This window comes from Drosophila obscura, unplaced genomic scaffold (genome assembly GCF_018151105.1).
Source record: "Drosophila obscura isolate BZ-5 IFL unplaced genomic scaffold, ASM1815110v1 contig_181, whole genome shotgun sequence".
Lineage (NCBI taxonomy): Eukaryota > Metazoa > Arthropoda > Insecta > Diptera > Drosophilidae > Drosophila > Drosophila obscura.
In genome coordinates, this window is record NW_024542769.1 from 1,762,569 (window position 1) to 1,884,464 (window position 121,896).

Here is a 121,896-nt window from a genome sequence, read left to right on the forward strand (position 1 = left end):
CAGACTCTTTCTTGATAATGTTGTTTACGAGATTTCAAGTGCAAAACGATTTAGTTGCCTGGAAAAAAGCAACGACACACGGCTGACAAAGAGCCTGATGCTGCAGAACCTCGTATAATTAATGAGAATGAAAAAAACTTTTAATTACTTCGGGCAGGAGGCAGCAGGGCAGGCCTTGAGTGTCCTTGAGATTTTGCTCTATACTCTGATCCTAATGAACCGCTCAAACCAAAAAAAACCTAGATAGAGACCTAGATACGAAGATAGATACAAAAATCGGGAAAAAAGATCTTTTGCAAGTCTGTAGATTTTTGCGTAAATTCTCAAGGATAAACAAGGACGTAACATAAAAAGGAACAAGGATTTCTTACGTAAGTGCCTGCCAGCAAAAATATGTTTTTATGAGAGGATCATAAACATATTTTTTCCCCCGCCAAGAATGGGAACGCGCTCTCAATGTTCTGATCTCGTTCCATTTTTAGCGGAACGGAACCATCCGTCTGTCCGTCCGTCAGTCCGCCCTGTCTGTCCGTTGCTGCACGGCATGACATAATTTCGCATAATTTGCACACAGGACAGAGTACCCTCGAAGGACAGGACGCTCTCAGCACGTGACAAAAAAGGAGCAGAACAAAAAGAGAGCGACCTGCCGTTGCAGATTTTTAATGCGAATTTTGCAGGTCATATGCCCAGCCCAGATTTTTGGCCAAAAATGCGAATTACGTTTTTGGTTTCGATCTGCATATCCCTGGTGCTGCTGCTGCTGCTCCTGGGAGTGTTCCCATTTTTTGTTCTAATTATTTTTTATGGTGCCAAAAATTGTCGCACTTCTTTGCGGCCAGCCGCAGTCGCTCCGAGACACACGCTCTCTGCTCGACATCTTTTTGTTCATTTTCTATTCTCTGATTTTTTGCACGCTGTTCTGTTGGCTCTGTTTCTTTTTTGTTTGTGGTTTTTGGCTGTGTTTTTGGCCCAATTTTTAGCTAATAATTGTCGCAATTTTTGTGGCTTTGAGTCTTGGGTTTTTAGGTAAAACTATGAGAACCACCGCTCACAGGGTGTCATAATTAGCGAATGGAAGTCATAAATCTTTGGACTCCTATACTCCTATAGCTGCTCAGATGTCTTGCGATTGAGAGGTTGGGAGTCCAAAAAGCCTTAACGGCGAAAGCCAGGTGTTCAAAGAGCCAAACGACTTGTTTTTTCTTTACTTTGACTCCAAAGAGCGTTGGCTGCTCCAGCAGTTGTGGATCATCTTTGCTGAGGGAAGAACCCAAACCCAGGGAAGAACCCAAAGAAAGAGAGTGGAATCCCTTTCCGAGTTCCTTTACTTTCACCATTACTTTCCCTGGCTTCACTCGCACTGTGTTTGTTTGCCTTTTACCTTTTTGCGCCGTAATGAGCAACTTTAACCTTTGCTAATGACAACTGGCCGGCATCTATCTATCCCCTTGACAATTGACCTTGACAAATGCTCAACCGAAAAACCGTAACCCAAGCGACCAGCAACGTCAACACTTTCGCTGCAAAACTCAGCCATAAATTTGTGAGCAGAACCCTTTTTCCCGTTTTGCCACAATTAAAATGTTAAACTGGAGTAAAAATATCATAAAATGTCATCCAATAAAAATCCTTAGAATCCGTACAATTCGGGCACTACTTAAAGCGAAAAACGGCTCACAATATTTTCCAAAAAGAAATGCAGAGCAAAACGAATTTTTAACAAAACAAAAAACACAAAAACACAGAGAGGTGGTTTCTGGGAAGAGATCGTAAGGGTTAAGGGTTAGGTTAGGGGACACCCGAACTAGGTCACTGGATCGCCTCTAACAAAAAAGAACCATAAAAAAGTAGAGCGAGGAAGGAACCCTTTTCTGGAAGCCATTCTCCTCTTTACGATCTAGAGCATGACGGATCTTCTTTAGTTGTTTATTTTTGGTAATAGTATTCCCGATAATTGTGGCAAAAAATTGGTGCACGGCGATTTAAATAGAACTGCGACGACCGACGAAGGCCGTGGGCCTTCGGGTTGACATTGCATTTAACTTTTGATTTAACAGCATCTTGACTGAGAGGGAAAACTGATGAGGGAAGGATGTGTCAGGAAGGCAGGGAAAGGATGGATGCTGGCTGGCTGGCTGGACTGGACTGGACTGCCTGGTTAATGGCTTTACAACTTGTTGTCTCTAATTATGGTTAAAATGGGCCGTAATCCTTTGCTAAATGCAGCAACACTGCAACGCCCCAGCATCCCACGAACGAGATCCTTCTTCGTTTCGAAATTTCACGCGAATTCCGCGTCATGGTTAAACGCGACTAATCCTTCCACAGTAAGCCCTTTCGGACGGAACACGACATGGTGTTGCCAGCTCAATTCATTTCATTTCGGTGGGCGTATTGTTTTGTTTCGAAATCAAAATATTAGCAAATGTCAGGGCCTACGCCTGAAAGGGCAAGGCAAGGATGTGCAAGGATTAAGCCTCGAACGAGCGCACATCCTTTCGCAACCTTGGCCCTGGGACACACGCTCGCAATTTTACGATTCTAGCATCCGAATCCTGAGTGAGACGAGACGAGATTCTGTGCTGTGCTGTGCCACATGCCAAAAGGATCGCGCGCGTCTCTCGTTTGTTTGACTTTCGTTTTTTAACCGAAGCCTTTCCTTTGCCGTAGCATCGATTGCGTCCTTTGTTGCGGTTCTTTCTACTCTTTTTTTAGAGAGGGTTGCAATCCTTTTGTGGTGACAATTGTGTGTGTCCTGCCCCTCGGGGTTCCTTAAGCATTTTTTTACGAACCTCAAAGGGTGTCTGTTTATGGCCCACCGTTTGCTCGTTTTTTAAGCCTTTCTGCTCTGCTCTGCTCTCTCCTAAGAGCAGATCTCTGTGCAGATCTGTGCAACCCGTTTTTGTGGGTTGTAAAAATCTCTCGCTGGAATAATAAAAATTTTTACCCGATTCCTGGAACATTTCTGGCGATTTTTTAACCAATTTTTGAGCCTTCGATTTTTTAAACCATTTTTTCGGACTGCTATTTTTTAAAAGAGCAGTTTAGTTTTTATGGTCAAAAAAAATGGAAAACCTAAACCCTTTAGGTGGAATTTCCTCAAATTCACAGAATTTTCGCCTTTTCTTGATTTGGACTTTAAAAAAAGGCTTAAAAAACAGGACCTCAGCCTTGGCGTTAATTGGGATTGCAACTGCAACAGAAATAAGGAATTAGAAATAGAGGTAATTGTTTATTTTTAAGTCGAAAAGCCAAAAAGTCACATTTTTGTGTGGTGTTTTTTATCGGAATAGAAACAAGAAAAAAAAAAGGGTTTTGTCGAAACACTTCATGGGGTGTGTGGTATGACTTTTTCCCTTTTATTAGTTTTTTTTCCTTTTGCAGAATGCTGTTAGGAAAGATAATAAAGCAGATAGAAACCGAAAGTTAATCTGGTTTCGAGGGAAACTCATCGGGGGAGGTCGTTAAGCGAGGATGCGGCTGCCACAAGGAGAGGAAATTGCCACTAAGATGGGGTCAAGCCTTAACAAATTCAGAACTTCTAATGATGGATATCCTAAATAATCCCATGATACATGTATCATCTATGCATCTCATCTATGACCAAATATTCCAACACATAAAAAATCAATTTTGCAAGCTCATAGACAGATACAGATACAAAAAGCTACATAGATACAGATACAACTACATAGATACAGATACATTCAATCGCATCTTCAAGCCGCAAGCAGCACAATTTTTGATGATTGCCTTCATAAATTGAATGTTTTGTTTTTTTTTTTTTTTCTTTTTGGAGGAATTTTCATTTTGAGATTTCGGCATTTTCCCATTCATCCATTGTAACGGGGTTAATTATCTTTAGCTGATGTTGGCCAAGAGGAAAAATTAACATTTACCCCCGTCCCTCAAAAGGCCCCCCCCTGCCACCATTCCCTGACTTTTTCTCTGGTAACCCTCTTCGATCTTAGCTTCTCGTAGGGACAGCAGCAGACAAAGAGAAGATCAGACCCTGCTCCTCCCCCTGCAACCACTCCTCCCCCTCCCCCGCACCCGCACCATCATGCGGCTCATTACGCGGGTCGTGACTTGCCGAAATGAAAAACAAGTAAAAATCTGGCAACACACAACAGAAACAGAAACAGAAACAAAAACAAAAACTTTATTGCAACGGATGCTTGTCAGAAGAAGACGCTGATATCTGCCACCAGGAGGGGGCACAGAGTTGTCTGCCACCAGAAGAAGGAGAGGAGAGGAGGGGAGACTGGGGACTGTGGACTGCCACTGACCGAGCGGCAGCGGGTGGCAGATGCAGACGCAGAAAAATGTTAATCTCCATAAAATGGAAACAATGCGCCGGCGCAAAGACGCAACCGATCGGTGCGGGCCCGGCCCCCTCACTCGTTTTATGGAGCTTCCAGCTTCCAACATTCCCCCACCGCCTCACTCCGCTCTGTACAGCAACCAAAGGCCTGGGCCATGCTTCGTGGAGCGCGCTTTTTGCGCAATAAGTGTGCCAGACGCTGAAGAGACGCTGGACGGACCGACCGACCGGTTGTTGGTCAGCATTCGAGATGCGCGATGCCCCGTCCATTCCATCCACAATATAATTTATGCAGCAGCGACTGCCGCAGCAACAGCACCAGCAGCAGCTCAAGGATCTGGGTCTCCGTCTCTGGGCCTCTGTCTGTGCGTTTAGGTAATCGCTGGGCATGATCTGTGGGGCGAACTCCAACGCCAGCGCCGTGACAAGCAGCAACCCGCTGTGTTGTGTGGATGCTGCCGAGCTGCAGCCCCTCTTTCCCTCTTCCCCTGACCATTTCAGTGCTTGAGGCAACGCCACCCCAGTGTAAATTACAACTCGCCTCTTGGCTCTCCCTCCAACGCCCTACCACTCGGACTCCACTGCACTCCACTCCAAGCCGTTGCGGCTTCTGCGACTGTTGCTGCTGCTGCTGCTGCCTCTGGAGCCTGTCGGTTTCATTCACCAAGTTCAATAGTGCATGCAACGCCTGCCACGACCCCCTATTCCGCGCATTTATGATCGATGCCAGAGCGTCGATTTCTTTGAGAGAGGCTGCTGATGCTGTTGCTGCTGCTGCTGCCTGTTGTGATTCGTCGTTTTGGTTCGATTCCCTTCGATTCTTCGAGGTTCTTTGCACGCGATTGCCTCTACTCTTATGCCCTTTTTATAGCTGGGGTATACTTGAATACTGCTGAGTGTTTGTGGTGTGGTAATGTGAGAGAAAAGTATGGATTGTGGCCTTTTTTATTCTTTTTTATTATTTCTTTTATTCTATGATACTCGACTCGAGACGCACAAGTAAATGCTGCAAAACAGAATCCGTAAGAATTGCAAAAACAATATACATAGCGTGAGCATGACTCGACTATATTTTCGGTGATTAAAAGACTATATCCTGTGAAAATTTACACTATTCAGTGCCACTCAAAATAATACAATATTTATTTTTATTAGAGTATTTCCAATTCGTTTTTCCTTTATTCCTTCACTGTTTTTTCAGTGTTTCTTCTAGACGTTCGACACCTTCTTTTCGAGGCTTTTTGCCAGGAGTAGAGAGCTTTTTGGGTAGGAGAAGTCTTTGGGTTTGAAGTGCTGTGGCCGCCGTTTGGGGATCTGCTGTTGGTTGTGTCCGTGGAGTATCTGGCAATGGGGGGGTGTCTGGGGCTCTGGTCACGATTTGTTGAGACTCGTAAAACATTTTTAGCACCTCAACGACGATGCAGACAGACGTTGCCAGACGGCGACGATCTATATGCATTATATCGATGCAGCATTCAGCATTCTCTCCCTCTGCTTTTGTTTTTTAATGGCATTTTTGCATTTTCTGTTCCAGCTACCAAGAATAACGCCCACTCTCAGGGCTGCAGTTGGCTGTGGGAACTGTTTTATTTTTTTTTTTTCTTCAAGCATTTCATTCGATTGGAAGCTCTTCTCGATCGATCAGCAAACACATCCTGTCATTAGGGAAAAATTTATGTATGTATGTAGATCTCAAAGGCAGCTGCTGCTGCTGCCATGCCATCCACATCTAACGGTGTCGTGCCCCTCAAATGAGGCAAGCAAATTAGTCCCCTCTGCCGCAGAAATTAACTCAGAAATTAGGCGGCTGCTTTGAGCTCCACTTTTTGGAGCGTCTCCTCCGATTAGTGAAATTTATGCAGAGAGCGCCCTCTGTGGCTAGCCGGCGGCATATTTTTGGCGAAATGTGATTCCCGGAAATTGGCAAGGATTCGTTAATCAGCGAAGAAGAGAAAGGGCGAGGGAGACGCAGAGGCAGAGGCAGTGGCAGAGAGCAAGAGGTAAGGGCAGAGAAAGGGAGAAGCTGCTGCGGATGGGTGCGTGTCGCATCATAAAAACTCTTTTGCGAATCATCAGGCATCAGGCACAGGGCATCAGCATCAGCATCAGCATCAGGCCAGCCATCAAGGACACTCTGGACATTAGTTTCGGGCGATCATAAAACCCAAAAACCATAAGACAGGACTCTTCTAATCCGTGGAAACTCTCTAAACTCTATCGCAACAGAGGAAGGGTACTCTTTCGGCGCGAGTCGCGTCACTCTTTCCACTCTTTACACTCCGTTCCATTCCATTCCAGCCTCTCACCTTTTCCCTTTACCTGTGTGCGTATGTGCTTGACGAGTTGACGTTTGTCCGCCAATTGATTTGACATTGAAGGCTCGCTGCCCGAAGACATCTATCTATTTCCCTCACTCTCTATCTCCCTCTCTCTGCTGGCTGTAAATAACCCTAAATAAAACCATAAAATCCTTCTGCATGCTGCGCGAGGGGAACCCATCCATCCTCTCGCCTTGCCTCACCTCACCTTGAGCCACCAATCGATCTGAGGATCGGCGTTTTTTTTTTTTAGCCGAAATCGTAAAGGAGGCAAGACGTTTTTTATGCAATTTGTTGTCAACAATTTTTGTGCGTTTTTTTTCCAACGTTTTTCAAACGAACTGCCGTTCGTTTTTTACGTAATGCCATGTAATACTCGTTCCATGTTTTTTTTCTTCTCTTCTTCTGCTTAGTTTTTTGTTTTGTGATTTTTTTATGATTAAAAGTTGACTTTTTTAGTGAAAAAAAAAAATAAAGAGAATTAGTCGCAGGAGTACCAGGAAGGAGCCGTATGGAAAATGTAGGGAAAACAAGCAAAAGATTTCCCTCTAAAGGGCTCTCTCTCCCTCTCTCTCTCCCTCTCTGTGTGACTCTCTCTAGAACGAAGATCGCTGCTCTGCTCTGCTCTGAGTCTGCTTTCAAGGGGTTAACTTTGGCCCGAAGGCATGCACCCACCACCACGCCCATAATCCTTTTATGGCAAATAAACAAACAACGTCACGGAGAGCATCGCCGACGATCGACGAGGATCCGTAGGTAAAGGTAAAAAGAACCAAAACGCTGGCTTGAAAGGGTGCAATAAAGTTGGTAAGGGAAAGGGTATGATGGTACGGGTATGGGAATATGGGAAGATGGGAAGAGTTGTTGGCGTGTCTCCGGCGGGTCCATGTTGCACACGCGCTTTGGCTTTTGTTGCACGTTCAGTTTTATGGGTGTGTGGTTTTAGCCCTTTGATGGGCATGATCATCCTGTTAATAGAAACCGTGCAAAGGAGTACCTGTACCTGTGCCTGTGCCTGTGGCTGTGCCTGCATCTGAATCTGTACTGTAGTGTCTGTACATTTAATCCTTTCGTTGCCAGCAGCCTCTGCTTGAACCCTTTTCTGCTGCTGCTGCTGCTGGCCCATGATTGCCACGGCGGGCACTGTGTTCGCACTGAGAGCGTGTCTAAGGCGATTTAATTAACGCGGTTGCAACTAAGCCACCGATACGATACGGAGATCCTGAATCAGGACGCGGCTTAAAACCCTTTCCCGTTAGTCGCGCGGAACGGAACGGAACGGAACGGAGGGCGGTGTCCAGTGCTAAAAGCCAAGCAGCTACTGTTCCACGGAGTGGGAGTTCCAGTAGCAATGGAGTGGATCAACGAGTAGTTCCAGTAGCAACGGCAACAAGGAGTAGGAGTAGGAGTAGGGGAGTGGATGGACTTGACTTCCAGCGAAAGGATTGCACGGACTTAACTTTTGGGAAAACTCTAATATTTACCAAATACACACAGAAACAGGACACACCACAGCAGAGTCGCCAGGACCTGCAGCAGAGTCGAAAAGTCAAGTCTCGATTTTGAACAAATTTAAACGGCTGAGCCGGCAAAGAGAGTAAGGATCCCAAAGCAGGGCTCAAAGGGATTAGCACGGTTTGAAGTGCTCCCCCCAAATGGCTTGCAGACTGGCATTGTTTACAGAGGATTATCCAGCTGCTAGATGGGGATTGCAACCACATTTACCAATGGCCTATAATTTCGAAGTTCCTAACTCCATTCCATGCTTCCATTTACTTGAGACCCCTGCTATTAAGTTCCCCCCAAATCAGAATTGATGATAGATTTCATATTCCAAAAAACTCAAAGATCCCTAAAGAGCACCAAAAAATATTCCCGTTGTTTATCTTCCACATTTACGGTTCCGCAAGTTCTTGTTTATTTTTTATTTTTTGCATATATAAATATATTAACCGTTAGATCCAATAAATGAGAAACAAATCCCCCTTTATTCTCCTGTTGTGCGATTTCCGCATCACGCGATCTCCTAATGTTATTTTGCCCTTATAAAATCACACATAAAATAAGCCACACAAAAAAGACGGAATAAAGACAAAAAAAAGTAAACGAAGACAACAACATCAACAAAAATGAATTGAAGACAGAAAAAACAAATTCGAATTGAAGACACAAAAGAAAGCACAAAAACCGCAAGATAAGAAAAAATAAAAAGGCAGCAGCAGGGGCAGCAGGAGGAGTGTATTTTTGCAATGCGTGTACGCTTTTTTTTTTCGTTCTCGTTGTTGTTGTTGTTGTTGTACCTGTTGCTAAATTTAGAGTTGTCTGTCGTCGGGTATTTGCTGACGTTTGTGTCGAAAAATTGGACCTCCTGCCTAACCACCCACACCCACACCTGCACCCCTTTTTTTCGCGCCTTACCCGTGGCCGAATTCTGGGCAAAATGCGTCGTTACGGTTAATGAGTAATAAAATACTTTGCACAACAGCAGCAGCAGCAGCAGCAGAAGATAAAGTAGGCAGCAAGGGGGATATGAGGCGGGTGTGTGTGTGTGTATGTGTGCGCCTCTCCCTCTGGCTGTCTCATTTGCCCAAATGTACAGCGCCATTAAGTGCAACAACAGCAGCAAAAAGAGCGCAGCAGCAGCGGGCAATTGATCGAAATGCGTTTGCAGTCGCTGCGCGCGTTTTAAACAGCGTTGGCGATTTTTATGGCGTTTTAATCGCGCGAGAGAGAGTGTGTGGCGGCGTGCGCGCGAACTGCTAGCAAATTTATTTTGAATATACACACGCGAGTGTGTGTGTGTGTGTATGACCATGGAGCGAGGGCGAGAAGCTGCTCCACTCTCCCACTCCCATTCCTACTCTCTCAGTCTCTATCTCTTTCTTTCTTTGTTTCAACAGTCTCCCGCCGCTTCCACTGTTATTTTTAGTTACATGGAGAGCTATGCGACAGCGCTGGTACCCTGGAATGCCCCCATGCCCCATCTTGTACTTTATCAGCAGCAATGTGGCGCGTGGGCGTTCGCTGCCACAGCTACTGTTAATGCTGACGTCGCTGTTAGATTAACATGCGCCCAATGCTTTTGGGGAGGGGGGCTATGCTTTGGCGCTGGTCTAAATTTAGACGCAATTAGCAATGCGCACATTTTATGTTGTTTTTGCCGTCGACTACGGCTACGAGTACCTTTTCGACTATACATTTTTTGCCACAGTTTATTTTAGACGCTGCATGTGATCTCTCGGAACGGCGGAGGCAGCAGCAGCAGCAACAGCAACAGCAACAGCAACAATGGGGCATCAAATTGGGCGTTGAGGCGCACAAAAACAACTTGTATCTGTAGCTGTAGCTGTAGCTGTATCTGTTTCGACCTATCCGTGAGATACATCCACACCTTTGGCTGTTTTTGGCCAGCAAGCGAGTGATGTAAAGCGCCGCCAACGTTTTTCGATCTTTGCTGTGCAATTAAATTGGCATGCACAAGTGCCGACGCCGACGCTGACGCTGACGCTGACGCTGACGTCGACGCCAGTTGCTGACCGCGGGCGGTACGCGCCACCGCAACTATACTATACCATACCATACCATACCGCACCGCCTTTTGATCGGCTGCCAAATTGTAATTGGAACGCGAAGGTGTTGTAGACGTCCGCGACTGCTGACTGGCGACGACTGCTGACTGCTGGCTGGTGGCTGGTGGTTGGGGGCAAGCGGCTGGCGGGGCAATGTGTTCTCGGCGTGGCAACCTTCTAAACAAACCATAAAACGCATAACTCGTGGCTACACTAGACAACCCACAGGAATGTTGGACATTTTTGTTTTGAGATTTTATTATCTTCAAATTGGTTTATTTTCGGATTTGCCTCAGTGGATTTGCTCCGGCCATGTCTCGAACATTAGATAATGGCTATAGCCATATAGCCACAAGATGACACAATTTGCGTGTGTAATCCTCTGAGCTGTGAATGGGTTTGTTGATGCCCCACGATTTTAAATGCAAAGCGAATGAAAGTGTATTTTCAATGTTACGAATGCGCCTGCCACATTTGTCGGGTGGGACAGTTTAATTACAGCCCAACCTTCGACACATCATTAGTCAAGAAATAAATAAAAAATGAAACGAAAACCAGAAACCAGAAACGTGTAAGTCCAGCAATGCACGTAGAAGCCATCAAACTGAATCTAAGCGTCGAGCGACGCACGTGTAGATCAGGCGTCAGCCTTGTCGAGACCCCCAGATCCACCATAATCATAGCCATAGCCATAGCCATAGCCATTTCCATTTCCATTTTTCATTTAATTTTCGTTCCGTTTCGATCGATCAAAATATACTCGTATTTATAAAGGGCGAAGCGGCGACCTTCACTTAATTGCGGTTGCACGCGGCACTGGAGCGCTGGAACAGTCTGGTCTGGTATGGTCTGGGCTTTGGGTCTGGGCTTCCCTCTGTTCTGTCTCCCTGGGGGATGGACGGCGTTTGCACTGCGCCACCCCCACCCCCATTCCACCGCACCCCACCCACTTCCGCTTGGCGTGCGCACAGCCCCAAAGGCAACCTTGTGATCTTGTTTACTGTTTAGCGACCCCACCATCAGCACACCGCCACCCGCCCGCAGATAAAACCGAAACACTACGGACGGAACCGAACCTGTCGTGTCGCACTGGGTGGCGTCATATCGTGTCGGAGGCACAGAGACAGCTTCTGCTGCTGCTGCTGCTTCTGCTGCTGCTGCTGCTATTTTCACCTTCTATGGGACCGACGTCGTCGCCGCTGTCGTCGCGTTGGCATGAAATGAATCAGCACTAGCAGAGCACAGAGTCACGCTCCCGGTCCCAGGCCAGGCCAGGGACCAGTCTGTGGCTCTCGTGAATCCCATCCCGCCAACAGTTGCTGTTTGGAGATCTCTCTCTCTCTCTCTTGGGTGGGAGGGGGTTTCCATAAAGGAAGAAATGCCCATAAAGTGGTTAGACTTTGCCATTCACCCGCTAGGAGGGGCGCTGCCAGTGGGCAGGGGGCGTATGAGTAACTCGTATCGAGGCAGCGACGACGACGTAGGTACTCACACAGGTAGGCGACGGCAGTTGCTACCTAACCGAAGCGACGGAGGCGCAGGTGAGAGAGTGTGTGTGTGTGTGTGTGTGCGCGCTGGTCGTGTGGCTTTTGCGCTCGCGTCACGTCGCGGCGATTTAGCCAACGAACCTGTCGATCAATCGTCATTCGTCTGCCATAAGCCCAGGCGATAAGGTAGTCCCCCGAGCCCAGACACGAACACACGCGCGCATCGCCCTCTCTCTCTTGCTCTCTGTTGCGCTCTGTCTCTCCGTCTGGCCCGAGCACACACACACGCGCGCACTCTCTCTCGCACGAACCACCAACGATCCGAAGCGATCGTCTGGTGTTGGTCTTTTAATCGGCCTGCACTCAGAACCTGGAACTCATTCGCCAACCGTCACTCGCACCGCGCGGAACACACGGTCGCAGTAGAACACGGAATACCAAAACCAAAACCAAACCCAACGCAAATAGTATCCCAGAGTCAAAGCGTTTTTACGTGAAAAGTGAGCAGCCGAATAAAAGTGAACTTGAAAATTGCAAAGCCAACAAAAAACAAAAGAAAGCAAAAAGCAACAACTATTATTTGAGCAGATTTGATTTCTGCCAAAAGTGAACACACAAACAAACACAAAACCAAACTGTGCCTCAAACTCAATAAAAAGTATCTAACCGAAATGGTTACCGGCGTAACTGCAGCCAACATGACAGCCAATGTAATGGGCACCGCTGTGGTGCCAGCACAGTCGCAGCAGCAGCACAAGGAGACGCCACTCAAAAGCGATCGTCGGGTAAGTGTCTACAAAAAGAAGAAAAAACCCCCCTTGAAGAAAGATAGAAGTGAAGAGTTCTTTGAGGAGGAGTAGGAGGCGCAAAAACTGTGGATTACATTTGGAGAATTTTCTTAATTGGGAGAGCCACTCTCTCGCCCACTAACCGCCGGCGGCTGCCCAAATGCATTTCCTTTTTGGCCGCGTCTCCCACATGGCCACAAACAGAAAAAAAAAACAGACCCAATCTGGCCATAAGCAGCAGCAGCAGCAGCCAACACACATAAGCGTATCGAATCTGTCTCGCGGGCACACGCGCGTTGGTGGCATTTACGTTTAGAGCAGAGCGGAGCTCCATTCCCATGCCCATTCCCCATTCATGCCGGAGCCGCACACTCACTCATTCATGAGTGCCACCCAAAATTGGCTGTTGGTTGCCTGCCCACTCGCCCCCAAAAAAAGAGCGCGTGCGTCGCGTGGTTGCTGGGTGGTTGCTGGCTGGTTGCTGCATTGTCGGTCGTCGGTCATCAGCCGCCCAGTGTTTCTGTTTCTGTTTGTGTTTCTGCGTCCATGTGTGTGGGGGGCAGAGCCTCCGTTTTTGGCTGCTGACTTCATCCGTTGCCGCTGGGAACGAGGGCGTCCCCAGTCTTGGCCAAATTTGGCCACACCAAAAACAGCTTTTGTTTTTACCTTTGCCTCTTCGAATTTCCCGCAATGACCTTGTTGTTGCGCCTGTCGCCCGCCTGCCACAACTCTGTACCGTACCTGTACGGGCGGTGTGGAATGGTCGTGGGGCTCTCTATAAATAGTATTGGCCGGCTCGTTGCGGCTGTAATTTATAACCGCCAAACACTATTTTTATCAATGCCGCGCCGTGCATGAGCGCCACTATAAATAGAGCACGCGCCGTGCGACTAAATTTGGCCGCCAGCCAGTCAACCCCATCAGCCATCAGCGTCGTCTCCTCCTCCTTCTCCTCTCTCTCACTCTCCTCAAATTGAAGGAGACCCATGCAGCTTCTCGCTTCCTCCTATTTTTGGGGCGCTAGGCGCTGCATGAGGTCAAACGAGATGCTTCTTTTGGCTAGAACCGTGACTAATCTTGGCCCTTTTTTTGTTTCTTGATCTTTGCAGTCGAACAAACCCATTATGGAGAAACGCCGACGGGCACGCATCAACAATTGCCTCAACGAGCTAAAGACCCTCATTCTGGATGCCACCAAAAAAGATGTAAGTATCTGGACAATAGAAAATAAATAGAAAACTCATTTAAAAATTAAATAAAAAAAGAATATAAAAGAAGAAAGAAATTTCTGTAATTTTAAACATTTATTAATTTGCAATTTGTTTTTTTTCTCTCTACTTTTAGCCTGCTCGTCATTCCAAATTGGAAAAGGCCGATATCCTGGAGAAGACAGTGAAGCATCTGCAGGAACTGCAGCGGCAGCAGGCAGCCATGCAACAGGCCGCCGATCCCAAGATTATCAACAAATTCAAGGCCGGATTTGCGGACTGCGTGAACGAGGTGAGCCGCTTCCCTGGCATTGAGCCCGCCCAGCGGCGTCGCCTCCTGCAGCACCTGAGCAACTGCATCAACGGCGTCAAGACGGAGCTGCACCAGCAGCAGCGACAGCAACAACAGCAGCAGTCGGTCCACGCCCAGATGCTGCCCTCGCCGCCCAGCTCACCCGAACAGGACCCCCAGCAGCATCTTTTCGGACAGATCCAGCAGACGGCCAACGGATATTTCCTGCCCAATGGCATGCAGGTGATCCCCACCAAGCTCCCCAATGGCAGCATTGCTCTCGTCCTGCCCCAGAGCCTGTCCCAGCAGCAGCAACACCAACAGCAACTGGCCGCAGCCGCCGCAGCGGCAGCCGCAGCAGCAGCGGTCGTCCAGCAGCAGCAACAGCCGATGCTCGTGTCGATTCCCCAGCGAACGGCCAGCACGGGATCCGCCAGCTCTCACTCCTCCGCCGGTTACGAGTCGGCGCCCGGCAGCAGCAGCAGCTGCAGCAGCAACAGCAGCCACCATCTGCTGCACCACCCGCACCACTATGCGCCGCCCAGTCCGGCCAATTCGGCGTACGAGGCCATGGACATGAAGCCATCGGTGATCCGTTGCACCTCAGAGCCCCAGCCGTTGTCGCTGGTGATCAAGAAGCAGCAGCAGATCAAGGAGGAGGAGCAGCCCTGGAGGCCATGGTAGAGCAAAGCGCGTCTCCTAATATCCCCAGCCCGCCCCTGAATCTCCACTACGCTTAAAGACTGATGGGCGTTGCAAAAAACACACCCTCACACACACACACACACACACATGCGCAGGCGTTATGGCATGCGCAAAAGGACATTTCACATCATTCGCCAGGATTACGCCAATGTTGCCTAAGAAGTGCCACCGAACATGCAGGATCCCCACCATCATCATCATCATCTCCATGCAAAAGGGGTGGTCGTGGCCGGTTCCCTCCTTCTCTCGCTGGCAAAAGCGAGAGATTGGGGAGGCGCCACGCACCCGTTGCACCGCCCATTGTTATAAATTATTTATTATTATTACACGGTATTCTATAGGTCGCCAGACACTACCTCACTTGGGTGTTGACATTGCCTCATATCATATCATATCATATCATATCGTATATCTCATATATTGGATCCATTCATCCATGTATTACGATGGTTTCCTCGTTTTGTAACAGCAAATCAGAAAAAGTCTTCCACACACGCCACAAAACAAAAGAAAAACAAACACATAAAACACATATAAAATATATCTATATAAATATATATATATATATCGTACGAGTATATCCCATTTAGTTATAGTTCTTTTGTACCATAGATCTGTAAGCTCCCTTGAAAAAGAAAAAAGTATGCTAATTGTAAGGCCACGTGATATAGAGAACATAATGAACAGATTCTAAGAAAACAAAACAAAACACACAAGAGTTTCGATCCAAAAGAAAACCCACAAATCAGATCAATCGAAAGAAAGAAAAAAAAAACACATAAAAAACTAAAAAGGAATAAAATAATGAAATTTTACTAAAAAAAAAAATAATAATTTATCAAACGAGAAATTTATTCTTGGGAGGGAAATGGAAGTGAAAGTGGGTCTACACATTGCATCAGTTATCCCAGGACGGATGATGAAATTCCTGATAGTATTCCCGTGACTGAGTCTGTTCCCGTGACTCCTACCACCGACGATAATGGAAAAACCCCCCCCCCAGGGAGGGGTCGGCATGTGCTACTGCAATCAGCAACAGTATTAGAGTCGAAGGGCAGGCCAGGCACAAGCGGAACCCAACGGATGTAAGCATTCACATCCGGAATGGAATGTTCCGACCGATAAGCCGGTGATTTCTGGGACAACAGCAGTTTCAAGTGCGGTGGTTCTTTCTCTTTCTCTTTGTTTTTTCTACTATTTCAAAATATTGTGCAATACGATCAAAGATATATGTACTCGATGCAAACGAAAATTAAATTAAATAAAAAATAATAAGAGACAAAGAGAAATACCTCGCAGTGCAGCCAAATATTTTGAAATCGGAGACAGAGTATACATATGTATCCTCTGCATTTGCAAAATGGGAAAATTCCGCAGAGAGTCAGCATAATTATCCCCCCTTTTGGGGTTCAAAATAACCCAATAAATGTTGAAAAGGGAGAGAGCGTCCAGAGGGGAACGGAAAAATGGAACTTAACCGTCAGTCAATCGACTAACACGATGGCTTCCAGGGGTTTGTTCGGCATAGGCACAGCCATTCCACTGCCTTCCCACATGATGGAATATCTGTTATCAATGCGGGGGAGTGTCTCGTATCTGTATCTGTATCCGAGGCGACATTCCTCGTGACAAAAGTTTCCGCCAAGTCTGCGAAAAAAGTACCGCATCATGCTGATAATATGAGACACGACCTCCGGAACGATAAAGAATCCCCCAAGTTTTTTTTTTGTTGTGTGGAAAAACAAATAAATTTGTTATCCCATTTAGTGTGAATCAAGTGCACAGAATAAACAGTGAGTGAAACGCATGTGGGGGCTGACTGCTGGCCGAAGCTTCTCGCTTGACTATGAGAATACTCATATGCACAGGAGATATCTCCTCGGAAGAGACTCTTGTCAGCTGTTGTTGCCATGATTAAGCCAAGCAAATGCATTTCATTACTCACACCCAAAGAGAGTGCCCACACTTTTGGCTCACGAATGATTCATCAGAGCCGCGCAGCACCACTTATAATTATCCAAGCGTTTGCTCAGCATACTTAGTCGTCGTGGCCGGGGACTTTGATTTTAGCATATCTGCTAACTTGCTGATAAAACAAAATCCCCTCAATCCCAGCAAAAGACACAAGCCCCCTCCTAATCATCCATTGAGTCACTTGCTGGGATTTGGTATTTTTTCATATGAAATTCAACAGAAATTCAAGGTAGTGCACAATGCTAAAAAGCAGCCCCCGGATGGGCTCCACTCTTCGAGACAAGCCCATTCCCATGACTAACGGAGCGATTACTTCCCAAACTTGATCGAAATCCGCTTGATTCAGAGACGTACAAATAGTTTTCACTCAATAAATGTCTGCCATAATCGGGAATAATAGTAAGCAATGGACTTGATTCACTTACATCAGCAATACTTGTATTTATGCAATGCGTTGCATTTTCTTCATTCAGAGGGGACTGAAAGGTGTTGTCTATGGGGTTTAACATAAACGAATTTATTTACTTGAATAGTTTAGCTACAGAATAGTAGGAACAGTGTAAGAAGCAGGAGAAATTCTTTAGAAGTGGACTGCAGTTCCGTTGTTGGAAATTTCTGAATTTATATTTCTAGGGCAGCACTCTTCCAAGCACCCAAGTGCTGCTGCTCAGCATTTTTCAGGCTCTCTGATCATTTTATTTTACACGTTTTGCATCGATTAATGATTTCAATGTTGGATATATTCCTATTGCATATTCCATTGTTTCCGGTACTTTGATTTCCCAAAGCCCCCGCCCATCCTATGCCAACTCCTGTGCAAATTGCGATTTGCATGTCTCGCATACCTCGTCGATTGGGTCGCCAGCCAGCATGTCGTCTGGTTCTGGTTTCTGATTTCTGATTTCTGGTCTTTGGTTCCGCTTTGGCAATCCTTCGATTTGCGTGCCACCGAAATGAATTCGTTACAGTTACAGTGCGCACAAATGAAATTGAAATTAAAGAAAATCAGGGCTGTGCTCGGTGTCACACAAGAGACCCGGCCTCAGGGTCTCGGGTCCCCCTTGGAAGACGGCGCGTCGGTTCGTGGTTCGTGGTTCGTGGTTCGAGGTTCTGGTACGTGGTCAAGTCGTTTGAGGCGACGTCGAGTGTGCGGCTGCGTGGCAGCCAATGGCAATTGGAATGCTGCCACTGCTGCCTCTGCTGGCTCTGTTGTCACGTTTCGCTCTCCCGCAAAAAGAACTTTTGTTTTTGTTTGCCATTTGCCTCTGTGTGTTTATGTGGCGACTCGTGTGGCATTCCACGGAATTGTTTGCGGCATGCAGCACCACTTCATTCATGGTAATTGTAGAGCCAAACAAATTTCAACGAATCGCGCAACCCACACCCGAACACCCGCACCCACCAGATAAGCCCCGAAAGCCAGAAAGTGCCGCAGCTGGATACTTTTGGGGACAAGCAATATTCGTACGCATAAGCAAGTTGAATGAACTGCAGGCCTGGGCCAAGAAATAAATGCGAATTTCGAGTCGCGTCTAATGCTGATAAAAATATAAATATATTTAATATAAAAAAAAAAACACAGATCGAAACAGAGCGAACCGCGAGTTCGAGTGGGGTGGCTCTATTCACTTCCACATCTACATCCACTTCCAATTGGCAATGTCAAATGCGAGCCAAGTTTAATGACTTTATAACGCTAAATGGCAACTTGAGCTTCAAGAGAGTCGAAGCTGTAAATACTCTATTAAACTGTTTGTGTACACCCATAGAAGAGAGGGTTTCAAAACGATTTTAAAATGTATACCAATAGGTTTAATATTTCATAATTTAAATATTTATTTATATTTCATATTTTAAATATTTATTTATATTTCATATTTATATATATATATTATCTATTTAATATCACATTGTTTGTATTTAAAATAGTTAAATTTAATTTAAATACGGGTGTATTTCTTTTAATTATGCCATTTTGCTCTGAGAGTTCATTAATATTGAGAAAATCCTGAATTCTGAATGATTCAATGGGATTGGGATTCAATGATTTTTTTTGTTTATAATTTAATTTGTAAGAGTAAAGAGTGTGTGCCATTCTTTATGTCTCCTGCAGAAATGCTTACCCTTTTGGGCTGGTTTCTAAACATCTCCTTCAACTTTGAACACCCTTTTGTTATGTGTTAGGGTATACCAAAAATAAATTCGAAATGATTTGTGTTGACTGCTCTTGACACCCGCATCGCGTACGAGTAGTAGTACGGGGAGGGGGGTTGTATTTGTAGCTGCGCTTTGTTTGGCTTTTATTTTGGAGCTTTTGTTTTTTTTCTGTTGTTTTTTTTTTGGAAGCCATTGAACTTGTTTTGCGACTTTTGATTAGAGGCAGCGCCGTATTTCGCATATGAAATGAGTGCGACAGCAGATCTCTCGGAAATGTTAGGTGCCAGTGAACTATTTGTTGGGGGTTCAAGGACGAAGCCCAACCAGCAGACAGAACCAGCCAGCCACCAGTTGATTCTAGTTCCGAATTGGGGCCTAAACACAGTTACAGACAGGCACACAGACGGCGGCAAGGCCGTCTGTTTGTTTGTTGCTCTTTTTTGCAGTTCTCGTCTCGGTTTTTGGCTTAGAGACGTGCCGCGAATAGACAACAGAACGAGTGAACGATTGAACAGTCTGGCTCTGGCTCTGGCTGGCTTTGACATTCAACTTGCTGGCGGTAGTTCAAGTGGCCCTCCAGCTGTAGCGCCCGTTCCCCCACTGACCAAGGTCAGTTCTCAGCGATGGTGTGGCGTGGCGTGGTGGTGGGGGGGGCCTAACTAACCTAAGCCATTTTATTTTATTCACCCAGTTTACAGTTTACACGACACGGCACTCGCCACGGACTGCGCCATTAGCGGTACTCAAAGCCAGAAAACAACACTCCACGCCACATACACACATATTTACACAGTACGAGTGCTTTAGCCGTTTGTATACTACCGCCTGATAGGGGAACGGAATCGAACGAATTGATGGGGGAACGGAGGAACGGGGGAACGGGGCGGGGTTAGCGGGGCTGGGCTCTTGTTTACTTGAAACTTACGCCACACTCATTGCTGGGCTGCCTTATCACCTTGAGCGGCACGTGACCGACGGAAATGGGGAGCAGGCCGCTGCCGCTGCTGCCGCTGCTGCTGCTGTTGCTGCTGCCGCCGCCTGCCTGCCTGCCTGCAAAAAGAATTTCCATCGAGCAACCTGATCGTACGACGTTACTCGAACTCTCGATCCACTCGCCGGGGGACTGGAACTGGACTGCTGTGTGCCTTCCATTGGAATCTCTGGGTCCATGCCGCCCATCCATGTAAATGTTCAACGGTATTCCGCTATTCCACATTCATTTGCAATTTGATTTTTGTGTTCCTTTTGTTGTTTATTTTTTCTTTTTTTTTTGGCTTCTGTTCGATGGCCGCATCCACTTACAGGCGGCCCCTGTCCCCCAGCCGCCCCCACCACCGCCATCGACCGTGTGCATAGGAAACTGCAGAGGCAGGCAAAATATTTCACTCAAATAAATATAGCTGTTTATTTTGGGAAACCGAGAAACAAGAATACTCGCACAACAAAACCAAAAGGAACGAAAGAAGAAGAAAACAAAAACAAAAACAAATACAGCAGCAGTAAAAACAACAAAAAACAAAAATAAAACAAAAACGAAAATTCAAGAAAAAAAGGCAAATTCTCGTACCAAATGTAAGGAATGAAATACAAGAAACAAAACAACAACAACAACAACAGTAAACACTCGTAAATAAAGCTGCAAAAAAAAACAAAAAAATACCGCGAATGGCAACCCACTCGAATCACGTTTTCTGTCACGCAATTTCGATTCTTTCTTTCAATGAAATGGATTTGGAAATGGCGCAGTTATTGGGCAAGTGGTATGCGGTGAGTTCGCCATCCATTACCATTACCATTACCATTCCACATCCCAACGGGAGGGGGGCTAGACACCGCCATAAAGATGTAAGTCCGTAAAAAGTGCGCCCAAAAAGTGTGTCAAGTTCCTGCCACGGGGACTCCCCTTATCACTCACTTTGGCAAATCGCTCTACTTATGGGCTACAGACAGGTGTCTAGGTCCCCCCGCAAGGCAAGGATTACCTGAAGCGACGTTGCCTTTCAATACACCGACAACCAGAAGCCCCTCCTTCAATCTTATCGCCCGTCGAGTTGCCCCGTGCTATGGGACTGCGCCGATTGATACTGGGAATAAAAGCGTGTGCCATAGTAAAAAAAATGTCATTAAACAGAAGATACAGAAGCTGGTCCCCGCCCGCCCCACCCACTGGGTGTCGGGGGGTCTGACCTGGCGGCTTGCAAGTGGAAAATTTTCATGGTTTACATGAACGATTTGAGCCATGTCAATGAGATGTGTCAACATGCTGTTGGTTCAGCCGATTAGCACCAGGGTAAAGTCATCGCGTCGCGGTTTTTGGGGACGTCAGCACAGAGACCCAGTGGCAGCAGCCAGCAGCCAGCAGCCAGCACCAGCCCCAGCCACCACTCACGCCCACTCCCAATTCCTACTCCCTCTGTGCCACTCCGCTCTGGAAATTAACACTCATCATCGCAGGCTTTGGGCGGCTCTGGGTGTGGGGTTTTGGTTGGGCAGGGCAGGGGCAGTCGTTTACCATTTGCCATGGCTGTTACCCCGTTCTTTTTTTCGTTTTTTTTTCGTCGCTCTGTTGACTTGGCACATTTGAATACCCTCACGGAACGGGTATATCCGCAGAAAGGGAAAGGGGGAAGCACCAACAACAGGTGGCAGCACTGGCTCTCCGAGTGTTCTATATAAAATCAAGAAAAAAGAAGAAAGATCGATCGGTATGGGTCGTTCTTTAGTTTCGCATGAAAGGGACCTGCAAAGGGTATCAAAAGCCTCGTTTCCACCCATCCTTTTGTTACTTTTTCTGTTGTTATTGGTTTTTGTGATTTATTTGCGCGGCGTTTTCTTGTTTTTTTTTTTTTGATATTTTTGATCTCCAGCATTGACGCAACTGTGGGAATATTCCACTGCAGCGTGCGCTGTGGCGGCTGTGTTTGCCCAATAGGCTGTCACTGTCACTGCCACTGCTGCTGCCATCCCGCCTCGCACCTGCCTCCCCCATCTATGCGGAGTGCGCGCACGCCTCCTTTGGATCACAGACGGATCACAAAACGTGTTAATGGATCAACAGTTTTGTGTTAGTTTTTTAGGGACGAGGCAGTCAGTCATGGAAGCAGACATGTTTTGGCAGCCCACTCCCACCCCGCCCAGACCCGCTCTCTCTCTCTCTCACTCTATTTCTATGGGCAGATGGATCGATTGCCCCGCTAATCAGACGGGCTAAGTGGGGGGCCGGGTCCGAGTCCGGTGCCGTGCCGTGCTGTGCCGTGTGCGGCGCCAACATTTCAATGGGTTTCGCATGGCGTTCGTCATTTTTCCGGGAACTGTTGTTGCCTCTGTTGACTCTGCCCGCTGCCATTTGTGGAGCGTGCGAAACTTTTGAGACCGCTGTGGTGGCAGTGGACCTGTGCACCTAGCGCTGGAACACCTAGAACTCTCAAAATTCTACAAAGCATCATCATCTGTGGGTTTCGGGGAATATGGCGCCATGTGAATGAAGCATTCCTTCAAACCTCAGATTACTCCCACAATACATTGTATGTATCCAAGTGCACTTCAGTTCTGGGCGGGTACTTTTGCTATTACACGCTCCTTATAGGGATGAAGATGGATCTACTGGAAGCTTGTGTAGGCCTGCAAGGGCTTTTGTCTATCGCTCAGACTAAATTCTGTATTGGTATTCTATTGGTATTTTAAGTATAAAATCGAATCACGCTTTCATTTTGGATCTCTAAATTGAGCAGTTTCCATGTCCAAAAGATCCTAAACTCTTGGCAGAGTATACATACATATATTCCTACAAGGGTTTACCTTTACCGCCGCTAAGCAGCTCTCCTTTTTCTGTCTGTTCATAGAAATTCCCCAGCTCTAGAGTTTCTGGCGCCAGTCTTCCAGTCTCCATGGGATCATGGAGATACCCCCCAAAACCATACATTGTATAAGGACAGCACGTGGCAAACATTTCTGCAATCAATAGCCATTTTGGGGCGAGAGTTTCAGCCACTGTGACATTCACTAAGTTAAAGCTATCAAAGCCTTTAATGGTTCATGGTTTATCCCAAGTTATACTGCGTATGGATTCAGGGGTCACTTGGACTCCAAATTCAGGTATTTCCGAGTTTTACGAGGCCTTTAGAGGGCCTTTATGGGGGGTCTCTGGCAGGTCTCTGTGATAATTTGAGGACACCTGCACTCACACAATCACTGATGGATGAGTGAGTAATGGCGTAATGGAGTGGGAATGGAATTTCCAGTGCGTAAATACTTTCGATGTCTGTATCTGTGCACATGAAATTAAGTAAAAATAAATCAATCTAGTCACACACTTGAGATATGTATGTATTTGGGTAGAGCCCACAAAAGTCTGCATAGATAGAGGATCTTGTAGATGCATTATCATCCTTTGATAAGAGTCGCCTGTCTGCCAGCCCATGAAATCATCCAGAAGTACAACAATCCATCCATGATTCTTCCTTCTTGACTAGTTTTATGGGCATCTTAAAGATATGTAGATGCTCATGGAGTGACTCACAAAATGATGAAATTCGGTGGCTTTACGATCGGGGTTTGTCAGTCAGATGGGGTGGGCAATTTGCGCCCCCTTCTTGGACTTATTACCCATGTTATGGAACCGCTGGAAGCGCTCTCTATTGGGGCAATATGTACATACATATATATATTGAACCCCATGACATTGCCGGCGATAGTGCCCTGCCCGTTGTCTAAGTGCTGGCGTTATTTTCGTAGCCAAAGATTAATTGGCAACAGACAGCGGCGACTTCAACTTCCACAGAGTGCGATGCGGTGCGGCGCGGCGACAAACACTTCGGGAATAATTGGGGAAATACCCGATATTAACCTTCTGTGGCCTGTGGCGGTCCCACGGTGCCGTAATGTGCATATCAAATGCGAATAACTTGAACCCCAAATGTGACTCCTCTGTCTGTCTTGTGTTTGAGTGTGTTTGAGTGTGTGTGTGTGTGGGTAAGCAGTGGGGTGGGCATTGTGTATGTGTGTGTTCTCGTGGGAAGGGGAAGGGGAAGGGGTCTGGTAATCAATCAAAAATCAATGCCTGCGCCGGAAATGACCCACTCGCCGAATGCCCGAGGTGCCACGTACTAACTAACGATGTCTCTAAATGCTTATTAGCACGAGAAATTAGCAGCTGACACAGCACACAAAAAACACAAAAAACACAAAAAACACAACAACCACTAGTATCTCCACGGCTCTGACGCTGCTTGTTTCGCTGCGAGTCTCTCCCCAGAGCTCAAGATGTGGGCATAAATTGTTCCATGCAATCTGCTCCGATCATCAGACAGACGGGAGGGAGCACGCGCCGCCCCATCCAGCAGATAAGGAGTGGTGCGGGGCGGGGCGGGGCGGGGCGGGGGCAAGGCAGTGGAGAAGGTGGAAAGTTTCAGAGTGAAGTAAGGCACGATAATGAATGCCATATAAATCGATTAGCACTTTTAAACGACGACGCGTCGCCCCGCCTAACACAATCATCGATCGGCTGCTGTTATTAGCAAATCCCTAATGACTCGCGCACGGTGTGAAGGATTTTCCTATGCACTCGCATTTGGGATATGTATACATCTAATCTATTTCACTGGAATCCACTTGAATCCAGCTTTATTCGCTGATCACGCGACGACACACGCTCTCCGGGATGATTATGCAAGCGGTCTACGCAGAAGATGCGTCAGAAGATCGTCTGCCAATCCCCCTTCTGGCTGTGGCTTAAGAGTAATTAGCACCGCGGATCACCCTGAACGATCACCTTCGTGGCTCTCTGGCTCCTAGTCTAGTCTAGGGTGCTAAACGAGACACAGCTGAGCCGTCAAAGACGTCAGGGATTGCCATGGGATTGCTGTACGGCTCTGTCTGGGTCTCCGGCTTGGGCGCCTTTTGAGTCAGGATTAGTTTAGAGCAGGCAGCAGGAATTGCATAAGGTTGCTCAATGTTTGTTACATGCTGCCAAGGGGATTCCGAGTGCCAAAGGGAATTGGTTTCCTCCTCTAGTGCCTTTCGCTTCCTCGGCTTTCGCGGGGTGCTATGGGTATGCCTCGTATCGACATAATTTGGCCTTGGAATGGTTCAAGTTCGGCCCGCATCAAAGCCACCGAAAATAAAATGAAAAAATTAAATAAATCTGCTTTGAGTATTGAAGCTGCAATCCGTCCGCACCCCTCGCCCACACGCTCCACCCTCCACATGCCATCCGCTTCCAGCGATCCCAGTCACCGTCACTGTTTCGGTTCCAGTCCCATTCACAGTCCCGTCCCCCAGCTCAGTTCCATTCCGTTCCCAGATAGCGCGCAGGCAGTCAGTCAGTCAGTCAGTCAGTCCCAAAGCTTGTGTTATTGCATTTTTGTTGTCGAAAGTTCCGGCTGAGTGCCAGACCAGACATGGTGCCCCGCACAAACACATGTGCCATACCCTGCTGCAGTGGAAGGTATTGCGACACTTTTGATACATTTGTACATACATACATAAGTATACATGGGCAGCAAAGCAAGGAAGGTTTATTTTCGATACAATAAATAAGAAATAAATGAAAGGAAAATAAAGACAAAAACAACGCAGCAATAAAAAGTCCCGTTCCTTATTCCTCGGGTCGGAAACTGCCCAGAGCGAGAGTGTGGGCTGCATTAATGTTGTTGTTGCTGGAGAGAGAGAGAGAGGCAGAAGGAAGAGCAGTGGAAGCAATTACTGAGAGCGAGAGAGCAGTGGAAGGAATCGCGTAGAGGAGCAATGCTCGCAGATGAAATTAAGCTCAAGAGATACAAGAGACAATTCCTGCTGCAAGAACAGGAGCAGACATGTCCCATCTCTGACATAAATACATACATACATATGTACGAATACACACATATGTACTTGTGTCTGTTTATTCTTGATCGGCAATAATAAGGGTATCTAAAGCCGCGGCCCGGCCTGGCCCGGCCCGGCCCCACTGTAAGCTTGACTTACTGTTTGGTTTTTGTTATTGTTTTTTTTGTTGCTTGCATCTGCTTATGTGTACAGTGAACGCGGCTTGTGGGTTGGTCGCATTTTGTGTCTGACTTTATTGCGCATACGCCTCGTGGGCCATTGAAATGACTCCGCCGTTTGTTGCTTTTGATTTTCCTTCCTTTTTTTGTTTTTTTTGTTTACATACATGTATGTATGTAGATATGTATGTCCACTGCACACGCCCCAAAAACACAGACGCACCAGAGGTGTACCCCCCAACCAAACGCTGTGATCGGAATCAAATGGGTCATTGGACGCGACCAAATATTCAATTTGCACGATTATAACGACCTTGCACGACCTTGAATTGTACGTACGTAAGGCTGGTTGGTGCTGATGAAAACATTGTTAGCTGGTTAAATTGTCAATAACGAAAACGAAATGCGAAAACAACACAAATGATTAACAATTGTTTGGATTTCTGTGCCTGAGTCTGTGTTCTGTGTTTTGGTTTACAATTTGTGGGCTTTTGGAGATAATGAATGGATACGAAACAGAATTAAGAAATGATTTCCAGAAAGCCAGGGGGGTTTTGTAGGAGTTCATAAGAATCAACAAATTCCAATGCAAGCGAATGAATAATTTTCCCATATTTAAGGATTTAAAATTCATGTAAAAATTTCTAGGATGCTTACGATTTTTGGAAATTTCCATTTCATACCATTCACTACAGATTCTGAGGATAATTGAATTAGTATGGAAATTCGACTACAGATTTCTTAGATATAATGAACAACATTCCGTTTGCATATTAGAAGATTGTGGGCATGGTTCGGGGAAGACTTGTTCTTTGAAAGACTCAATTTATATCTGCATAAACCTCATTAGAGATCACACCTGGTATCCAGAATTCTTCAAATTGAATATAATTTGAATCGAAGAATCGCCACAAAAATAAGAGTTAACTGCCAAAAATACAAGCTTAAATTCATTTGGATATTTCCAAGCATAATAACAGTAATTAATACGATGCCGTGCCACCGAATGGTCCCCGCTCCCCCTGCCAACCAATTATAAATCAACAAAAATAATACCCATACTATGTCTTCCTCTGTTGTTTTTGGCTGTCACTCCTCCTATAGATATTGTCGCCGCTGGTTGTTTTTTTGCTTTATGATTCGGCCTTTACGGACGATGGTAGGGCTACTGTTTAATTCTCGGTTTCCAAAAATAAGCACAAAATACAAACAAACAAGCCAACAAGCTGTTTCTAGTGATTTGCGACTGATTTATGGGGAATTCCAGGTGCGTCAGCTCTGCCCCTGTGGCTCTTTGGGTCGTAGCTTTGCTGGCACCTGAATTGGTTGTCCAATTGTCGAATTCGGATGAAAAATAAATACCCGACCAGTTAACAATTAAGGCAAACACAACTACAAACGAGAACAGTGGAGGAAGCCGCAAGCGGCACACATCGAGACAGGGGTGCAGTATGGCTCTGTGTGGGAAGATCATCGGGGGATCAAATTATGACAAGAGTCGTACTGTAGAGCACTGAATAAATTTCACGGAATTTATCAAGTCACAGCTATACTCATGCAGGTTCATGCTTTCGATTCATTTGTCAGTGAAGTTTCATTCGAAAGTCACTGAAATCCCTCTGAAAATGCATTTCTATACTGAGAAAAAGTAAACGAGATTTTTGCTCGAAGTAGCCGAAGGAATACCGAGTTATTTGAGTAGATTTCAACCTGAATTCCGAGTGCAATCGAGTGGATTCGGAAGTCTGTTCGCTGCAGAGCTATAAATCGATCATGGTTCGATTGAAAATCAAAGTATCTTCAAAGCTGTCCTCCGCTTGGCTGCATATTTGAGTTCCTGGATATCTTTTAACCCAAACTACACATAGGATAAGCCTAAGCCACCCAACCTTTTGTTTTCTTCCTTTATTTGAATTCCAGTTCCAGTTTTATTTATTTTGTGAGTTATGGTGTCAAGCTTTTATCTCTTGATGTTTTGGTTTTAAGCGAAATTCCAAGCAAGGTGACTTTTTATACCCGTACTCAAAAAGAGTTAAGGGTATATTAGATTTGTGGTAAATGTGGATGTGTGCAACGCAGAAAAGGAAACGTTTCCGACCTCACAACCGAGTCTATGTCTGTCTGTACGTCTGTCTGTCCGTCTGTGCACAGTGCGCGACCTTTCCCAGAGAAGATGTAGAATCTAGAATAAAAATGTTAGATGTATAAAAGTAGAGTCGCGTCCACAAAAGCGACTCACACGTTCCTTTTCGTTTTGTGTCATTTGGTTTTGTCTGCGTTTGCCGTGTCGTCGTCGCTGTCGTCTTTCTGGGTGCGAATTTGTAATGCAAATTTCGTTTGCCATCAGAGTCTCTTGCCTGATCATAATCCCCGCATATCTTCGACTTTATATACACTATATATGTGTATGGTATATGGATACATACAGGCAGAGTGTTTCTAGCTTTTTCTGCGCACACAATGGCTTTAAAAATAAAAGGTATTAATTAACAATAAAAATAACTTGACTGGAGGCACGCTTTGGCGTTATTTCATCGCGACTTTCAGGAAAGCAAAGCCAAAAGGCAACAGCAATGCCATCAATCTTGAGAGTCAAAACCTCTTTTGTTATTTTGTTATTTGTTATATTTTTGGCACTCTTTATTTATTTATAAAGCAGACGGAGTTTCCAGTCGTCGCCGTCGCACACAAAATCGATCTATGGTGCGCGCGAAAGACAAAAGTAAACGTTAAGCCACAAACCGCAGACTTTGACGTCTTAGGTGCTTCCCCGCCCCTCTCTCTCCCCGACAGATTGCGAGATATCGTGGTATGCCCCCCCTTCTGTCGACCCTCTGTCCGACAGTAGCCGAAAAGCGGGTTAATCCGTCTGATCCGCAATGGAGTCGTGAGAAGGGCCCCAGACCCCAGACCCCAGACACAGAACCAGACAAAAAAAAGATTTCACACCCTTGTAGCGTAGTCGCCGAGTGGAAGTTTTTCTTTTTTTGTTGTGGAAAACTACGGAGATCTTCTTGGACACAGACCCCAATTTGCTATCATTAGGTGGCACTCCTCTCCGTACGGTAAGTCACTCCTCTGCACTCCCCTGTGTGCCCCTCGACTGCACGCACCTCACACAAAGCATATTTACGGGCTTTATGACTCTCAACACCTGATAACATTTGATTTAGATATCAAAACGAGTAATTAGTGGATGACACGAGTATATGTAAAATTTCCATATCTCAGCGGTGGTATTTTTGGTTCTTTCGGTTGCGACTTTTCCATGGGCGTTTGGCCTATTTTTAGATGTGGGCCGTGGCCCGTTCGTGCACATCGTTGATCATGGGGTCATAATGATATAATCGTGTGACCCATTTTGGGGAAGGTAAAGATTGAAATGAATCTACGAAGCTCAACAGGGTACTTATCGCAGATATTTATGGAATAAACAGTATCTGCAGTGGATCTCTCCACTAAGCAATGGCCATGGGTGGCTGTCATTAGCGGAGAAAACTGTACAAGAAATAACACTGAGCTCTAGCCTGAAACTAAATAAGTATTCCGAATTAAATGACTCTTAAAATAATTTCAAAATTGAAATTTAAGATTAAAAATTTAAATTAAAAAAAAAAAAAAATGATAACTGTAAAGAAAAGTACACGATAAAAGCTTTTCTCTGGAAACAAATAGCATGCCTGTCCCTGTCTCTGGTTTCTTGGTTTGTTTCCCAGTCGCTCTGTTTTTTTTTCTGCCGAGCAACGTTTAATTTCTCTTCAATTGATTTTCGCTGCAATTGTTCGTTTAATTATAGGGAAATTCCCAGAGAAATATCAGTAATGTCTCAGCTTACAAGACTACTGATAGGGCTCCCCCCTCTCCAGCCCCTTCTATTCCATATTATTGGCAATAATTTATGTTTAAGAGAAAGATACTATACCCGTGGGCAGGCGCACGCACGTACTCCCCCTCCATCCGGAAACGTGTCGAGTCCCACGAAAAAGGGAATTACTTTATTGTATTCGCAAGATTAGATCTTCGATTGGGCGTTGTTTTATTCGATAGATACATGAGTGGGATGTTCGCTTGGTTCTGTTTCTGTTGCTGATTGCGTGACATTTGCTGGTAGAGTCGAGCAACCAAAGTCGAAGTGGAAGTCGAAGTCTCATGCTGATTTCTGATTGTATGCATCGTACGATCTGCTCTGTAAGCAGCCGATTTTCTACCTCCAGTTCCGGCACACAGCCACCAGCCAGCAGCCACCAGCCAGCCGCCAGCAGCCACCAGCCACGGTCGCTGACGTCAAGGATTTTAATCGAAAGTTGCTCTGACCCACATATAGACATTGAAAGCACAAGTGGTTGGCCTATCCCCCCTCAGCCACCAGGCCCTTCTTGGCAGTCCGCCGCGTATGCCTGTTGCTGACTAAAAATCGTAACCGATAACGGCACCCCGAGGCCCATGCACCGCAACACGTACTCCTCGGGCGGGCTGTCGCGTCTTTCAGGGCATACTATTTCACCATATGCCCACCCAATACAGTGTGGGCCCACCCGCCCATCCGCCCATCCGCCCATCCGCCCGCTACCGATAAGGCAAGGCAGCACCCGCACCGCACCGCATGGCTATGACTGATTGTCTGCCGCAGCAGAAGGCGACGAACAGAACCTCTTATCAGCTGACGTCGTCGTTGTTAACCGCTGGAAAGCACTGGAAAGCACAGAACCAGAACTACATATAAGCCAGGGCAGGGAGGGTGAAGACACGAGGCAAAACCTTAGGCAGCGATAGACCCAGACCCAGACACCGGCACCATGCTATTTCGCTCGTTTGAGAAGGGGGAGCAAAGTCTATGAAACGTCGTCATCCATAAAACAAGTTGGGAGGCAAACGACCTTGCAAATGTTTCCAACCCCCCAGAGCTCATTAATACGACACCTGCCCAATGTCCAAATGGGGTGGCGGGGGCTGGCCGAATGAATGACTCACAAGTGACGTCCGTCCATCCATTCAATGATGATTCGATGACGCAGGGGAGGCACTTCCAGTGATAGATCAGGCGAGTTCGCTCGAGGATGTAGTCCAAGTTCGTGGAAGATCTGTATGAGCAATGCTCCCGGCATTAGTGTGGGAATTTCGTAATGAATGCATTAGAGGAACGTGATATCATTTAACTGGAATAAATGTCCGACTTTCAGTTGAACATCCGCTAGGAATACCTTCTCGAGTATTCTTTTGTGATGCCATTGCCCATGTTAGACCTCCTTTATCTCCTTTATCCAAGGCAATAAACTAGCAGTTTGCATATTGGTAGGCAAATCGTTGAGGCTTTATTTAGTTTTTGTACCTTTATATTTTCAGGGTTTACAATATTTAGAGCATAAAAGATAGCTATTTTGTCCTTCTTTAGAGCACTTTACAGGCAAGTAACAGATTTATTTCTACATCCCACAGTTTTTAGACTTTGAAAATAAGTAAATCCAAGCATTAGCCATCGATAATTATGGCTGTTCTCCACTCGTATTTAGAAGAGTAATAATCATACGATCTGATCTGTTGATTCTTTCAACAGTCACTGGAGGTCCCAGACCCAGACATGCCCCAGGGGCCTCAATCTATGGCCAAAACACAGACAACCTCTCACACACACACACACACACACACACACTGAAGGAAGAAGTTCAAGATTTTTGTTAGTTAGCTGATTTTCAAGTTATTTTTTGTTGGCGCTGCTGTCTTTGGCGCCGTCTAGCTCAAAACTGTCCAAAACTGTCATTAATTAGAATTTGCAGCGTGTCGTCGCCTGTCTGGGCAGAGATTTGGCCCCCAAAAACAAATGCTGGAAGACCCCAAACTCAGAGATAGATTTTGTTCGAGCGCTGTCTGGAATTCCCCCACCGAAAGGCAAAAATAAATAAAGAAGAAAAATTAGCCAGCGAAGCAAATAAAAAGAGAATAAAAAAGAGTACAAACACACAACACAACAACAAAAATGTTAAAAATAATCATAAATAAAGGTAAAGGAAAATAAAGCAAATGTGGAACCAAAAACCAGTCGCTGGAGACCCCCAGAGATCTTTGGAGCCACCACACGACACACGCGCCGCTCAGAGCAATTTTCAGCGCGTGAGGCGGAGTCCACGCGACTGACTGCAGCGGCAGCGACAGCGGCAGCGGCGGATGGATGCCAGCAGCAGCAGCAGCAGCTGAGTTCACACGCTCCGCTCCATTGTGTGGTTTTATGCCATTTGATTGTATGCCGTTTTCGCGGAATTTGTGGCGACATTCCCAGCACACTCCATGCACAGTATATGGCGGCATGTGCTACAGTGGGGCTACAGTGGGGGCTACAGTGGGGCTTTTCTACAGTGAACATAAACCATTCGAATCGAAAATGGTCTTGTGCATTTTTTTTTTTGTGTGTTGTCTAATTTAAGCAGATTATTCCTTGGATCATTTGATGGCTGAATAAATAAAATTCCAGAAATATTCGTTATTTATGGCTGCTTTTATTGATGGCAAGTGTGAATAGATATGGAAAATGTAATGTAGTACCCACTGTAAATGTTCGCGTTTTCTGACATTTAATTTGCCGCTGACATTCTGTCAATTAGCTCCAGTGGCGGGGCGTGTGTGGGCGTTTGATTGATGTTAGAAACAAAAGCCGCCAACCGCCAGCGAGAATGTTACTAAACCGACTAACTGACCGACTGACAGACTGACTGACTGCCAACAGGTGTCCGTGGCAGGGCACGGCAGCAAACACCTTTCTCTCTCTGTGGCACTCCGGCGCTGGCTGGATTTCCCCCTATGACAGCGAGACTGATAGATAAATGCCTCATAAATCAAGAGTATGTAAATAGTTTACGCGCGTGTGTGTTGTTCTACTTCTATTTGCTCATTGAAGCCCATTGAAACCTAAAGGCTTAGCCACAGACAGAGACCGATAAACGCGTTGGCTGTTTCTCGATTCTGGGAAGAACAAAACAGAACAGATCGTTGAGGCTGAGGCTGAGGCTGAAGCTGCAAATCGTGGCACGTTTTGCTCATTATGCCGCCTCACTGCGCTCTCTACAACTGCCGTCCGTCGGCATTAACTGTCATTCGTTATTTGTATATTAATTTTGTTTCTCTTTTGGGGGAAGAGAGTTCTGGGAGTGTGTGCGGCGTGTGGCAACACATTCGAAGCATCAGCAGTTGACAGATGAGCTTAGGTGCTCTGATTGTGTCTTCTTTTCTGGATGAAACTGCTTTCTGGAGCACTCTCCTTACATCTTAATTGCAGAGCAAACGAATTGTCGAGCTGATTCAAGCAATAAATTGGAATTCTGCAATTCAAAGTCAATGCAATTCTTATATAATCCCAAGCCGAGCCCAACCTGGGACGAAACTTACGTAAGCACTGTTTTTGCGAAGAAATAAAAGGGGGTGGAGAAAGGCAGCACAACAAAAGAAGAGTGGGAATGCGGCAAGAAAAAACGGAAATGCTGCCGTGACCCACAAAACAAAACTTCGACACGCGCCAGCTCCAAAAAACAAGATCTATAGGGAGTAGAAGTGGGAGCAGAGAGATCGGAGATATATGTACATATGGATGTACGGAAAGAAATGGAATTGGGTCTCCGCTTCATAGGAGATTCTGGCTACAATATTTCTGCTTCTCTGTATGAAATGAATTAAGTATGCGACTAAGGGTGTGTCCACAGAAACAGCCTCTTGAGGCTTGGAACCCATCCAATATATCATCTAATTTTAGCGGAGAAGCTCTCTGAAGAGGCGAAGCCTGGCTGCTATTATTGAGGGATGAATATGTGATGCTATTCATTATCCTACATAATTGTATGACCCGCATTAAAGAAGTGCATGTTCATCTTCCGGTTGATGCCATCGATAGTTGGCCGATTAGTTAGCGAATACTTTTGGTCTGAGAAAAGCTTTGTGTCTACAATTTAAAAAAATATAATTATTATTGCTCAATTGCTTAATAAATTCCATAATATATGTACATATATGTAAAGTGTACATAATTCCCATCTATGTAGATCCATCTATACATATATTTAGCTGGCATGCAGTTCGTGCCACGCGCCGATGCCATAAAGATGGTTTCGGGTGGGGGAACCACAGCGGAGATCCCCAGCCCACAAAGAAAGAGATATACAATAATAACAGTAATCAAGTGATCTTTCTCCACCCCATCCCATCCACACATTAGAGTGCTTGTGACGGATGGGGGTGGGAGGGGCGCCTGACGACAGAGCCACAGAGTCAACAGTGGGTGGAAAAACAACAGCAACAACAAAAACAACAAAACGCTCCCTCAAGCAAACAACAAACAATGCGAAAAGCGGACGGAAACGGAGAGAGAGAGACAGAGACGCGACGACAGAGCGCGACAGGGAAAGAGAAAGAGAGTGAACGATCGCGAAGGGGGGGAGTGGGAAGGGCAGGGGAAAGAGCTATATAATCGCATATAAATATTATGCGGCACGTGCCGCGCGCGTCGTCAGCTCCAAATGGGGGCCAATAGGCAATGGCCGATGGCGAATTCGAATTCGAATTCGAGACGACGTGCAAGTGATCGCGGCAGCTCTGCTGCGCACGTCACCCGCTCGTTGCCCCCCGGCAAACATACACCCCACACCCCACACCTCACCCCTCCATTACCAATCGATGGATCTATTGTTCGCTGTTTGCCTCCGTCTTCATGGGCGCCATGGGGTTAATGGAGCATGATGGCGTTTTCAATTTGAGCCCCTACCACACCCGGGGAGGTGTAAAGCGAATACCGAAAACAATTGAATTAATTTGCCTAATTAGAAAGTTCAAATCCATAAAAAGTATCTGCATTAATTTGCTGTTTATTGAATGGCAGCTGATGGGGAGGGGTGGGCAGGGCAGGCGAGGGTATACTCGCACGAGTACACAGGCCTATCATGGGCTCTAAGATCTGAGGACCCCAAAAAAAGTACACGGCGTTTGGCAGTAAGTACCGGCTTCAAGTCTAAAGTACTCGGTCTCTGGCTCGGGCTCGGGCTTTGCTGACGCACGAGATGATTATCAGTTGAGAGTCTGAGAGGTGTGGGGGAGCTGGACAGGGCACGGGCACGGGCACGGGCAAACGATCGCTGATCCAATGGCAATCAGCAACACGAGCCCCAGCCCCAATTGAGCGTGCTGCTCGTGCTGGGGAGCTCGTGCCGGATCGATCGATCAGTTGGTCGCTTGGTCAGTCATTCAGTCAGTCAGTCAGTCGGTCAGTCAGTCGGTCGATCGGTCACTCGAGCGCTCGCCGAATTCGTTATGGTAATCATCATTAGCCGCATTGCGTCGCGTCGCGTCGCCCTGCCTGCTCGTGTGCCAGGGCCCCAGACGCGGCTGCTCTTTTTTTAGCCAAAGGTCAGGCGAGATAGCGCCAAAAATATCGAGCCGGAAAACCTATTGGGAAAAGTATTTCCGTTCGATCTCCCGCCCCAATCCCTGGCAGATTGGCTGACTAAGCAGGCGGCGGGCGGGTCGCCGACTTCTCGGAATCAGCCTCTCCATATGTATATAGTGCCAGTTGCCACTTGACTCGCTTCGAGGTTTTTGTCACCGCAAACTTCCTGCTGCTGCCGCTGCTACTTGAAATCTGAAGAAGGGTTCCGACCTGTTTGTTGTTGCCAGCAAATGCGGAAGCGAACAGAGCCGCCTCTAGAGTCTAGAACCTAGATGCTGAGGGGTTCTTACAGAACAGAAAAGCCGGAACTGCTGCTGTTCAGAAAGTTCAGGTTTTGGGTGGTGTAGTGTGTCTTATCAATGGCTTTCCCACCCGTGTGGTAAGGTCAACATCTTTTATGTCTTTTGATTATCGCCGCCGCCGTCGCCGCCTCTTCGAGTGGTGGTTCATTTTATTTTTGGGGTCGCTGCCATTTGGCCATTTAATGACATTCCCCGCTGGCTAATTAGCTCGTACTGGGCGCCATAGGCATACTCGGACACTGAAGCGGACTCGGACTCGGACTCGGACTCGTACCCCAAGTTGTTTACTTAGACGCCGCTCGAGATGCGATTAGATTGTATGCCCCATGATTGATGGTTTATTTATAGTCATTTTCGGATTATTAATATTCCATTTTATATTGTGACTCCTGGACTTGTGTGTCGATTGTCGAGTGTCGAGTGTCGAGTGCCGAGTGCCCTGTATACGTACGGACGGAGTAATCAGCACTCAGTTTTAATTTGTGTGTGTTTGTTCTCCTGGCTTCGAGTACGACTACTTCGAGTACTTCTGGCAGTATTTCGAGTATTTTATGGCAGACACAGTTTTCGCGGACACGGCCACGGACTTTGGCACACTTGTTGAGGGGCCTTCCATTGTTTAGCGGGCCATATCTACATACTATATATATGTCTGTACGAGTAGGGGTAGAGAGGCCTACCGACGAACTACTGCGCTTTTGTTTCAATGGGTAACCCGTAACCAGGTGGTAGAGTCCACGTGACTTGAGGCACCCAGCGGGGCGCACGGGACAGGAAATCTTTGTTGAGGAACAGGGGATACTAATATGTACAATTGACTTTTGATTCCTGTCCCAGCAGGTGCCATAATCACGTGTTATTTTGTTTTAAGGAAATTATCTGCAATAATATCAATATACATATACATATACTCGCACCCAAGCACTCAACCCATCAAGCGCTTTGGGCTTAAAAAGGAACGAAAACATTTATCATAATTAATTCACTTAAAAGGGTTTTACATTTAGATCTGCAGATCGGAAAGAGCGAGAGGAAAAGCAGTTGAAGAATGGATGCCGTTGGAGCGCGAATCGGTAGGCAATTGTTACGGAAAGAGCGATTACAATGGAGAGCCGGAATCAAGTATCCATCCCGTCAGAGTGCGAATTGCATGGAGGATAGATTTCGCTCTCAAAATACCGAAAGATTCTGGTAAGGAGAAAATTATGCCATGGAAGAAGGAAGCAATATATGCGAGGAGGGGAACTCAGGCCAACGGAAGAGAGTGTCCGGAGCACTCGTACCATGTCAAATGAACCGACTTAAACTCTTATTTGGAGCCCTAAACCAACTAAATTCTGGCAAATTCTGGCAGTATTTCTTACTACCCTGAAAACGTAACTCCAATACGATATATGACCTCCATTATGTGATTCGATGACATTCTTTGAGCCTTACACTTTGCGTACTCTTTATCTGCTGAATGCCGTTCCAATGTCGATAGCTCCTGTAGACTGGTCACCACTCTGTGGTCTGTACCCTCCATGTGCACCTCCACCTCCTCCGTCATTCATTTGAGTTATCTTTTGGCAGAAGTCGAGCCCACTTCAGTTGAGGCCCTGCGATGGTCGGCGAGTCAATAACACTTTGAAAAATTGACCAAGTCCCCAACCCCCCGAAAGCTTATCGCATAAGGAGCGTGACAGGCATCGGATCGGCACCCGAGCCAGCACCGGCACCGGCACTGATACCCACCCACCCCTCCCTACCGGTAGCCAATATTCTAGTCACCATCTTATCATGAGATCCAAATAAAAATAAAAAAACAACACAAAACTCGTGCTCCGCGTTTTGTTATGTGAACGGGAACGTCAGCCGACCTTATCGGAGGCCTAAAATATGTACGAGGAGTATATATTGTAGATTATATCTAGGTAGGTAGCTGTTGACTGGCACTGGCACTGGCAACGGGGCTGGGGCTGGGGCTGGGGCTGGAACTGGAACTGGGGCTGGGGCATGACTTTTAGCGTGTGCCATGACGAATGCGAGACTCTCACCGCAGGCGAAATGCTATTTTTACAACAGAACAGAACGGGCCAGAACAGGCAGAACACACAGCAGACCCTCAGAGAGAGAGAGACCCCGCAGAAGCAATGAACTATACAAAATTTTCCATGAATTCCGTGCTATTTGTTTTGTTTGCGTTTTGCAACCCAGGCCAGAGCCCCATCGTTGTGGCTTTTATCAATAATTATTTTGTTGTGCCCGCCACTGCCTCGAGTGGTTCTGTTCTTATCAACACCTGAGGCTCACAGCGGGAGGATAGTGGAGTCGAGTGGAGGGCGAAACTGCAGCTGGAGCTGCAGCTGAGTGGCAGGGTCTGGCTCTGAGACGCTGCGCTGCACTGCACTGCGCTGTGTCGTGTCGTGTGACACAGACCCCCACAATCACGTAGACCCCATCACGATTCGAACTGCAGGCAGCAGCAGGCAGCAGGCAGCAGCATTCGTCTGTCTGCTATAATTAGACAAATGCAAGGCTGGCCAGCGATCGCTGGATCGATCGCTCGATCGTCAATCGAGCACTCTCTATCGATCTGTTGCCATGTGCAAACCATACCCTTGCCTAAGGAGTGGGGCTTACGTCTATCTGCTAATTGATTGCGGGTTGGGGGGGGGCGCCATCTATCGATCTATTGATTGTCCGCTCTTATCGCTCGGCGGCGTGGCTGTAGCTCCTTGAGAGTGTGGAAACTTTTGTGGCTTGCTCGCCCGGTGGCCATTTTATTGACCGACGAGTACATCCACAGACAGGTTCCCCAATCGATGGATAATTTAAGGCATTGCAGCAGCGGCCATTATTCAAAAAATGTCTCTATCCTGCTCTCTTTCGCACTGGAAAATAATTAAAGTTGCAACAGCATCCGAAACACAGCAGCAGCAGCAGCAGCTGCCGCTCCGTGGCTGGGTGTTAACTTGCTTAACGTGCATCAAGTCGCATGCAATTACGCGACGCAAAAAGGGTTCGGCCAGTGCTTCGCGATTCGCTACAAATGCAAATGCATTCAAGTAGCCCTTCCGCCGACTCCCCATCCCCAAGCCTCCTCTCTGTGTAATTGAACAATTTTGCCTCATTCCGTGGCAGCTGTGTGCTGCTGCTGCTGCTGCTGCTGCTGCTGTAGCTGCTGCAGCAATGGCGGAGTGGATCACAGTGGTTGCAGCACATCGTAGAATTTTGTGACTCAAACGGGTCTCAAGGGTTCCTCAGATTTCAGATATTTCTTGAGGATTATCCAACGTAAGGGCAGCCACTTTCTTCACTGATCCAAGCGACAAATTAGACAAAAAATCTAAGGGATCTTCAGCCCTTTCTCATATATCGACGAACCACTGTTACCAGGTCCAGGCCCAGGGTCAGTGCAATGTTTATTTAGGCCCCCAACCGGCTCTTGGTCCGACAGCCAGCAGCCGCACACGACGCTGAACAGCAAAGAAGAGGATTCCAGAGGCCCAAACAAAGGCGTTGGCCATAACAACTCAATATACAAGGCAGAAACAGAAAGGGAAACAGAGATACGGATACGCACAAGGAGAACGAGAGAGAGAGAGAGATGTGCGATACCCACAGACATGGATCGTTGTCTCAGGCCATCTCATCCTCTGGTGAGCTGGTACATTTATGTAAATACCAAAATGGACGTGGACGTGGATGTGGACCTTGATTTCCATGTAAATTTCATTGGACCTTCCGCAAGGGGCAGAGGCAGGGTCTCGCAGGTGCGAACTACTTTCAAACTACCGATCGGGGACACCGAGGTACCTCGTGGAACTGTTTGCTTTTCCCGCTAGTCAAAAGTCAAAGGCAGCTAATTAGCTGCCTGGCTGCCTGTTTTCTAATGCGTGCCCCTCGGGCGTATGAGTAATGTCACACCCAGAGGACGCTCAGAGAGCTCAATCAAATATCAAATATTGACAGACAGGGGCTCTGCTTTGCTCGTTCGCTCGTCGCTCGTCTCTGTTCGCTGTTCTGTTCACGGGGTTGCGTTGCGTTGGGTTGGGTTGGGCTCCATTGAACGTCAACGACTCTTGAACCAGTCCTCGAGGAACTCTCTCTGTGTGTAGCTGTAGCTGTGCAAACAAGAAAGTGACTGACAAATATTGACACCGATCGACCGATACGATACCCGAGGGCTGCAAAATGTATATGAGTAAACAGCAACAGCAAAATTCAGTCGGATATCAGGGCAGAAGGTAGAAGAAATATTATAGTAGAGCCCCTGCCCTGCCCCTAACGAAACCCCCGTCAGGTGCAGGCCTGCCTCGGTTTCCAGGGTCGTCCGATTGCTCGTCTCCATTGACGTAAATGCGGTGGCAAACGGCAAACGGCAAAATAACAATAACTCCAACAATCACAAGACATTTGGAAAATGACGCGTGCTGTTCTGCCGCTCCCCTGCCACAGCCCCCCCACACCCAGAGCGCCACAGCCCCAAGCCCCAGAGCCCCACCTGTCAAGAGGCGCACGGCATTGCCGGTTCTTTCCTCTGATAAAGGTGTTTAACATTCATTAAGATTAATAATAATAAAGGCAGAAGGCAGCAAGCAACAGACAGCAACCAGCAACCAGCGCCAGCCAAAACCGAAACCGAAACCGAAACGAGTTTCAAATACTTATTTTTCTTCACTGAGATTTTTATTTGTGAGCATACAAAAAATTCCTTTTTGCGCGACATAAACCCATAAACCATAAAAGTTTTGATGCATAATATTTCAACTGGTTCTGGAGCCAGACATAAATATATTCAGCAGAATAAAGGGTACTTTTAGTCAAAATAAAGAGACATAAATGCCGCAGCAAAGTAGAGTCCCTCTCGTTATTCCTTATGCCTTCCCCCGGCACGAGGGTCTGAAAAGTATTTGCTGAAAGCGAGAGCGACAGTGTGGGCTGCATTAATATCATTGTTGCTGGAGAGATGCAATAGAACGTTGAGAGAGCAAAGGAATAAATTGCATGAGGGGAGCACTGCTCTCAGATAAAATGAAGACCAAGAGATAAGTCTAATTGCCACTGCACTCGAGCCTCGAGAACGAATGAGAAATAAATAAATAAAACAAATGAAAGAACAAGAGCAGCCATCTAGGCGGTGTGCAGCTAATTATTTATTTATTTATTTATTGTATACTGCATATACATACATGTAGATCTGTCCAAATGGATATCGGAAATGGGTATAAATACATACAAAAAGATGAGAACAAATATATCTCTGTCTATGGCATCTGCATGAGAATAACTTTTATTTCCAAAGAAATTAATGAATAAATTGAATAATCTGCGATATGTGGCCGGGTAACGATGACTTGAAGAAATGGCCAGGCGGGAATTCTAAGCAAATTCTTGGAATCCAACAGATAAAAGACTGATCCCAGAAATAGTAGAAGAAGTTCATCTGTGGAGATTGAGTACCAAATATAGGCCTGAAGATAAAAGACCATTCTGTCTATTCAAAGATTCAATACAATGGGGCCTACGAGTGTACGGGTGTTTGGCCAAAGTGATTATAAATTAAGATATGTATTTATATCCGCAAAATGTAGGCCAGCAAATTCCCTTAAAAGGCATTTGGGGAATAAATAAATATATATTTATATATATGTATATGTGCGTATTTGTGTATTCTCTGAAGCGCCACAGCAACAAGTATCTGAGGAAATGAATATTTATAAGGCCTGGTCGATCAGGTATTTTATCGGTTAGGAGACTCTTAGAAAACAAGTCACATATTTTAGTGTGTTCAGATCGATTCTAGCCCCCAAACTATGCAGAATATTTTTGCCAGATATTATGCCGATCGGGGGGAATTAGCATAGAGCCAGACCCCAGACCCCAGACCCCAGAGGCCAAACCCTACACCCAAACCCCCAGCTGTGGGGACAGCATCGCGAGACGCTTTTCTAATTCAATTTTAATTGTTTTGATGGCCCCACCGCGCTGACTTGACGTCAATGGAATTATAAAAACAAATACAAATGCTGAATAGTAACAGCAAATACGAGAGTAACTGTCTGTCGATCCGACCAAACTGGTTCGATGCTCTACGATCTACGATCTACGGTCTCTGGCCCTGCCCTGCTCTGACTGTGACTCTGTTCCGTTCCGTTCCACGGTAGCAGGAGGAATGTCGGTGCTGGAGCTGGAGCGGATAGCCATGAAAAGCGTGACTCTGAATACATCTGGACACGCTAAGGCCTTATGTTATGTATATTGTATATTGTATCTGGCGGTTAGGCAACGCATCTTTGCATCCGTGACTATGAATCTGATCTGGGAATCTGAATATGGCTGGCAGCGCCTTCGATTTCACTGAAATATTATTATTCTTTTCTGCTGTTATTTTGTTTTTTTGGGAAATTTCCACGGCCTTTGAAATTTTTTATATGTTTGTTTGTTTGTTTCGCTGCGTTGCGTTGCGTTTCGTGCGTTCCGTTTTGTTGTGTTGGCTCGTCTTGTTGTTCACTTTTCTACAGAAACTGAAATGATTCTTAATCATTTTTGAAAGCAAAATACGAAGCGAGAATACTCTTAGGGCAGCGAAGTTGAATATTCAAATATAACATAAAGAATGTAAATATAAATAAAATATGCCCATCTAACTATTCATTTTTCAAGATTTTTTATTTAATTTTAATAGTTACTAAAAACTAGGAGCAGAGAGAGCAGAGTTTTAGGTCCAGCTATGTTCTGGATTATTCTCTGCCTTAATAACTTTCCTTTGCTGGCACAACTTTAGGCTGTAAGAGTAACCCTCTTCTACCCTTTCCCAAGGTGAATCTTTCATATTTCCTTTCGCCTCCTCTTCCCCTGGATCCAACACGTGCCATTATTTAATAGTACTCTCCCCCATAGATCAGGGTATGGCGGACACTTTCGATGTCGTCGGGCGACGATGTCTTATCGGAGCGCGCACGCCACGCCGTTTGCTAGTGGGGAGGATCGGCCGTGCTGATTGGTCCCTCTATAAAAAGCTTCGCTGCTGTTGTTCCAGTTTTTCGGTTTGTGCGACGGACAGGCAACAGTTTCGCTATCGCCAGAGGAGCGGGAGCGGTGCGTCTATCAAGTCAAGTGATGACTCTCGCAAACACACACACACACACACACACACACACACACATGCACACGCACGCGGACTCTGACAGATCACACAAAAACACACACATTTTTGTGATACTCTCACGCGACCTTCAGTCGTCGCCGTATCACGTGTTGCAGCCGACTGCGGCGTGATCATGATTGTCCTCAAAAAAAAAATAAGTCTGCCGAGTCTTTGTCAGTAGTGGGAAGAGGCAAGGGAATCGATGGCAAGGGAGGGGGAACGAAAGGCAGATGGTGGGTGTGCGGAGGGGGTAGAAGAGCAATCAATTTGACGCCCGCCCCAGTGTAAGAGTGGAGGGGGGGGGTGTTAAATCTTTGATAAAGCCAATTTATGACATCAAAAAACGCTTTGTTTGACTGTGTTTGTGTGTCTCTGTATCTGCATCTGTATCTGTGTCTGTGTCTGTGTTGATTGCCTGGCAACGTTCGCTGATAATGATGTTTATGGGAACAAGATAAATCCATGTTTGTTGTATGTTCGAAAATCTTCCGTAGATCAAAACGAAAACGTGACCAGCGCCAACGATTGAGGAAAACTTTGCAGCCATAGGAAATATTCCAAAAAAACAAAACAAAACAAAACGTGGAAAACTTTTCACTGCAAACACATGTGAAAATATGGCCCCCCCGCCCAGCTGCCCTTCCCTCCAGCCTTTTTGCCTTTTTGGGTGCCAACAAATTCTAATTTGTGTCATCGTAAATAGCGTCAGGTTATCAATTAAGCTATTGATTTATGCATCATCGTAAATCGAAAACAATAACAGTGGCAGCAAGCAACAGGCAACGGGCAACAAGCACCCTCTGGTTTCAGAGGTTTCAGTGGTTCCAGCGGTTCCACAGGGTCTTGGTCTTTCGTTATGACAGCCCCTTAATAGCATTTCCATTACAGAGAATTGGTGCCAGGGTGCGGCGGGGACTTGGGGCAGCTTCAATTAAGGCAGCCACACCAAATAACCAGGCGTTACTTCTGGTCTGGTCGGTTATCCTTAAAGGGTTTTTAATTAAATTTCACAAGTCTCTCCCTCTCTCACCCTCTCTCTCTCTCTCTCTCGCGCTTCCCGTGGCAATGCGGTGTTTCTTCATTTTAATTGAAATGTGTTAAAATTACTTTGAAAGTGTGAAGTCGCTGCACGTTCCAAGGAGGATCTCGCGATCGCTCTACCTCTCTACCTCCCTCTGCGCTCACGTATTGCTCCTTCCTTGCTTTACGTATATTGTGTTTTGCAATTTACGTTGTCAATTTTAACGCCCCGAAAACATCAGTTCCAACAGAAGAAGAAGGTCTTCCCTCTCTCTCCGTCGCGTTTCCTTGGTTTTCATTTAACAATTTCTGTTTTATTTTTTCTGTATTTTTTTCAGCCGTTTCTTTTAGTTGGGTGTGAAATCTGAAGTGGCGTTGATAACTCTGAGGGTCTCCGCACAACGGTAAACGACTGCCTTAATTGTTATTGCTTATGACGTCGGTGGATCGAAGGAAGAGCCTGATATTCGTAGGGGTCTGGTCTCTTCTATAGAAGAGGGCCTTGGCCACGTTCTGTCGAAGGTCTCTGATGTCACTGGGATTGCTGCTTCGCTTTTCAACATGCTTCAGATCTGTGTTAGAGATGGCTGTGATTTTATTATCTTTATGGGTTTGCGGTACCAAATCAAGTCTGATTAAAACCTTAATAATTAATCATATAGTACTTACTCTTCAGCAATGCCTGGCTCTAAACAATGGTACCAAACGATAGCAGCACTAAAGGAATTTTAGTTCCTATAAATCAAAATACGTTTACCATTTTGGAAGCCCTAAACTTTCGATTTTCGTACAGAAAATGTGTGCCAGAACTTCTTCCAAGTATTTTTAAATATTTCAATCATATCTAGAGATATCTAATATTCCAAGCGATGGCAAATATTATTTATTTAAGTCATTGATTTTAAATTTAAATTAAATTTAAATTATATTACAAATATTTTCTATTTTTTAGAGTACATTTAACTGTAGTAGATTTCCAATAATAATTAAGAGTAAATGCTAAATGTCCTATCTCAGACATTTTTGTCCCCAGAAAATTGCTTTCTATTTTTGGCAACACCAAAATCTTTTATCTGTGCATATTATATCACATTCCTGTCTGTTATCATTTCCCCTGCATATAGCGTTCTAATTCTGTTTTTTCCCACACAAACCAACAAAAAAAAAACAAAACAAAGTGCCATTCGTGCAATAAATTCATCCGTGCCTCTGGTGTTTGCTATTTTGTTGTGCACCCCGAGACCGAAACAAACAAACCAAAAAGAATACTAGCGACAAGCGACTGAACAATTTCATGCATGCAAAAATAAAAAAATAAAACAAAATAAAATATAGTATGCATGAAAGCCCCACAAAACCGACAGAATAACCCAAATAAAAAAGAAATAAAGCCGCAAGTGAGCGAGAAAAACTTATTACAAAAATTTCCCAAAGTAAAAAACAATGTGGAATATGGAATACGCGGAACGGGAAATTCCCCAATTAGTTCGATGCCACACGTTTTCCGCTAGTGCAAGGCCAAAATTAACATAGGAAAATACCGATAGGCGATAAACTTGGCCCATAAAGACCCACAAAATGGGCTGCACAAACGTTTGATAGATACTGAAGTCTGTGCCGGGGAGGAGCGGAGCCCCTGTAGATTCGATAAACTTGACCCAGTTCTACGCGTAACGATAAGAGTCGTGGAAGACTGTCTTCTCGGTATGGTTTACCCCGCGCCCCGTGAAAGGCAGCTCTCTGCTGTTTCAGATCGCGTGTGGGGCCGTCACTTACGTGAGCTTTCGCTTTGAGGCAGAGCTGCAGCTCATTTCCATATTTTGGCTGCAGCTGCATTGCGGGACCTGAGACCTGGTCCTCGTGTGAGGCGGCGACCGCCAACAGTCACGACCCCACAGGGTCTCACACACAGATTCGGCTCCTGGCTGCAGGCCTCAGAGCCAAGACCCATTCATGTGCCGCTGCTGGGGCTGCAGCTCACTCAATTACTATAATTTGCTGGCTGGGGACTGGGGACTGGGGAGTGGAGAGTGCAGAGTAGAGACTCTTCTGGCTACTGATTGAATTTCAAATTGCTCAATTTTTGGGCGCAGATTTGCGGTTGGCCACAGCCTCAACCCCAGACCCAGCCTCAGCCCCAGCCACAGTCCCAGCCTCAACGCCAGCGTCGCCAGCGAAAAGCGAAATTATGTTATTCCAGCGATAAACTGTTTGTTCCTGCGGCATCTGAACATCCACCACATCTACATCCGAATCGCTGCAGACCAGCCCTCCACCAGGACAGGACCACCATGTGTGTGGCTCTCGATCTCAGATTCGGTTGCGGCTGCGGCTGCTGCTGCTGCTGCTGCTGATGCGATCGCCCCTCAGATCTGTGGCGGGTAATTAAACAGGCCCCCAAAAACCAGAACTGTTTTCATCCTATATCTTGCAACTAACAAAAAAAAAACCTGCAAATTTGTATACAGGGATTGCCGCGAGGAGAAAAAGAGTATATAACTCTTGGGGAGTCTTGGGATCATTTTTAGGAAGGTTTATCGTTGATTGCAAGATTATAATCAATCAATTTCTAATCAAAATGGGATATATATAATATATATAAAAAAATATATAAAAATTCATATTTTATTTGCGAGGGTTTTGACTTACATTTTGATATAAATCTAAAAGTATTTCATTTAAATCTAATTCATATTTAAAAAAATATATTAAAGAGATCAAAGTGTGAGCCTAGAATATCGTAAGATATATCTAAACATCGTAAGCTTTAATCATGTAAACAATCGAACTATTTCCAGGCAGATATTTTCCACGGAAAAGAATCAACCAAAATGTGGGTACAAAATACTTACGATTATTTTTATGAAGATCGATGATCACTGATCGATGAGAATGCACTTCGTTTGTACTCGGGTAAATCTAATCGATTCTCGGGCCATAAATCCAGCAATCATTCTGTAGTAAAATTGGGAATTTTGTTTTGCTTGTTAATTTCTGTTCTGATTAATAAAAACCAATTGGCAGACCAATTTCCAAGATTGAAGGAACTTTGAATGGAAGTTAAGATTTTAGTCGTATTTATGCGATCATTTTTTGGACACTTTATTGGTAGATGTGTTAATGGAAATATCATTTTGTTTATTTATTAAAGTTAGTTAAAAAGAAGAGAATTCTCCTACCTATAACCATTTAGATTAGATATTTTCATTCTTCAAATGTTTCTTCCAGAGCATTAAACCAGTCGATGCTCTCAGGCGAGTTTCTTGCTTTTAATCTTTCCCTAAATTGCCGATTGGAAGGCGCCCCGGATGTTATTAATTAATGCCAAAAAGGCAAGGGTCCCACATCCACGAATGGGAATGGGAATTGGGAATGGGGATACTCGTATCTGGGAGTCGGCGTTATATGGAATTTACTTGTTAGAGACGGCGGCAGTCAGCTAACGAGCCGCTCACGCCGCATGCCGCAGTCTCAAGGGGCAGCCGCAACAGCAGCAGCAGCAGCCAAAATAAACTTTATAAAGTTGTTTGTTACGCATGCGCCTCAGCCTCGGCCTGGGCCTGAGCTTTTTTTTCCTGTCGGCTGTTGGCAACTTTTTTCTTTTGTTTTTTCGATGACGCTCCGTCGGCGGTTTGCTTTGACGCGGTTTTTCCATTCATTTGCATACATTTTGTGCTTTTGCACATGGCAACCAGACGCGACTCAGTCGCAGTTCCGATCCCCCAGCAACCAACAGCAGCAGCAGCAGAAATGTTGCGAAATAACTCTGGACACACGCTCCACCAGACACCACACAGAGAAGATGGAGATGCAGCCAGAGCCAGAGCCAGACAAGAGTCTTGGACGTCGTTGTTGTCCCTTTGTAGCAGCAGCAGCAGCCTCGTAAATGCCACAAAGAGACCAGAGAGGACCGACCAGACCGCAAGTGCATTTGTAGCGATTTTCACAAGTCGTAGCTAATTTTCTGTTGGTTTCTCGCTTGGTTTGGCTTGGCTTGGCTTGGCTTGGCTTCATTCCCCCCATTCATTATCACGGCTGCCGACTGCATTTTATATGTGAAATATTTTTGCTCTGGCTTTGGCTCTGGCTCTGTTCTGTGTGGGAATGTCCAATGGCTTTTTGTTTTTTTCTTGGGCAACTTTGAGTGGCGTTCAAGCCCCGAGGTCCCTTGTGGTTCAGGGGAACCATGCTAAATATTCGATTTATGAAACTTTTTGAATGGTTCTTATTGTTTCTACTACATGAATCGTGAATCAACACCACAATAATTAATTTGAAATAGATAAATAAACCATTTCATTATTTTGAAGACCCTTAATTCTCCCATTAATAGCTTTAATTTCTAGTTTAAATTTAACACCCGTCATCCATCAATATTCATGTCTCATAATCAAAACTTGAGACCCCCAAATAAACAATAGACCCCAAAAGCGTTTCCATGTGTACCAATTTGGACAGGTTTGTTTTGTTGTTGTTGTGGCTTTGGGTCGCCTAAATTTTGTGGCGCGTACGTCCTTCACGCTCGACTGCCATTTGGGCACTCGCCGGCACTCAGTCGTGGCACTCATGACTTAGACTCAGCCACGGAGCATGTGTTTTAATTGTGGTAAATATTTGTAAGCTTGGGGCTTTACTTAAGTTGGGAATTTACAGCCACGGGCACTCAGATTGCAACAGTCACGGGATCGATCCCCTTTTCTCTCCCACTCAAAGATCGTGTCCATCTCGGGGTGGCTTGGGCTGGAATGCTAACTGGAGTAAATGAAAAGTGAAACCATAAGACCAGCAAAGAAGCAACACCTTCGCCAGTTGATGAGTCTGTTCTTCAGTTCTTAAAAATCAAGTGAAAATTAACAATTTTCATAGCATACTTTCTGGGGGCAGCAGAATAAAGAGAACTTGATTGGAGGAGATCGGAATGGAGGATTTCTTGAAGGGATGTTATATTTGTCTCTCTCTAAAAATCAGGTATGTATTGGGGTCTTCAAAATGCATTTAAAATATTTATTTTCTGATTTTCTTTAAATGACTAATGCCACCAAGGTGTAGTTGCAGATGCAGCAGTATCGCCTACAGCTTTATGCTTCTTAGCTCTGACAACTCATACAGATAATGTGGCTTAGCCCCCGAGCCCCTGCATCCCTCCATCGCGCCGTGGCCCTGTCTTATGTAAGGGGCCTCGCTCGCCAGGCCCTCTGAGCCATTGGTGCCGAAAGTAGATACCATTCATAGGCTATTAACGCTCCACTGACGAGCGGCGAAAAACAGAAACTGAAACACGCATCACACACACACACACACACACACATGCAATATGTACAAGTACAACAAACAAATCAGCAGAATGAAACATCGACAACAAAATGCTAAAACGCTCTGCACTGCTGGAGGAGGAAAATCCGAACCAAAACGAACCCGAAACAGAAACAGAAACAGAAACCCAACGAGCGTATAGAGCGCTTTACTCGCAGTGGAGCCGCTGCTGCGAATCAGCGATGCGATTTGATGGATATTAAAATGACCGTAAAAAGGAATTAAGGTCTGTCAGACTTTGCAATTGAGTGAATACGGGGGAGGCGGCAAATGGCAAACAAAGAGAGCCAGAATTAGCAGGGGAAGACTTCTGTATACATATATGTATGTACATGTATGTATGTATTTACAGATGTATGTACGGAGTAATACCGAAACCGAAACAAATATGCCAAAATTTCCCCCAAAAATATGTACGAAAATATATCCAATAGGCGGCAAACTTTCAAGTGTCCCCTCCGTCCGCTGCAAATCACACGCATGCCACACAGATGGGGTGGGGTGGGGTGGTGTAGGGACTGGGGGTTGGGGTAACCAACCGCAGAACTTAATTAGTGTCATGTTGCACTCCGAAGCCGAAAAAAGGAAAACGGAAATCGTCAGAGCTAACTGCAGGACGCCAGCGGAATCTTGAAGGCTGACTGATGATGAATGCCACACAATTTGTGGCACAAGTGGCAGACAACAACAAAAATGACTCTATCCGAGGACTGAATTTCTCGTTCGTTATATTTGTCCCCCCGTCTCTCTATCATCTCCCATCTTGCCACGCACCGGAGAGTGATTGCGATGGCAGCCAATCTGACTGATGAGCGACCCCCACACATCGCCACGATCTCTGTAGCCATTATCTGAGTGGATCTCTGCTCAGGGCATTGGACTGGGGACTGGACTGGACTGTGCAACGTGTGAAGTCCATCAATCGTTCGGTGTATCTGTATCTGTATCCGTATCTGGCGTGCGACCTGCGTTCGTCCGTTACCTGCAACTGGCCCTGCCACTGCCTCTGCCCCTGCCCCTGCCTCTGCCTCTGCCCCTGCCATACACCTGGGTGGGCATCTGAGTTTCGTTTTCGTTTTGATGTTTGCTGTCTTTTCTGCGACTGTCCTTCGGCTGGAACTCACACGTTGCTGCGGTGGCATTAATCATGGGACCTGACAACGGACAGCGGATCCAACCATCAAACCATCTTTTGCAGACCGAAGCTCTGGATACGCTTTAAATTAGCATCGTTTCGAGAGCAGACATTTGGTGAAGGAATCTGAACATTTGCGATAGGAAAAAAATGCTGTTCAATAATAGATTAGCATACATAGAACAAAGGGTATATCAATAAGTCAAAAAGATAAAGAAAATACAAACAGAAAATCCGCATCAAAAAAATTACTGTTAGTTCCATTATTCCTTGTGCTTTTCCCTGCACAAGGGTCTGCAGTTGCTAAGAGCGTGAGGCCTGAGAGAGAGAGAGAGAGCTGCACTAATGTTGTTGTTGCTGGAGAAAGGCGATGGCAGGAATTGCGTGAGAGGAGCAATGCTAGTAGATGAAATGGAGATCCCAAGATAAGACATATTTCCCTTGCACCTTTGGCTCCCCTCCCAAATCGATGACACCCGCCAGAAGGGTTTCACCACAGTCTAATACCAGTTCTCTAATAGATCGTACGATCCCAGCAAACCAAGGAACGTGCAAACGAGCTCCCAAGAGAGCTTGTGTACGAGTGAGACATTTTCGTACGCAAAACACATGCAAAACAGTCGGAAACGACTCACCAGAAATATCAAAAAAGGCTCACAAAAGATATCGCAAATGTCTCGCAAACGATAGGTTTGCAAGCTATCATAAATGATAAAATTACTGCCAAACACTAAACGACACAAGTCTCATGTTTTAAGCTAAGTTAAGTGTCACATTTGACTCGTATACGATATCATTTGCGAGCGTTTGGCTTGCTGGGATTCTTCGCATAGCGAACATCTGCGCAAAGTCAGCCATACCCTTTGAAGAGGGTACAAAATGCGACCAATTAGGCAGCCACCACGATTAGCCAAGGACTAGGACCCCAGGGACCCCACAAAAAGTCTGTCTGTGTGTGGTCCCTCTTTTGCAGAATTTTGAGCAGCTGATTTTTGGATTTATGTGGATTTTTGTGGCGTTTTTTTGTTGGGATTTTTTTGGCCAATGCGCCTGTCTATAATTACTGAGGCATTAAGCTCGTTTCCATGGCTTGGTTTTTTGGATCCGCTGGCTGGCTGCCTTGCCCACGCGTGCGCTACCGAAGAACACTCCACTCCACTCCCCTTGCCAGCACCGCACCGCACCCCACCCCACCCCACCCCACCCCTCCCATCCGATGGCTGCCTCAGCGATGGTGCACACACGACTAATTTTCCAATTGGAAAATCATGTGCTTTACATATGAAAAGGCCGCTGCGCGTGTCGCTCGGCCAACCATGTGAGTGAATAGATGTGAATACACTCATCCCCATGTACGTGAGTGTATGTGAGTGTATTCACGAAAAAAAAACAAAACAAAAAAAACGCAATTATATCGGTCGGTTGCATTTCGATACATTTGGTTGCCTTACGCCGCACACGACTGACCGCGCAGCAGCGCATGTTTTTGGCTGGCAAAGCCAGGGAGCGGGGAGCAGTGGAGGCAGTAGGGAATGGCAAAGGTTCGGGAGGGGAGCGGCTTAGACTCGTTTCAAAACACTGAAATTATAGAAAATCAAAAGTGTGACCGCTGCACAAACACAGCGTCACACCGTCACAGCGTCAAAAAAAAAAAAGAAACAGGGATAGTGATGGCGCAGTGGCCCAGCCGTAAAAGCCGTACTCTACTCCACTCACCCCCAACTTCGCCTCTGGCTGCCAGTATCCAGTATGTATATTTGAGCCAGGCCACGGCTCGTGCATCCCCCCCTTTGGGGCGCTTTGATTAATTTGCCAGAAGGCAAAAGACTTTGAATAGCAGTAGCGTGCCGCAACGCTGAGCTCCCTCCGCTCCGCTCCGCCCGTTCATGGCATACAACTGCTAGCCTCTCTTAACCCCCTTTTGGTGGCCTGTCCTTCGCGTTTAAGTGAATTTTGTTGCACATTTGCATTTAGATGACGGCACTGGCAGCAGCAGCGGCAGCAGCAGCAGCAGCACTTGTTTATGGCCTTACACCTTAGAATGTTGCCACAGCTCCACAACTTCCAATGGACGTAGATGCATGAGATACGATATGTATGGTTGAGAGCCAGGTGTTCAAAGAGCCAAACGTTCAAAGACTTTAGAATAATAACAATCATCTCTCTCCTCTCATCCCGCAGATTCTTTTGGCACCCTGAATTTCTTTTCCCGCTCAAAACTGTCTTCATCACACACAACCCAGCTGCAGTAACTTTCTTTTTCATTTTGGCATAAAATCAACCTTGAAATGTCTAAATTTATCCCAAAAAGAAAAAAAACAAAACCGGCATAGGGTTCCCCCCTATCGTGAACAAAGTAAGAGGCGCATCTGAAATTCCTTTAAGACGGGCAACAAATTATTGCATTTAAATATAATTTCCTTTAAAAATAAACTTAATGAAACAGCGCGTGATGTGCAATTGACACGAAGAGGTGAGCATGAAAGCTGACGCTGACGCTGAATCCGAAGCCCAAATATGGTATCTGAAGCTTACGCGGAGGCTGCCATTAAACCCAGGCTTGAGCTTGGGAATCATGGACAATGCAAACAATTTGCTTCTGCGTGGCCATCCACTGATTCCACTGGCTACTTGCTACGCCGCAGCACGCACTCGGAACCCATAATTATCCATGGGCCAGCAGAGACCAGAGCCCAGGGTCCAGAGACCGATGCCAGTCTGCGGCATCGTGTCATGGGAAAACGTTTATGGCACAACAAAAGCTCCAATTTGCCAAAGATATTTCGCAGCTGCTGCTGCTGCTGCTGCCGTTGCTGCTGTTGTGGGGTCCACTTGGGGGGGATGGGGAGCCCCACATAGTGCATTATAATTAATCAAGAAATGTATGCACACAGAAATCAAAAATAATCATCAATGCGGCTTAAGGGAGTGTGATGTGATGTGATGTGAAAGTGTTGCAAGTTGTTGAAAGCGAATGATGCCCAGAGCCATCTCTGGGGCGATGACAGCATACACAGATACAGCCAGAGAGAGAGACAGAAAGAGAGAGAGAGAGAGATGACAAGGGGGCAGCATCAGGCATCAAGCATCAAGTGTCCAACATTATCACCATCATCATCATCATCAGACGGAGCAGCAGCAGCATCCACAGCCACATCCACAGCGGCATCCGTAGCCGTAGCATCGTGATAGGCCCTGAAAACAAGGCGCTACAATTTGGCATTACATGAAAATTGCATTCGATATTAGCTGGAAAGGGAGACGAGACCCAAGCCCAAAGTCAAACCCCAATACCCGGTTTTGGGTTCCTCTTTAATTAGATGCCGCGTCAACAAGGTGCTAAATGGGCTGCCATTATAATCGAGAGCGTGAGCGAGAGAGAGAGGCGAGGTTTTGGGGGCTGCCGCGTGGGTTGGGGGCTGCTACGTACGTACGGTTCCGAAAATGAAAGCTGGGGCCCCAGCTGTCGGAGGAGCTGTCCACCCCAGGGGCATGCGTTGCTCTCCTTGTTCGTCTGCTTTGATTATGCAGAGGTGATAATTGCAGTGTCCGACGCGTCAAGATTTATTTTTTCGATGCCTTAACGATGTGTTAAAATAAATTGCATACTTGTATCTGAGAAGTGGAGAGGTATTCCCCACCCCACCCCACCCCACACCCTGCTCACTCTTTCTCTCAGACGCTCACACACTCCCTGGAAAACCCACAAAACGTCGCGGCTGTGTACATAAAAATTTAATGGGCGCCTTACCCTGCTACAGCTGCTCCACACCCCACACCGCACATCCCACTGCTGCATGTAATTGCAGGGCAGACTTATTAAAATATCAGAAATATCAGAGAATAAGGTGATAATGGGGCACACACGCCCGCAGAGGCCCAGTCCCCAGAGATCCCCAGACAGAGATCCCCAGTCCATAAATCGCATAAAAATACTTTCTAAAAATCGCAGATTTATTGCCCACTGAAAAGTTGCAATTTTTTCTTTCACTAACGGTTCGTAATTCAATATTCTCAACTATCTCCCCGATCCGAAAGGATCCTTTGCCTCCTAGCCTCAAAAATCTCAATGTCTGGTCTTCCTTCCAGTGAATTTTGGAGGCATCCCAAAAAGAGATTTTATTATTTTTTTTCGGTTCTTGTAATCGGATCTCTGGTCGAGGATATCGTATTTTTTCGACATTCGCCTGTTGCGTTTTTCTGTCTAATCAGTCGTGAATAATTTGCAGCTACTGTGTACGCAGCAGTCGAAGGAGGGACTGCTGGATGGTACGCTCTCCTTCCGCTTGGCTAAAGCGTGTCTGCAACATATGGTTCGAGGTTCGAACCATAAAAGAAGTCTGGCTCAGACTTAGGCTCTGACGCTGCCCCTGTCTCTGTCTCTGGCTGCACTTTGCAGTTCCCTGTGGTTCTGTTCTGCTATTTTTTTTGGGTATAGCACGTGCTTCAATGCACATGACACCGAATAGCAACTGATTTTTTAATGTGGGGAGTTTGTTTGCGTGTGGGAGGGTTGACAGGAAGTGCTAGAGTATACCAAAAGACAGAAGTAAAGACAGAATTTAGGTGCATAAAACCTTGGATATATCCGATCTAGTTCTAGTTCAAAAAGGTAAATTATACCTTAAATTCATATTCGATTCCTCAAAAGTTCACCCAAGAACATTTTTTTAGGGATTAGGCAAGCCCATTGAGCACTCAGATGGCTCGTCTCGAACTTTGTTTTAATGTCGGGGTTTCCTCGAAATTCGCAAGGTTTGTCCGCTCATCAATCCGCTCTGCGTGCCACCAACGTTGACCATCAAACCCATTGCTAAAGCTGGCGATGGCAGCTGCCACCACCACACAAAGACTGTGGACTGTGGACTATGGACCGCGGGACAGGGACATCCGCCCAGCGAAGCACAAGCCCCAAAGAGTCACTTCCCCAAAAAACACACACACACAAAAAAAAGATAAATCGGCAAATCATAAAAGCTTCAAATTCTTAGAAATTTAGCCACAGCCTAGAAACTCTATCTAGTCATTGATTTTTGTGTGGCGGCTTTTTGATCTTTGGCCGGTCGGATCGATGGATTGATCGGCCCCAGTCGGTCAGGGATCCCAGGGATCGACAGCTGCTCCTCCGGCTGCTCTGCTGCCTGGAAGGCAGGAAGGTAAGGTCTCAAATCGCGAAAAAGGTTTGAAAGCTTGCGCATGCGCCAAACATTTGGTCAATGAGTCTTCCTTGCTCGGAACTGTTTTTCTGCCAACTGTTTCTTCAAGGCAAAATGCTGGCACGGGCACTAATACGGGTACAGATTGATTTTGTCTACAAATAATTCGTATTATAATTCCAGATCAGTTACACTATGGAATCTCCGCCAGCTGGCAGTTTGATTTGGTCATTGTCACCAAAGGGGTTAAAGATACATGGGATATACAGATCTACAGATAGCCAAGCATAGTTTCGTAAACTTTTATGAATTTATTAAAAGAGAATCTTTACGATCGATGTGGGACTCCACACCTGTCATCTTTTACTAAATAATTATCCACTCTCTTACCTTCTTGTACCGCTACTAGTTCCATTCTGCTTTTGTTGTTCTTTTCGCAAATACACGTGTGAATGCGTCACGATTTAAAAGTTACGACGGACGAACGTCCGTCACATTTCACATTTCTCGTTTTGATCAGACCTTTTGTTCAATTTGTACGCACGGCAAAGACAACTTTCGACTATTTTTCTCGAGTGCACAAGGCACACACACTGAAGGTGAGCGGGACATTTCCAATGCTTGGAATGCCTCACCTTATAATGCGACGCTTTGCAGAAGAGCCGTTATTCCTTGTTGCTATTCTTTTTCTCTGCGGCTATTACATGCTGGAGTGAGAAAGGGACAACACTACATACGCGCACTTTTTGCGCTTTTTCACACACGCACACACAGACAACTGTAAGAGATCCCGCGACAAAACAAAAGAAAAAAACCAAAAAAACCGAGAATTGAGTGAATGCTAGTAATATTTTTATAATTACTATTATTAATTACTTCTTTCACTGCACTTTCACATATTTCCGCACACTTCCATCTGCCATATGAATATGTAATCATTCCATGCTCTCCTTCTGCTGCTTATTGCTGCCCTCTTCGGTTGCTAATGGAGTGCGAACGCGAGGCGCATTGAAAATTGGCCACTGTTGGTGGAAAGACGGATTGGTTAGCATCGTAGAATGTAACTGTGTCTGTAAATGTAGTAGTGTAGTAGAATTCAATTTGTAATGCGATTTAATGAACGAGTTGCAAATAATATCAAATATAATTCAAGTTCTGTCAGGAACCTCGATGATTGTAACGTTATCGATGATGGTAGCTTCCCTTGGGCCACTCTGGACAGTGCCGATGATCCAGGCCAGGTGGTCATCCTCTGCCTTGATAAACTTGCAGTAGAAAACGGCCTCCTCATAGGACATGCAGATGAGCAGACCACCCGAGGTCTCGGCAGAACGACCCTGCAGCAGGGGGCAGTTGTCGGCGCCATCGACTGCTTTAGCTACGGCTGCCATATTGGCGATCACCGGCAGAGTGTCAATGACAAACGACACTGACTGCTTTTGGAGCAGAGCCAGCGTCTTGGCGTGAGCTAGCAGACCCCTCCCGGACACGGCGATGGCTCCATGGGCATTGTGCAAGTGCATGAGTCGAGCGGCCTTGCGATTGAGGTGACACATCAACCGGACGGCCTGCTGGTAGGCTATATCGACATCGTTTTCGGAGACGACATTCTTGTAGCGCTCCCAGCGGTCCGGCTGACCGATGCACCCATAGGCATCGATAGCCACCTGCGTGCCCAGGGGCTTGGTCAGTACCAGGACATCGCCATCCACAGCGTTGCCGCGTTCCAGCAGATGGCGCTTCGACCAGTAGGCCGAGGCCAATCCGCCTGCGATGAACCAGTTCCTGTGATGGGCGTACTGGGCCCAAATCACCATCGGGCCGGTGGTTCTAAAGCAATCCTTGAAGCCCTGCTCCATCAGCTCGAACACCAAATTGAACTCGTCAGCAGTCATCCGAGGGGGCCAGCACACCAGCATCATCAACTGCTCGCACTCAGTGATGCCCATAGCGTAGAGATCGCCGACCGCCTCGGCGCAGATGATTTTCCCCATGGTGTAGGGATCGTCGATGATCGGATACCGGCACTCGATAGTCAAGTGGTGCTGCACTCCTTCGCCCGGCGAGCGGGGGTTGATGTTCATTTGGAGCAGCATCTGCTCCAGCTTCGATTTCTGCTGCTGGCCGCCTGAGGTGGTCGAGGAGTCGGCAGCAAATGTATCCAATAGCTCCGAAACCACTCTTTCGGGTACCTTGCAGCCCTTGGATTCCTTCAAGTCGCCGTAGCTGGTCAGACGGAAGGTATCACTCAAACCGTAACTCGTGGGCTCAAAATCGCTCATTTTAAACGCAAAAATTCAAAATGCAAAACCTCAAAGGGAAAATTTTTTCACAAATCAAAAAGCGTTTGACAGCACGTTCCAGGGTTGCCTGGACAATTTAAGACGTCTGTACTTATTTTAATGACGTCACGAATGCAATTTATCGATAGGTATTATAATTATTATATACATAAACTATTGTATATAGTTTGTTCTTGGTTGCAAATCTTTAGATTTCCTTTTTTTAATGCTATTTGGATAATTTGTTCCTTGTGGCAAGCACTTTTTGCACTTGATTTTCCATTATTCGCCCTTTTCAGGCAACACACGCTCGATCTGGCAACCCACTCGCTGCATTAACGACGCTTGGACACGGCACTCGTCGAAAATCTACGCCATTTGTGAATTTTACTCCACTCCAAGGTAATAAAATAAAGTAAGAGGACTGGGTGGACCACCGGCATTTTTCGATCGACTATGCACAGCGAGCTTTACGTCCGAGGCTGAGCGTCTGCGACAAAATGATGATTCAGATGTCCATGCCCAATAATGGGAAATGTCGTAACGAGGCTGCATTCACTCAGCTACTGGTTCTTGGCTTCAAGGACTGTGCCAGCAATGCCGGATGCGACCAGATGGCTGACAATCGTTAGGAAGAAGGGACAAGCTGCACAATTTGCGGTGTGGCCGCCACCCACTGCAAGCCAACGGAGTACTTTAGTCCGGATAACGCGGTAATGGAGATGGTAGGTGTAAGAGATGTAGATCTGCGGCTTTATAGGTGTGAATACACCAGACATGACACCTGACAGTGGCGCCACTGTACCTGGATCTTTGGGGATACAGAGACATGCCATGCCCAGTATGACCAATAATACGCAGCATAATTTCAATATTTCATATATGTACTTCTTAATTTGATACAATATTCCGATTTAAAGCCTACGAATAGCCCTTCCGAGCAGCAGTAGTACGAAAAGAAGTGGCCAAAGGGTATGGGGGATCTAACATTCTAATAAGGGAATTACTCGTACGTACCTCCAGGCATGGCATACACTTGGTAGTTACGATTTGAGGGAGCATATAAAAAGGGACAGCTAAACTTTATATAAATATCATTGTGTTGTTTTTGTTGTTGCTGTGGGGGTGTTGTTCCGCACTCGGTTGTTTTAGGATTCAAAGGTTATTGGGTTTCAGTCCCCACTCTCTTAATCTCTCTCGGGTGGGTGTTCGTTCACATGATGCGGCCCATCCAGTCGGTCAGGGTATTCAGTTCCTTATCCTTAGCAGATGATTCCACAAACTGAATATTCTGCGAGATGTGGCCAAATTCGAAATCCCTGCCAGGCTTGCCCAGCGTCACGGGCTTGTTCACATCATCATCGCCCACGGATTGCAGCTTGCGGCTGCGTGTGTCCCGCACGGTATGCAGCTCCTTTTCGAGCAGACTCTTGACGACCTGTGCACTCTTGGCTGTCGTTTGGTCCTGTTTGTTGCACAGCACCAGCACAGAGCACGGCTGCGTGGCACTGTCCGTCAGAATGGTGTACAGAGTGCTGCAAGGAATGAGCTAATAAGGGGAATCTCGTTTGATGGCTAATGGCTGTTGCTTACTCTGCCACATCCCTGATATCCTTTTGCACCGTCACCGAGTCCACGACAAAAACAATGCCCTTGGCCTTGTGCTTATACAGATCGAAGCATTTGTCCCGCACGCGATAGTGTCCGGGTATGTCCACGAGGCGAACGGATGAGTGGCCTCCCGCCTGATAGTCGCCCACATTCTCCTTGATGGACGTGAAGGTCTCCGGGAACTTGCCATACAGCAGCTGCATAAATATGGCACTCTTGCCGGACTCACTTAGCCCGGTTAGGAGAAAGTCCCTGCGGCCTGCCGAGCGTCGTCGCAGAATGACAAAGATCGCTGAAAATGAACCGCATTGGAATTAGCATTATTTCTAGAGCAAACCACGTGTCCAACTCACCCACAGCAATGAAGCCGAGCAGCAGGGCCACAAGGATGGGGCCCGAGTCAATCTCTCCCAGCTTAATATGCTTCTTTTCGCGAACATTTTCATTTAGTTTGTCCATTTTCGTGCAAACAATCCGTTTCGGGGGGCAAAATGACACGCACACAGCTAACCACAACAAGAGAGAGAGAGAGAGAGAGAGCGTTTCGCAGCACTGTGCAGTAGTGCTGCAAGTCGTTGGCGGTAAAGGGCCAAAGGGCGCGCAGTTTGAAATGAATATGTGAAAATATTTTTATTACAGAGTTATAAGGTTAAAATCGTGGCCTTAACGAAGCGTTTGCCAAGCATAACATAAAAATTTAATGTATCGAGCGCCATCTAAGAGCTATATCTATATATCAATTGCATTTAAACGCATAGTTTTGGTTCCACGGCATCCACTCCACTCACGCATCGCGCTTCATTATCATATCGTAGATCAAGCGAAAGGTGACATTGCAGGAGAACGCCCAGACGGGCACAGAAACGGCATTGTACACTCCAGTGGGAAAACTCAGTAGGCCGGTGAAGGGCGCCAGGCTGATGCCCAGGTCGATGACTATCACCGGTGTGCTGCGATTCAGGATGCTGACAACGATCAGGATCAGGGCCAACAGTACTTTGGACACGTAATATGCCACCGTATCGATGCCCATCTCCTTAAAGGCGTCCATGTTCTTGGCCGACTTCAGTTTGGTCTCTGCATCGGCGACTTTCCGCTCTGCTCGCATAATTTTTATGGCCTTGGCGTACTCCCCCGCATGCTCGGCATTGCGCACATTGTCCAGCTCCTCGCGGGCAGCATCTATCTCGGATTGCCACTGCCGTGTGTGCGCTTTGCTGGTCTTCCAAAAACGCGACACCTTCGCCTGTGGGAGGAAGAGCAACCTTTAGCCGCCGGCTGCTTTAGGGGCACAATTTTTAGGATGACTTACGTAGTTGCGTATGAAATCTGGCAGGATCGTGTTGATGAGACTGAGCAGGGCTATAAGTGGCAGCAGTTCCATCGTTTTGTGTCAGATTATGGCCAATGATAGTGAATTTTAGCCAAAATGCAAAATATTCGTGGAAATAACAAAAATAGTTCCAGCTGTGTTGGTAAATGACAAAAAACAAGTCAGCTGCTTGAGCAATCAGAGCTGCCGATTTTCCCGTCAGATCTGACTTTGCGGTAAAAATTTTGTGAATTGTGGCAAGCTAGAGTATTGATTACAAAGACATGAGTTTGTCCGCTCTTTTAATTTTGCCACCTACTACGTAAGAAGTATGAATAAGTGGCAGGTTCATCATAATATTAATAGATTTTTTTTTCAGCTTTTTTTTTCTAGCTAACTTTTCAGTGCTGAAAAACGCAGCCAACGTGTCTCTCTCTCTCCTTCCCTCTCGCACAATCTATGTGCCGGCAAAACAAAACACATTTTTCTTGTCGAATTTTCTTGAATGTTCCACGAGAAATTGGCTGACTAGCAGGCGAACAAATGCAAAACCACAAGCATGGAGGATAGAAACGAAGAGGTAAGTCTTTGCGCACTTGAGAAATAAATAATAGATGATTGATTTCCCGTTAGATTGAACCCTGCCGCAGCATCGGGCCGCACGAGCTGGACGCCGTGAAAAGTCAGGCTGTTATAAAATTATCGCCCGTACAGCTGCCGGCCCACTTCAAGCGCCTGGAATGCAACACCAATCTGAATCTGCCGCCCCTCAACTGGCTGACAACCTCCCACAGCAGCCATGGCCTGCATCAGGCCCTGTACCAGAGTGCGGGCTTCGCCAGCTTTCGGCTGGGCCAGATGTTTCCCGACTGTGTGGGCGAGGTGGATGTGGTGTCCGATGCGGAAAACATAAAGCAGTTGCTGAAGCTGCCGTACAGTGCCCAGAGTCCCATAAGCATGGTGGTGCACAAGGTGGGCAACACCCTGCTGCTGGACGAGTTCGACATTCAGAAATATCTGCTGCGGAAGTCGGACGATGATTGGAAATGGCTGCGCACGTTCATTCTGGAGCACATCTTGTCGTTTGGCGACAAGCAGCACAACTACTGCCTCAAGGAGCGCAATCGAGAGGCTCTGCAAACGAAGAATCTGCTGTCCAAGTTTCTGTATCACAGTCTGAAGCAGACGGGCGATGGCGGCGAGTACGATGTGCACACCACGCCCACACAGTTGACCAGCAGACGTCAGGAACTGCCCATCACCGGACCGGTGCTGCCGGAGCCAAAGATCGAGGAGAATGTGCCCGATCCCAAGTCCAGTCATGCGTTCAACCGCAACGTGGTGTGGACCTTTGAGGATATCCGCATGCTCATTGGCACCGACATGCCCATATTTGGGGGGCCGAATCGACCCTGCATCAGCCTCCGTCTGCGCGACGCCGCCCAGCCCATAAACGTGCTGACCGGCATCGACTACTGGCTGGACAATCTCATGTGCAATGTGCCAGAGGTGGTGATGTGCTACCACCTGGATGGCATTGTCCAGAAATACGAAATCATCAAGACTGAGGATCTGCCCTATCTGGAGAACTCGCAGTTCTCGCCGCAGGTGGTGCGCAATGTGGCCCAGAACATTTTGGCCTTTCTCAAGGCGAATGCCACGAAGGCCGGCCACACCTACTGGCTGTTCAAGGGACGCAACGATGATGTGGTCAAGCTGTACGACCTGACCACTCTCTATCAGAATCAGACGCAGGCAGCCGAGGAGTCGGAGTCGCCGCCGCAGCAGCAAGTGAATCCGTTCACCGTGCCCGTGGGCATGCTGCTCTATTCCGTGGCTCGCAACATGAAGAATACGCTGCAGCACATCAGCCCCAGGACGGCGGGCAGCATACGCGCCCTGCTGGACAACTGCATCAAGCTGCTGCCCAAGGAGCAGTATCCGCAAATCGTCAGCTCCTCGCACTACATACTCTCGGACTTGCATGTGCCGGCTGGTATCGATCCCAAGGCGCCCAAATTCGAGGATCTGGACTCGGACACTCAGTCGCTGTACGATGATGATGAGGAGGATGAGGAGGACTACGATGACGATGAGCCGCTGGACAGCGACTATGGCAACGACAAGTACTATCAGAGCGCCGAGCAGAGCGGTGGCAAGGCCAATGTGGCCGTCAGACACATTTGCGATGCGCTCAGGGACTTCAAATCGCACGCCAAGAAGTCCAAGCCGGCTCCGTTGCTGGCCTCGACGGCGGAACGCTGCAGCATCTCGCTGGAGCACATCAGTGCGGGCATCTCCTGCCTGCAGTACTTCAATGGCAATCAGGAGGAGAAGCTCAAGGAAACGGAGACCATTGCCAAGCAGGAGGAGAAGCAGCGCATCCTTCACGAGGAGCAGAACCCCAATATGGCCAGGCCATTCAATGCCATTCCCCTGCCCTATGAGCAGCTGCAGCTGCAGACCCAACCCCAACCCCAGGCACAGTCCCAGTCGCAGTCCCAGTCCCAGCCACAGGCTCAAGCCAACAAGAAGCCCGCCAAGGCCAAAGGCAACAAGTCCAAGGAACTGGCCACCACCAGCACCCCCACCACGGACAACACTCAGCAGCTCAGCGCCAAGTTCAACACGCAGCACTTTGGCTCGTGGAATGTCCATCTGAAGCTGCTGCTGCTGGAGAAAGCCTGCCTGACGGGTGCCACCCTCGCGGAGCATCACTACGAGTCGCACCAGTACGGCGCCACGCTGCGCTCCATTGAGCTGGCCTCCCGCTGCCAGCAGGTGCTCAACAAGTACATGGCCAATGTGGTGTCCCAGCAGAGCTGCCTGCTGGGCCGTGCGGGCGACTGTTTCTTTCAGATGTCCAAGCACTGGGAGGCCATCGATGAGTATGTGCGGCAATACGAAGAGCAGGACGAGTCGACGCGGGTGATTGGCGATGAACTGTCCCTGGAACTGGGCGAGGAGGAGGAGGAGCAGCTGCCTTCACTGGCGCCCGTCAAAAACGTCGAACAGGTGATGCTGCACAGCTGCAAGTGCTACGAGAAGGCTTTGGAGCATGCCCAGAAGGCGGAGAGCAATGAGCTGCTCCGACGATTGGGCAACGTACGCAACGAGCTGGGACTGAAGTACATGTACTGGGCTCAGGGTGAGTTTTGGTAGCGGGACATGGAATTCTAATCGAAATCTAAACATTTCAGAGGAGTACAGCGAGGTAATGAAGAAGAAGGAGACTCCGGAAGCTGCCGGAGATGCTGAACAGGAAGAGAATGCCACTGCCGAGCCGCTCTACGTTAAACTGACTGTCAATTCTTATGATTGCCTGCGTCGGGGCATTGAAGCCTTCACCGCAGTGCAGGATAATGTTAATCTGGCATTTCTCTACTGCAACATGGGCAGATTTATGCGTCTGCGTGCCCATCTGACCATGCCCAATGAGAGGTTCGTAACTAGCATGGGTCCATCCTGAATTTAATCTGCATCGATTACATTCCACGACCATGGCAGTGCCATTACTTTAGACTCACAAAAAGCCTTTTACAACGAGGCCTTCAACTACTACGAGAAGGCGAAAGACTGCCTGGACACGCGTAAAGCGAATGCCGAACTCTGGGATCTTGTCAATTGGGAGCTATCCACTGCCACCTTTACGCTAGCCAAACAGCTGCAGGATCACAGTGCGGCGGACAAGAACAGCCTTGTGGAGGCATCCAAAGAGGTGCTCGAACTGCTGCAGAAAGCGTTGCGTCTGTGCGATGTGGAACATGCCGGCGCACGCCAAGTGCTCTACAGTTTTCGTGCTGGCCTAATACACAAAAGGTAAGTGGTACACTTCAATCGGAGATTGAAGAGATCTGTTGGCAGTAACGTTTTCCTTCTCTTTAGGATCGCCTCCTTTCATTATTCGCAACTGCGATCGCACGGCTGCTGTGATCTTTCCCAGCTGCCCAAAGCCACGCTGCAGCTGTGCAAATATCACTACGAGAAGTCCACTCAAATCCTGGAGAGCCTCAAGGAGGTGGGGGACCTGCTGGTGGTGCAACTAGAGCGCATATCCCTGCATGAATTTCTGGCAGAACGTAAGTTTCACGAGCAAGTCCACCCGAGTGTGTCGTATGCTAAGCCATTTGTTTCGCCAGTTTCCACCCACGCAGCGCAGAAGATCAAGCAAATGCAAGCTGCTTTGGAGATTTGTTTACAGTGCCAGCCCATCTTTGGCCACGTCATCGATGCTGGTAACAGTGCCAGCCAGAGCCAGGGCGACGACGAGTTCGCCGCACATTTGTCGCTCTTTGAGAGCCGCTTGCAGAATGCACTGAAGACGCTCACGAAGCTGCTGCTGACCGGCAAGGATCCCAAACAGCTGTCGGCGTTGTACAAGCGCATGTATATGGAAACCTTGACTGGGAAACATGGGACAGGGGCCCAGCATGCAGCAGCACACGCTGAAGCGCCACCAAAGCATTTGCACACGCTGCTCGGCCGGCTACAAGCCATGTGCGACGCTCACCTCGCCATTGGCTAGGCCAGAAGCCGCACCGCTCTGTACGTGTCTTCTAGGGGGTTTCATAAAGAAACCCGATCAAATTGTATGCATTGCATTGCTTGCTGTCGCTTGTTTATTGATGTATTCTCCGACTCTGTGTGTGCTGTGTGTGTGGGGGCCAGTGCTTAGCCCCGCTTGCCGCAACGGCAATCATCGCTGGTCGCATCATCCACCCGGCCAACAGCGGCGCCCATCTGCAGAAACGACACCAGCAGCAGCAGCACCACCACCATAGCCAGTTGTAGGATCTGTCAAAGCAACTCCATTATCAATCTACAATATCAATCACTATCTATCTATCTATCTATCTGTATCTCTCACCTTGCAGCGTCGTTGCAGTGTTCTCATTTTGTGCGCGTTTTGGGCAGCCAAGTTCTCTGTGCTGGCCATGGGCACGGCAGCTCTTATAAAGTCTGAGGGTCTTGGGCCCAAAACGTGTCGCTCATCAAGATTGGATGCCACACACAGACACACCCACAATCGCCGCTTCGAAATGTCGCAACAAGAGGCTGGTCTGTGGCTGGGGCTGGTCTGTGGCTGTGGCTCTAATCGCACCTACTTGGGGATATATTTCACTCTTAACTTTCAGCAGACTAGCCTCTTAAACTATTATGGAAATCATCTGATATTCTCTTAGAATTATGACTTTAAGTTGTACGAATATTTAATTATGTTATTCTCCCAGTTTTATTATTATAAAGTTTTGCATAATTCATAAGTTAAATGCCAATAATAAAGCGGGCTCACGGCACTGTTCATCCATCTATAGGATGCTGATCCCCTGAGCCTTTTCAACTTCTAATTAATTCATTATTTCGCACCGCAATTTCCTAAAGTTTTGCTCGCTAATAAAAATATTATGGAAAAGCTTAGCTTGGCATTTTTAAATAGAAACAAGCCCGCCCCTCCCCCACCCTCTGCCTTGGCTGATTTATTGTTTATAATTTTATTGTAATTTTATCTGAACGTTTTTTTGCTTTTGTATATAAATTCTACCAACGCAGCAGAAAATTGAAGCCAATGCCTTTTGGCTTTTGTGTGTCACCGCACAAAAAACGATGTCACGGCTCGGCATGGAGCATATGGAGCACCGTGGAGCCGGTGCCAGCCAAAAGTGGACAGAAATGGGCAATCAAATGGGTCACGAGTCGTGGCAAAGTGTTCAATAATGGAGAAGCTTCCGAGCTGCTGCTTCCGATTGCCACTGGGAGCACGAGTCATAACACATTGCGTAATGGCTCATGGGGGTCTCCCGCATAACCACAGACGACGAAGACGAAGACGCCTGCTATCTGGACCGGAGCCGAATTGAGAGCCAAGAGGTTTTTGGGCTCTGGCGCTCGTCTGGCCTGCTGCACACGTCGTTGTCGTCGTCGTCGTCGTCGTTGGCGACGTCTTGAGATTGCTGCACAAAGCGCAGAATGGGAGGTCGGAAACTCGGGAGCTCGGGAACTCCAGCGAGAGCCAAAATTGCATCACATTCCCCAGTCACGTAAGCGAATTATTATTGCCTGGATTTCGTATAAAAACATACTATCCGCCGCAGTCAGGCATTAGTTACCCCCCACAAGCAGAGAAACCAAACCAAACCAAACCAAACCAAACCACAAAATGATGAAGTTCATGGTAAGTGTCCGGCACAGCCTGCCCTCCTCCGGAGCCCCAAACTGATCTAGATCCTTCCTCTTGCCCGCCCCTCAGTGCATTTTCGTCTGCGTCGTGGCTGCCGTTTCGGCCAGCGGATATGGAGGTCGCCGTGGAAGCTACGGCAGTGCACCAATTGGTGCCTACGCCTACCAGGTGCAGCCTGCCCTGACCGTGAAGGCGATCATCCCCACGTACGGCGGACAGCGGGGCGGCTATGGCCAGAACCAGGGAGGATATGGCGGTGGCTATGAGGCGGCACCCGTTGCCTCTGCGTACGGCAATGCCAACATTGGCAGCCAGTACTCCGGCTCCGGCTATGGCGGTGCACCGCCCGTAGATCGTGAGGCCATTGCCCTGGCCAAGCTCGCCCTGGCCGCACCCAGTGCCGGAGGTCCCCTCGTCTGGCGCGAGCTCCCACGCCGTGTGGAGCCTGCCTACGGCCCCAGCAACTATGGTGCTCCCCAGCAGAGGTACGCCCGCGGTGAGGAGGCCCAGGGCGCATCGGCGGCGGCTGCCTCCAGCTCAGTGGCTGGCGTTGGCAAGAAGGGATACAGGAAGTCATCCGGCTACTAGGGCTACCAAAGCGCAACAACCACAGTGAATCTAACAATAAATGCAACGAAACGTCAAGACTTAAACTTCTAGAATTTGTTCATTCGATTGGGTGGGTTGTGGGCTCAGATTTCTGGCTCATGGCTTTGTCGGTTGATCGCTGAGCCAAGCGCTGTTGCAGTTCTGCCAATTGCATTCTGTCTTGGCTTGAACTGAATGCAAACTCGTGTGAATGGAGTGGCCAAAGAAGAGCTGAAAATTTATTCGCATTCCATTGAGGTATTGCTAAGGTTTTCTAAAAGAGTTTTTCCAGAAGTCTGGCGACAATGCCCTAGGAATATTAATTCGAATTTTAAGCTCTTTAGGTTCCTTTTTTTTTAGAATTTCTTCTTGTAGACTTATAGCAGAATAATAGTAGGAAAAGACTGCACTGCACTCCATTCAAACTTCTACTCGTGAGAGACCTTTTACACTTGTCCTCTATTAAGGAATCAATGCCAGTCATACAGCCTGCTTCCTTATACGGAACTCTCATTCAACGGAGCAGTTTTAGGCACTTTTACTACGAGTACACCCCCTAAAACACACTGAGCCAAGCCACCCACAGAACGTTAGCCCCAAGAATGTGCAATTGAAATGACAAATAATTTTACAACAAATTTTCGGTGCTCTATTGAAACGCGTTCGCGAGTTCATTGAGAAAGTCGTGTGTCGTCGGGGAGGGGGGGGGCTTGGACTGGGACAATCAGGCATCGGAACAATGGAACATCGCGTAACCCCAAGCGATTTTATAATGGCTCGCGACTCGAGCCAACAACAAGCCCACAACAAATGCAATGCAAATGGAATACATAAATTAAATACATATGTATGTATGTACATAAGTATGTATATGGATATGTACATTAAGCAATTATGTGTACACAGTATGGCACTATAATATATTTTGTATATAGTTTCGTATTCGATATGTGGATGTGGATCGTACGAGTATATAGGTCACGTATATATATCCAGTCAAATTTTCGCGTATAAAAGCGAGCGTTTCGGGCTGGGAAAGTTATAGTTTGATTGATTATCCCACAACCAACAAAACTAAGCATTCACCATGAAGTACCTGGTAAGTAGTCCTCCCAGCCGCTGTCCAGGGATCAGCCAACTAATCCTCGTGACTCCACCCCACCCTCTAGTTCGTCTGCATCAGCCTGGCCCTCTTCGCCTACATCAACGCCAATCCCGTGTACGGTGGTGGAAACCGTGGTGGATATGGCGGCGGCTACGACGGCGATCGTGTGGCTTATGAGCAGATCCTGGTGCCCTCTTATGGTCGTAGCCGTGGCGGATATGGCGGCGGCTATGAGCGTCCCCGTCCCCAGATCCTGCGATCGGCTCCCTCTGGTTCCAGCGCTGCGGCTGCTGCCTCCTCGGCCGCTGCTGTCATCGCACCTGGCAGCTACAGCCAGTATGTCGTGCCCAGTTACGAGATCGATGGCGGATACAACGGTCCCAGCCGCGGACATGGTGGCTATGGACATGGCGGACGCGGCGGCTACTAATTTCCTAATTTCCGAAACGAAACGAAACGAAACAAACACCTCAGTAGCAGCAACAGCAGCAGCAGCAGCAGCTATGCTCTGAGAAGAGGAAAATAAAAACGAACCAAACCAAAAATGGTGAATGTTGAACACAAACTTTTTTGCATATTGCGGGGGCCACAAAAAACCTTCAAGAGTATGGCATACTTTTCAGCGCAACATGCTTAACATTTTGGCAGGGTATTGAAGAGTTCTATGGAGCTCTAAAGCAGAATAGTTGGAGGAGAATATCATTCCTATTTCTTTCAAAGCTGGTCTTATAAAGCTTTGGCGAGGCAACTCCCCAGTAATATTTCCTAAAATTGTTCGGAAATAATTTTCGCCCTCGTATCAGACATTTATTGGGGTTGGAATTGTTAGCAAGTGAAAGATGGAAAATATACGAGTATGTGTGACAGAACGAACATTTATTCTGAGTATTATGAAGGAAAACTTGCCAAGCGAGAGCTTCTTTGCACTGCAGTTTGATTTGAAGCTGAGCTTCTCTCACGCATAAACATCTACGGATATAATCATTTAAGTTTCTTTTGAAAAACCCTCCCATGTGTGAGCTTTCTTTTGGGTTTATTGTCTCCAATCCAGCCGCATGTTTGCACGCCTGCCGCATCATCTGTTTAGGCAGCAGCCTAAGCATGCAACGGCCTGGCCACGCACCCCCCCCCCCACTGCAGTGCACTGGAGGTCAGCATCCAAATTTCCCAGATACGAAGCCAAAGCTGTGGGATGAGCCATGGTATTGGTATCAGAACGGGGGACACACAGCGCGAAACTGGCAGAACGACAAAGTTCGGGCCGGAGCTGAAGCTGAAGCTGAAGCTGAGAAATACGGGAGAAGCTTTGTGGAGCATCGCTGCTGGAGCCGTGATAAATTCGCGGCGAGATCACGTTTTGAGTGCCACAATAGTACCTTGCTTATATAAAGAACTGTGCGGGCCGTTTCATTTGTTAATTGTGCCAACTGAGCCGAGACACAAACATTATATAGCCATGAACACATTCGCTGTAAGTAAACTAGGCCGATCGATCGATGCATCCCCGCTCTCGGGATTATACGATCCGCAGTCCGCAGTCCGCAGTCCGCAGTTCGCAGTCCAGTGGCTAACCTCTAAACGCATCTTTCCCCTGCAGACTTTGGCAGTTCTCTTCTGCGCCTGCCTCATCGGCAGCTGCCACGGAATCTACGGCGGCGGTGGCGGCCATGGAGGCTACGGACGCCAGCAGGGAGGCTATGGACAGAGCTCCAATGGAGGTGCCGCTTCGGCTGCCAGCTCCGCTGCTGCCGCTGGCAATCAGCGTCCCGTAGAGATCATTGCCGGTGGACCCCGCGGTGGTTATGGCCAGGAGATCCTGCGCCCCATTCAGCTGGGCTATGGCGGACAATCGCAGCGTGGACCCCAGCACGGCAGCTACGGTCGTCGCGGTGGCTACGGACCACGCTGGACTGTCCAGCCAGCGGGCGCCACTCTCCTGTACCCCGGCCAGAACAACTACCGTGCCTATGTCTCGCCTCCGGAGTACACCAAGGTGGTGCTGCCCATCCGTCCCGCCGAGCCCGTGGCCAAGCTGTACATTCCGGAGAACCACTACGGCAGCCAGCAAGGCTACGGCAATCAGGGCAGCTACGGCCAGCAGCAGCAGCAGAGCTACAACGTCGAAGCTGGACCCAGATACTAGAAGGCTACTCTCCTCCTCCTCCGCCTCCACCTCAATCCCCCTTCTCAGTGTGGATTCGCTCCCGTGCAGCGCGAATAAAAAATACAAAAAGAAAACATAATCCCCATTCGGTTTTGTTGTATAGTTTTGGGCGTACGGCCAGTGGGGCTGTGTACGGGTATATCTGCTTCCGACTCGGGTCGGATTGAGCCAGAATTTGGGTCTTTATGCAGCTGCTTGCAGCTGTGCCACTCGAAATTCGATTGCAACTTTTTGGGGGGAATGTCTTTGAGTTTGTTTCTGGCCGAGAACGTGCTGTACAATTTGTTTACATTTTTTTTCACGCGGAGATCACTCGCTAACCGAGTTCCACAATCAAACTGGAACAGTCGAATTTCTCTGACTAAATTTATTGCCAATACTTACAGAAACAATAACTTAAGGAATTCGACTCTTTTTATAGAATTTCCATTTCCATCATAGAAAAGTATTTTACCTGCTTGTGGAACATTTTTCACCCATTTATTACCATTTCTTGGCATCGAAAGTCTCTTCCAAGAACCAACGAATGTTTGCTGATTTTCGTGAAATATTTTCTGGCAGGTAAGCAAAGTCTTTTGCTGACTTGTTTTGCGTCGGAGCTGTGGGGCCATTTAGCCACCTTCGCTTGACATTCGAGTCGCTTGAATGAATCACCCAGAGAACGGAGAATTCTTGGCTTGAAAGTTGCAGAATTCTGTGGAAAAAGAACGCAAAATAAACCAAATAATGTGGCTGTTCCTCTTGTAGAGTAAAGTAAAACCCCTCTGATTTTTCTGCTAACAGTTGTCAAACAAACGTTGGGTTCTTGCCAGCCTAGTCACTACTGTACCTGTGCTCAAGCTATCTATATACGCAGAAACCAAACGACTGACAGTTCTTGAAGCTGAGAGGCCGAACAAGCTTAGATTTACCCTCTCGAGTGTAGGAATTGGAATTCCGGATTGCGAATCGGAATCGGAATCGGAAGCAGCCTATCCACATTCCAGGGCATTGCCGGGCAGGGTTATCGGCTGAAATTAGAGACGGGGCTTCGTTCGTTCGTTCATTGATCCACCGAACAGAGCCGAACACAGCCGCCCCATAGAGATGCACAATGCGTACCAGCACAATGGTAGCCCCCGTGGCAAAGACCCGATACCGCACACACCAAAAGCGAACAGAGCGTGCCAAGCCGGGGGAAGTTGCTATCAATGGAGCGGGCAGCTTCTCTTCCCCGGGGTTGTGGTAGTCGTGGCTCCGTCTCTGTCACAATTTGGCGCGCAATTTCGATGAGCATAGAAATTGGAGACGCTGCCAGTGGAGTCTCCGGGCCTTATCAGGCTGGAGGGATGGGGAGGGGGGGGGGGCTGGTGCTGGTGATGCTGGCGCTGCGGGTCTGTCGGCCCCCCCGAAAGTGTTGCAGTTTCGTCATGGCCTGCCCCGCGGCAGTGGGCACCGACTGGGGTTTGGTCACGTCTGGGCAGCACACGAATCGCGGGCCAACTCAAATGGCATTGCTATAAAAGCAATTTGGACACTCGCTGTGGCTAATTAGTTACCGAAACAGTCGCTTCCTCGCACCACCAAAACATGTCCGCCAACAACATGCGTCTCCTGTGCCTGCTCCTGGCCTGCTACATCTCCGCCATTGTGGCCCACAGGCCCAGCTACCGGTCCGGTTCCGGTGGCTACGTGGATGTGGTCAGGGCCGCCGAAACGGCCGAGGCCCAGGCCGCTGCCCTCACCAATGCCGCTGGTGCTGCCGCCTCCGCCGCGAAACTGGACGGCGCCGATTGGCAAGCCCTCAACCGTTATGGCTGGGAGCAGGGCAGGCCTCTGCTGGCCAAGCGTTATGGTCCCCTCGACAATCTGTATGCCGCCGCCCTGCCACCGCGCTCCTTCGTGGCTGAAATCGATCCAGGTGGGTAACCTCTGAACAAACAAATACTCTGACCAATGCTAATGGCACTCCGTTCCGTTCCATTCCGTTCTCTCGATTGCAGTCTTCAAGAAGAGCCACTATGGCGGAGCTTATGGCGGCAAGAGCGTCACGCTCAACACTGGCGCCAAGGTGGCGGTGGCTGCTCTGAACTGAGGATCACATCCGATGCACTGGAGCAAAAGAAAGTCCTAATAAATAGTGATAGCTTAAAATGAAACTGTTTTTTCCTTCGACTGATCGAGTCCCTAGGGGTGAAGAAGAGGGAAACATTCACTCTCTCATGGAAGGGAACATTCTCATCTTTAAATTGGTCTTCCTTATCGAACTCTTCCTCCACTGCAGCTTCTATTTTGGCACACAAGTCCAAGATACTTTCATCGTTTATCTTTGGCATTCCCTAGCATTAAATTCCCCCCTAAGCTGTTCAAGCCATTTAGTGCAGCACCAAAAAACTCTCGTGTTTGTCTGGAATAATTGAATATTTTTTGTCGCTGAATCGTATTCAGAGGTTTAAATTCAAAAGTTTATTCGTATTTTCATGCAGTGCTAACAGTGAGCGGCCACAGGCTGTTACAGAAGAGCGGTAGCAGGCTGTTAAGCTGGCTGTTAACAGCGCTGTTGCTCTGTTAGAGCTGCTGCCCAGGAGTATTTCGAGGGAAACGAATTCAGGTTGCGAGATTCTATTCTAGGCTGTCCAGCCTGTCCAGGATCCTGACTACAAGTTATTTGTAGGTCATCACTTTTCAAGTGAAAACGTAGCAAAGCTCCAGATCCGGAGCAAATATTATAAATTTGATTTTATGCCCTACTAAAGAATCATTTCTTTGGTTTACTGCTGCTTTGGCGGGTTTCAGCCATCGATCTTTTGCTGTTAAACGCTTTAACAGCTTGAATGGTAGTGAGTGCATTCGAATCGAGTGGATTTCCTTATCAGTAAAAGCGCAACCAAAGGCAAAGTGGAAGAAGCGCTGTCTATTTCCCAGGATTAAGTTTGGGACGCTGACCAGTGATGGAATCAACAGGAAAAGTATCTGCTACCGGCAATACCCTCTCTACTCTACACCCATGTACTGTGCACTGTGTTCCCTTCCATTGTTTACCTCTTTCTGCCATTATTAAAATTGATCAATTGTTGTTTAGTTTATTATTATTATTTGTTATTATTATGAATAAAATTTCGTTTTATTGCAAGATACAAAGTAAAAAATGTGAAAATTGCTCAGTGTTGTTTTGGTTTTGTTTTTTAAAATCGAAAATGGGTTTCTTTGTTGCGAGCACACAGAAAATTTACCTACTAAACATAAAGTGAACTAAAAACAAATAGTAGAAGCGGTTGTAACTCGGGTAACGTATTGTAACTCGTTGCGCGTTTTCCATCTGCAATCTCCATCGACATTTTCAACGCCACATCCATCATTGATATTTGATTGTTATTTATTGAAAGCCAACAACTCTCTTCTCTGTCTCTCTCTCTCACTGTCTCTCTCTCTAATGCTAGATTTATATTTGTTCGCAAAAACTCTGCCAAAAGTTTTTCGTTGATTTTGGTTTTTTATTTGGTTTTTGGGTTTTCCAGGTTCATTATTTTAATTAAATTACATGAACTTCAAAATAGTATTATTATTATATAGATAGGATGTGTAGTGTTATTGTATTTATAGTGTATAACCTATACGAATCATCCCCCTCTGCCGCTACCGCCCTGTGGGGGATCTTGATCGCTTTCGACGGCGCGGGGATGGCAAACAAAATTTAAATTATAAAAAAACTTTCTCACGCATTTTCTCTGCTCCAATCTCGCACCTGAAATCTCATTGATCTTCCTCTCTGATTGATTGAGTTTTGAGTTTTGATTAAAAAATGATCTCTCTGCTTTTGGTTGGTGTTGGTCTGCTGAGGGTGTGGATATGGATGTGGATCTGGATCTGGATCTGGATCTATTCGGTGATCGTTCTTGTTGTCTCCTGGATGTACACCTGGGAGCCGGGCACGGTGGAGGTGGTGACGAATGTGCGGTGCTTGGCGCGGATCAGATTCAAGTTGGACTCGGCACAGTCGGCACGGTCCTCGGCGGCCTCCAGTTCGCGCTGGAAACGGCGCACACGGGTGGTGGTCTGCTGGGAGACGCCCTCCTGCTCGGACAGCTGGCGCCTGTAGATGTTGATCTTGGCAGTGGTCTTGTCGAGGGCATCCTGCAGCAGGATGATGTTCTTCTGGTCCTCCTCGCACTGCACGATCACCTCCTTGACGGTGCGCTCCTTCTTGCGCAGAATCTTGATGGTCTCGGCATGGCGACGCTTCTCCTCCTCCAGCTCCAGCTCCAGATCGCGAATGCGAGCCTCCAGTTTGCTGATGATGCGCTTGCTGCCGGCAACGGCATTCAGCTCAACCTCTTCCAGACGAATGGACAAGTTCTGCGAGGATTAAACACAACACACAGACACATAAGGATTAGACTGGGCATAGGGATAGTCCCGCAGCGAAAATCTCACCTTGACTTCGACTTCCAAAGACTTCTTGATGGTCTCAAGCTTGACAATGCGCTCCTGCTCCTCATGCACCTGCTCGACAACGTGCTTCAGCTCGACGGAGATCTTCTGGTAACGCTCGTCGCTGATGCGCAGCTCCTTGGACACCTCCTCGTAGTCGGAGGCGACCACGGTCAGCTCCTGCTCCAGCCGGGACTTGATCGAGACCAGGTTGACATTGGCAGTGCTCAGCTCGTTGATGCGAGTGCTGGCCTCCTCGTACTGCAGCTCCACGGTGCGCTTGGCACGATTGGCGCTGTCCAGGTGGGAGCGGGCCTCCTCCAGCTCGCCACTGAGACCGGCCAGGCGGCGCTGGGCGATGCCGTACTGGTCGAGGGTGGCCTGCAGCTGGCGCTGCACATCCTCGTAGTGGGCCTGGAGCTCGGTCAGCTGCAGCGACTGCTTCTTGATCACCTTCTGGAGATCGATGTTGGTCTTGTTGGCCACATCCAGGGACATCTCCAGCTCGGTGATCTGGATCTGCAGCTTCTTCTTGATGCGGATCACCTCGGTCTTCAGACGGGTCTCGGCCTCCACCACACGGGCACTGAGCTGCTCGATCTCGATCGAGGTCTGCTTGCTGCAGGAGGGGAAGTCCCAAAAGGGTTAAGTGAAACATTGAAACAGTTTTGGAATCGATATCAATCCAATAAATATGGAAAGTTTCTGCTGGCCATGTGCCCCACCCCCGAAATGCGCTTTACCTCGTGTGACGATTTTTCTCTCACTCCGATGTTTCGCTTTGCTCGCTTTATTTTTGGCCCCAATGTTCTGACCCACAAAATTGCATTTTCCCCAATGCTCAGCACTAAACCGAAACCACTCTGAAAGCACTCAGGTGCTCTGGCTTTGGCTCTGGCTCTGCCTCTGTCTCTGGCATTGTCAAAATTGTTTCATTGTTTTAGCTTTTTGCTGCCGATGCCGCTGCTTGGGCTGCTGCATGGGCGATTTTCATTGCAAAGAGTCGCGATTATTTTTACGCTTGATAAAGACATCGAACTTGTCACAAATAGCTTGGGTTTACATGCCAAACTATTTGCTAAGTAGTTCCTTTTTTCTGTTGTTGTTGGGCTGTTTGGGGGTGCATCATGCGTCTATTTTTAGGCGGTAGGTGTAGGTGAAGTCTTCAAGTCTTCTGTGCCAACTAAATTTTGAGTAATGTTTGTATTTCTGTTATCCCAATTTAATCAAGAGGTAAATAGATTACCAGAACTAGTAAAGGTACAGCCTTAGATATGGCAAATAGAAAGTTTGCAGGATGATTTATTTATTCCTGCAAGAGCTCTGCAAATGGATGTTGTTGCACCCTGAATCTGATACTTACTTTACTTACTATATGTAATTTTGTCTTTCCCCCAGATCCACATTCTGCAAACTCTTTAAGAGAGTTTTAGCATGGCTTTGTTGTTGAATGTTTCATGGTTAATATGTCTAATGGAAATGGAATTTAAATCTGTTGCCAAACCCCCCCACATATTCCACTTCCACTTTTAGTTCTACTTCTAAAAGTGACTTTAGAATCTGCGTCTATTTGTCTGTGAAAGATCTATCTGGCCCACAGCTCCCACGCTCAACTGTCAGAGATCCATCATTCGGATCATCTTTTCATGGCTCTCTGCTATGGTCCTATCCCATCCTAGTCTGCTGCGGGCCCCACACTCTTCTGGTTACTTAATCTTAATCTTCTGTGTGCCCATTGCTGTCGCCTTGCCAAGGTATTTGGTCTATGTGTGTGTGTGAGTATTTTTCATTTAGATTTCAATTTTTCCCCTGCCATTGTCTTCAATGTTTATTTGTCTACGCAAAAATATTTCTTAGCTTGATTTTATTTTCAATTTTTTTCGCATTTTCTTTCGTGTTGTTGCTGTCATGCGCCCAAGTTTTCGTTGCTTTCAAAATAAAATAAATCTTTATATTTTGTCGAATTTTTGAAGGACAGACCACAAGACAATAGTTTGTCGGGGCCACCATCTACGCGCATACAAGACGAATCCCTGACGGACGGCTGTGGAATCTGGCATCTGAAATACCTGAGGCTGTGGGTGCGAAACATGATCATGGCGATCGGTGTGAACATTTTATGATTTCTAAAGGGGTTTGAGGTCACATCACATGCGAATTTCATGTCAGATTTATGGGGGAAAATATAAAAAGAACTAAAGAACACGAAGTTTTATCATTAGCAGTGGCTTAGAACATCTATATCTATATACATGTATGCATCTATATGGTATATTTTTTGAGTAACTATTTGCCATGCCCATAATAAATAATAATGGAATTATTTTGACTCTATTGAAATTTTCTGAAAATATTTATATCTGGCTCCCTATGGTGTCTAACCCTTTAAGAAATGAGAATAAATTAAGACTGAAGATCTACAAAACCAACCTAAGAGTTGCTTAAAAATCCTAAAATCCATCTATTTGCTTAAAGCAATAAACGTAGGATTGGATCAGAAAGCTTAGAGACCTACAAAACTACAAGTAAAGTAGATATTTTGATATTCTGGTCAAAAATATCATTAAAACAATTTGCACAAAATTCGACTCCTTAAAACTTCCCAATACACCAGATAAGATCCAAGATCGCTTTCATTTCCTATATATCATAAGCAATATATCGAATTGTTGGCAATGTTCTCTGCAATTAGCCATGGGGGTAGAAATGTGGTGCTTAATTTTACAGAAATAATTCACACAAAATTGAACAACAGTCACAATGCGATGTAAATGGCTTAAAACGTAGGTACATTAGAATGAAGGGAAAAGAAAAGAAACGAAAATAAATTTGTGCAGTTCTGCAGACCAGACAAATAGAGACAAAGAGACAGAGAAATGTCGGATGCGGATGCGGAGGCGGAGGCGGCGACAGAGGATGCACAAAATTTGAGGTACAATTCAAAAATGTTCGCATTTATTCTAAAATTGTCTGGGGGCTAGAATTTAATTGAAAACGCCAAAGTTAATCGTTTCGTGTGTGTCTGTGGGGAATGCTGATGGGTGGATGGGTGGATGGGTGGATGGATGGATGGATGGATGGCTGGGCTGATGGGCGGCTTGGTGGGGGTTGGAAAGGACGCGGAAAAACCAAGCTTTTGAGGGAAGACTATGACCGGAAAGGGTTAGGGCCTAGTGCTTCCAGTATATATAGCTATAGTCCTTGAGCTTGGGATGTGTGCGGGCGACCTTGCGACAGATCCAACACTTATCCTCTATACCGCACCTGCTATCCGCGTAGAACTCGACGGTCTTCTGATTGAGCGACGATAGCTGGCGCTTCACATTGTGGAGCGAGGAGGAGACGCGATGGTCGAGCTTGTCGACCAGGCGATCGTCCATCAGCTCGATGTGAAGGGTATGGGCACGCAGCTGGCCATCGACGGGGGAGGTGGAACGACCGCGCGAAATGGCGCGACTCGACCGAACCATCGTTTGGGACATGAAGTTCTCCTCCTGCTGTTTGGCCGTCTTCATGTTCCGCTCCGACTCGGAGAGCAGCGCCTGGGCAATGGCGCTGGCGGACTTGCCGCGTATCGATCGCTTAAAGTCGTCCGACATTTGATCAACTTCGTTGTCCAGCTCGATCTTTCGAATGCGCTGCAATATCTTTTGCGTATCGCGTTTGATCAGATCCTCGAGCTCTTCCTGGCGCTGACGACGGCGCTGGCGCGATCTCTCAACAACTGTGTCCGGTTCAATGTGCTTGGCCACACGCGACGCGTCGACAAGCTTCTGCAAACTGAACGGCGTCCGTTTCTTGGACCGAAAACTGAGCAGAATCTCATCGGCACGGGCCGCGCAGGTGCGCGACAGGCGCACGATCTCATCGGCCGTATACTTGCGTACCGTATTCGAGGCGCGATATTGCGACAGTCCCCGCTCGCTCACCCACGGCAGGTGCGGCTGCACCACCTTCAGACCCTTCGCCTTTGCGTCCAGATAGTCCAGCATCGGCTGGTAGAAGTTCATCGTGTAGCCATAGTTATCCTCGTAGGTGTTCGTGTGCCTCAGCCGCGAGGGGCGCTGCTTCAATGCGAGCGACATAATTTCAAGGGGGGTGGGGCGATTGGATAGGATGGAGGGAATGAGAGAGCGAGAGAGAGGGAGAGAGTGTCTGTGTGCTTAGAGTACTCAAATTAAAGCTACGAATGTTGCTCGGATGTTGCTCTGTCGCTCTGTCGCTGTGTCGCTCTGTCGCTTGTCTTCTGGGTGCCGCTGTCGTCGCTCTCCTCTTCGTTTTGGCAGCAGTTTCTGTGTCGCTTTGCAAATAAATTTTCAAATTTGTCGAAATCTATAAAAAGATTGCATTTCGGTGTTCAGCTGTTGGCATCGACCAAAGGTATGAGAGCATAATGACGACAACACCGTACTACAACAACATCATCATCATTATCCTCATCATCATGATGATGATCGTTTGTTGGCAGTGCAGTCAATGTGTGGTTGGGGCTCGCTCCTTGGCTATGATTGATTCATTTTGGCAGTGCTCTCGTTGACAATGTCATAACAGCAACTCAGAAGCAATGGATATCTTTATGCAATATTATCACATTGTTTTGCTTGCGATAGACAAAGGAATTCGCCTCCTAGAAAGTCTAGAAAAAGAGTCCACTGAGGGTATATCCATATCTGAAGTACGGCCATAAAATGGGTTCATTCTGATCAGTTCCTTCCACAGAACTTCAGATTTAAGTATAAAGGAAAGACACTCTTGAGATATCTGCCACTTAAAGTTTGCTTCAATGAATATCTGTCTTTGTTTTTCAATCACAGCCAAGCCAGTTGCCACCAATTCCAATTGGAAGCCAAATATTCACATATCGACCTACCTGTTGCTTGAGAACTTCCACACTTCAAATCAAATCAAACTTCCACTTATCGCATACCAAAATGTTCTCACAAAAGAGATCTTTCGATTTTCAACGAAAAACGATTGTGTAATACTCGTGGCAGCAACTGCGCAATTTTCTGTGGGGTTGGAGTGCAATTTCATAGATAAAACAAACAACATCTACAATATTCTTGGAGGGGACATTACAACCCACTTCTTCTGTACTGAGCCTGTGTGTGTGTGTGTGCCCCTTGGTGGTGGTGGTGGTGGTGGTGGCAGGATCGAATCTTGCCTTGCTGCGCGCTTGCCTAGAAAACTAATGCCGTTGCTTTGTGCGCGACTATAGAACTCGAACTGATCGGCACGGGCTAAATGGGTCAATTTGATATCAAATCTGTTGGCTGGCCATTGGCAATTGGCAGCGATTGCAAAACAATCGATTGGTTTACCCCCCCGACCGCCCCGACCCAATCGATCGGGGGCCTTCTGTGGGCTTCCGCTTTGGCAGGGGAAACACTGCGAATAAGTGATTGACCTTCGTCAATCGACGGCAGTTGTCACCGTCACCGTCACCGTCGCTGTCAGACAGGAAGACAGAGGCGTGCGCATTTTGTGGGGGCTGGGCGGGGCACTTCCGAGGGGACAAAGGGGGGATTGGATAGAAGATTCACTTACCGAATAGCCTCAACCTCCTCATCCTTCTCGGCCAGACGACGCTCGGCGTCGTGACGGTACTGGTTGAAGTCGCCGGCCAAACGCTGACCACGCTGCTCCTCAGCCTTGCGGCCCTGCAGATATCAAATAAATATAGAGAATACAGTTCAGTCCACAATCAGTCTGAGTGTCAGCTTACAGCCTCGGCTTCCTTGTAGGCAGCGGTCAGCTCATCGCGCTCGTTCTCCAGGCGACGCAGCTCCAGTTCCAGCTCGTGCAGACGACGGTTCAGTTCGTTGATGGCGCCCTTGGCGTCATGCAGATCATCTGGAACACAGAAAACACGGCAGATTAATAAGCAATCGAGTTGTCAGTAGGGGGTAGGGGTAGGGGTATACGCACCGCCCAACTTCTTGTTCTCGCGGGCCAACTGGTTGTTGTTGTCCTTGACCTTGTCCAACTCGTGCACGGTGCGGACCAGATCGATCTGCTTGTTCTTCAGATCGCGCTGGCTGGTCTCGAACAGGACGATGGTCTCGTCGAGGCGGCTCTTCAGCTCCACGTTGTGCTTCTCCAGGGTGTTGACGGCCTTGGTGAGCTCCCGGCAGCTGTTGTTGGACTTCTCCAGATCGATGATGAGCACCTCCACTTCGCTGGACAGACGGGTCTTGGTCTTCTCCAAGTTGTTGACCTTGACGATGAGGGACTCGATGTGCTCCTCCAGTTCGGTGATGCGCACCTGGTACTTGCGACGAATCTCTTCGACCTCCTCGGCACGGGCTGCCGCTTCTGCAGTCCACTTGTTCTGCCAGGAAGCGGCATCGGCATTGGCCTTGACCAACTGACGTTCCAAGTCGATGCGCGCCTCTGACTCTTCCTCGAGTTGATTGCGAATCGAGTCCAATTCGATCTCAACCTGATGCAGAGAAGATTCGAGCATGGAGCGACGACGGTCCTCGTCTTCCAAGCGGCGGCGAGCATCCTCCAGCTGGGAGATGACCTGGCTCTTGGAAAACGAGACAGTGTCGAGCTGCACTTTGAGATCTTGGACGTCCTTGATCAGCTCAATGTTCTCCTGCGAGAGGCGAGATTTATGCGATGTGATATCGATCACGGTGCGGTTGAGCTCCTCGATTTTCACATTTAGCTCCGAGATGGAGATCTCCAGCTTGGAGATGTGCTTCTCCGACACAATCTTCTCCTTGTTGTAGACCTCGATTTGGGAGAGCAGCTCGTAGACTTCGGCCTGGAATTTGGCCTTGTCCTTCTCGGCTCTGCAAGCAAACACATCTCCAGTTTAATGACACTGCTCTCTGGCTCTCTGGCCTCTCTCTCTCTCGATACTCTGCTGCATGGATACTTAGGATTTGGCCCAAGCGTGTGACTTAGCGCGGCGGAGGCTTGAATTGGCTTGGATGGAGAAAGCGCAGCATGCGGCAAGCTTTCGCATATCGTCCCATCGTTCGTTTCATATACGCCCCCGGATCAGATGCAGCTTTTGATTTCTCTCTGTCCGAAAGCTCAACGATACGGATGATCGATATGCGAAAGCTGCGATGCCCAGGCTAAAGGTTAAGATCATGTTTATGTCTGTCCGTCTGTCTGTCTGCCCTGGAAGCAAGCTACATTACACATTTATTTTTCGTAGTACTGCGTATATGTAACTCAAATACATTTTCCCACTTCTGCCACTTGCCACCCACAAGCTGAAAAGCCAGAAAACGTATCGAATTTCCATAATACTCAATTGGACGGAAAGAGACAACAACAACGAAACAATCAACACACACAGTTTTTCCCTCTATATTGTGGTATGATTCAATCAAAGACATATTTGGGTTGGGGCGTTGGTGCAAACGAGAGAGACGGAGAGAGACAGAGAGAGACAAACAAAGAGACCGACCTCTCTGCTCTGCTCTGCTCTGCTCAAGAATTTAGATGAAAATTTCAAAATTTTCTATAAATAAATTCCTTAACAAAAACGAAATACAAATATTAGCCGCTGCCAGCCAGCCAGCCAGCCAGCCAGCCCCTCTGTTGGTTGTTGTGGAACAACATATGGTTGCAAAACTTTACAACAACAAAAGGCAGAGCTTTCAACAACAAAAGCTCTCAAACTAGCCGTTAAACGGAAAGAAATAAATGCGCAAACTCGGGGCGCACCTTTGGGTGGATCTGTTTGAGGTGGTGGCATGGATCGATGGGTGACTGGATCTGGATAAACCTTAGGGGGTTTCAATGCCCAACTGTTTGTTTACGATCTACGAAACGATCTGAGTGTGAGCATCCTACCTATGATCAGAATGATCTACCTTTCGGTTAGCCTTGAAGTGCAAAATGATTTTGAAATGGTCTCAGCGATATTTATTTTTGGAAATGGCTTCGATTTGGAAATATGAGAGCGGCCAGCAACAGCCGAAAGTTGCTCGAATCTCTGGCTATCTCTGGGTATATGGATGTATGGATCGGTATGTATGTATGTACATATTTATGTATGAATTTGTTCTTTAGTTTCGGCCACAATTCGTGTCAATAGAACTTGCAAGCGATGCAACTCTTCTTTGCTATTTGTTTGCTTTATGTGTGCCACTATCCCCCCGCGGCCATTTCGCGTGTCATGGCATTTTGATGAATTGTTTATGATCTGGGGCTCGCTCTTCGTGGGTTGGTTGGGCAGGGGGGAGAGAGGTTCTTTTTGGGTCAGCAGGGCAGCGGGGCAGCGGGGCAGCGGGCAGCGGGCAGCGCAAGGTTAGAGCAAAGCCGGTGCATTGTGTTGTGTTACTGCACGCGATCGGGAGAGAGACATTGAAATGTCCGAGAAATGCCAGCTGACGCCACTTGATCAACATCATTCAACATAAGAAAACAAAACAAACAAAAAAATAATATGGAAATGGCCAAGATGATCATGATGATGGGGTGGGGGTTGGTGGTTGGTGGTTGGGGATGTTTATGTTTTTTTTTTTGGCTACATTTTCTAGGTCATGTTTAGGATCTGCGATGATGATCTGCGACGAGTATTGTATGTGAGTTGCCCACCTAGCCTTGTTTTTCGTTAGGATTTCAACCTGTTCCTGGAAATCCGTAATAATTTCGTTGTGCTTCTTCTTCAGGATAATGGTGGTCTCCTCGGATTCAAGATGAACATCCTCAAGCAGCTTGCGGAGCTTCAAGAGCTCAGCATCACGCTTGCGGTTGGCCTCAAACTGCACGAAAACAAAGTTAATCAATCTCATGGATATATACATATATATTTAATATTTATATATAGACGAACTTACTTGATGTTCAGCACCACCTTCAGCCTCCTCGAGACGCTCGGACATCTGTATGACCTGAACGCTGAGATCGGCTTTCTCCCGCTCGATCTGATTAACGGAAGAAAAAGGTGAGAAATTTGTGTACATTAGAATTAGAAATTTTGACATGGACTTTGCCTTTTGGTTATATTTCATAATTTAGAAAGATTGCTATTAATAGAGCTCTATGCTCTATGGCCATTTCCAACAGGCCATAATAAAAATTATAAATCACATTAATCAGTCAAAAATAATTATGCACATGCAACACCTAAAATAACAATGGCATCGTGCCAGGAAATCTTCATCGCCCATCCTCCGCATAGAGGTACTCGTAGGTGTGTGCAATGCATCTCCGATTGTGGGTGCCTTTGCCTACACTCGTACATATATCTATGTGTATGTATATTGCATTTCCAAAAAGGCATTCGAAGAGTTTTTCGGTTGAACAGAAACATTTTTCTATCTCTCGGCCCCTCCTATATCTATCGAAATATTTGCATTTCGCCTTTTGGTCGACCTCGTTTAGGCTGTTTCTTGCGAATTGTAATTAAATGGTATTTTATGTGGGGAGCCTCTGGTATTTGGAGCTGTCAGATGGCAGACATGGGAGCCAGCAATTGATGAGGAACAGTCTATATGGTATATGGCGTATATATGGCAAATTTTCACTACATTTTCCTACAAAAATGAGGCAATTTTCGAACATCCCCCCAAGAGGGATTTAATCTCTCCTGCTGAACAATCTGTTTATGATAATATGTACCTATACGTAGCATAGTTGCTTTGCTATTCTGCCACAAAGGCCACGTAAGTACGAGAGCCGTAAATCCATTTGCGCCATATGTATCTTGCAGATACATGTTTTAGCTTTTGCCGCCCATGTGCATATGTACATATGTATCTACAGATCTACAGATACGAATCACGAATCTTAGAACAAATATATGCCAGGCGGTGTGAAAACTTTTAATGTGCAAGAAAATTATTTAATTTTCCCACAAGCACACACAAATACAGATGCTCAGATACACAGATACACAGATAAAGATACAGATACACAGATACAGAAGATCTTTTAGAGACGAGCAAAAATTCCTCTCCTCTCAATGATTCGGCCGATGATGATGATGATGGCTTTTCGACCACTTTATTTTCCTTTCTTTCTTTCATTTTCTCTCTACGATCTACAAGTTTTCGGCTGTTCATATTTTTGTTGTTGTTTTTGTTCTTCTCAGGTCTTCAAGTTAATCATTCGCTTCTCTGTATTGAATGTCGTGCGCTAATTTTAGCCATTTTGTTCCATATTATGAGTGCCAGTGAGTGTGCGAGTGTGCGAGTGTTCGAGTGAGTGTGTCAGAGTGAGTGTGTCAGAGTGAGTGTGTGCTTGTGAGTTTCTAGAGATACTCGATATATATGGATGAGCTGCGGGTGTGAGTATGCCACGGTATGCGGGCCGCTCTTTAATCCATAAAGCAAAAGTAATTAAAATAATATTTCCAACAAAATATGAAGCAAATTCCATTCCATCCCATTCGCCTGCGTGGCAGCAGTCGCTCGCACCAGAACATGCCGCATTTTCTAAATTTGTAATGGCAAACAGGAACGGAACCCGCAAAAACTGAACAACTGAAAAGAGTCTGGGCCAGGCCAGGCCAGGCCGGTCGGCAGCTGAATGAAGTGCACTTTTCCGCATGCGAATTTTCCACTTTTCTTTCGGCTTCTTCGCTGCTGCCACTTTGTGTGTTTGCAATGACAAATGCAAATACAAATTCAAATTCAAATGCAAATGCAAAATCATTTATCAATGCTCCGCCCCGAAAGCTATTGAAGTTCAATGCACATCATTATCATTTACTTTCTCGCTCAGAAGGAACTCTCCTCTCCTCTCCGATGGGGTTGCTGGGTATTCTTAGATTCCTCTCTAAATGCAACAATTTGTTGCTTTGCTGCATTTGTTTGCTGCGTTTTCTATCCGCTTTTTCTAGCATCTTTTACTTTTTTATCTTTTTTCTATTTGTCTATTTTTCTATTTTGATTTTATTTTTGTTTTTTGGCTTTTTCCACATATTTTTGCTGTTTTTAGGGTGACATTTGCGCGAAGCGACCAAAAGTGAATAATTGTCTTGGCCTGGCGCTTTCATTTCGATTGCGATTCGGAGAATGTTTTTTTCCACCCATTAAGCAGGTGGACATTTTTTGTGCCCTGTGCAAAGTCGCAAAGTCATATCAGGTGTAGCTACATTTGCAATTTACAAGTACAATTCCAAGGTGTAGGTTCTTGGGATCCCCCGTATTTTCCATTCTAAATCTATTAAAAGTTCTATGAAGTTTCGTATTTATCTATTTATCGTACAGAAGATTATTAAATAAAAAACTATGGTATTTGACTATTTTACCAACTGAAGTCCCAGTAGCTATTAGTATCTAAGGGGTACAGGACTATTCTGCATAACTTTATTCAGTAGAACATAATTTTTCCAGAACTAAATATATGACTAAAAAGATCTCCCAAAGAGGATTGATTATAATGATAAATCCATGACTAAACAGCTTCTCCATAAAAATCACCAAAAACTTCCTTCAAAAAGCTTAAAAATGATACAAAGTATTTTCCAGAACAAATTATGACTAAAAACATCCGCCATAAAAAAATAAACACCAAAAATAGCTATACTATATTTATGTATGTATGTACCTATATTGGTATTAATAGGTATATAAATCATGTTCATCTGTATTACTCACCCTTTGACGCAATTCACGTTCAACTTCAAGATCATCGTGGAGCAAACGGATCTTGTCCTGCAAGAAAATTGTGAATAAATATTCAGATCAGTGATCTTTAATTTCAATTATCGGTTTTCGAAACTATATCATTATTGGAACATTTTGAACACTTAAACACACAGGCATTTATATTCGTCACACATTTTTCTCCGATGTTTTTCTATATATCTCGCGGTGGGTGTCATTACATAATTTTTAGCAATGCATATACATATGTATGTGCGGGTACATATCGGATACATATAGACATCTAGAAATTTTGCTTGCTACACGGATTTCTATATTTCCACACACAAAAACGCGGCGAGAATTTAACACACACATGGAGACAGAGAGATATATATATACAGATATTATAGATATACATATATACTGTATATGCATACAGATGTCTACGGTATATATATACTACTGTGTATTTGATTAGAGTGTAGATGGGTGTAGATTTTTCTTCGGGTTTTCTTAGTTTGTTTTTCTTATTTCTTGATTATTTTTTCTGTTCTACACAGACATATAGAGAGAAAGAGAAGAGTTCTCTTGGGTTTTTATTTTAAAAAGATTTGGCGCACACGCATTTCGATTATTCTTTCGTTTTTTTTTTTTCATTTAAGATTCATTTCTGTTTTTTTTTTCTCGTCGAGATTCCTTTGGTTTATTGTGGGGTTAGATGTGATGGCCTGAACCGGACTGTCCTGTCCGCTGACGGTGGTCTCTTACCTCCAAGCGGGAGAGCGAGCTCAGGTCCTGGATGTATTCGATGTTGACATCGGCACCACCGGGTCCGGTCGATGTGGCCCGGTAGGAGTATTTCGAAGAGCGTACAGCCTGCGATGACGACATTCTGCTATGTCAGATTTGCCTGGTATCCTGGGTCCTCTAAATTAATTCAATCGTTACGCGTTTGATCGCGATTTTCAAAATATATAAAACAAATTTTTTTTTGTATTTTCCCAAGCGAAAATCTCTACAGCACCGCACGCAGTTTTGTAGTTGTCACCGAGTCACCGAAAAAATTCGTAATAAACGTCGGAGTGAGGCTGGTGATCTACTGAACAAGAGATCCCGTTGTCGTTCGAATAAAGAGTATTTCGTTGATTTGGGCTCTGGTCCGCAAGTCTTTTCGTCTATATCAGCGATTGTCGGATGCTTTCACCATTCGGCTGCAGTCGGCTTCCCTTCGGATCGGCGACGACCTGAGTGTGCTTTTTCTGAGACAGAATTCGGGTGCCTGCCTGCCTGCCTGCCTGCCCCCCTATCTCATTTGAGTTCCATCCTATGTGTTTTTGAGTGAGTTTTCATGCGGCGTGCTGCTGTGTTAATTGCTCGCTTGTGTGGAAAATTCTTTGATTTTTCTTTCGGCTTTTCGGCTGCTTGTGTGAACGCATTTTCACGCTTGCTTTTCGCTGAGAGTTTTACCCCCAACCGAAAATAAACTCAAAGCATATGTTTCTCTTTTCTTTTCTTTTCTTTTCTTTTTGCTTACCTGTAATTAGCCTATGTCATTCCTGTGTCTGCCTGCGCCTCCTTGCCACGGGATTTCATTTTGTGTATCTAGCGTCTGGCCAAAATGTATCTACACATAAATTTTCACTTCCATCGCACATATATGTAGGTACAATATACATACCTACATATAAGTCATGGTGAAATTTTTGGCAGCTTCTGCCGATCATAAAGTTAATAATTTATATTCATTTAGTTGGTTATTTTGTTGGTTCATAGGGCCCCACCTCCCTTTTCACACTATTTAGTTTGATTTTTAATATCTTTTCTGTTTGTTTATGGTTTGGGTTTGGGCAACAGCAATATTGCAGCACGTAGTCCGTTGATAAGCAGGTTGCGGTATAAGCCAATATCTGACCAGCATAACGCCCAAAGTTCTGGCAATATTGTTGGCTGTTTGCTTTGGGGAACTTTCCCAGAAATAGGTGTTCGAGAAGCCCGTTTAAGATTGTGATGGTGTCGGTTTTTTGTAGTGATTAAAGAATATTCAAAAAATTTTAAACTTTCGTGGCTAGAAAGGTAGAAAATCTGCACTTATCTGTAGTATGTGATTCTGGAGTTATATAATCTGTAGTACTATATACAAATATATTCCTATTCATGTCTCCAAGTCTATGCTGATAAACACTATAATTTTTCCCTTAGGATTACGAGGATTACGTATACGTATACTATTAACATCGAAAAGTATTCCAAATGTATCTACATGCTTGTATTGAATTGTATGTTGTATTAATATCAATGATAAACTAAATTTTAATAATTATTAATTGATGATAGAATTGATGGTTCTTAGTTTTGCCTCTACTTTCAGTTCAGCAAAGGTTTATTTATTAAATAAGTTTAAAAGATACATTAAAGCGACTATATTAACGAGTATTTTTCATTAAAAATAACAGTCACTAAAATATCGATATTCCACAGTGAATATCTCTACCGTTTGCCTCCGATTTGTTTACTTCTATTGGTAGTTAGGATATGTGTAATATATAAAAGTTGATTTATAATATGCAGTAAATCTGATTGAAAAGCTATGACCGAATCTTCAAGATACCGTAAACCAAGTACAGCCGCAGCCAAATCCATCCATTTTCCATTCTACCTATATGTACAATGTTCCATAGTATAGGCCCCAAATTGCATTACAACATCTTATCAAATCCAACTGACATAGAAATCGTAAAAGTTTTCATAATTTTTATGAAATGTGTTCAAAAATCATTTCTCGCTAACAGCCAATTAGAATTAGAATTAGAATTACAAACGTACATGCAATGTTGGCTAAAAATACATGACTTTTGGCATCGAAACGTGTTATTCTGTGGGCTACAAAAAAAAAGAAGAAGGAAAGCCTACAGAGCGACAAAAGTGCACAAAAAATATAGACGAAAATTCAGTATTTTGAGTGAATCCTTGGCAATGCCGACAGCAGTGTCTGCTCCACCACAGACAATGCTCTGTCATCCTAACAATTGTTATATCAATGGACACGCACATACATAATTTTGGCAGCAGGTAAGACTTTCCAAATGCATATAGGAACCGAAATTGGAAGAGAGATTGAGATCTGCATGGTTTATTAAACAATTTTTGTTACATTTTTGAGCGAGTTTTATGTGTGAGTTTATTTTTTTTTTTTTCGTATTTAGCTCAATTTTCCAAAGGAACCAAAGCTTTTTGTTTTGAGTGAAAAATTTCGCCTCAGTTCGGCTTTGGATCGGTATGGTTCGTGTCGTGAACGATCTGCTCCACCTGTGCTCCACACACACACGCGAACAGAGACACACAGGCATAGCTATACTTAAAAATGATTTTTCGCTTATTTTTAGCAACTGAATTTTACGTTATTTCAGTGGGTTTTTTCTCTCTTTGCTCATAAACATGTTCATTTTCCACACACATTTCACCTGAGGCTGCCACATACATACATACATACATACATACATATATATGTATATGTATATATACATATCCGTGGATGGGCCCTCCATTGCTTATATATAAGGTGGCTGTCCTGTCCGGCCAGTTCGTGCTTGGTATCTTCTAGCGCTGCCTGGCCATAACTTTATTTATTTGATGCCACACACACACAAGCACGCACAAAAGTATCTGTGTGTTGATGTGAAAGTGTATGCCAGGCACAGCACAGCACAGAATAGCATTCTGTGTGTTTGCCACATTTTGGAATGTGTAATTATTTAAAAATAACCTGGCGAATATGTAGCAAGCAATTCGGCGATAAATAAGTCCGCCAAAAATAGCCACAAGCCAGACACCACAACGACACCTTTTGTCAAAAATTCCCAATTCGATTTGGGTTTGAATTGAAATTTGTTCGAAATTCAATTGGATTTAAGCTTGAGCTTGTATCCAGGGATCCGTGACTGCCTGGCTTCCACATCTTTCTCTAGGAAATCACCTGAACTGAGATCAGATGGTGGATCTAAATCTCCTTTAGGAAAGTCTCTCTCTCGCTCTCTCTCATTCTTGTCTTTCCAATTCGATGCCGTTGCGGCCAATGCAATTGCATTTGAGCTTGTAATTCCCAGCTGGTTTACGGCCCATTGCCCATCATTTTACAGATGCACTGAGGTCAGTGATGGTATATAACGGGGAGGTGTGCGACTGCGACTGCGACTGGGACTGGGACAGGAGTGCGTGCATATTCCCACCTCTTGAGGCCTGGTGGCAAGACAGAAATCACTCAGCGTTCGCATCGTGTCTTCTGTTTCTTTCATGTTTCGTGTGTGCCAGCGCACAAAATTGGGTCAAAATTGTTATGATCACACAGATACAGCACACACACACGCACATACACCTATAGAGAACCTATAGAGAGGATGCCTTGTGCTATGCAGCTATATATAGATCGACTTCAGCTTGTACGAGGTGTTCCTCCTGCTTCACAAAGTGCGTGTGTGCCCATTTGACAAGTGCTCAGCAGCCACTTTCTGGGCGTAGAGGCGCTCTATGGTGAGTGCCACATAACAGATAGCGGGCTCAAGTGGGCGCCAGTTGGGTGGGGTGGTGGTCTGGCCGACTCCAACTCGGTGGGTGGTGCAGCAAAATTCCAAACCCAATGCCCGGACAAAAATAGACTTTTTAATGCATTCAAAACAAACAAAACGGCGCGTGGCTCTAATGCATTTCAGTTCCCTGAAAAGGCTCCCACTCCCCATTCCCCACACTCTGCTTCTCTTCTTTGTTTTTTGTTGCCATTTTGCGTTGTCATTTGCCATTCGGGCGTTGACAACTTCAAGTCAACCCCTCCAATGGATGATTCACAAACACGATGCCACGGATCTGCTCTAATAATGCCAATTGCCATTTAATGGCCAGTCAAAACGAATAGTTGACAAATCGTGGATTTAGTATACCTCTTGGCCCATATAGCATCGACATCTCGGGGCTGTGACGTGTCACTGTTTCTGTCTCTCTGACTCATGCGGATGAGAAATACACTCATCCACGCTATGAGCTATGATATGATATGTGTATATAGCACGAGTATGTGTGCATCCATGTATTCACCCATGTGGGTGAAAGAAAGCTTCAAATATGCCATGCTAAATGCTATATAGCAACGATCTAGATCGGCATCATACCTGCGGGAGAGTCTATGCAATTAGATCAACAACAATATCTGATCATAAATAATAAATAAATAAAATAAATTCAATCGATTTGGGAAATGTTATTTCGGTGAGGAAAAACTTGGTTTGAAGACATGAATAGATTTTCTGTATTTATAAATAGGCTTTCAAAATAAAAACGAAATATTTTCGGCTCTCTACACCCTTTCGGGCCGATCCCCACCCCCCCACAAGTTATGGGCCGTTGACAGAATTATTCGCTGTCAGAGTTTTCATTAACTTGAATACGGAATATGCAGCGTGCAGGGCAGCAGGTCATCAGCCACATACGTAATAGTTTTATGACCACTAATTGTTAGCCATGGCATAGCTATAGATATCTACTGGTGGTAGAGTATTTGGCATTCGTCATTGGCCCGTTCGTTATTTCATGCTTTAGCTAAACGATTAATCATCGAAAATATTTGCAACTCGTGTTGCTTAATGCAATTGCAATTTAATTAATTTCGACAGCAAATAGCATTAAAAATGTATCTTTGCTGACGATTCAAATTAAAATTGTATGTTTGGCTGAGATTTGTCCTACATATTTGAATTATTTGTCGATTTAAATGCAGATCATCATCTATGATGCTGGGTCTTCATCTTCGCCGAGATCGAAGTAACACGAATATTTCCCTGGATAACCAGGTCGAACTCCTACCATTCATATTCTGTCAAATATAATAAAAAATTTTACTATTGAGAACCATTTTCGAAAAATTTTATGCTAACACGCGAAAGATAGGAGAAGAGACTGCCGCCTCCCAGAGCTGAGCGATGCATTTAGGGCGCTCCACGATCTCTGGCCAAAAGTCAATCAAAGAAGACATTATTCACAATCGACAATATTATTGGCAAACACTAAATGGTGGAATGGATTATGGTAGTTAAGGATGGCAGATCATTAGATCATTCACGTAATACACCTTGCAATGAATACAAATTTTATTTAAATAGGGTTTTGAAATCCGCGCTCAGTGGGTAGCATCTATCATCGACTAATAATGCGAAATGATATCGAATATTCGGTCTGTCATTCAGACAAAAAATGGCGTAGCTGCCAAGCCAGCTAAGGCCTGACCACTAGATGGCGGCACTAAATATTTAATTATTTCTCATTGCCACTCATAGTGGCTCTGCCCACTTGCTTTGAAAAAGTATGTAAAAATCATAGAAAACGCATGTAAGTGTGTGTAAAATATATGTCATGCTCGTGTAGAACATGCATTGAAATGTAGATGCGATGTAAAATTAAAGAAACAAATTTATTTAAATCGAAACATTAAATTTAAGAGGAAAAATGTATTCGGCCTTTTCGTTCTGTGTGTTGCGCAGTGTCCCACCAGCATTATGGATATGTGTTTTGCCGTATTTAGGCTTTCATCAGTATATATGTAGGTTAAAGGATACATTTTTATAATAAAATACAATATAATACATAGAAATATATTTTAATTACAGGAACCCTAAAATAGCATTTATAACACAATTATTTGTCTGGTACAGGACCTACATGCAACATTTGCTTCTGCTGCCATACCATAGATTAAGCCACAAGTAAAATTGATCGACAAAATGTTTTAGTTCAAGAAGAACTCTATCAGATTTGTCAGCCGGCGCATGCTGACGTAGTTGACCAGCACTAGGTAGCCGTAGCAGGTGTAGATGTAGGCCCACCACTGCACATGGAGCGGCTCCTTGAACCAGCTGCCACTTCGGAGGCGTCCCACTCTCTGGTAGCCATAGGGCTGCAGCACGTAGGCGTGGTGTCGTTCGGTGACGAGGCGCCGGAACACCGTCCCGCACAGGTGGACCACGGTCAGCAGAAGGATGAGTCGCCGCAGATGCACCAACAGCAGCACCATTTTAATGGGCGTTCCCCTGCTCTGGGGGAAAGTATATGAAATTCCTGGACTCTAATTAATCTCACTTGATGCCACATACTCCTGCACTTCGAGGGTTTTAATTCTTAATTTTCCCGAATTTATTTTTACTGTTGCGTCTTTCGATTTATTTTCGCATTTTCACGAGTTCTTTGCGTTCCGCCTTGTCGTTTTGTTTTCCTCGCATTTTTCGCCTGCCTTTGTGGTGGAAATTATATATAGATAGGCGTACGTACATGTATATATATAAAACCGATTTCAGCTGGCAACACTTGCCAAAAAGTTTTCACAACTATTTCACGATCGAAAGTTTTGTTTTTGAAGCTTTTTTCTTTTTGGCGGCGAGCAGTTCCATATTTGATTTTGAAAACTGTTTAGACGTAAAAACCCGCTCTTAATGCTGTGTTTACACAAAATGTTGTAATAGATTCGGAGCAAATCGCTAGGAAAAACTGTCAGTGCTTGCCAAACCGAATCAGAATCCACTTCAGATGGAGCATATTAGAACGCCTCTTCAGTTGCGCCTTTCAGCGCGTTCAGACATAAGCTATTCCCAAGTACTTCCATAAAAAAAATATATCTACAAAAATCAACAAGCTGCATCCGATTAAGATCGATCGATCGAGGCAGTGGCATATTCCTAGAAGGGGTTCCCACAGAAAAGGAAACTTCAAAGAAGTAAATAATGCTCAAAGATTAAGAACGATAGGCTTAGATTTGCAATTGAATGGAGTTGATATATATTTATGAAGAAGACCCCTTCTAAACCCTGTCACTGCTTGCGGCGTATACGCAATGCGTATACGTAATATTTTCATGAAAGAACCACAAGAAAATACTTGAGACCCAGGCACACACTTCTAAACAACAGCTTCCATGCAATGCAACCTTGAAAAAGCGATCAAATGCCCAGACCATCGAAACAGCCAAAAAAAATTGTGTCGGTAAAGCAAACAAAAGGCCCTCGCAGATTGCAACACACAGTGAGGCTGGTTAAGAACAGCAGCCATACAATATTTAAATTATATATTAGCACACAGAACGCGCGCCGTGGAAAATGTGGAAAATGCGAGACGAAAATGTGGCAATAGCCAGGCAGCAGCAGTAGCAGCCTCTGACATCAGAGCGGAAAATGGTATGTAAATAAAAAACTGTACTACAGCAAGATAAATAGACAATAAAAAAACAACAACGATAATTAACTACAATTTGGGATGTTTATGGTATTTATTTGGCAGTCACAGCGCAAAATCGCAGAACAAGTCCGAGTCGATTCCGTCAAGGAATACTTTTTGATGTACGACCAGCAGCAAATATTTTATGGCCCACGCGTGCCAAACGGGAAAACAACCGCCTGTTGAATCGGATTTTCCTTTGGATTTTTCCAAATGGCATACAAAATGTAGGCACAATTTGCACATGGTTTAAAACATTTAACGGAATGGAAGACGGTCCAAAGTTCAGATTTTGTTTATAGTGTCGTTAGATATATGAAATTTACTGAAACAAAATATATAGATATAATCACTTTAGAGTCCCAATACCCCAACCATTTGTCTTCCGCCTTGCGGACAGCAAAACAATTTTCTTTTGTCGGATTTTATGTGCCACCAAACAAATTGCATCTGTTTGTTCCTCCTCCCCATAGGATGGCTGCCGCCTGCTCCTACTCCTGCCCCTGCTCCGGCACTCCATTCGTTTTATTAACTAGCGTTTGCATCGTTTCATTGCATAATCTGTCGCTGGAGGCACGCCCCCAAACGGCCCCAGACATAAATTACAAATTTGAGAAGCGCACAAAATGATTGAAAGCCGCACAGCAGAGCAGAGCAGGGCAGGCCAGGCCAGATCTGGGGAAAACTGGGATGCGGATGGAGATGGTGATGGAGGATCCCATTGGAACTCTGGTGAACATCAGCATGATTGACCGACCACATTGTGTGTGCACCTCGCTGGCTGCTGGCTGCTAGCTGCTGGTTGCTCCCGGGGATTGCCGGGGTCTGACTTTTATGGCTGTCGGTGTATTTCTTTTTATTGCCTGCCCAAAATTCATTTCTAGTTTTCTGTTTTTTTTTTTTCATCATACCCTGCCACTCATAGGGATACGTAATGGGTGTATTGTGCTCTATGGGATGCATGTAACAGGCTGAATGAAGTGTCCATTTCAGAGTGCACTTCTCAGTGACATAGGTACATACTATACATACTACATAGGTAGATCTATAATAATCCTGTTTGAATATTTATTACTGTCAGATTTAAATAGACTCCGGCCACTCTTGGATCGGATTTCATTTGAATAAATTTCTTCCTGTTTAAGGGTATCTTATAGTCGTTATATCCATGAAGTTCTTCCTTGTATTTCTCTCTTTCTCTGATTTGTTTGCACTCAGTTTTCAGTTTTCGGCTTTTTTCTGGGTTGCGTTCCCAGTGCAGCACGCACTGGGAAAATGAAAATATTTCTGGAAATCATGCGAAATGCGCGCCTGTTGTTGGTATCTTTTATATTTTTTAATGCAGCGCTGAAAGCTATTTGTATCTGTCGGTCAGATTGGGTTAAGTCTTGGGCCCGTTCCGCAGTGATCCCTCCTCTCCCTGTTGCCGCTGCACTCTTTCTGGCATGTCTTTCGTCAAAGTGTCGAGCCACTTTGCCTGGGGCTGGCCCGCTATTAGCCCATTGATGCCGCCCTTTTTGGATTTACCTCTTCCCAGTCTGTTCCCCCCTTTTAGTATTGTATCTTTGTCGCCCATTCTGATTTATGGGATTGGGGCTTGGGGCCTGGGGTAAGGCATTATCTTCCATTTGAATGCTTTTCGCCGCATTTTGCGCATATTTAGTTTTAAATGTTTTTCACTAAAAACCCACGAATTCCCCCGTTTCATTTTCATTTTCATTTTCTGTTTAGACGTCATCTTTGTTAGCCGCACGCTTCCGGTGACTGCCAGAGGCAGCAGCGGCAACTGCAAAAGTGGCACAAAGATTTTTATTTTTAAAACCAGAACAAATATCAGCATATACCCGTACATACGTTAGCAGTGTGACGTTGTCTACTGTATGATATCTGTGATATATTCTTTTATGGGGAGGGCACATGTCTGCGATGCACAATTGAACCAGAATGCCGAAGGGGGGCATAGGGTGAATGTGGGCCAGAGCTATTGGGGAGCCATGACCTGAGCTCGTGAGAAACTGAATGAATGTGGAATTAGCAAGGTGCTTCGGAGAATTATAGAATCTTCCACGGTGATCCATACCTTACCCAAAACATAAATCATCATCCATTGGGACAGCTCATCAGCTCATTCACAAGTTCATGGTACCCCCTCCCGACCCTCGTCGTGTAGTGGTGGCCTCTTCCCTTTCGGTTTCCTTCAGTCACCGAAACATGACAGACTGCATCTGTATCTGTTGGCGACAATTATCATCTGCAGCACATATTTTGAGATACTTTTCGTTGTTGTGGTGCTGGATACATTTTGTGCATCTTCCTCTCCATCTGCGGGACGCGGCCCACTCATCGATTAGTCACCCAAAGACAGAAATATATTTTAATTAAAATATTTATCTAATAATAGATGGGGGAAACATGGGGAATCGTATCTACCAACTACGAGTATGATGATGTTCATTCCATAGCCTAGATACTCGTAGATATAGCTGCGAAATACTTTTGAGCATTACAAGAATTTTTACACACATTTCCGTACAACGAATGGAAGGGGAGGGAATCAGTACATATAGCCGGGTTGGCCAATTTAAGCCAGATATATGTACATATGTATATACGCTGAGCAGATAGATACATACGGAAAATAGTGGATAAAACATGGAAATAGGTATCGGCCGATCTTTATACTCTAAGAGGGAAAGTTCCTTTGTTCTTTCGTTGAATTTCAATCGGTGGATAATTTAAAATTATGAAGAATATGTTTATTTCGGTATAAAATGTCCCTTAATGGAGCTGTTGTTTTTAAAAAAGTATGTAGAACATTTGGAATATATAGCAAACGTTTTCCAAGGTATATTTAGATTTTAAAGTTTGTTTTTTGAATTATTTTAAAACTGTCTATATGGTGAATAATTTTGTATAATCAATGGTAAATACTTCTATTTGATGTACAAATTTTTCTTTAGCCCTTAAACCTATCGTCACAATGGGCAGACTTGCCTCCGAGTGATCTCGACTTCGGTCGAGCAGCCCTATAAACCTAACCTAACCTAAACCTATCATACCAATTGGTGCTAAAGAAAAAAAGCTTTTATATACCCTCAACTCATCTTACAGGAAGGATCTGTATGCTGAAGTCTTTTTACAACACTTTTTATGCATTTTTACACGATAAACTTATGCTCATCACTAGTAGATAAATAAAACCTTAACCTGCTGATCATAGTGCCAATGATACCCTTTCTGATAGAGTGTTCTTTTTATTTATTTCTCTATTGCAATTCACAAACGCAGCGATCATCGACTGAGAAGGAGAAGACGAGGCGGCGATCTCTACGCTGCGCTACTCACCCGCCTGCCGAAAATACTACACGCACACCCAGCGATAGAGAGAGAGAGAGAGCGAGACGAGAGACGAGAGACTTTTCTCTGCTCAGCTTTTCACGCAGTTCAGTGCGAGGGAAAAATCTCGGCAAGAAAATATATATTTTCCCAGCGGCCAGGCCAGACAGTTTTCCTTTGACAACGCGCCGAGTCGCACACACGCTTCGGGGCCAAAACGGAACAAAACGGGAAAATCGGAAAATTGAAAAACTCAAAATACCGAAAATCGCATCGCTTGCGTTCGCTTTCGCGTTCTGCGACAAAATAATCGTGTGAGAGAATGAGTGTGTGTGTGTGTGTGTGTGTAAATGTTGCTAAATTTATAAATAAAATCCCAAGTTCTGCCTGTGCTCCCAAAGTAAAATGAAATAAAAGGAAAAGTTGTGGGCTGGCGGAGCAAAGTGGAAAAAGTGGAGATGGAAAATAAGAAAAATATCAAGGCATAAATAAAACGCCTCGTGACGTGTGTGTCGTCCGCGCATCTGATTCCCGTGTCGCATTTGCCGGCTGCATTCTCAAATAGATCGGATGAGGAGCACCATAGGCTCTTATAGCTCCTCCATATAGCTCTCTGGCTCTGGCAGCTCTGGCAGCTCCACAGCTCTATACATAAGTATCTTCTATATGTATATCAACCTGGCCGGTGCGTGCCGGCGGATTATGTAAAGTGGCACACACCAGAGATCCCCAATCTCGGAGATCCAAGAGCGGCGAAAAAACAAAACAAAATAAAAAGAAAAGAAAAGAAAGTTGGCCGAAAGCAAAGAAAATCGAAAAGGAAACCAGAGTCAAGAATCGAGACAAATAGAGAGAGAGAGAGAGAGAGACAAGGAGAGAAATATTTTTGTCGCACGCGCGCGAATTCAGTAAATGTATCTAATTTATTTTGCATCTATTGCAATTGAGAGGCGACCGGACCGCCCCATGCATCCGACAGATACGCTTTCGTAATTGTCGTCAGTGGTTCGAGTGTAGTGTATCTTTGGTTCGCTCGTCGCGCGTTCTACAGCAGCAGAGAGACCAGTGTGTGTGTGTGTGTGTGTGTGGCAGATTGGATTACCAGCAAAAGGAAGCCCACTGAAGATAAACGAAATAAATTATACAGATTATACAGAAATTATCCAAACAAAATCTGATAGAGTTCTGATTGCTTCGATCGCTTGCCAAAAACGAACGTAATGTCTTCCTATCGCAGTTATGTAAGTAATCTTGCAAGTTAATGCAGAGCCAACTATCTGTATCCGTGTAGCCGCTATGTATCTGTGTATCCCTCCCAATGTATCTGTGGTATCTTGATCTTGGCGGTTGGCGCTTTTCAGTGTGTGTTTTTGCAATTCCTAGCATCCACAGATTTTTGTTTATTTCTAATTTGTTGCCTTACCTCACACGTAGCCAGATAAAATGTATCTATGAGTTTGCGTTCGCTCTTGCGCATCTGTGAGTGTGCTTTTGTGCCTCCAGATCCATTGATAAACAATTTAGCCACAGCGTTTGCTCATTGTCTGACTTTTGCCCAGTTAATTGCTCTCATTTTCCAGACAGGCAGCAGCGGCAGCAGCAGCCTCAAGTGATGTGATGGTGTGGCTAGGTGTGGCTGGGATCTTTGTATAATTTAAATGAGTGAACAAATGAACGAATATAAACGAATGAATGAGTGAATGGGCAAATGAATGAGCTGGAATCAATCACTTTAATGTGGCTACGTACACCGATGATCTTTTTGGCAGCGGATTCAAATCATTTAACTTGATTTTTGGCTATTTTTCATTTGGAGAGTATTTATTTGAAATAATGGCTGCTACTGCATTTTGAGCAGTCAATGCCAGTCAATTAGGTATAATAAATAGCTATAGATTAATAATATATTCGTTTCTCTGACTTTCTACAGAATATTTTGGAATTATTTATATTTGCAATCTTGATTGCACTTGAGGTTATCTATTAAAGATGAAATATCAACCATAACCATATCAGCCAAGCTATGAAAATCATAATCATTCAGAAAAGAGTTCAAAGCACACAGCAGCTAAACATAAGGGCAAGGCATAATTCATATGAAATCTTTTGGCCTAACATTCAAGTCGTTAATCCCCTGAGAAAAGTCTCCTCACTCTCCGTAATTGCGTAAGTCCCACTCATGTTCCACTCATTGTATCCTTTCGTTCCTCGACATCAACTTTATGACTCTGGCCCGACTTCTGACACGGCGCTGCATAAATCAATTAAATATATTTGTGACCCTCTCTCTAACTAATAAACCAATCAATTTATGGCCGGAAAACAACAAGTTTCCATTTCTCTCCCATCAGCGGAGTGCACCTTTCTCCTGCTCCCACTCCTACTCCCACTCCATCGCCCGCTCCTTCAACGATCTCTCTCAGCATCAGTTTCTAATTATTTTTAGAATCTTTGGATCTATAAATGTTGAACAAAAAAAATAAAATAGTTTGTGTGCTTCTTTTACGGGTGACGTAGTCAGAGTTCTTGTGTTCCTGTTGCTGCCGTTTCGAATTGTTGGTGCTCCTCGGCTTTGGGTACTTTGTTGAAGATTTTTATGGCCAGAAGGAAGTTGTAAATATTTATGACACGCATAAAGTCGAAAGTTCCCTGTGAGAGCCGCCGCGGAGCACGCACCACCTAATTAATTAACAAAGTGTGAATCTTCATGCAATTTGTTTGAAGCCAATGCCGCGATGGGATGGGATGGGAGCAGCGATAGATCATCCTGATCAAATCCATTTATTGTTTTGTATATTGTTTTTGCATTCTCTACAGCGAGAAAGAGAGAGAGAGCACTTCGTGCACTGTAAAATTTAATGGCTGACAGAGGGGAACTGTTAGAATCTAGAGACAGTGAGGGACACCAAAGCAATTCCCGTGGCTGGAATCGGAACCCTAAAACCCTCTCTGTGTGTGTGAGAGAGTGGGAGAGAGTAATCAACTATATCTCTTGTTGTCTTCGCTGTTTTTATTTAAGTAAAAAATTTGCAAACATTTATTCATCCTCCACGTGAATGAGCTGAACCTTCTCGATGACCCGTGCACTCCTGTTGCCCTTCTCTACCTTGCCGATGATCCAGGCCTGATGGCCCTCCAATTTCTTGATTTCGGAGCAGAAGGAGGTGGCCTGCTCCCGTGGCATGCAGATGAGCAGACCGCCCGAATGTTCGGGGGCAAGCCCCTGCAACAGCAGGCGATCGTTGGCTTCGCCATTGTTCATGGCCAGGGCTGCCATATGGCCGATCAAGGGCAGGTTGTAAATGGAGAAGGAAAGCTCATTCTTCTGCAGATATGCCAGGTGCTGGGCATGCCCCAAGAGACCCAATTCGCCAACGTGGGTGGCCCCGTGGGCATTGTGCTTGAACATAAGCCGAGCGGCCTCGCGATTGAGGCGGGACATCGACTTGGTGGCCTGACGGTGGGCCTCTTTCACCTGCTCCTCGGTGATGGTCAGCTTTATGGGCTTGCGGCAGGATCCCGGTGCGTTGCCGATGCTCCGGTATGCATCGAGGGCCAGCTGTGTGCCCAGGGGTTTGGTCAGCAACAGGACATCGCCAGCGATGGCGTAGCCCGGCTCAATGAACCCGTTCATCTGGCAAATGGTCGAGGCCACTCCGCCCAGCATGCACCAGGAATTGACTACGATCTGGACGCCAGAAATTTGGGCGCCAGCCTCAGAGGCGCGGCTCTTGAAGCCCCGCATCATTATGGGCAGCACCACATCGCGCTGCTGCTCCGTCCACCCACTGCTCACGCCCAGCAGCAGCGTCATGCTGTCGCACTGGCTGACGCCCATCGCATAGAGATTGTTCAGCACCTTGGCGCAGGCGATCTTGCCCATCGCGTAGGGATCGTCAATGATGGGGCAGCAGAAGCCGGCGGCCTGCACCAGCCAGCATGCGCCTGTGCGCAGCGGAATCACAGAGCAGTCGAACGGGATGCCCAGTTTGGGCACAACCGATGGCAACGGCAGCGTCTCGTCCTGCACTACGGTTTCCGGCTGCCCCGCTTTGGTGAGACCCGCTGCCAAGAGCGCGCTCAAAAGCTCATCCTTGGGCACCTTGCAGCCGCCTGCCTCCGAGTCGACGAAGCGTGTCAGACGAAAGGTATCCTCCAGGCCGTGATCCGAGGGGTTAAAGCTGGGCGGAAGTGCGGCCTCCCTAACGCCTTGCAGCTCCAAAATAACAGCAGACTGAACGTCAGTGGCGTCGCTCATGGTTTCTCCTTTTTTTCTCTACTTTTCGCTTCCTTTTTTTTAATTTTACGCGTACCGTAATTACGTAATTTGTTGCAATGTGACAGAAAGTTGTCAAAACAAAAGGGACTTGCTTACAACACTGTTTCAAGTGTTAAAAGCGCCTTTCGTGGCATCGAATCAGCCTCAAGGAGCGCTTCTCCTCAGCCCTGGCCAGGCAGCTTCGAACTTGCAGCAGATTGAACCTTACAGGCGGCACTCGTTATTAATGCTTTGCTTTTTCTCTCTTTCATAGAGTGCAATCATTTCCCAACACTGTTTTCGAGTGTGGAAAGTGCTTGTAAATTCCCCCTCCCCCCAAAGAGTGCCTTGAAATCGAAGTGTCATTCGCCGCGTCACAAAATCAGTATCCATGCCCGGCATCTGTCATTTAATTGTGTTCTTCCGAAGCAAAGCTATCAAAAGGTTTCAGTTTACGTGCATTTCAGTGTGCACAGACAAAAAAGACAAAAGACAAAAAATTACAAATTCGAAAAGGCAGAAAGTCTGCGTAATTGCAAAATCCAAACTCCTAGGAAATTTTCACAACCAACAAAACCAACAAAACCAACAAAACCAACAACCAACAAATTAAGAGAAACCATTAAACCATGCCACGTCGTCGTCGTCCTCGCGGCAATGCCGCATCCTTGGCAGTGCTGCGCAAGAAGACCCAGGAGAGCAACAACAACAACAACAACAACAACAACAACAACAACAACAGCAACAGCAACAATACCAACAACATCAACACTAAAGAGAACAACAACAATAGCAACAATAAAAGCAACAACGCCAGCGGCTCGAAGAGCTCAAATGCAAAAAATACCAATGCCAAAAAGGCGAATGCAAAAAAATCCAAAAAATCGAACCACAAGCCAAAGCAACAGCAGAAGCAACAACAACCAAAGCAGCCGCAACCGCAGCCACAGCCACAGCCACAGCCCCAGCCGAAGAAGGTGAACCCGACGATGTCGGCCAAGAAGCCGACACTTGCCACGGAGCCAAGCTGTACCCCAAGGCAGAAGCCAATCTATGACCAGGAGGCGCTTGAGCAGGAGCTACTCTATGACCAAGAGTCGCTTGAGCAGGAGGAGCAAATCTGCGGCCAGGACCAGTATTCGAGCACTGACGAGTCGGAGTCATCCGTCACCGATGAGGAGCAGTTCACCTATGACGTGGAGTCGAACTCTGACGAAAAGTCGACCTTTGAGGTCTCTGAAATGGAATCAGTCTGCTATCCAGAGACGATCTCCAACTACGAGACAGGCTGTGATCCGGCGCCAGGCTGTGACCGAGAGGCGCACTGTGAGCAAGGGCCGTGCCGTGACCCAGGGTCATACTGCGATCAGGGGCCATTCTGTGACCCCGAGTCGATCTGTTACTGCGGAAAGGAAGTATTTTATGAGCAGTGTCAGGTGCAGTTCTCCACCCAGACGCCACGCTACGACCAGGAGTCCATCTGCGAGCAGGAACCAGACGAAGACCTGCACCAGGAGCCGCTCTACGAGCAGGAGCAGGAGCCGCTCTACGCGCAGGAACCAAACGATGAACTGGAGCAGCGCAACGACCAGGAGCCAATCTGCGAGGAGGAGGAGGAGGAGCAGGAGGATGAGGAGGCATTCGACGAACTGCCATCCTATATCCACGAACTGATTTATGCCCAGGAGCCAGAAGCTGTTGTGGAGCAGCCGCCAATCCATGATGACCCATCGCCAGGGTCGTCCAACGGCCAGAGATCGTCACCCAACGCCATGCCCGACGATACCTTTGCCTTTATGTGGGGCCAGAATGCCAACGACTGGGAGCTACAGCTCTTCCCAGAGCTGTACGGCCGCATGCCGACGCTGCCCTCGTATGCGGACATCTTCGGTCAGCCCTCGTATTGCACGGAGTTTGAGGGATTGGCGGCACCCTGCCAGACGGGTGGCATACGGAGCACTCCCGATGGACTGTTCAGCGACATTCCCGGCTCGATGATTCCGGATCAGTACGGAATGGTGGGTCTGCTCTCGGCCATGCGGGCCAGCCACAGCAATCCGGCGGCCACCCAACTGGTCTTTGGCGAAGATCTGACCATGTGCGGCCTGGATCTGACGGCGCCCGGTGACATTTATGTGCACTTCAACGGCCCCTTCACCAACGAGCCGCCGCCGCGCAACGTCCAGGATATCGCCTTCGAGATGAGCATGCGCCAGATGCGCGATGCCATAGCCATGTATCCCTTCTATCCGCCTGTCTGGGATCCTTTTGTGCCAGAGACTGGACACTTGGGTATAGTTTTTGACAATGAAGAGGGAGAGAAGCAGGAGGAGGAGCAGCAACAGCAGCAGCAGGAAGATATATTCGAAGACGAGCAGGAGGAGGAGCAGCAGCAGAAGCAGCAAGCAGAGATATCTGATGAAGAGCAGCTGCAGCAGGAGGAGACATCGGGGGAGGAGCTGGAACAGGGCTACGACCAGGAGCCGCCCTACACTTTAATGCTGGAATACGAGCAAGAGACCTCAACTGATTCGGACTCCGATTCAGAGACAAGCTCTGAGCTGAGCCTAATCTAAAACAGGAAAAAACAATCCCTTTGCAATGTCCACTTTTTGTTTTGCATTTGAATACGTATCTGGGAACGTACAAATAAATGATCGTCTAACACTCAGTTCTCGTTGATTTTCACTTTTATTTTCTTTACACATTCGAATTTCGTGAAACGCACTTTGTCGACACTTTTGACAGCGAAAAGTAGGAAAAACATTTATAAATAAATCATATACGAGCATGTCTGGCGGACATCGGACGCATGGCACGCGAATACTTGAGATCGTTGGACTCGCAGATATACACACATACTGTACATATGCATATACATTTGTATGTATTTCGTAGTTATAGTTCGTGAGTGAATTGTGCCTGTGCTTTATAGACTCGCTCGACTGACAGACAGGCGCTTTATAGCGCATCCTGGGTCTGGTCTGGGTCTGCGGTCTGGGGTCTGAGGTCTGAGGTCCCTAATTGAGTCCGCATAATAACGCTGTCAGAAGTACGCACTCCGCTCCACTCCGCTCCCCAGATAGGGGCATATGGCAAACTCATTCCAGAGAAGATCCATCCATAGACACATCCACATCCCACATCTCTATCCCAGCAGACTTTTCTCCGGTGTCGGCTGTGGCTGTGGCTGAGGCTGAGTGTCGTCTCCGTTTGCTTGTTTTGCACATTGTTGGGGCTATTTGTGTATTTGGCATTCCATTTCACTGAGCGAAAACAATTAGCCGACACTGTCTGTCTGTCTCTCTTGCTGTCTCTTCTCTGTCTTCTCTGGCTTCCTCCCCCCTGTCTCTCACTGTCTTCATGGCTACCTCACTCGCTCTCTTTGTCTATGTTAGATCTCTCATTGGGCGGTCGCTGGAGGAATTCATTATTATTATTATTATTCTTTATGCCCTGATATATGTCATGGGAGGACTGGCGCCACTTGGGAGTTGTTTCGAATCGAAACCTATTTAAATTGAGGAATTTTCATTGAAGAATTTCCATCAATACCTTGGGAAATTTAAATATTTCGAGCAATAAATTGTTAAATAATTCCCACAACATCTTGTACAATTCTTTTTTCTGCTCGCATAATGCGCCATATTCTTCGTGTCTCTGTCAATTTAGTGGGGGTTCAACAGCACTTCATCTGCTCATTAAATATCATCTGCATTAATTGGTACAAAGATCCTTAGCTGTGCCAAAATTCTATAAAAATCTAATAAGAATTTTGCAATTTTAAATGGTGTGTCCGTCTGTCTGTCCGTCTGTCTGTCTGTCTGTCTGCACCCCTGGACACCACCTGAATACGGGGGTTCTCTAAATATTTATATGTTCGTGGCCAAGATGTGTCTCTGTCGAGGGCGCGAGAGATCTTCTAATGCCCCCGATGCATCGGACGAGATTAGAAGGCACATGTTGAAATAATCGAAATGAATCTGTTTACACGTCCAAATTAATTGAAAAACGCGTGCTACAGCGCCATTTAATTGAAAATGAAATAGAGCCAAAGGCAGGGAAAATGCACTGAAGCGAGTTCAAAGCAGCAGAAGCATCAGAAGCAGCCCCCGAAAATACAAATAACATTGGGCATCCAATAGGGAAAGTTGGGGGAGATTCTTTGGCATCGTCTGCATGGTGTTGATGTTCTCTCGGAAAGAACAGAACAGAGGCTGATGCAGCGACTGATGATGATGCCTGGGTTCTTGTGGCTGCTGTGTCTGCTGCTGCTTCTCTTGATGATGATGATGATGAAATGTGTGCGAATAATTGTCGGGTGCACAACTCATTGAGAAAGTGCCCCACAGTTCGATCGGGGAGGGGGGTGGACGCCGGGATGTCAATTGTTGCTGTGGTCTGAGTGCGCCAATCAATCAAAGCCAAGCCATGTGATTCCCCTATCAATTTCAATTTCATTTGAATGAGCAAAGAGAATGAGAATTTCGAGGAATAATACAAGGAATACGCAGAAATAAATTAACCCCTATATCGGTGGACCTTTCCGTATGTAGAGCACATCTGAGAGGTGGTTCGATGCGCATTAAGAACTGTTAATTGACTGGATAACATATGTCTAATTGTGTCTACATTTTGACATTAATATGAATATATTTTATTTAAAAGTATTTAAAATATAAAGTTTTACTTTATTTTTAATATAAATATTTTCATATTTAAATCAAATATATTCTCCAGTAATTTAATTTTTTAAATTTATTTTAATGTGGGTTATTTTTAATATAAATATTTTTTATTTTTAAACAAAAGTGAATTTTATTTAAATTCACTGCTGCTTTTAAAAGTGGATTATTTAATTTAAATATGGGTGTGTCTGTGGGTCTGATGGAACTAAATATATTTTGGGTTAAAGAAGCTTTAATAATTTAAAAAAATATAAAGTCTTATTTACTCTATAAGTAAATTACTCTATAAACAAATTTTCTCGTTTATAGAGTTCCCACAGCTGCTTTACGTTACTGATATAAACAAAATGGAATAAACTTTCTATTTTGTTGCCCCAACTTAATATCCCAAAAGCTCATCCAAAATTAATATGATTTCTATGAAACTGGTGGGGGATACAGTTCTGTGGTGCCTGCTTATGTGCATAAAATTATAGTGAAATATCCTTAAAATTCAGCGACTAATCCCAATTCCTTTGCTCTTTGTGCAGGCACCCTGGAAGTCCAGCCTGGGCAGCTCCTACAAAACAGGCAGCTCTTCGGTAAGTGATTAAATAAATGCTCTTGGAGTTCACCCACTCACCTTCGCCCTCCCCTCTCCGCATTACAGTATGGAGCTGGAGGAGACTCCACATCGCGCTACAGCTCCCTGGCCACGCCCAGCGCCTACAGACCATCATTCTCGGGCGGCACATACCGCCTCAAGCGAGATCCACCCACAACAATAGCCCCAGCGCCCGTCACCAGCTACGTGAGTCGCTATGCCAAGACAGAGCCCAAGGAGACGGCCGCCAGTGAGCGGAGCAGTCCCATCAAGCGGTACACGGGAGCGGGAGCGAGCAGCAGCACGCTGGGAAAGTACGGCAGATCCAGAGATCCCAGTCCAGTGGCCCTGGAGCACACGAACCGCGGCAAGTCGAGGGATCCGAGTCCAGTCATTGACAGCGGGAGGAGCAAACTGGGAGCCAGCTATCGCAGTGGCAACACCTCGACCTCCTCCTCGTCGTCAGGTGCCAGGAACGGGTACGGCAGTCGCTTCGGCGCCGCCGCATCAAGGATCAGCAATGGGAGCAGCAATGGCAGTGCCATCTCCTACCTGACCACCAGCGACTTTCATGCGCGCACGGCCAGTCGGGCCAGGGCCAGCAGGGAGAAGGAGCAGGAGGTTCCCGTCCCCACAAGTCCCCCAGAGAAGCCACGTGAGGAGCAGCAGAAGGGCAAGCAGGCAAGCCCACAGAAGGAGCAGGAACAGGAGAAGGTGCAACAGGACCCACCGTCCGAGGAAACCTTCGTCTCAGTGGCGGTGGTGACGCGTGCCACATCGCCCACGCCGCCGGGCAGCACCACCGTTCAGCGCACGCGCCGCATCGACATTGCCAAGACGATCGAGAAGAGCATCCAGCGGTCCACGAAGCCCCGCCAGATGCTGGAGAAGGAGACCCAGTCGGACAGGATGGACGATTCCACGCGATATCTGCGCTACAGCGGCGGCGGCAGCAGCAGCCTCAGCTCCACCTATAGCCCGCACAGGGACCGGATCAGCAGCCTCCGGTACAGTGCCAGTCCGCTGTCCAGCAAGTCCGCCTCCCCCTCTGTGGAGGGGAAGTCATCGGCGTCAGCGGCGTCATCAGCGTCGCCGGCAGAGGTGCCCAGTCCAGCGTCGAAGAGTAACGGCGCTTTGAGTAATGGCAGCTCCGCCAAATCCTCCGCCTCCGCCAGCAAATCAAAGCTCTCCCCGCCCAAGGCCGTACGGCTGAATGCCTCACGCCAGTCCTCGGTGGAGAATCTGGCCAACAAGCCACCGGCAGCGCCCACCAAAAGTGAATCACCCACCAAGACCTGCTCCAGCTCCAGTTCGGGCAGCTCTGCCGTCAAGTGGCCCAACAAGGACTTCCGCAAGAGCTCCCTGAATGTGGGACCCACGGACAGGCCGCGCAAATCGCGCACGCCCAGTGGCGGGGAGTCCGAGGACGTGGGGACCAATGGAGCAGGCTCCGGCTCTGGCCAACTGGAGCGCTCGCCCAGTGCGGGCTCGGAGGGTAGTCTGGCCTCGGCCGGCTCCGGAAAGAAGAGCTCCAAGCTGAGCAATGGCAAGACCTCCTCCTCCTCAGCGGGCAGCCGTCAGGGCACATCCTCATCCTCTGCGGCCACCTCCTCCACCTGCACCTCCGCCTCGGACAGCGAGCAGCGAGGGGTCAAGACCGTTAAAAAGCAGAGCAAAAAGAAGACGCCCAAAGAAGGCAAGGTCGTTGCCGGCCACGCCGGCCAATTGTTGGCCAACCAAAATAGCCGCAAATCGAATACGCCAGCCGCCAACGCAGCACCTGAGTCACCTTCACCAGAGAGCCACAATGCCGATGCCGATGCCGATCCCGATCCGAATGAGAGTCCGGTGGCAGCAGCCCCACCATCGAACCGATCGCCACAGTCGCGACGTCTGCAGAAGCTCTCGTCGGTGTCGAATTTTTTCGCGAACCGTCAGCAAGACGCAAATAGTGAACCGATCTTCCTCGAAAGCTCGGAGAGCTCTGGGGAGCCGGACGCCGCCCCACCATCGATCAGTCTGGCCACAGATCTTAACACGAACGAACCGCGAACGAAATCGACGCCCAAAACGACGCCCACGAGCGAAGCGAATACCTCGACGAGATCCCCACTGAGTCCCCCCAGTTCGAGTACCCGCTGTCCAGCCACCACCAGGATCAGCACTGCCCACACCCCAACGACGATCAGCAGCAGCAGCACCACCACCACGCAGGACACTAGCCTGAGCACCACCTCGGAGCAGGACCCGAGTCAGGAGGAACCCAGCTGGTGGCAGGACACCAGTCTACAGATAAACACAGCCTCCGCTTTGGATCAGAACAATCCGAACGGCGAGATGCCTCCGTACAGGCTGCGACACATTGATTCCGGGGAGGAGCAGGCCTGGTGGCTGCGCCGCAGCGAGGCGGATGATGAGGGGGATGATGATACGCTGGCTGAGGAGACACTCAATACCCTGGACGATGATCCCAGTCACTGGAGCAGCCAGGACCAAGAGCTGGAGACGCACTCCAAGGTCAAGCAGATGCCCAGGAGCCGCATCTCACCGGAGCAGGATGCCTGGTGGCTGGAGGAGGAGCAGGAGCAGGAGCAGGAGCAGCCCCCGTCCCAGACTCAGGCAAAGTTGAAATCGCAGTCACCTCAGACCCGATCCCTGCCACAGTCCCCGCCACAATTGCAGTCCCTGCCCCAATCCCCTCTCCGCTCGAATGGCTACCACGAGGACGAGAACAACAACAACAACAACAATAACGAGACGCATGTGGAGGTGACCTTGAAACTACCGAGCGGCTCCAGGAGCAGCAACTCAAAAAGCCACAGCGACGACGGCCCCAAGCACTGGTGGATGTCGGGACCCACCAAAAAGCTCTTCAACGTGCAACGCGTGGAGTCCGGCGAGCGGGCCTGGTGGCAGGACAACAACGAGAAGGAAAAGGAGAAGGAGAAAGAGATGGAGCCACCGCCAGTGAAGCCACCCACACCCCCGCCCCGCATCATCAAGCACTGGGAGTCGGGCGAGCGGGCCTGGTGGCTGCAGGATGAGCCAGAGGCAGCGCAGTCAGCAGCAGCAGTTGCAGTCGCTGCCAACGCCAGCAGCGACGAGGAGGAGGAAGAGGAGCAGCAGCAGCAGCAGCACCTGGGCAGAGATGAGACCGATCTAAGGCGCAGGAATCCGCAGCAGCAGCAACTGGAGACGCCACACGAGCTGAGCAGCTCCTTCCACTTTGCCTTCACCGAACGCCCACCGCCGCTGGGACAGTGCGCCAGTCCCGTGCCGACAGAGCAGCGACCGCGCTGTCCCTCGCCCTACGACAACATTCCAATGGGAAGAGCCCCAATGCCGGCAGCGCAGTCAGCGCCACCGACGTCGCTGCAGCCGCGCTTCTCCCCACAGATGAGGCGGCCAGGTGAGAAGCTATTCATCTCGCGGCATCAGAACATCGATGAGCTTTTGGGTGGCGCTTGCCGGCCGCTCAGTCCGCTCTTCTACAACAACAGCAGCAGCGATGCGGGGCCGGAAAGCGGCACGAATATGTTTCTGCTGGAGGAGAGCTCCTCTCTGGCCAACAAGAATATGTTCCTCTTGGAGGAGATCACGCCGGATCAGGTGCGCATCCACGACAGCACCGCCCAGAGGCCGGTCATCCAACGCATGCAAAGGTGGGTAGCAGGAGAGCGAAAGCTCCAAGAGAAAGAGAGAGTGCTTTCTTTCGTTTGTTTTGTGGTGAATGTCCAACATGTGGTTGCTAATGCACACTCTCTCTCTCGCTCTCTCCCTCTCTCTATTTTGATCTTGCAGAGACGTGGAGTGGTTGGAGAACGGCAGCAGCTTTTACGAGCCACCAAAGCAGCACCAGCAGCAGCAACAACAGCGTAGGGTAAGTGGTTCACCACCCTCTCTCACTCCCACCCCACTCTTGATTTCAAAGCAGACTGCAGGCTTCTTGGCAGCCTGCCCGGCGTCGCGTCTTGTTGCGATATCTATCGTGACGCCTACGCTTGTGTTTATTTATACAAATACCCTTACTCACTTCTCTTGATATATAATGAGCATATTAGCTGGTCAGGTACTCCCACTCACTTATCAGCAGAAACCCTTACTCACATCTAGTCATTCCACGATTGCCTTTCACATTCAATGGAATGGCCTTATCGGCAGGACTTATGACACCCACTGTATCAATTACTCTGCACTGCACTGCAGCTGTAAGCTCATATGACAAAGGGCAGGGCAGGGCAGAGGCAGGGCGAGTCAAGGTGCGCTCGCTCACACCCAATTCTACAGTTATCAGAATCTGGCATCTCTCTCGCGCCAGATTCGGTACCGAATGACAGCAGAGTCCTCAAGTGTCTGTGATCTCTGTCTTGCCAAAGGCTGATGGGGAGGGGGAAGGGAACCCTGTGAGGGTGAGTCAGGCCGAAGGCTGCCATCCGCAGGCTCTCTGCGCTCTCACTCCCACACTAACAACAAAAGACAAGCACAACAAAGGGCAGAAATGTCAGAACAAAATGCGGAACAGCAAAAGAAGATGAAGGAGAAAAATAACTAGTGCCGTGATGTAGATACCCTGTAAAATATATGAACTTATGCTTATTCTGACTGTTTTAGTTTAGCGAATATGTACTGCCCACTTGCATATTATACATGTGTATGGGTATATTATTTTAGCTTAAGGCCCCGGAGCTATGAATAGATAAATATAAGTTCGTTATTTATTTTACATTGCATACATAAATAAATAATACAAAAATTCACACCGCATAAAGTAGTCGAGATGTCTGTAGCCGTAATGAATGTATACCCCCCACCAGCAAAGGGTATCAAAATCACACAAAAATTCCCGCTTAATTACATTCTGTCTGCGGGGCAGTCAGCGGGTCGCTTCTTCGCGAATTTTTGGATCTCGACTTCGCGCTCCAGTTTGATGGGGTTCGCCGACAAGGGAATCTCAGACTCCCGGCTAAATGGGTCATAATGTAATTAACATGAACATAAAGCCAAATCAAGTGGGAAAGAGCAAAGATAACTGTAAATTTCAGTAACCCCAGCACTGTGCGGGGTTAGCATTTAGCAGAGGGAACAAAGCGAGATTGCAAATATTTATGTACTCGATTCGCGGCTAATGTACTCCTCGAATATTGTTGACTTTGTGCTGCCAAATGTGGCCATAAAAAAAGTCGCCGTCGAACATTAAAAATCGAAAGTCCATTCAACTTAGCATGAGAGGGGGGCGGGCGGGGTCCGGGTTTCTCACTAGACAAAGTCTGTTGTTGGTTGTTCTCACCTCTGAACCGCTGTCAATCTGTCCCGCTCTCTCGCAGCTTCTGTCCTCACCTCTGAACCTCTGTCTCTGTCGATCGCATGAATCGCTGGGCCAAAAATAACCAAACGGCATTGATGCGTGAAAAGCAAAGCAAAAAACGCGCCAAAAAATTACCCAAATTACATTATAAAAGACATTTAGTTTCGTTTATCGCGCAATTATACGCAAAGGCAAAACACAACACACAATTTTAATGTGGAAGAAAACAGTACAAAACACTCTGGGATGACTCATACATATCTGTCTGGTGTCTGTTCCTCCATCCCACGGTGCGGCGTCTGTCTTTTCATCGGCATCTTCTCAGAGCTATATCCATCTCTCTCTTGCTCATTCTTCCTTGTCCTCTTCTTTGTTTTGTTTGTTGTTCAAGGCAATTTGGTGACAACTCTATTATCAGTTCATGTACTATCATGCCTTTTGTTTTGTTTTTGCTATGTTGTAGCTTTAACATATTTGAAGTCTGAATCGACATTTGTTTGACTCTGAACTTGGGGAAACTCCCGAAAGACGTGAAGACGTGCGTAGCTAAGTGTTAAGTTTTGTTTCTGGGAAAATATCCAGAAATGTCTATCCTTCTCACTCTTGAGCGAAGAAAGAAACTGTAGATGCTACTGTATTATTAATGTTTGTCTAATCCTTTTTATCTTCAACGAAACTATTACTGGACTAAACAAGGACTTAAATGGCATAATCATATCAGCTTTAACCCAATTTAAATACTTTTAACAGCGGGTTTAAATTTTACAGCAATCTATTGGCTATTAAGTAGCATATCGAATGTGTTGCCCCCGACCGTTCAATGCATGGGCTGCCAAATGAACGCATAACTTTTTTCCCGCGCCTAAAATGTCCCCTCCCTCCTACATAAACGAAACACCACACATACCCACCCACCCAAAGAAGTATGCGCCCAGCGAATGTCCAGCTAATAATAGGCTAACGCTCAATCAACGATAAAGCCAAATTGTGGCACACGCGCAGCCTGGTCTATTTTTAGGCCCAGAATCGACTATCAGCAGCAGCGGCAACAACGTGTTGCAGGAAGGTGCAGCAAGACCACAGGCACAAACATACACACACACCTGTAGCCAATCCAAACGGGAAATTCACCACAGCGTCGCAACCTGCCTCAAGAGGTTTACGTAGCGTCACGTAACGTAAACAAAACGTCCGTGTCTTGTCTTACCTTTTGAGCGGCTAGCACAAGGTGTGTTAATGTAAGGTGAGCCATTAACAAAGAACGATCTCACGATTTAATAGATGCGGTCTGCAGAATACACAAACAAAAGGGAAAAGAGAAAGACCTTCCAAGAAAACTAGTTACAATCATATAGCACAGACAGACGGACATGATCAAGAAGAAAAACTTTTTTCAACATAAAACACTTCTTGAAGATTGGAGAGTAGTGCCTTACCTTGTCCGGATTCGCCTTGGGCTTTCGTCTCTATGGTTGATTACGTTGTATACTGCCGCCCGCTCTCTCGCTCACCGTTGCTTTGGCTGCTTCTCTCTCACACCACTACTCTTGTCGCTGCTTTTTCTTCTTCATCTTCTTGCACTTTTGTTGCTTTTCCTTCTTCCACTGTGGGAGCTTCAGCGGCTTCACCGCATTTTGGGGGCTGTCAGTTGCTCCCCGAGCACGCTCAAATTCAGTCGTTGCCGCCGTTATTTGTCGCGTTTCGTGCGAGTGAAAACAAACGTAAAACCACATTCAGCTGCGCGCGTCGCGCACCCCCGCAATTGTTGGTTGCCCCTCTTTCCTTGTGTGTTGTTGTTGGCAACATTTATGATATTTTAACCAACAAACGGAATGGTAATTGGCAATACTAAAAAGATCCAAAGTGTTTAACAAAAATCTAACGAAATACAAAATCGCCGATAAACTGGGAAATAATTGTGCAAAGCGAATCGAGGAAGAGGCATAAACATGGTTAATAATGCTAACTAGACGACGGACTCTGTTCAAAATGCAATTTATTTTGAAATACTATTGATTGATTTTTTTGCGTGTCACTGTGTCAGTGTCAATGGACAATCTTAAATATTTTTGGTTTTAGTCTTGTATGATCCACTGTGGGCGCCTCTCCAAAAATCTCAGTGTCAAATGTTCTTCAGCGGGAAACAGCTGTCGTGCCTGTCTCCATCTCATTCGCTCTCCTTGTCTGTCCATCCTCTTTGGTCGTTGATTCGTTATGCAGTGCAGCGCAGGGCTCTCACGAAACGTCAGGTTCGGGCTCCTATTGAGGATCTCTGTCCCTGTAAGATGAGCAAATAGTAGTGAAAATATACACACACTAAAAACGGCTCCCAAAAGAGAGGCAAGGGAATATCCCAAAACCGGAATTGTGCAAATAAATCTCTATATAAGACGAGTCTTCCCAGGGAAGCACTCTGTGGGCTGTTTTGCTGGGGCCAGGAGGAAGCATATCGTGGCGTTCAATTTTCGGCAAATATGTAATTTATTTGCAATCATTAAGGAAAATTGCATGCCAAAGGGGAAAATATGTCTCCCAGAAGATCACTTTCTATATCTTTTCCTATGAAAGCTGCATTCCGAGCCCCATCTATCACCTGTTGACCCACAAATCATTGACAGCAAATTATCATCTAGTACCGCTCCACATACTAGCTTCATTCAAGACCTTCTCTCATTCCCTCAGCTGTCGCTCAATTAGTTTGAATTGCATTACCCTATGATTAGCCCATAAAACAGGCCCCAATATGCCCCAGCATGCCCCAACTAAAACTAAAACTTACTCTTCTGCTGCTCTACTCTTTATTTACGTTTTAATATGCAAATAATGAATGCTGTGGAATTTATTATGGCGAAATAAGAATGAGTTAATTCACTCGGCTCTATATCTGGTGTGCAAAAAAAAGAGCAGCTGTTGGGGGGGTTAGTGGGGGGGCAAGAAAACCTCATTTTCAACGCGGTTAGTGCGAAGTACGAAGTACTTGCCAGAAAGAGAGCTTCGCTTCGCTTCTACTTAGCCATAGACACTGGCCTGGGCAAATTACAGTGGGTTGTGAAAGTCAGTGCAACGTCAGTGGAAATAAGTGTGCTAAATGTGAGAGTACAAAGACTACGGAGGATACCGTTTATAATGGAATAATAGGAGACGGAAGGAACAGTCTTCCGTTTTACTTTATCAAAAATTGGCTTAGATCTGTGTAATTGTGGCCCAATTGTGATGCCCTTCAATTGTTTTCAGCGCACACCATGCGCACCCACTGTGCGGACACCACCGTAAACGTAGTTACGATTTTAATTATCTGCCGGCGTAATCTGCCAACGAAGACAGCGACGTCGACGTCGACCGCCGCCGCCTGTTGACGTGCGAGCCGCGAGACACTTCAGATTTGGCTTTAGTTTCAGCGAAGTTTTTTTTTGTTCGCTTCTTCTCTGGGCTTAGCGGTCGCCACTTTGCACTCTTTTATTTTGCTTTTCTTTTCTCAGCATTTTTTTTTGCAGCCGCTAATCCAATTTTTTTAATTGTGCTGCGAAGAGATGAAAGAGAGAACACCATCCAGCACTTAGTTAAGACAGTAGTTGAAAGGGGAAAAGGTAGAGAGAGAGAAAAAGGTTTGCCCTCAAATGTGCTCTCTTCCTTGATGTTGCTTTCGCACTGCCTCTGCTACGGTCGTTGTCTTTGTTTCTTTTTTGGTGGAGCTGTGTACCCTTTACTGGTGACAAGTGCAACAGGGTAGATGGGTTTTTTGCAGACTTTTTTATTTACTGATCGGCGAAGTCCACATATTTTGCTTCCCAAATGGTTCTCTCTGCCACCCATGCAAGATTTAAGTATGTTGTTTGTACATCTGGACACATGCGTTCAAAGCTCACCGTCTGGTGATTTAATAATAATAATAATAACAATAATCGGTATCTTGCAGTCGTTATTCTAGTAATTCTCTCATTCTTTCTTGTTTGCTGCTTAGTTTTTCGCGTTATCTAGCACTTATCTAGCTACTGAAGTCGCTCGTTTCGTTCCCTGGCTCTTTTGCTATGCAAAGTCAAGGTGAGCAGCGCTAGAGAAGACGGAGATGGGGGTCCATCAAACCATACCCATCCACTGACAACTAATTATAATTCTCAACTCAAAGCCAAATTAAGTTGAATGACGAACCACCATATGATCTGTAATCGGCTTAAAGTTCAATTGCGTGGGAATTTAGCTGTAAGCGAAAGCTTACATAAAGCCCAACCCCAAGTCCAAAAGCAGGGGGGCTTATCTATGTATCTGTTCAAAAAACTATCTTTCAACTCATTAACTAACAATCAAGTTGGCAGGCAGACAACAAAGCGCATTAGTGAGTAATTTCCCCCCTTATCCATCTTTTTCGTACAATATGTCTGTATGTACATATATTTGGCCGATAAAGTGTTTGGCTAAACAATGAAAGTGTTGGTGGTGCAACCACACCCCAAAAAAAAAGAAAAAACCCCTCATAAAAAATGGTAAAAATTGTTGCGTTTGGTTTCTTTCAGCGAACTGTTCGTTCCTCTTTGCCAAATGATATTGAGGTCAACGTGGCTTAGTACACGCCACCCAAAGGCACTCTTTATATACAGACATACCCTATGCACATACATATGTACATACTGTGAAATAAATAACCTATTAGCACGAAGGTTCCCATAGCCTACGGTAGTTTATTGATTTATTTCCCCTCTCTCTCTCTCTCTTGTTGCCTTATTCTTGGTTGGAACATGATAATTCTTCTCACTTTCATTGACATGGATCTGATAAACTCGTAGTATAATATTTCTATGTACATGAATGCACTCTCTAGCATTGACATATGGAAATTGCAGTTGTTTATTGTTGATGGCCGGAATTCGGGTCAGGGTTCTGTTCTTAGAGGTATTCCTATTGATTTTTATGGCACTGAGACCATGAATGGTTTGCCTTAGAAACAACGTTAAAGCACTGTGGGATAAGGTCTGGAAAGACCTCAGAGCAGAGCTAAAAAACTTGTAAAAAACTTGTGGGATAAGGTCTGGAAAGACCTCAGAGCAGAGCTACAAAACTTGTAAATAAGTTCAAAAATATTATCCGGAGAGTCATCCGGAGTTATGAAATATTGAAATAAGAACAAGAAAAACTATGAAATCTGTATTATTTAATTTGAGCTGTAAAGACTGACATCAATATGTTTGTGTTATTATTCGACTTTCAAGTGCTGGACAAACAAAAGAAGACACACAATATTGCATTTATTACGTCTTTCGGATTATATTCTTTAAAAATAAAATTGAAATCTACTCAAAAGGTATATTTCAATCAAAGAAGTTGTCATTCCATTTCCCATCCTAAACAAACCCAATCCCTAACATTCCCCAGTTTCATCTCCATCGAATGAAGTGATAACTTTGACATTCGGAGTTATCAGGGAAGTTGAACAAATTTTCTGTGATTTTTATCGCCGGTTCCCAAATGTCTTTTCAATGGTTTCTGAATGGTGGGCGCCATAAAAGTTGATTACAGGCAAAGGTGGAGCCAGAAGGGGGTTCATAAAATGCAAAGTAGTTTGATTGTGCGATCATAAAAAAAGGTTATGGCCATAAAAGCAATTAACTTTAACAAAACGAATCGATGTAAGAGGAGAGGCCCTGCACGTCAGAAATTGTTGTGGAATGGATGCAACAGATATTTTGCCTTGATTTTGATTTGCTTTTCTTTGGCTTGCAATTTGCGGTTTTGTTGTGGATTGCAGAATACAAAAATAAAAAAAATATCTGTGATTACGGCATCCCCATATTATGGGGGAATATTATGACCTTGATCGCTGATTCATATCGATTGTTGCATGGGGAAGGCGGATTCAACTCTTTTCACCATTTTGGAGGGATCTTTTGATTGCTGGCCATTTGAAATTGCATTTCGAATCAATCAAACCTCAACTTGACCTTGCCACAAGACCCATAATTTAACACTCACTGGCCACTACACAATTTTGGAGTCCGGGGAATGGCATTTGACACTCCCCCAAACCCGAAAAATCGAAAAAGCATCAGCGATTTATCAGGCGGTCTGGCGGGCGGTGTGTGCAACATTTAAGCGCTGGATTGTTGCATAAAATCTGCATAATATTAACCAGGCGTCTGTCTCTCTGACCATTGAACCAACAAACAACAACACACACTTTGTGTGGCTATATTTTCAATAAATTTTATGTGTTTTCGTATGCATTATGAGTCGTCAGAGGTGATTTATGGTGGAAACTGCAATGCCGACTGTCTACCAGTCCTCTACCTGTCTTTCTGTCTTTTGGAGATGCAATCGCCCAGCAGACAAGACACAAAAAAAAAATGCTTAAATACAAAAAAACTCTCTGTGTGTAATGCAATTTATCATGGCCCAAAGTGAAAACACGTCCAAAGCACAGGCGCAGATAAAACGCATTGTTTATTAGACTATAAAATGATGGTTCCCCTCCTCACTAGCTTGGCTTGGCGTCGCTCATTAGGCCAACAGCTTGTAAAAAATCAAATAAAACCCCCCCAGCCTGTCGCTCGATGATTATTATTCAAATGTGGGCATTAGTTGAGTGGAAAGAGCGTCCTCATAAAGAAAATTAGACATAAGCCACAACATGAACTTCATTTTCAATGGAAAATCGATCTGCTTTAGCTTTCAATTCATTCATTCATTTGGGTAGCAAAACATTTGATTCAGGTGATTATTTGGGTTTAAAAAGTTACAGTGCGCTTCGTGGTAGTTAGAGGCTTATGGTTCCCTGTTACTTGCACAATTATTTGCTCATTGATAATGGGAATGGTGCAGATATCGATGAATCGTATAAATGAATTTTTTTGATAGATTTTTATCAATTTTCCAAGTAAATCGATACGCGAATTGGACATTTACTTCACTTTAAAGGAAATATGATATTGAGTTTATAATCAATTATCTACTGAATATCAGCTGCAAGAAGGGCATCGAATCTATTGATCAAACTTCTCGAACCTCCCAACTAGGCAAAAATTCACGATTTAAAGAGATGGGAGGTTTCTTTTTGAAGTTCAAAGTAGGAAAACACTCGCATATCTTATGAATAATCATTTAGAGAGAATGGATCACCGCTTCACTTGTGTTACTTCATGGAAATGATGTCATTTCCCTTAAAGGAAGTTTGTACAGCGAATCAACATCTCACATCAATAATCACCGCCACTCAGTCCATTGGAAGTGTAGATTCTAATATTATTATATCATTTATTCATTCATTCCTTCAGGCATTGCTTAAATCAAATATAAAATCGAACAAATTTTACAACATGCTTTTATTGCATAAAATATAAAAATACCCAACAGAAATAGGGTGAGAGGGAATATTGAAAAATGTAAAATATTTAAGTGTTTGACCCAAATTTTAAATGAAAATTGTCACAGCTGATGGGGACTAAAGAAAACTGGGCCACTGTTCCACTATCCCCCACTGTTTCTCTCTGCCACTGTCTTGTCTTTTTTTCTTGGCTAAAAAAATTTTTTAACTTGATTATTTTGATGATGATTGTTGTTGCCGTTTCGTCGTTTGTTTGCCATTGCATAACCCCCGCACAAAAATCGTGGCCAAGTCTTTTTGCTGCACTCAAAAATATTAGTCACGCACTCACACAGAGCCGCAAATTAGTAGAGCAAATGAATATGCCACATAAAAGATATACCAGATAGCCCAGATACAAGATATATATAAATATAAATATATATATATAGAGTATTGTGTGTGTTGATATTTTGTAAGAATTCATGTCAACTGCATACAAAAATAACCCACAAAATGAGTTGTACAGATGCCCCTGGTTCACAGGTCCGCAAATGCCACAAATGTAAAGGGAAGCACAGATGATGATGATGATGATGATGATGAGGCAACGGAGAAAGAGAGAGAGAGAGAGAGAGGTGTCTGTGTCTCAATGGGTGATCTATCAAAATGACATAATGTTTCACATGAAGATTCTGTCAGTTGAAATGCCTAGACGAACTCTAATTCTCTTTGTAGAGAGCATTACGTTTGATTGACTGGCTACTCAGGTATTCGTAGTTCTGACAGATGGCATGGGTTCTTATTTCAAGCTATCTGTTAGCGATCTATGATCTGTTTCTGGGGTTTCTCACATAACACTTACCTGGGAAAAGCATCAAACAAACTCACATTTCATTGGAGGGCGAGTATTACCTCTGTCAAAGCGAAAAGCTGTCTACTGTTTGCTCTGTGTACGCTCAATATTAATTTCAATGATATTTTATACGGTGGCAAAGTTTGATATCATATTATATTAAACTTATCTATGATTTCCAGCTTAAAATAAGGCATATTAATACGATATAATCAAGGAAAACGTATACAAATCTCAAGTAATATTGGGTGATTTATACTTCTAGTTGTAATTTATTTCCTTATTTAATTATAATTTCAGTTAATTTATTCTTCATTATTCCATTAAATAAATACAAATTTTAGATTTCAGAATTCTTATACGTATATGTATAAGTATATTCATGAAAACCCTATTTAAAGCTCAAGCTAATTTTTATAAATGTCTTTTATATTGAATATATTTTCATTCTTCTTAAAAGTTGGTTAAATTTTTCCATCTTAAAAGTTATCTTTCATCCTCACCTGACACTTTCGGTTCTCCTTTCTTAAAACATTAGCATTTTTAATAGAGAAAAATACATATTTTAAATTTCTTTTCGAATAAAAAACACTTTCCAGCACTCCACTGCCGCCGACTACCGTTGGCTGCATTTTCCAGAGGAATGAAGTGGCAAACGCTTTTGGAGTGGCCTCGCTCTTGAGGGGCAGAAAGTAGTGCACTACTCTGACTTTTGACCCCAATCCCTGAAGTATTTCGATCGACACTTAAGCTTTTTTTTAGCACTGAAAACCGAAGAATAAGCTGGGAAAAACCCCATTGAACACGTTGTCACACGACGATTTCCTGGCA

At 46.0% G+C, this 121,896-nt stretch overlaps 14 protein-coding genes across 17 annotated transcripts; 8 read left to right on the plus strand and 6 right to left on the minus strand.

Moving 5' to 3' along the window:
* The first annotated feature begins 12,006 nt into the window (after nucleotides 1-12,006).
* On the plus strand, nucleotides 12,007-15,093 carry LOC111067808 (protein hairy). The gene is made up of 3 exons (XM_022357118.2): nucleotides 12,007-12,486; nucleotides 13,599-13,694; nucleotides 13,834-15,093. The coding sequence occupies exons 1-3, from the start codon at nucleotides 12,373-12,375 to the stop codon at nucleotides 14,671-14,673; spliced, it is 1,050 nt and encodes a 349-aa protein (XP_022212810.1). The 5' UTR covers nucleotides 12,007-12,372; the 3' UTR covers nucleotides 14,674-15,093.
* A 41,342-nt stretch (nucleotides 15,094-56,435) lies between these two features.
* LOC111067897 (inactive selenide, water dikinase-like protein) lies at nucleotides 56,436-57,569 on the minus strand. Its single transcript, XM_022357239.2, has one exon. It carries the CDS (start codon nucleotides 57,567-57,569, stop codon nucleotides 56,436-56,438), a length of 1,134 nt encoding a protein of 377 aa, XP_022212931.2.
* Nucleotides 57,570-58,448: 879 nt separating this feature from the next.
* Nucleotides 58,449-59,697, minus strand: LOC111067763 (signal recognition particle receptor subunit beta). The gene is made up of 3 exons (XM_022357061.2): nucleotides 59,534-59,697; nucleotides 59,163-59,472; nucleotides 58,449-59,104 (listed from the first exon to the last, which is right to left on the minus strand). The coding sequence occupies exons 1-3, from the start codon at nucleotides 59,637-59,639 to the stop codon at nucleotides 58,783-58,785; spliced, it is 738 nt and encodes a 245-aa protein (XP_022212753.1). The 5' UTR covers nucleotides 59,640-59,697; the 3' UTR covers nucleotides 58,449-58,782.
* Nucleotides 59,698-59,795: 98 nt separating this feature from the next.
* Nucleotides 59,796-60,677, minus strand: LOC111067764 (guided entry of tail-anchored proteins factor 1). Its single transcript, XM_022357062.2, has 2 exons — nucleotides 60,493-60,677; nucleotides 59,796-60,426 (listed from the first exon to the last, which is right to left on the minus strand). Exons 1-2 carry the CDS (start codon nucleotides 60,562-60,564, stop codon nucleotides 59,965-59,967), a joined length of 534 nt encoding a protein of 177 aa, XP_022212754.1. The 5' UTR covers nucleotides 60,565-60,677; the 3' UTR covers nucleotides 59,796-59,964.
* Nucleotides 60,678-60,942: 265 nt separating this feature from the next.
* Nucleotides 60,943-65,881, plus strand: LOC111067762 (erythroid differentiation-related factor 1). Its single transcript, XM_022357059.2, has 6 exons — nucleotides 60,943-61,072; nucleotides 61,126-63,640; nucleotides 63,693-63,933; nucleotides 64,000-64,311; nucleotides 64,378-64,571; nucleotides 64,632-65,881. The coding sequence occupies exons 1-6, from the start codon at nucleotides 61,052-61,054 to the stop codon at nucleotides 65,015-65,017; spliced, it is 3,669 nt and encodes a 1,222-aa protein (XP_022212751.2). The 5' UTR covers nucleotides 60,943-61,051; the 3' UTR covers nucleotides 65,018-65,881.
* A 713-nt stretch (nucleotides 65,882-66,594) lies between these two features.
* LOC111067797 (chorion protein S18) lies at nucleotides 66,595-67,323 on the plus strand. Its single transcript, XM_022357104.2, has 2 exons — nucleotides 66,595-66,664; nucleotides 66,740-67,323. The coding sequence occupies exons 1-2, from the start codon at nucleotides 66,650-66,652 to the stop codon at nucleotides 67,256-67,258; spliced, it is 534 nt and encodes a 177-aa protein (XP_022212796.1). The 5' UTR covers nucleotides 66,595-66,649; the 3' UTR covers nucleotides 67,259-67,323.
* Nucleotides 67,324-68,246: 923 nt separating this feature from the next.
* LOC111067810 (chorion protein S15) lies at nucleotides 68,247-68,822 on the plus strand. The gene is made up of 2 exons (XM_022357121.2): nucleotides 68,247-68,357; nucleotides 68,428-68,822. The coding sequence occupies exons 1-2, from the start codon at nucleotides 68,346-68,348 to the stop codon at nucleotides 68,791-68,793; spliced, it is 378 nt and encodes a 125-aa protein (XP_022212813.1). The 5' UTR covers nucleotides 68,247-68,345; the 3' UTR covers nucleotides 68,794-68,822.
* A 901-nt stretch (nucleotides 68,823-69,723) lies between these two features.
* On the plus strand, nucleotides 69,724-70,606 carry LOC111067804 (chorion protein S19). The gene is made up of 2 exons (XM_022357113.2): nucleotides 69,724-69,834; nucleotides 69,961-70,606. Exons 1-2 carry the CDS (start codon nucleotides 69,820-69,822, stop codon nucleotides 70,504-70,506), a joined length of 561 nt encoding a protein of 186 aa, XP_022212805.2. The 5' UTR covers nucleotides 69,724-69,819; the 3' UTR covers nucleotides 70,507-70,606.
* A 1,429-nt stretch (nucleotides 70,607-72,035) lies between these two features.
* Nucleotides 72,036-72,657, plus strand: LOC111067785 (chorion protein S16). The gene is made up of 2 exons (XM_022357091.2): nucleotides 72,036-72,427; nucleotides 72,510-72,657. Exons 1-2 carry the CDS (start codon nucleotides 72,097-72,099, stop codon nucleotides 72,599-72,601), a joined length of 423 nt encoding a protein of 140 aa, XP_022212783.1. The 5' UTR covers nucleotides 72,036-72,096; the 3' UTR covers nucleotides 72,602-72,657.
* A 1,571-nt stretch (nucleotides 72,658-74,228) lies between these two features.
* LOC111067735 (paramyosin, long form) lies at nucleotides 74,229-87,651 on the minus strand. Of its 3 annotated transcripts, XM_022357006.2 has the most exons (9): nucleotides 87,270-87,651; nucleotides 86,511-86,567; nucleotides 83,745-83,831; nucleotides 83,503-83,669; nucleotides 80,866-81,737; nucleotides 80,663-80,790; nucleotides 80,485-80,597; nucleotides 74,941-75,556; nucleotides 74,229-74,862 (listed from the first exon to the last, which is right to left on the minus strand). In XM_022357006.2, exons 1-9 carry the CDS (start codon nucleotides 87,390-87,392, stop codon nucleotides 74,386-74,388), a joined length of 2,640 nt encoding a protein of 879 aa, XP_022212698.1. In that variant the 5' UTR covers nucleotides 87,393-87,651; the 3' UTR covers nucleotides 74,229-74,385. The 3 variants fall into 3 exon arrangements, with proteins under 3 accessions (XP_022212698.1, XP_022212699.1, XP_022212700.1); XM_022357007.2 differs by lacking the exons at nucleotides 80,485-80,597; nucleotides 80,663-80,790; nucleotides 80,866-81,737; ... (2 more) ...; nucleotides 86,511-86,567; nucleotides 87,270-87,651 and adding exons at nucleotides 78,202-79,269; nucleotides 79,808-79,946; XM_022357008.2 differs by lacking the exons at nucleotides 74,229-74,862; nucleotides 74,941-75,556; nucleotides 80,485-80,597; ... (4 more) ...; nucleotides 86,511-86,567; nucleotides 87,270-87,651 and adding exons at nucleotides 78,015-79,269; nucleotides 79,808-79,946; nucleotides 80,024-80,166.
* Nucleotides 87,652-93,113: 5,462 nt separating this feature from the next.
* LOC111067805 lies at nucleotides 93,114-93,750 on the minus strand. 2 transcript variants are annotated; one of them, XM_022357115.2, is made up of 2 exons: nucleotides 93,635-93,750; nucleotides 93,114-93,571 (listed from the first exon to the last, which is right to left on the minus strand). In XM_022357115.2, exon 2 carries the CDS (start codon nucleotides 93,553-93,555, stop codon nucleotides 93,271-93,273), a length of 285 nt encoding a protein of 94 aa, XP_022212807.1. In that variant the 5' UTR covers nucleotides 93,556-93,571; nucleotides 93,635-93,750; the 3' UTR covers nucleotides 93,114-93,270. The 2 variants fall into 2 exon arrangements, with proteins under 2 accessions (XP_022212807.1, XP_022212806.1); XM_022357114.2 differs by having other exon boundaries at nucleotides 93,115-93,576.
* A 4,997-nt stretch (nucleotides 93,751-98,747) lies between these two features.
* LOC121404051 (formin-J-like) lies at nucleotides 98,748-111,670 on the plus strand. The gene is made up of 5 exons (XM_041592636.1): nucleotides 98,748-99,325; nucleotides 107,561-107,611; nucleotides 107,680-110,232; nucleotides 110,344-111,275; nucleotides 111,415-111,670. The coding sequence occupies exons 1-5, from the start codon at nucleotides 99,305-99,307 to the stop codon at nucleotides 111,653-111,655; spliced, it is 3,798 nt and encodes a 1,265-aa protein (XP_041448570.1). The 5' UTR covers nucleotides 98,748-99,304; the 3' UTR covers nucleotides 111,656-111,670.
* LOC111067866 (inactive selenide, water dikinase-like protein) lies at nucleotides 101,081-102,406 on the minus strand. Its single transcript, XM_022357198.2, has one exon. The coding sequence runs from the start codon at nucleotides 102,340-102,342 to the stop codon at nucleotides 101,122-101,124; it is 1,221 nt and encodes a 406-aa protein (XP_022212890.2). The 5' UTR covers nucleotides 102,343-102,406; the 3' UTR covers nucleotides 101,081-101,121.
* LOC111067865 lies at nucleotides 103,568-105,013 on the plus strand. Its single transcript, XM_022357197.2, has one exon. It carries the CDS (start codon nucleotides 103,584-103,586, stop codon nucleotides 104,916-104,918), a length of 1,335 nt encoding a protein of 444 aa, XP_022212889.2. The 5' UTR covers nucleotides 103,568-103,583; the 3' UTR covers nucleotides 104,919-105,013.
* Nucleotides 111,671-121,896: the final 10,226 nt, after the last annotated feature.

Bases quoted from the DNA above. Each gene is read 5' to 3' on its own strand.
- LOC111067808 (XM_022357118.2), top strand. From the start codon at position 12,373: ATGGTTACCGGCGTAACTGCAGCCAACATGACAGCCAATGTAATGGGC. The intron at 12,487-13,598 runs GTAAGTGTCTAC...TGATCTTTGCAG, and splicing joins CACTCAAAAGCGATCGTCGG to TCGAACAAACCCATTATGGA. The intron at 13,695-13,833 runs GTAAGTATCTGG...CTCTACTTTTAG, and splicing joins TGGATGCCACCAAAAAAGAT to CCTGCTCGTCATTCCAAATT.
- LOC111067897 (XM_022357239.2), bottom strand. From the start codon at position 57,569: ATGAGCGATTTTGAGCCCACGAGTTACGGTTTGAGTGATACCTTCCGT.
- LOC111067763 (XM_022357061.2), bottom strand. From the start codon at position 59,639: ATGGACAAACTAAATGAAAATGTTCGCGAAAAGAAGCATATTAAGCTG. The intron at 59,473-59,533 runs GTGAGTTGGACA...GTTCATTTTCAG, and splicing joins GCTCGGCTTCATTGCTGTGG to CGATCTTTGTCATTCTGCGA. The intron at 59,105-59,162 runs GTAAGCAACAGC...CATTCCTTGCAG, and splicing joins GATATCAGGGATGTGGCAGA to CACTCTGTACACCATTCTGA.
- LOC111067764 (XM_022357062.2), bottom strand. From the start codon at position 60,564: ATGGAACTGCTGCCACTTATAGCCCTGCTCAGTCTCATCAACACGATC. The intron at 60,427-60,492 runs GTAAGTCATCCT...TTCCTCCCACAG, and splicing joins CAGATTTCATACGCAACTAC to GCGAAGGTGTCGCGTTTTTG.
- LOC111067762 (XM_022357059.2), top strand. From the start codon at position 61,052: ATGGAGGATAGAAACGAAGAG. The intron at 61,073-61,125 runs GTAAGTCTTTGC...ATTTCCCGTTAG, and splicing joins TGGAGGATAGAAACGAAGAG to ATTGAACCCTGCCGCAGCAT. The intron at 64,312-64,377 runs GTAAGTGGTACA...CCTTCTCTTTAG, and splicing joins GCTGGCCTAATACACAAAAG to GATCGCCTCCTTTCATTATT.
- LOC111067785 (XM_022357091.2), top strand. From the start codon at position 72,097: ATGTCCGCCAACAACATGCGTCTCCTGTGCCTGCTCCTGGCCTGCTAC. The intron at 72,428-72,509 runs GTGGGTAACCTC...TCTCGATTGCAG, and splicing joins CGTGGCTGAAATCGATCCAG to TCTTCAAGAAGAGCCACTAT.
- LOC111067735 (XM_022357006.2), bottom strand. From the start codon at position 87,392: ATGTCGTCATCGCAGGCTGTACGCTCTTCGAAATACTCCTACCGGGCC. The intron at 86,568-87,269 runs GTAAGAGACCAC...ATTTTCTTGCAG, and splicing joins GCTCGCTCTCCCGCTTGGAG to GACAAGATCCGTTTGCTCCA. The intron at 81,738-83,502 runs GTGGGCAACTCA...GTTTGCTTGCAG, and splicing joins CTAACGAAAAACAAGGCTAG to AGCCGAGAAGGACAAGGCCA.
- LOC111067805 (XM_022357115.2), bottom strand. From the start codon at position 93,555: ATGGTGCTGCTGTTGGTGCATCTGCGGCGACTCATCCTTCTGCTGACC.
- LOC121404051 (XM_041592636.1), top strand. From the start codon at position 99,305: ATGTCTTCCTATCGCAGTTAT. The intron at 99,326-107,560 runs GTAAGTAATCTT...CTCTTTGTGCAG, and splicing joins TGTCTTCCTATCGCAGTTAT to GCACCCTGGAAGTCCAGCCT. The intron at 110,233-110,343 runs GCAAAGTTGAAA...CACGAGGACGAG, and splicing joins AGCCCCCGTCCCAGACTCAG to AACAACAACAACAACAACAA.
- LOC111067866 (XM_022357198.2), bottom strand. From the start codon at position 102,342: ATGAGCGACGCCACTGACGTTCAGTCTGCTGTTATTTTGGAGCTGCAA.
- LOC111067865 (XM_022357197.2), top strand. From the start codon at position 103,584: ATGGAATCAGTCTGCTATCCAGAGACGATCTCCAACTACGAGACAGGC.